Raw genomic sequence first — 144,179 nt, 5'->3', positions numbered from 1 at the left:
AGATCTGTGGTTTCTCAAACACCATAAGCTTTGGATCCTTACCCGAATTCCTCTGGGATATTCTGTTGTCACCCTGAGTCTTGGAAATCCTGTGAGTATTGTTCTGCAGGATGAGTCAGTCTCTTCATGAGCTCCTTCAGGTCCTAGATGGAATGGATACTAGGGTGGACTTGTCCATCAGGTCCTAGATGGAATGGATACTAGGGTGGACTTGCCCGAGACCTAGTCTAGTCGTAGGTCTAAGTGGTAGCTGAGTTGGTCAGCCCAGGCCACCGGGGTCACCTGACTCAGGCAAGGGGGCTGTGGAGTCAGCTCCTCTACATCATGCCCTCAGGGATGGTTATACCTCACCTATGGTGAGAGGTGGGGTCATTTCTCCCAAGTGGAGGGGCCAGTTATCTTGCTACAGTGTCTAGTGTGAGGCAAGAGCAGCCAAAGGTGGAAGTAGCAGAGCACTGACCTCGGATTTTAGTGACACGGACCGCAGACATTAGACTCCTCACCAACTTACTGTGGCCCAAGGAAGCAAGCAGACCTTCAACATCTGTGTGTTCCTCATTGTCTTCATTTCTTCCTTTCTGTGTGTTTCCACAGTACATGAACCATTCTCCTTCTCTATCTTTCCCATTTCTCCACCACATATTTCCTTATCATAATAAGGCTCACATGCCAGGTACTACAAGGTGCCAGGCAGACCCATGGATATCTTAATGACAGCCAAGGTCTTGAGAACCCCAACTGCCTAGTAGTCCCTGTCTTAACAGATCCACATAAGGCAAGCCTGAAGAGCTTTTTGACATCAGACAAGGACATGAAGAGTTCAGAGTTTACCCAGTTCATTACTGGCCTTGATTTGGTACAGTATTTCCTGACTATGCTCCTTTCCTTGTGTTTTAGAACACCAATGTATATACTGTGCCATTATATGTTGGAATATATAATCTGCTTCTTTATTTTGATTTTGCAGATGATTAGAGTTAAGAGATTTTATAATTCTCAGAAGAGACTTTGAACTTTTATGTGAGATTGAAACTTAATATGAGACTGCGGGTACTTTTGAAGTTGGACTGAATGCATTTTTGCATTATGATATGGCTACAAACCTTTGGGGCCAGGGGGTGAAATGTGATGGCTTTCCAAAGGGAGTGAAACTATTAGGAGGTGTGATCTTTTTGAAATAGGTATGGCCTGGTTTGAGTAAGTGTGTCACTGTGGAGGCTGGTTTTGAGTTCTCATATATGCTCAAGTCATACACAGTGTTTCAGATCACTTCCTGTTGCCTGCAAATCAAGATGTAGCTCCATGTCTGCCTGCATGCAATCATGTTCCTCAGCCTGATGATAATGGACGATACCTCTGAAAATGTAAGCCAACTGAATGTTTTACTTCATAAGAGTTAGACTGGTCATGGTGTCTCTTCTCAGCAATAGGAACCCTAACTAAGACACTTAATAATGTGCTAATTTTCAGTTGGCTTTGTGTATAAAATAGCATGCTTCTTTGAAGCTTCTATGCATATACAATAATTTCTCTCATGCATGGAAACCTTTTTAAGTCCTAGTCCTAGTTAAATGGTCAGCTTGATATGGCCTAAAGCAATCTGAGAGCAGGAAGCTCAATTGATGAATTACCTGCAATAGATTTGCCTATGGGCATGCTTTGAGGGTGATTCTCTTGATTGTTAACTTATATAGGAGGGTCCAGCCAATTATTAAAGACACTATGGTTATGTAGGTGGTCCTAGGATGTCAAAAGCTAGTCAAAGAAGTTGCTGTGGGTGAGATACCAAGAAACTTCTATGATTTCTTCTTCATATTTCTCGTTGTATTCCTGCCCTGAATACATCTTGCTCAGGATTAGACTGTAACAAGGAAGTATAAGTCAAATAAATCTTTCATCCCCTCTATTGCTCTTGGTTAAAGTGTTTCACACTGCAATAGAGATAAATCTAGAATAGGCCCAAGTGTTAGAAAGCAACCATGATGCTATTTAATAGAGATTCATTAATTGCAATTATATAGCTCAAGTTTTTTTCTTATTTTCTGTGTATCTAGGCAAACTTCTAACATTACAATATATTCATCTTTGAAAGGAAAAGTGAACAACATATGACATTAGAGATTTCTGAAAGTCTCTGTATTGGTGATGGAGAAAATCAGATGTAGTAACAGAGTTCTATTTTATTAAATTGAATGTGACCATGCTGCAAAACATCATTGAAGTCTTTTTGTAGATATGTACCAATATTTGATATACACTCACTTTAAATTAAAGGACAAAGAGCATATTCCAGAGACCATTAAGCATTCAATGGAGAAAATATCTCTGACTTACATAAGCAGCAGGTGCTCTTTGTCAAATTAGAAGTCATTCATGCATTAATATTTTATTTGATAAGAGAGTTTGAATGGATATATAACACTGTATATTAAAATAATATTTCCATCAAAGGACCTCAGCTTATTTTTATAACTCTTTGCCTCATACTTCAGTTCTGGGTCAAGCAAAATACTTAATACTCGTGTAAGTTTTGCTTGGTGGTAGGAGTAATGCATGTGATAATGTGTGGGCATGTGGGAGGTGGAGGAAGACATCATGCGTATGCTCTTTTGTTTTCTACCTTATTCTCTTGAGACAGGATCTCTCATCTCTCATTGAGTGTGGAATGAGGCTGGTGACCACTAAGCCCTTGCAATCCTACTGCATCTGTGTACCCCAATTCTGAGTGCATAAAACACAAGTCCTCATGAGAGAACTGTACAAAACCTATACTATTTTATTTCTTTAAAAAAAAAACTCCATGTCTTCTATTGATATGACTAAAAGATCTTTCCAAATCTCATTCTCTGCTCATGAGGGCAGTTTACTTTTAAGTGCTAAGATGGTCCTGTGGCAGTTGTAGTGTGATCCACAGGGGTTTATTTTATTGAAATGCAATTTGTGAGATGTTGAGAGGATAACAAGCAATTCAGCTATAATGATTAGATGGTGTGGGAGGTCCTTCTGTCTATGTGGTACTTTCATTTGTTAATGAATAAAGAAACTGGCTTGGCCTATAGCATGGGAGGAGAAAGGCAGAGTTAGGGAGATGCCATGTAGCCCCACCAGAGACAGATGCTGGAACTTTAGCTAGTAAGCCACAGCCACATGGCCATACACAGAATAATAGAAATGGGTTAAATTAATATGTAAGAGTTAGCCAAAAAGAAGCTAGAGCTAATGTGCCAACCAGTGATTTAATTAATACAGTTTCTGTGTGATTATTTTGGGTCTAAGCTACCAACAAGCAGCCCACTCCTTCAACAAATTGGAGCCCAACATGGGACCAACAAGTGTCTCCCTCCATATAACTAATTGGAGCCCAACTAATCCTAGACACAAAAGAACAGAGTTAAGCATAGTTTGGTAGCGACATTTTTTTGGGTGGGCTCTGTTTGCTAGAAGCAAGCAGTGGCATGGCTCCTTTAAGAGAGATTTTTCCTGATTCAACCATAGCAATAAAAAAGCCGCAAGGTTTTAAAATGTGGTTTCATAGGACATGCTGCCAGCATAAATTCCAGATATGAAACCTTCAAATGATATTTGTAGGCCAGGTGTTTGAGTGCCCACTTGGGGTCTGAAGGAAAGTAGCTTAGATCATGCCTACAGCCCAACACTCCCCACCTGTGCAGGTGGCCAGATCAGGTCTACTAGGCATGCACAAGCATGGCAGATTCTTGCTGCCATACACAGAGATATTTCTAGGCAGCACATTTCTCTGCCTGGGAGATTTAGCTCATTTATTTATAAAAAATTTCCACTTCCTCCCCTCCTCCCAATACCCTCCCATTCCCCCCACTCCCTCTCCTCTTCCCTCTCCAGTCCCAAGAGCAGTCAGGGCCTCCTGCCCAGCTGGAAGTCCAAGTTCCTCCCCCCCTCCCTCCAGGTCCAGGAAGGTGAGCATCCAAACAGACTAGGATCCCAAAAAGCCAGCACATGCAGATGAAACAAGACCCAGCGCCATTGTCAATGGCCTCCCAGTCAGCCCCCATGTCAGCCACAGAGAATCCGGCCCGATCACACACTCGTTCAGTCCCAGTCTAGCTAGCCCTGGTGAGCTCCCACCAGACCAGTCCCCTTGTATCAGTGGGTGAACGCACCCCTCGCGGTCCTGACTTCCTTTTTCATGTTCTCCCTCCTTCTACTCCTCATTTGGACCTGGGGGCTCAGTCCAGTGCTCCAATGTGGGTCTTCGTCTCTATCTCCATCCATCGTCTGATGAAGGTTCCCTTCAATCCTGCCTTCCTTGCTCATGCTCTCCCTCCATCTGCTTCTTATTTGGACCTAAAGAGTTAAGTCCTGTGTTGCAATGTGGGTCTCTATCTCTATCTCCATCCATCGCCAGATGAAGGTTCTACGGTGATATGCAAAATATTCATCAGTATGATCTAAGGCCAGTTCAGGGACCCTCTCCTCCGCTGCCCAGGGAACAATCTGGGAACCTCTCCTTGGGCCTAGGAACCCCTCCAGAATCAAGTCTCTTGCAAACCCCAAAATGGCTCCCGTAGTTGAGATACACACCTCTCAGCTCCGACATTCATCCTTCCTCCCTCCCCCCCAAATGACATCTTGAATTTTGCATACAAATGAATGGAAATAGAAAACGTTTTACTGAGTGAGGTAACCTAGACCCCAAAAGAGGAATATGGTATTTACTCACTCATAAGTGGATTCTAGCCTTAATTAAAGATCTTTGAGCCTATAATTCGTGATCCTAGAGAAGCTAAATAAGAAGGTGAACTTGAAGAAAATCATATAGTTATCCTCCTGTATATTGGAAGTAGACAAGATTGCCAGGCAAACTTGGGTGCACGGGGCGTGGGGGGCATGGAAGTAAGGGGAAATGGTTGGAGAAAAGGGAGAGGGGGAGGATTGGGGATGGCTTGGGGGAATGGAAAAACTTACTTGATAACACCTGATTTGTTCTCTTTCCCAAACTTACCAAGAGATCTGTGTGTTGCACTTATTCTAAGAAAGGAAGAAAGAAAGATAAAGGAAGAAAGAAAGAAAGAAAGAAAGAAAGAAAGAAAGAAAGAAAGAAAGAAAGGAAGAAAGAAAAGCAAAGAAATGAAGGAAGGAAAGAAGAAAGGAAGAAACAAATCATTGTATAGGGAAAAGTAATGGAGAAATATGAATACTACTATGAAACAATTTCATATATTGCTTGCTCTCTATTACAAAACAAAAATTTTAATGATTCGTTGAGAATTTCAAATCACACACCCCAATCCTGCTCATTTCTCAGTCCTTCTATATCTGTCTTCCACCTCTGTAGCATCCCCCCTCCCAACGAAAAATAACCTACATCACTCCTCCATCTTTCCTGCTTCTCCATTACAGATTTGCTCATTGTAGTAGTATTGGAAATTAAAGTGTGTTGTGCAGTAGCACAGTATACCCCTTTGACCAAACAGCTTTACTTGCAAATATTAATTGCAATGAGTTTTGGTCTGGTTCATGACTTCTGCTACACCATTGTGGTGGTTTGAAAAAAATGATTGCAATAGGAAGTGGCACTATTAGGAGTTATAGTTTTATTGGAGGAGTAGGTATGGCCTTGTTGAAGGAAGTATGTCACTATTGGGGAGGTCTTTGAAGACTTGTATGCTCAAGCTATATCCAGTGACACATTTCACTTCCTGTTGCCTGTAGATTAAGACGTAAAGCTCTTAACTCCTCTCTAGGATCATGACTGCTTACAGACTGCCATGTCCTTCCATGATGATAATAGACTAAACCTCTTACATTAAAAGCTACCCCAAATAAATATTTTTCTTTATAAGAGTTTCTACAGTAACAGTGGCTCTTATAGTAACAGAAATACTAAGACAGAAGTGGGTACAAGAGACAGCAATATTGCTGGGATAGGCCTGACCATGCTTTTGTTTAGAGGAATTTAGACTTTGGTACTTTGGGCCATTAAAGTAGTAGAATGATTTAGTTACTGCTTATTGGGCCATACTAGTAGGAACATGGAAGATTTTAACTGTGGAGACCTTGTGAATTTTAATATGCTTCCTAGAGATCATTCTTGTGGTATTTTCATAAAGAATGGAGCTGCTTTTTCAATGGAGCCCTTGTTCAAAAAGACTGTGTGTGATGTTATGAGAGGAGATTTAGATTAATTTTATTGCAGAAGAAATCTCAAAACAGCCTAGTATAGTATAGTCTCTGTCTTCTGGTATAATGAAAAGGAGAAAGCAAAGAAAAAAAATTAAATTTAAAATTTGAGGAATAAAAAGCAGTACCTGGAAATAGAGTGGATCTAAGTTCTATGTTCAAGAAGATAAACAGATTGAGAAATAGAATAAAGGAAATGGTAACATCACAGCAAGATCCTACCCATCTAAGTTTCCAACTTGTGAAAAGAAATTGAAGAAAAGCTTAAGGCAGTATGTGGTGGCTCATACTTTCAATCCTAGCATTCCAGCGGCAGAGGCTGGAGGATCTCTGACTTTGAGGCAAGCCAGATCTACAGACCTAGTTTCAGGACAGTTAAATTTAGACAGTGAAGGAATCCATCAAAAGCAGAAAGTTGGTGAAGATGTAATTGAATGAGGGGACTGCTTTCCAGCTTTAACAAATAGCAGAACTTGGCAGCTTTGGCTACAAGGTTCTGCCTTTAGAGTCAAGGACAGAACAGTGTTATGTAATCTTCCTCCAATACTAAGGAAAGGTACTGAGGTCAAGCAAATGGCATGGGTGTCTCTGTATGGAGACCTAGAGAGATCATTATATGAAGCTATGAAGGTGAAGCCTGGATTGCCTTGGAGACACCAAGTTGTTTTGGAGATGCCAAAGTCATGAGATATCTGTGAAGAAAAGCTCATAACAGGGAATGGAACCTGCCTAAGTTAAAAGAGTGGATTATAGTCAATAAAGCTGAAAGGTCTTGGAGATCTGGAGTGTTTTGACACTAGACATAAAGGTGCAGAATTTAGAGTTCGCCCAGTGCGTTTTTGGTCTTGCTTTGGTACAGTGTTTCCTCGTTATGCTCCTTTTCCCACATTTAGGAATGGTAATGAATATCCTGTGGCATTACATGTTGGAAGTATGTGATCTGCTTTTGGATTTTAATTTTATAGGTAATTAAAGTTAAGAAATTACATGCCTCTCAGAAGGGACTTTAGATTTTTAAATAATTTTGCGACTGTTATAGACTATAGGGACTTTTGAAGTTAGACTGAATGCATTTTTGCACTATGATAAAGCTACAAGCCTTTAGGGGCCTGGGAGTGGAATGTGATGGTTTGAACAAAAATGACCACCAAAGTGAGTGGCACTATTAGGAGGCATGAACTTTTTAAAGGAAGTATGACATGTGGAGGCATGCTTTGAGGTCTCATATATACTCATGACACCTCCAGTATCACAGATCATTTCCTGTTGTCTGCCTCTCAAAATATGGAAGTCTTAGCTCCAGCACCATCTCTGCCTAGATGCCACTGTGTCTCACAATAATGACAATAAACTGTACCTCTGAAAATGTAAGTTACTATAATTAATTGTTTTTCCTTTATGTGAGTTGCTATGGTCATGGTGTCTCTCCACAGCAATAGAAAACCCAACTGAAACATTTAGTAAAAATAGCCATCCTAGCAAAACAATCTAAGAGTCAATTTAAAAATTTAACACTATTCTTACCAGATCCTAAAAGGATTATTTCAGTTTTATAATGAATACAAAAAACCCTGTATTTTTTGTATCCATGGTTGGATAGCTAAAACAACCATGAACATAAAAGAACTGCTGAAGATGTCACTATCCGTGATTTCAAGTTGAACTATAAAACTATAGTGATAAATAAAGCATGTTATTGGTATAAAAAGCACATAATGCTCAATGGAATGGAATTGAAGACCCAGACATAAATCCATGCGTCTATGGAAACCTCTTTTTTTTTATTAAGGGATCAGAAATACACACTGGAAAAAATACAGCATCTTCAATAAGTGGTTGTAGTCAAATTGCATGTCTGCAAATCGATTCTTACTTATCATTCCATACAAAATTAATTGCAAATAGATCAAAGACCTCAAAATAACACCAGATATACTGAACATGATTGAAAGAAAAGTGGGGAATAACCTTGAATTTACTGGCTCAAGGGAGGACTTTCTGAAGCATTAGCATAGTCAGTAAGAGATTCAATTAGTAAGTGTGATTTCATGAAACTGAGATATTTCATCACAGCAAAAAACACTGTCATTCAGAGTAACAGCCTGCAGAATGGAAAAGACTTTTACCAAACATACATTTAATAGAGAATGCAGAAAGAATGTGAGGAACTAGACATAAAGAAAACAAATAACCCAATTAAAAATGGTGTACAGATCTAAATAGAGAGTTCTTAGTAGAGGAAACTCTAACATTAAAGAAATGTTCAACAGCCTTAGCCAAAGGGGAAATGCAAATCAAGACTATTTTGAGATTTCATCTTATACCTGTCAGATTGGATAAGATAAAAAAGAAAGTGAGAACTTATGTGAGGGAGGATGTGAAGTAAGAGAAACGTTATTGTATTTCTGGTGGTAATGCTAACTCGTATAGCTGATATATACATCAATATGGTGATTCCACAGAAGACCAGGTATCAGTATACCCCAAAATCCAAGAACCTGGGACAAGATAGTCAAAAAATCTAAGGTAAAAACAAATAATTCTGTTTTAAATAAGGAAAAAAGAAAGAGAACGATAAAAAGAAAAAAAATGTAGTGATAAAATAACTTCAAATGATATTCTTCTATACCCACTGATTATTACCTTGTTTAGCCACGTAAGCAAACCTTCCTCCTGCAACAGATGGAAACAAATATAATCACCCACAACCAGACATCTCACAGAACAAGAGAGACCTTGTAACATTCAGGAGTGTAAGAGCTAGAAATGAGTGTGGGTATCAAGAAAACAAGGGCCTCTAAATCAACCTAGGCAAAGCTCACATGAACTCACAGAGAGTGAAGGAACACACACACACACACACACACACACACACACACACACTACAGAGGTCTGTACCAGGTCCTTGGTGGTTACATTATGACTTCCAGTGAGGTGGTTTTTATAGGATTCCTGAGTGGTGAGTGAGTGGGCCTCTAGTTTCTGTACCTTCACTTGACCTCATTTCTTTCTGTTGGTTTGTCTTGTCCAACTTTGATGTGATGGTTTTTGTTTTATCTTATTATATTTTATTTTGTTATATTTTGAAAATATATTAAGTTAGTGAATGAATGCATGAATTAAAACCTAGACACTAGTGTAAGGGTTAACAACTGAACTGTCACTTTAAAGCTGACATAGGGAGAATCAGTATTCTTCAGTATAGTAACACTGGGTGTATCATAAACTCCAGGACAGGATTCATGTTCAAGGTGAGTTGACCAACATGTAATGAATTCTACAATGTGTGTGTGTGTGTGTGTGTGCTTTTACTTGATAATGGTTTTGTGGGGGGTTATTTTGCTTGGATGGGTTTTGTTTTATTTTCTTGGTTTAGTTGGGGTTTTGCTTGGATATTGAGTAAAGATTAAATTGAGGTGAATAGACAAGAAGATCTAGGAGAACTTGAAGAGAAGAATATGATTAAATTGTATATGTATTTAAATTTGAAAATTGATTTACATAATAAAAATTATAATTTAAATACAATTTGGGCTACTTCTCATGGTTATTTTAAGGCAATAAACAAAAGGATAAGAAAAGAAAAAATTATCTTTTAAAAAAATTTAAATTATAAAATTTTGAATGTGTTTCCTAAAATATTTATGATTTCATTTTTTATAATTTCATGTTGATGGATCAGGTAGACAAGTATAAATGATGTCATTCACATTAAGATAATAATAAGAAATGAATGTTAATACCCATTCCTGGCATGCTGGTTGTTTAAATTGTTTTAAAATGATGAAACTTATTGAAGCAAATTATATTAAATTTTCCAGCCAGGTTAAGTATTTAAGAGATGCCTTCTATCTTAATTTCTAGGGGAGAAAGGCATGAAATATGTATTAATTTCTGGGAGAATGAAATTTCTGTGACTGAAGTATTGTCTCCTATTTGTAAGCAGAAAATAAAATGTCATAACTTGTTAGGCTACGCAGAGTGTGAGTAGTATGGTGGCCACCATGGAAAACCATGCATGGAAGTATAGTATGTTGGTCATTGGCAGGGGATGGGGGAGGTGCACCTCGGGATGGGTGCCTACAGAATGGCAGATTTGGACATGTCTGTACTACTTTCCTTTCTTCTAATCTTTTCTCTGAATTTCTTTGAGTCTCTGTTTCTATCAATGAAAAATGGTGAACTTAACCAGATTCAAGTCTGCTAATACTTACAATTGTGGTAGACTTTAAACAAATAAAATATTTCTTGGAATGTGCTTGTAAACCAAGTACACAATGGCCAGTGGCATACATGAAAGTTGCAGACACTTTGAATTCATACACCTGGCATTTACTTGCCTCCTGGGAGGTGAGTGATGAAAAAAATGTTGAAATTCATTCTGCATCTAAAAATGGAACTTTAACATAAACATAGAAAATAATGAACATAGAAAAAATCTTCATGAAACATCAAATAACTTATAGACAAATTTTACCTCAAGACTGAAATTTAAAACAAAGATTGGTGGAATGTAACTGCTTGGCATAAATGATGATGTTGCTAAAAGACACATGCCCTTTCCTTTGGCTAATTGGACAAGGCCTGCTCAATCGGTCCTGAATAGGCAATGGACACAAATGACACTCTGCCAGAATTTTGGGTCTGTGGGGGCCACAGTCAACCAGGAGTTGCCATCTCCTCCCATACCAGTTGATCAACTATCAACATACCAAATACTGCTTGAGGTCTCCAAGCCTGGGCACAAGAGAGAGAAAAAGCAACAGATCTGGACCATTTTTTATGGCTTGATTGACCAAGCACAACCTGTAACCTCAACCAAAACCTCTGGCTCTGAGCAGTTGGGCACCACTGTGGTGAGAGACCACAGTTTGGGAGGTGAAAGAGAGGAAAAGGGAGAATGATTCATGGGATGGGCAGCAAGGCAGGTTCAGAGAAGTGAGAGTGGTGAGTAAAAGGCTGACCTGAAAGGCCAGCTGGGCACCCAAGTCCAGGGAATGTCTGGGGTTGGGCTATAACCAAGGGCCAGCTCTTGCTCTGGGGCCCTGGAGCAGCGGAGGGGGCTTGTGTTGTTGTCTGTGACTCCTGTGTTCACTAGGGGCAATGCAGGGGGCTGTGATCTAGGCTGCCAACTGTGGCTATGCTTCCTTAGGGGGTATACCAATTTTGTTGACCTGCACAACCACCTCAGGCTATGGTGACAATATGGCCGGGGAGGCTGTCAAGGACAATGTCTGGGTCCCTGGTTCTTCTGCAGTTAGGTTCTGTGTTGATGTTCCTGGTCCATGCTTCCCCCAGAATTCACATGGATGCTTGGGGTCTGGGCTGCAACCTGTTGGTGTCTGAGGGCTGTCCTGTTTCTAGTTTCAGGTCAATTTGAGTGGTCAGGATTGTTGACTGGGGTTATGGTATCATTTGGACCAGGGCTGTGGCTGAGAGCCATATCTGGATTCTTGGCCAAGGGTATGAGATGATGTCTATGGCTCCTGAGACCTGTCGGTGTAGGAGGTCCTTCTGTTTATGTGTTGCCTTCATTGGTTAATCAATAAAGAAACTGCTTGGCCTGATAGGGCAGAACTTAGGTAGATGGAGAAGACAGAACTGAATTCTGGGAGAAAGAAAACAGAGTGAGAGAGCTGCCATGGAGCCACCAGGTCAGACATGCTAAATTTTTCCTGGTAAGCCACAACCTCATGGTGATGTAGGGATTAATAGAAATGGGTTAAATGTAGATGAAGAGTTAGGCAATAAGAGGCTAGAGCTAATGGGCCAAGCATTAATTTTTTTTTTTTTCGAGACAGGGTTTCACTGTAGTTTTTGGTGCCTGTCCTGGAACTAGCTCTTGTAGACCAGGCTGGCCTCGAACTCACAGGGATTCGCCTGCCTCTGCCTCCCGAGTGCTGGGATTAAAGCCGTGCGCCACCACCGCCCGGCTTGCCAAGCATTAATTTAATTAATACAGTTTCTGTGTGATTATTTTGGGTGTAAGCTAGCTGGGCGGCTGGGACAAACAAGTAGCACTCTCCATGTAACAATTTGGAGATCAACGTGGTCAGCTAACTCCACATAAAGCCTGAGAGGGCTTGAAAAGGAATTCTAGACACAAATATAGAGTTTAACACAGCCTTTTGCTGTTTGTTAGCGGGGTGCTGCAGAGAGATTTTCCTGACTCTGCAATAACAATAGAAAAAAGGCTGCACCATTTTAAAACAAGGCTTCCTGGTCCCTGCCACTGGTGCAAACTCTGGCTATGGCACATTTAGAGGCCTGGGTGTTTATGTGTTCACTCAGAGTCAGGAAGAAAGTAGCTGAGGTAATGCCTGTGGCTCAGTTCTTCCTGCCTGGGCAGATGGTGGAATCAGGTATACTAGACTTGGGCAGGCAGGAAAGCATGGCCATAAAGAAAGCAAATTCTATGTGGAGATTTTTTTTGATGCCTACCGTATTGTTTTGAAACAAATTGATGCTCTCAGGAGTAGATGTGTCTCACTGCCATAAAAAGTTGTATGCTACTAAAATATTTTAAATGACATATTGTATAGGTCTTTGAAGTGTTTGAGGATCAACTTTCTCTGCAAAATATATATCTGTATGACCTTGAAAACAAACCTAGTATAACTTAGATAATTATAGATGACTAGTTAGTAACATTTATTTTCCTAAATAGTTTTCAAAGACTAAAACTTACATAAATATTTTAAATAGGCGATATAGATATAGTACCTTAAATGAGAATAGAAGCCAACATACAGTATAACAGAATAACCTTTATTTTTATCAATATACAAAAATATCTTAAACAAGAGGAGAAAAATATAGAAAAAATATAGAAAAACAGTAAAGAAAAATATCCTTACATTTGTATGAATATACAAAACTTCATACCAACATAAAATATTTAAAGCTAGTAGTTGATTTTTTTAGTTTAAAAAGTAGATTCAGTAATCTTTCTATCCTTTTATTCTATCATTTCTATATTGCCTCTTTTTCTTTTCAGAATGAGATCCCTGAATCTCATATCTGTTTTTAACATTTTTTCCTGACCATTATCAATAACAACTTGTAACCAATCCATCTAAATGATTACAAATAGCAATAACCCATCGCACCACTTGAAAATGTGGGCATCATATTCTCTGGGTTGCTCCCTGTTGTCTTGTGGAAACAGCATCTTTAGGATACTCTGAGAAGATGTAGATAATGATCAAGTCCTGGGAGATTTAGCTGTATCATTTGTTGTCCAGTCTCTGCATACTGGTAAAGTGCAAGGCTTATCTGAAGTCCTGAGTAGAGTAGTCTTTAAGACAGAACTATCTAAGACAGGAGCCTTGAAGCTGTTCTGAATGAAGAACTCTGAGGAAGCTGCCATAGGGGCTTTCTGAGAGGCTAGATCACCTGGACATCTGTTTTCATTGGTGGTTGGTCCCCTTGCTCTGAAAATACATGAACTTTCAAAGGAAACATGTATCTGCATTAACACAAGAATGAATGTGTGGTATGCGCAAGTCAGTTAAAGACATTTTTAATGTTTGAGCAGGCAAAAGGCATCTGGCAACTTTACGAGTTCATTTGGACTGCATAATTAAACTGTATTATAAATTTCTACCCATGACATATTAAAGGATTGCATGTAATAAGTCATGATGACTGTGTAGCCAAAGAGTTTTATCATGTCTCAGATCATCTAAAAGCTAATTCCATGTCAAGGGATCACATTACATGTCACCTGTCCTATGGTTTGTTTTTTTAGCTTCCTCCCCCATGTCTATAGTCAAGATACTCAGAAGGTCTCCCCTGGCCAAATCTGATTTCTATTAATCTGAAATGAATCCATAACCTTTTTTTTCCATAGGAAACTTCTTTCCCAATACAACATGTTGTCTGACTTGCACTTTGAAGCTAAGATGTTTTTTTAAATATATAGGCAGGGTTAATTCAGTTTTCCATAATTCAGTCTGTCTCAGCAGCTATTGTTATTGTTTGTTAGTATTTTAAAAATTAAAAGATAACAAGACATCATAAAAGATCCAGACTCCCTGTGAATTTGCAATTCTTATATAACTTATCCTTTTTATATTATTTTATTTTCTCTTTAAAGACTTTCCTTATTATTTATAAGCTTTTTTTCATTGAATATATATATATACATATATACCCATTTTTAAACCTATGTCTTAGTTAAATACAATGTAACTTATCTAGAGAGTTTGTTCTATCTGAATCTTCTTTACTACATATCTTTAACCTTTTCTTCTGCATGAGCGAAATTCAAACTGCAGCACAGCTTAGCTGATGGCACATGGTGGCTCAAGCATGCAGACACCTGCAGGAGATGTATCTCTATATTACAGCTGGCATGAGAGACACAAGAGTATGACGCTGCATTTCACCCTGTTTTTGTGCTTTGTACCTTTTTAGAACCCTCTTAAGTTGTATGTGGGTATATTTGGGTGCCATTTGTTGGTGGATTTTTCTGTCCCACCTGCTGACTTCCAAATAACCACATGGAGAATTCTTATTATTTTTGAAAGCATGATCAATGGCTTAGACTTGTTACTAACTCTTATAACTTTAATTAACCCACATTTTTCTTGATCTGCATTCTACCATGTGACTTTTTTCTATCCCATTTAGTGTGTCCAACTCATTTTGTATCAGTTCAGCTTCTCTGTCCTTCTTCCCAGCTTTTTCATCTGCCCTGAAAATTTTACTTACCTATTGTCCATTCATTCTTTTATTAAGTCAATCTGAGTGACAAATCTTCACAGTGTACAAAAAGATTATTCCACAAAAAGAGCTCATTGTTGGTGTTGTAGCAAAAGCCAGAGGCCTTGAGTCAAGCCAATGACTCATAGTAATGAACACTAGCAAGAGAAGATAAAGAGACTAAAGGGTATCTTAATAGGCCATAGTAATCTTCCACTTCAACATTCTTCTTTGCTGTTTTGTTTTAGTTTTGTTTCTTTGTCCTTTTTGGTTTTTGGTTTTTATTTTAAATTTGGTTTTGTTTGGGGGAGAGCTTGTTGCCAGGACAGAAGCTGAATCCAAAGGCACAAGGAGATAAATGGGATTGGAATGCATGATGAGAAATCCACAAAGAAACAATAGAAGTAAAATAATATACACTTTTGACATAATAAACCAAAAAATTGGAATCTCCCAAGGAATCGCATGGGAGTAGGAAAAGCCTAGGAATCTGATGCTAGTCAAAGTCAGAACTTGTCCACAGGAAAGAATTTTCATAAGATTCTAACAACTTGACAGTCCACCTGGTAAGAGAAGCTGGGCACTATATATCCAGGTTGAGTGGGGCTATCCCTTGGCCAGGGATGCCTAGCTATACAAATCTTCTATCCTTTATTTAAGCTAAACCTCCTATTATATACTGAAGGGGGGGCATATGCAATCACTAGACAACATCCACTCAATCTTTAATAAATCTTGCTCACATTTATTATTAATAGTAGTAATAATAATATTTTCTTTTTAGTTTGACATGCTTAATTTTTATTAATTAAATTTGCTTATTTATTTTATATCCTGATTTCCATTTTCACTCCTTCTTCTTATCCCATTCCCTCTCCCAACCTCCTCTCTGACCCCACCCAATCCACTCTTTATCAGTTTCTTTTTAGAATGGGCAGACTACCCCATGGACATCAATACAACATGGCATATCAAGTTGTGGTTGGACTAAGCACTTCACCTCCCATTGTATGCTGTGCAATGCAACCCAGTATGAGAAATAAGCCCACAAAAACCAACCAAAGAGTCAAAGACAGCCCCTACTCTAACTGTTAAGAGTCCCACAAGTATACCAACCTACACATATATGTAGAGGGTCAATGTTGGTCCCATGCAGGCTCCTTGGTTGTTGGTTTAGACTCTGTGAGCTCCTATTAGCTCAGGGTAACTGATTCTATGAGTTCTGTTGTGATGCCTTTGAGCCCTCTGGCTTGTACATGCCTTTTTTTTCTTTCTTCAAGAGGATACACCTAGCTTGATTGTGAGTTTTTGTACCAGTTTCCATTAGTCACTGGGGGAAACTTCTGTGATGACCACTGGGGTAGGCACCAATCTATAAGAATAACAGAAAATCACAGTTGAACAAATGCTTTTGTAGTATGATTAAGCATCTTTTGGATATATTCCCAAGAGTGGAATTGTTGGATCCTGAGGTAGGTTGATTCCCAGTTTTCTGAGAAACCGCCACACTTATTTCCAAAGTGGTTGCACAAGATTGCATTCCCATCAACAATGGATCAGTGTTCCCCTTGATTCACAACCTCTCCAGCATAAGCTATCATTACTGTTTTTGATCTTAGCCATTCTGGCAGGTGTAAGATGGTATCTCAAAGTTGTTTTGATTTGTATTTCCCTGATAGCTAAGGATGAAGAGCATGTCCTTAAGTATCTTTCGGCCATTTGAAATTCTTCTGATGAAAATTCTCTGTTTATTCAGAACACCACTTTTTAATTGGGTTATTTAGAATTTTAATGTTTGATTTCTTGAGTTCTTTATATATTTTTGAGATTCAACTATGTTCATAGCAGCATTATTTGTAATAGCCAGAACCTGGACACAACCTAGATGCCCCTCAACTGAAGAAAGGATAAAGAAAGTGTGGCATATCTACACATTAGAGTACTACTCAGCACTGAAAAACAATGACATCTTGAATTTTGCATGCAAACATACAGAATTAGAAAACATCATCCCAAGTGAGGTAGTACAGTCCCAGCAAAATGAACATGGTATGTACTCACTCAGAAGTGGATACTAGTCATAAATAAAGGGCAATGAGCCTATAGTTCAGGATCCTAGAGAAACTAAGTAATAAGGTGAACCTAAAGAAAAAAATATATATAGATCCACCTGGAAATTGGAATCAGACAAAAATTTGAGAGCAGGGGGCAGGAAGTAGAGGGGGGAAAAGGGAGGTTAAAGAGAACTTGACAGAATGGGTTGGTCGAAATGGAGGAAGGACAGATATGAGAGCAAGGAAAGAGATATCTTGATTGAAGGAGCCATTATAGAGTTAGCAAGAAACCTGGCTCTAGAAAAATGCCCAAGAATCCACAGGGATGAAACCAGCTGAGACTTTAAGCAATAGAGGAGAGGGTGTCTGAACTAACCTTACCCTCTAGTCAGACTGATGATTATCTTAAATATCATAGAACCTCTCTCGAACAACAGTTGGGAACAGAGGCAATGACCCACATCAGAGCATTGGACTGAGCTCTCAAGATCCAGCTGAAGAGTAGAGGGAGTTAGAGTATGAGCAAAAAATTCAAGATCTTGAGGGGATCATCTACTGAGGCAGTTTTCTTGAGCTAATGGTAGCTCACCAACTCCAACTGGACAGGGAGTTAACAAGCATAGGAACAACCAAGCCCCTCTGAAGGGGGTTAACAGCTGGGGCAGACTGAGGGGCCACTGATAGTGACACTGGGATGTGTCTCTACTTGCATATACCGGCGTCATGGGATCCTATTCTCTTTGGATGTAAACCTTGCTCAACCTAGATGTAATACGGAAGGTCTTGGACTTTCCACAGGGCAGGGTGCATGGCACTCCATTAGGGGTTGAGGAGTTGGAAGAAGGCCTGTGAAGAGAAAAGGAGGGGCCAGGAATTTGGATTGGTATTTTTTAAGTAATAAAAAATGGAGAAAAGAAAATAGCAGAATATCATTAGATATCATTACATTAACATTTTTATCAGTCATGTGTTGTTCTATCCTAGATCTCTAGGAAACCCAGCCTCTGTGTCCTTAATGTGGGGTGTCCTTGCATATATATGTTGCTTTTATGCATTAAGGAATAATGTTGGTTTGGCCAATGATTTAGCAGAATAAAGCCAGGTGGACAAACTGAACAGAGACAGAGAGAAAGAGAGAGAGTAGGCAGAATCAAAGACGATGCCACGTAACTGCCAAAGAAAAAAGTTGCCAGAACTTTACCAGTAAACTACAACCTCATGTTGATACACAGGTTAATAGAAATGGGTTAATTTAAGATGTAAGAGCAAACTAGCAGAAAACCTGAGACATTGGCCAGTATGAGAGTTGATATATAGTTTTTGTATGATTATTCTGGTCTGGGTGGCTAGAAAATGAAAGCAAACTTTCTTATTACAAATAGTGCCCAAACATTTGGCAAGAATATCCACATAAAGCCTACAAAAGCTTATAAAGAAAAGGGTTTCTGGACCCATAAAAACAGAAGTCAATTGAAACTTATTGGTAGCCACATGTTTTCAGGTAGGTTCTATGTGTTAGTAATGAAAAGAGGTTTTAAGAGAAGTGTTCCTGAGTCACCATTAACAACAAAAACTATATAGCTTGTTTAAAAGAGAGCTTCATGATTTATGCTGTTGGCACAAATGACTCTGACTCCTTTGGGAGATCCTGCTCTAGAGCACTTGAATGGTGTTCCTGGGCAAGTTACTTGGTGGTGGTGTGGGCCAACTGCTTTCTAGTGTTGGGGTAGTAAACATAGCTCCCAGAGCTGGCTGTAAATGGACCTCCACCATGTTGGAAAGTCAGGCAAGGTGGAATCAACAGCCAGAGCAGCCACTCTGGCCATAACCATGATTGCTTAAGAGTTTGAAAAAATGATCAAAAAAGAAATACAGATATGGGATAAAGACATATTCAGACAAAAATAAACCTCTGAATAGGTCATACTATGTTTTAAAAATTGTACATAGTCTTAAGAAAAAAAAAGAAATTGAGTATAGCCAGTTACAGAAAGAGCTTAAAAAAATTAAGCAAAGTCTTTAAAAGGACAGTAAAAGTAATATAAAAAAGCCACATAAAGATGGAAAATACACATAGAGCATGGATATGTATATATACTTATGTAGTTACTTTGAATTTTTTGCCTGTTAATGAGATAAGTGCAGAGAGACATTTGATAGTGGGGACTACTAAGCTAAACCAACATAAAGGTATATTGACTTCAAAATTTAAGTGTAATGACATGTTATTTTAGAAAACAGGTTCTGCTTTTTTTGTTTTTGCAGAGAATAGAAAGCTGTGGATTCCTTAATGACTAATATGGTTTGATTAAACAAAACCCCCTGAAGCCGTGGCCCAGGTGATCCAACAACCACAATAACTTCAGGACTAGAGGTTCAGATGGGTCACCCACACAGGATACCCGATGAAAGACTTGACTAACAGCACCCCCAACCAGTAGGAAGTAGTCTAGAAAACTATACTTGAATTCCCAAATATTATTTTAAAATGTGTCTTTATTTAAAGGAGATTGATTATGGATGGTTAGTGGTCACAGTCAGGGTCTTTCTAAAGAAAAAAAAGGATATGATATAGAAATACTTTACAATGAATATGTAATATTTTATACATGAATAAGAATGATTTACACTGATATGGACTTTGGTTTACCGATGCAAATTTAAAGTCAATTTTGTTGTATGTCTATTTTACTTATATTTAAAGTAATATTTAAGGTATTATTTTTATATAGCTCATTTAAAATGTAAAAAATAATTAAAAATTATGGATTAATAGTCCTTTGTAATAATTAAACTTCTGGTTATGTTAGTTAGGCTTTCTAGCTATACAGAGATATGTTTCACTTATATAATCTTCATGACTTCCACAACCTACAGAATAGGGTATTTGCTAGATGCTGCTTGTTTGTTTCCTGGCTGGCCAGGCTCAAAATAATCACACAGAAACTATACTATTTAAATCATTGGTTGGCCAATCACTTAAGCATATTGCTAGATAGCTCTAATATCTTAAATTAAACTATTTACTTTACTTTGTATTTTATCACAAGGCTTGAGGCCTACCAGCAAGGTTCCAGTTGGCGGCTCACATCTTTCTCCTCTGGTGGCTACATGGTGTCTCACTGACTCCATTTACTTTCTTCCAGCATTCAGTTTAGTTTTCCCTCCTAGCTATATTCTGCCCTATCACAGACCAAAGTGGTTTCTTTATTCATTAACCAATAAAAGCAACACATATACAGAAAAACTTCCCACACCAATATGGCATTTGGAATGTCTAAAGAACTTAAACTTTGCTTGGTAGAGACACATCTGCTTCTGGTAACACCAATTACTACGAGAGGTTGATGAGCATTGAAAATATTCCTTATGGAGCTTGCTAGTCATTTGGGCAAGAAACTGCTCTTACCTGGACTATTTGACAGTATGCTGCATAAACTGAATATGCAGGACTCACAGCAAAATGACTGCTGATCTTGTCAAAAGAAGGTGAGACAGGGTTTCTGCTTCATGAAAAATTCTGTCAGATATTCTGCAGGACATAGAAGAGAGGGACTGCCAATATAGGTGAATTCGTCTTTCAAATTTCCTGCTTCGTAGAAAAGTTTGCCAGATACTATGGGCCTGTAGATTGAAGATGGATGCTCCAACATTACAGAGAAACTTTGGGTGACTGTCTAGACAGTGAGATATCTCTGTCAATTCTAAAGTTTTAGAAGTTGTTTACAATGTTTACTTAAGTAATAGCATGTCCTTCTTGGCTCTTTCATAGATAAAACACAGATATAGTTTTTCTTAATTATAATAAAGATAAGTTAGATATGTAACTTTAGACAAAAACTAGATGATAGAATATTTTTCTAATTTTATAATACAAATAGACTAATTATTGTAACTGCAATTATTTTTTTGACTTTCTTTTTTTGACTCTTTTATTGACTTTTTATTGAGCTCTACATTTTTCTCTGCTCCCCTCCCTGCCTCTCATCTTCTCCCTTCAAACATCACCCAAGGTCCCCATGCTCCAAATTTACTCAGGAGATCTTGTCTTTTTCTAATTCCCATGTAGATTAGATCTATATAAGTCTCTCTTAGTGTCCTCATTGTTTAAGTTCTCTGGAATTGTGGTTCATAGGCCTGTTTTCTTTGCTTTATGTTTAAAAGCCACCTATGTGTGAGTACATGTGATAACTGTCTTTTTGTACATGTGTTATCTTACTCAAAATAATGTTTTCTAGCTCCATCAATTTTCCTGCAAATTTCAAGATGTCATTATTTTTTTTCTGCTGTGTAGTAATCTATTGTATAAATGTACCACATTTTCCTTTTTGCATTCTTAGGTCAAGGGACATTTAAGTTGTTTCCAGGTTCAAGCTATGACAAACAAAGCTGCTATGAACATAGTTGAACACATGTCCTTGTAGTATGATTGAGCATCCTTTGGATATATGCCCAAAAGTGGTATTACTGGGTTTTGAGGAAGGTAACTGCATTTCTTGCTTGATAACTGTTTTGTTTTATGTAATTTTACTCTGTTAAAATTAAACCTTCTTTTTTGTTTAGATAGAAAAGTGGTGATAATATGGGATTTCCTTCTGTGTATGTGTTCCTTTTACCAGTTAATGAACAAAGATGTTTTGTCCAGTGATTTAGCAAGGTTAAACCAGGTGGGAAATCTGAACAGTTTGGGAGAGAGAATAGGTGGAGTCAAAGGAGACACCATGTAACTGATGAAGGGGAAAGACATTAGAACCTTGTCAGTAAGTCACAGCCTTGTAGTAATAGACTGATTAATAGAAATGAGCTAATTTAGGATGTAAGACCTAGGTAGGAATACAATTGAACTATTGGTCAAACAGTATTGTAATTAATGTAGTCTCTGTGTGATTATTCTGGTTGGGGAAGCCAGGAAACAAAAGTACAATCTCCTGTTTACTAGTCCTGGCACTCAAATCTTTGTTGGGGGTGGACTCACTATCATGGCATGGGTCTAAGGGTGCACCAGTCATTGGTTGGTCACTCTCACAATCTTTGCACCACCCTAACTCCAGCACGTTTCATACACTCTGTAGTTTGAAGATCATATGGCTGGTGTGGTGTCTCAATTCCGTCACTGGAAATCTTTCCTGGTTATCAGAGATGGCCAGTCCAAGCTACATATCCCATTTTGCTAGAAGATTTATCTGGGACATCCTTGTAGATTTCTGGGAGTTTTCGTGCACCAGGTTTCTACCTAGTCAAAATGAATCCCCCTCTTTTCAGTCATCTCTTTCAGTACTCTCCCTCTCTACCTACACCCAACCTGATCTCTCATGTTTCTATCCCCACCTACCCCCAGCCCACCCATGAGATTTCTTCTATTTACCATTCTCAGTGAAATCTGAGGATCACCCTAAAACCTTCCTTGTTATTTCTGGGTCTGTAGATTTTAGCATGGTTATCTTTTTATTTACAGCTAATAATACTTATAAGTGTGTATATACCATGTTTGTCATTGTGGATCTGGGTTACATTACTCAGAAAGATATTTTCAATTTCCATCTATTTGCCCTTAAATTTCATAATGTAATTTTTTAAATAACTGAGTAATACTCCCTCTTATAAATGTACCATGTTTTTAGAATTTATTCTTCAGTTGAGGAACATCTAGTTTATTTGCAGGTTCTGGCTCTTATGAATAAAGATACTATTAAAACAGTTAAAGAAGTATCTTTGTGTTTTGATTAAGAATCCTTTGAGTGTATACCTATGAGTGGGTCTTCAGAGTATATACCTAAGGAGGGTCTTCTGATTGAGTCCTAATTTTCTGAGAAATTGCCATATTGATTTCCAAAGTGACTGTCAAAGTTAGAACTCCCACGAGCAATAAAGGACTGATCCCTTTGCTCCGAATTTGCTCCAGCATAGGCTGTCATTTGTGTTTTTGACCTTAGCCATTCTTACAGGTGCAACATGGAATCTCAAGGTAGTTTTGATCTGCATTTCTCTGATGGGGAATATTGAATACTCTTAGAATATTTCTAAGTCATTTGAGAGTCCTCTTTTGAGAACTATCTGTTTAGATTTGTACTCCATTTTGTAATTACATTATTTGGGTTTTTTATGTCTAGTTTCTTAAGTTCTTTATATATTTTACAAATTAGTTTTTGTTGGATATGGGGTTAGTGAAGAATTTTTTTTCCATTCTGTAGTCTACTGTTTTGTCCTACTGACAGTGTCCTTTGACTTATGGAAGCTTTTCAGTTCTGTGAGGTCCAATAAATTAATTGTTTGCTTATATTATAGACAGGTTTTTATATGTAGACTCATCCCTGCATCTTGGGAATGAAGCCAACTTGACCATGGTGGATAATTTTTTGATATGCTCCTGGATTCAGTTTGTGAGTATTTTATTGATTATTCTGAATTTATATTCATGAAGAAAATTGTTCTGTAAGTCTCATTCTTTGTAGAACTTTTGTGTGGTTCAAGTGTCAGGGTGATTATGGCCTCATAACATGAATTTGGCAAGGTTCCTTCTGTTTTTATTTTGTGGAATAATTTGGTATTTGTTCTGATATTGATTTAATTTTGGCAAGTGGTATCTATCACGAAAAATACCCATTTCACTTAGATTTTCTAATTTTAAAGAGTACAAGATTTTGAAGTATTACCAAATGATTCTCTGGATTTCCCCAGTACCTGTTATTATATTCCTCTTTTTATTTCTCATTTTTTTAATTTGAATATTCTCTTTCTGTCTTTTAGTTTGTAAAAGGCTTTGTCTAGCCTGTTTATTTTCTCAAAGCACCAACTCTTTTTTCAGATGCTTCATATTGTTCTCTTTATTTCTATTTTATTGATTTAAGCCCTACATTATTATTTTCTGCCATTTACTCCTCTTGGGTGTGTTTGCTTCTTTTTGTTTCAGTTTTCAAATGTGCTTTTAAGTTGCTAGTATGAGATTTTACCAAATTCTTCATGCAGAAATGTAATGATATGAATTTTCCTCTTAGCACTGTTTCAGTGTGTCCCATAAGTTTGGGTATGTTGTGTATTCATTTTCATTAAATTCTAGAAAGTTTTAATTTCTTTATTTCTTCCGTGACTCAGTGGTAATTAAATTGAGAGTTGTTCAGTTTCCATTAGTTTTTGTTGGCTTTCTGTAGTTTTTGTTGTTGTTAAACTCCAGTTTTAACTTCTGGTGATCTGATAAGACACAGAAGGATATTTCAAATTTTTTGTATCTGTTGAGACTTACTTTATGAATAAGTACATGGTCAATTTTTAAGAAGATTACATAAAGTATATTCTTTGTTATATGTTGTGGAAATGTTCTGTAAATATCTATTATATCCATCAAAGTAATAATGTCTGTTTTCTCCCTTATTTCTCTGTTTAGTTTCTATCTCAATGACTTGTCTGCTGACAAAAGAGGGTACTGATATCTCCCACTATTATTGTGTGAGGTTTGATGTGTGATTTATCATGTAGTTTTGCTTCTTTTACAAACATGGATGTCTTTGCATTTGGAGCATAGACATTCAGATCTGAAATATCATCTTGGTGATTTTTTCTTTGATGGGTATGAAATGTCCTTCTTTATCTCTTTTGATTAATTTTGGATAAAAGTTTATTTTTGTTAGATATTAGAATAGTTCTACCATATTGCTTCTTTTGCTCATTTGATTGGTAAACATTTTTCCAACTTTTTACTCTGGGGTAATGTTTATCTTTGATGTTGAGGTATGTTTCTTATATAAAAACACAAGAGCAGATCCTGTTTTCATAACCATTCTATTGTCCTGTGTCTTTTTATTATTGGTGAATTGAGTCCATTGGTATTGAAAGATAGTAATGATCCATGATTTCTAATTCCTGTTATTTTTTCTGGTAATAGTGTGTGTGTGTGTGTGTGTGTGTGTGTGTGTGTGTGTGTGTGTGTGTGTTCCTTCTTTGGGTCTTACCTGGTATGAGATTATTTATTACTTGTATTCTCATGGGTATAGCTAACATCCTTGGGTTGGAGTTTTCTTTCTAGTACCTTCTGTAGGGCTGGATTTGTAGATAGAAATTGTTTAAATTTGGCTCTATAATGAAATATATTTTCTCCATCTATGGTGATAAAAATTTTGCTGAGTATAATAGTCTGGGAAGGCATCCATGATCTCTTAGGGTCTGTAAGATGTCTTTTCAGATCTTTCTAGCTTTTAGAATGAGAAATCTGGTACAATTCTGATAGATCTATCTTTATAAGTTACTTGGCCTTTTTCTTTTGCAACTTTAATATTCTTTCTTTGATTATTATATTTTATTGAATTTACTTATTATATTGAGTGTTTTGGTTAGTATTTTTGCTTATTATGATGAGGGTAGACAACTTGGCAGCTAGTGACACACAACTTGGTGGCAGCATGGCAGCATGGATCTAGAAACCTCCCAGAGTTGGGTTGCTAAGCTTGACTCTCATTGGTACCTCTGCCATGAAACCAGATGCTCAGAGAACCAAGTGGCAAAAGCCAACCTCCATGCACGAACAGCATTCACTAAGCTGACATAGCAGTTTTAGGATGCATATTACACAATAAAAATAATATAGACACACAGTAAAGACAGATTTAGACATAATGATCGCTAAGTGGTCAAAGTGTGCTTGATGAATGTGCATAGGCTTGGGAGAGAAATGATAAAGAATAAACAGAATCCTAGATTAAAAGAGTAATTTAAGGATAATAAAATAAGGTCCCTAAAAATAAGATAAAAATTATAAGGAGCCATGTAAAGATGGAAATACACAGTCTGGACTATGTATACTATAATATTTTCTTTGATTGTTTTGACTGTTAATGAACTACTGCAAGGAGACATTTGACTGTAGGAGCTGCTAAGACAAACCAACACAAAGGTAGCTTAACTTCAAAATTTGGGTCAAAAATATGTTGCTTTGGAAAAGAAGTTCTATTTTTGTTTCTACAGAAGGTAAGAAGACGTAGATTTCTTCCAAGTTTATATAATTTGAACAAGAAAGACCATCTGAGCAGTCTCCATGGGAGCAATGATTCAAGTGATCCAATATTCATAACACGTTCAAGACCACTGGTTAAGACGGTGCAGCTTCACAGATGACTGAAGTCAAGATTTAACCATAATTTTCAATGATGTTTGCATATGTACTTCCTGTTTTCTTACCCAGATTTTCTATTTTCAGAATTTCCTCTCTAGGTACTTTCTTTATTGTTTCTATTTCTATTTCAGGTCATGAATCATTTCTTTCATCTTTCTGTTTATTTTTTTCTTTACTTTCTTTTCATTTCTCAAGGGATTTATTGATTTCCGTCTATTTCATCTTTGCCTTTTTCTCAAGTTCTTTAAGAGATTCTTTTTCATTTTTTATTTAAGGACTTCTATCATCTTAAAGTTATTTTTAAGTTTATTTTCTTGTGCTTCAGGTGCATTGGAAGGGTCAGGTTTTGCTGTTAAATAGCTGAGTTCTGGTGGTACTGCATTACCCTTTCTGTTATTGACTGTGTTCTTACACTGCATTTGGACATCTGAATTTGGGATGGTTATAGGTATAGCTATTGATCCCTGCAATTCTCTTTACTGAATGGGTGTTCTTTGGTTTCTGTTTACTCTCTGGTCTTCTGGTCTTAGTGGCCAAGGATTCCGGTAACTAATGAGTCTTCATTTCCAGTTAGAGGTCCCCACTGGAGTTTGGGGACTCTGGGTACTTAGATGTGGCCTGGCCTCAGGTAAAGATGAAATCTTCTTCTAAAGTTTTAGGCCAGAATATGAAGTCTGGGGGAGAAGTGCAGTCTATGGTTATTGGGCAGGCTTTAAAAACGGTTATCAGTGGTGGTCAGTGTCTTATGTGGGGTCACTAGGATCAGCCGGGTCTTCAAAAAAGCTGCCAGGGTTGTGAGCTGGAGTAGGAATCCCAAGGCAGCCGGTACTGTTGTGAGATGTTGAACAGGCTTTAGGAAATATTAGCTGATGGTGGACAGAGTCTTATCTAGGGTCCCTAGAGCCAGCCTGGCCTCAGGTAAAGCTGAACTTTTTTTCCAGCATTGTAGGAAGAAATATGGAGCCCCAGGGACAGTGGATGTTGAAGTCTCTGAACGATTTATTTTTATGCATCTTATCTATTAATAACAAAATAAAAATGAGAGAATAAGAATAGAAGCAGAGAAAAATTCTGATTTCTTTATAGCATTTTACTTCAGGTTGTTAGAACTTATTTCCCTACATTGTTACTTTGTGTTCAGAAGAGGAGCCCAGACTTGCCATGACTAGACATGCTCCTGGGATATTCTCTGGACATAACATAAACTCTAGTGACCTTATCAAGTAAATAACATACACAAAATCCAAAGGAATGAGCAAGCAAACTGTAAGAATGTAAAGGTCCAAGATAAGGGGAGAAGATCAGAAAGATCGTTAACATTGTTAAATCATGGAGTAGTTTTAAAACCAAATTTCAGAGTGATAGAGATAAACACACAAGAAAAAGAAAAACAATAGTAAAAGACTCAGTTATTTCTTAATGAATTATTGCTTATTGTGAGGTCATGAGCTAGCATTGTGCATTATAAGCAGGTTGCAGGTAATTCAATATGTCTGTGTCAAGGTACCAGTGACAAAGGAAACAACTCAGATTGTCCCTGTGGCTAAAATGATCCACAAAGGAATTTGAGAGTCTTAATTCCCTCCTTTCCAAATCAACACTGATCATTAATAAGTATATTCATTAAATATGTCACCAAGAAATTCTTCTAAGAGAGAACCCACCAGTTAGACAGGGTTGAGAATAGAGAAGAGGATGTAAAAGATACCATTCTTAGCAGAGTTCTTGTGTTTTACCATATAGAATGTCTAAATTCTTTGTATTTCAAACAATGACATAATTAAAACACAAAGGAGGAGGAATGAAAATACAGTTCCACTAAAAGTGAGAGAAAAGTGTAAAATCTAAACTCCCTAAGATAGGAATGTGCCTGGGCAAGCACCAGAAGTTCCTTTTGAGGATTCTACTTATGAGCTTAAGCAGAGGGAAGAGCCTGTCTCCAGAAGAGGAAAGAGGGGTGGGTACCCTGATTGACATATGGGCTGCTATTCAACTTTAGGTCATCTCACAAGCACAGGCTGTACATCCCATCATTTTAAGCAAACGCATGGGATGGTAAATAGATGTCTTCAATGAGAGAATCACCTTCACTGTTCCTCTAGCCAGTACAGGATAAATCCTTATGTCTCCTTTTAATTGCAAGTAATCTTTGTCCCTGAATTATCCACAGGAGGAGTCTTTGTGTGCTGTCTTACACAGAAGGAGCATATTACCCCAACTTGAGCTGCCTCAGGAAACAGAGGTGTTTGTAGCTTCATCATCCCATTAGGGTCTTAAAAAATGCAACTGCGGCTCCTTGTAACACTGCTTCAAAAATTTAAATAATTATAAGGGCTCAGTCCTGACTCTGAATTATAAAATCCCAAATGTACACAACCCAACCTTGAGCACTGGATTCAAATTTATGTCTTTTCTCTGTTGTTAAGAACATCTCTAAAAACGTTCACAGCAACATCATATTACTGTCACCTTGTCACTTTTTGCCCTTCCAGCCTTACAGAAAATTGATCGGGGTTTTTCTTTAAAATGTCATGCTTTAGGCCATAATACATACCTTATTCCTTAAGTTTAAGTTTAAAATAATGATACAGTAGTTTCAAGAGAAGTAAAAGTCATTTGCACAAAATATAGCTTTTTTCCTCAGAAGGTACATGTGAAAAGCTGGGGTTTTTTTTGTTGTTGTTGTTGTTTTACAATAGGCCATGTGACTAGTTTCAGGATGGATGTATATACTTTGCAAGAACCTTGTATTTCTCCAGCTCTCACCCTCTGGAAGCAAGATAAAAAAAAATCAAAATCAAAATAGAAAGCTCTCCATTTTAGTAAAGACTAGAGATTTCTTTGAATATCCCAGAAGTTCAATGGCCATCAAAGCTGCTTGAACAAATGGCTTTAGAGTTGCCTGAATCATGAATTTAAAGAATGAAATTCAGGGACTACAGAGGATGACTTTTAGAAAATGTATTATCATAGTTAGGTGCTTAGGAGAGAGAGGAGGTGGGGGAGAGAAGGCCAAGCTGTTTGAGTTAGGCATAGTCGTCAGCCACATGAGCATGTGTTGTGGAGGGGGGACTTGTTTCCTCTGCATATACTGGATTTTTGGGATCCAGTCTGTTTGGATACTCACCTTCCTGGACCTGGAGGGAGCGGGGAGGAACTTGAACTTCCCACAGGGCAGGAAACCCTGACTGTTCTTAGGCATGGAGAGGGAGGAGGAGAGGGAGTAGGGGGAGTGCAAGGGTGTTGGGAGGAAGGGCGGAAATGGAAACTTTTATAATTTAATAAATTTCAGACAGTTAAGAAAACAAGAAACAAAACATGCTCAAAGTACTCTGGCCAGAATCTGAACAGAAGACAGAGGAAAAGAAAAAGGTGAGGTTTTTCCTTTTTGATTCAGGACTCAGAAAAGTAGAGAGAAACACCAGAACCCATGCACATCCTAAGGCCTAGGCTATGACATGGGAAATTTATGATGGAATAGTATATTGTCTTATTAAAGAAATAATAATTTATAATTTCTCTTTAGTGAAACTGCATTCCTTTGGGCAGGTGATTGATCTGCTCAACTTAAGGGGGAAGACAATGACATCTCTCTAAGGAGGGGTGGTTTTCACTCTTTTGGCTAGGAGGCAAAGAACCTTTCCCTTCAATGCTACTGTAGCATCTTGTCTTAGCTGGACATCAGGACAGCCTAGAAATGTCTCTGATTCTTTCTAGGTATATGTCTATAGTCTGGGACACTGTCCAAATATAAACACTTTTACAGCTATTAGATATAAAAATAGGTGTGTGTCTGTGTTTGTGTGATCTCCAAGGCACCATCAGTCTGGGGTTCTTTTGAAATAAGGACAGTTCGTCATCTTGCACTCTTCCAAATCATAGGAATATTTACGTGTCCTCCAGAGCACTGGAATTACAAGCACACTCCAACACACCCAGCTTGTCACATGTATTCCAGGGTTCTCAAGTTATTAGAGAAACAGTGGGATAACTAAAGACACAAAAGAAAGCCTACATCTAGAAGTGAAAGAAGGTTCAAGACTGTCTTGAGAACGTGTGCAAATGTAGAGAGAGAAAGAGACAGGAATCAAACCTGACCAATGAAGAAAACCACCAGCCCACAAATAAAAACAAGGGAGGAAAAAGGAACGAAGATCACCTTTGGTTCAATCAACACTCTGGTAGAACAACCAGAAGAAACTTTTGAATGTCATGGCTCTGTGACAATCCAAGGAGCCTGGCCTGTGGGGCTTGTGAATTTGGAAAATGCAAATCTCTCCAAGAGAGATCTCCTTCCCAGTTCAGCCCTGTCAGTCCTCTATGTGGTTTATAAAAACCACCCAGAGAGGAGACTTTCATTTGTAAATGAAGGTTCCAAAAGGGAGAGAGCAGCTTGGAAAAGGCAGGGCCTACAAGATTTTAAAACCCAAATCAATGGCCACTCCCAGTAGAGCACCTGGTGGAATAATTAACTGTCTTCAATATTTTCTTTCAGATGGTTGATTGAATGTAGAGAAATTGTTTCAATTCTTAGCAATCTTAAAAGAATAAAAAGATTCAACTTTATTTAGAGGAATCGTTATTTATTTTTAAAGATAGAAAATACCAGTATGTTTCAGTATCTACTTCAAAGGAAAATAAATAGCTTAATTAATAAGCTCATTAACAAGAGACCTAAGAGATGCCCATATGGACTAATAAATGTTTGTTTTCAAGCTGCCATGTTAATTATCTGAAAAGGTAAATATTGATTACTCAATGGGATTTTCCTACTATGCCCTCAAAGTAAATATATATATATATATATATATATATAATATATACATATCATACACATACATAATATATGTATATGTATTATACATATAACATTATATATTATATTAATATTATATTATAATATATCCTATATTATAATATAATATATTATTATATATTAATTATATAATTATATAATATATTATATATTGATAATATAATATATTATATTAATTATATATAATGTTATATATATTAATATATAACATTATACATATTATACATATACATAATATACAATATTATACATATATTATATTATATGAATATACATTTAACCTGAATATACATTTAACCTGAAAATACATTTAACCTGTAGTGAAAAATTATAAAATAACAAGGAAATTTCTGATTAACTTTTCGAAAACAAACAAACAAAAAATAAAAGTAAGAGGTATCTTATAGTCATAAATTATATAACATTTATAAGTAGAATATTCCAAAATCTTAATTTTGATTTTAAAAGCTACAGACACTCAAAATTTACATAAGTTAACTGATTAATATACCAAAAGATTTTAAAGAAAGATTTGTTATTTTTTAAAAACTATGCCTATGTCTCTATGTAAATGTGGTGCTGAGTCCAGAGGAGAGGGTTGCATTCCATGGTGCTGGAGTTACAGTTGGTTATAAGTTGCCTCAGGTGTGAAACAAATGCAGGCTCTCTACAAAATCAATAAGAAATAAGCACTTTTAATTCCTGAGCCATTTAACCTATTAATCTTTTGCTGTTGCTTTTTTCAAATTTACTTATTTATTTATTTATAAAAATTTCCACTTCCCCCTCCTCCCAATTCCCTCCCACTCTCCCCACTCCCTCTCCTCCTCTCTCTCCAATCCTAAGAGCAGTCAGGGTTTCATGCCCTGTGGGAAGTTCAAGTACCTCCCTTCTCCCTCCAGGTCTTTGAAGGTGAGCATCCAAACAGGCTAGGATCCCACAAAGCCAGTACATTCAGACAAAACAAAACCCAGTGCCATTGTCAATGGCTTCTCAGTCAGCCCCCATGTCAGCCACATTCAGAGAATCCGGTTTGATCACATGCTCCATCAGTCCCAGTACAGATGGCCTTGGTGAGCACTCATTAGATCAGTTCCCTTGTATCAGAGGTTGAACGCACCCCTCGCGTTCCTGATTTCCATTTTCACATTGTCCCTCCTTCTGCTTCTCATTTGGACCTAGGGAGTTAAGTCCTATGTTCCAATGTGGGTCTCTGTCTCTATCTCCATTCGTTGCCAGATGAAGGTTCTATGGTGATATGCAAAATATTCATCAGTATGGTTATGGGCCAAGGCCAGTCCAGGCACCCTCTCCTCTGCTGTCCAGAGAAAAATCTGGGGATCTCTCCTTAGACCTGGGAACCCCTCTAGAATCAAGTCTCTTGCAAACCCTAAAATGGCTCCCTTAGTTGAGATATATACTTCCCTGCTCCCATATCCATCCTTCCTCCCTCCCCCCATCACATCCCCGAAAACTATACCTCATCCTCCCCTTCTCCCTTTTTTCTAACCATCTACCCTTACTTCCACCCCAATCCGCCGTGCACCCAAGTTTACCTGGTAATCTTGTCTACTTCCAATATCCAGGAGGATAACTATATGATTTTCTTCAGGTTCACCTTCTTATTTAGCTTCTCTAGGATCACGAATTATAGGCTCAAAGACCTTTGATTATGGCTAGAATCCACTTATGAGTGAATACATATCATATTCCTCTTTTTGGGGCTGGGTTACCTCACTCAGTACAGCATTTTCTATTTCCATCCATTTGTATGCAAAATTCAAGATGTCATTGTTTTTTACCTCTGAGTAAAACTCTAATGTGTATATGTTCCACACCTTCTTTAACCATTCTTCTATTGAGGGGCACCTAGGTTGCTTCCAGGTTCTGGCTATTACAAATAGTGCAGCTATGAACATAGTTGAACAAATGCTTTTGTAGTATGATAGGGCATCTCTTGGGTATATTCCCAAGAGTGGAATTGCTGGGTCCTGAGGGAGGTTGACTCCCAGTTTCCTGAGAAACTGCCACACTGATTTCCACAGTGGCTGCACAAGTTTGCTTTCCCACCAACAATGGATGAGTGTTCCCCTCACTCCACATCCTCTCCAGCATAGGCAATCATTGGTGGTTTTGAGTTTAGCTTTTCAGACAGGTGTAAGATGTTATCTCAAAGTGGTTTTGATTTGCATTTCCCTGATCACTAAGGAGGTTGAGCATGTCCTTAAGTGTCTTTTGGACATTCGAAGTTCATCTGTTGTAAATTCTCTGTTCAGTTCAGTACCCCATTTTTTAATTGGGTTAATTAGAGTTTTAGTGTCTAGTTTCTTGAGTTCTTTGTATATTTTGGAGATCAGACCTTTGTCTGATGAGGGGTTGGTGAAGATCTTCTCCCAGTCAGAAGGTAGCCTTTTTGTCTTACTGACAGTGTCCTTTGCTTTACAGAAGCTTCTCAGTTTCAGTAGGTCCCATTTATTCATTGATTCTCTTACTGTCTGTGCTACTGCAGTTCTACTTAGGAGGCTGTCTCCTGTGCCTATGTCTTGTAGACTACTTCCCACTTTCTCTTCTATCAGGTTCAAAGTAGTCAGATTAATGTTGATGTCTTTAATCCATTTGGACTTGAGTTTTGTGCATGGTGATAGATATGGATCTATTTTCGTTTTTCTACAGGTTGACATCCACTTATGCCAGCATCAATTATTGAAGAAGATTTATTTCTTCCATTGTATCATTTTAGCTCCTTGGTTGAAAATCAGGTATTTATAGGTTTGTGGGATAATATCTGGAATTTGATTTGATGCCATTGGTTGACATCTCTGTTTTTATTCCAACACCAAGCTGTTTTCATTACTGTAGCTCTGTAATAGAGTTTGAAGTCAGGGATGGTAATGCCCCCAGAAGTTCCTCTATTGTGTAGGATTCTTTTGGTTATCCTGGTTTTTTTTTCCCATATAAAGTTGATTATTGTTCTCTCAAGGTATGTGAAGAAGTTTGATGGAATTTTGATGGGGATTGCATTGAATCTATAGACTGCTTTTGGTAGAATTGCCATTTTTACTATGTTGATTCTCCCAATCCAAGAGCAGGGGAGGTCTTTCCATTTTCTGGTAACCTCCTCAATTTCTTTCTTCAAAGAATTAAAGTTCTTGTCAAATAGATCTTTCACTTCCTTGGTTAGAGTAACCCCAAGATATTTTATGCTATTTGTGGCTATCATGAAAGGTGATGTTTCCTGATTTCCCTCTCTGCTTCTTTATCCTTTGTGTATAGGAGGACAACCAATTTTTTGGAGTTGATCTTGTATCCTGCCACTTTACTAAAGGTGTTTATTAGCTGAAGGATTTCTTTGGTAGAGTTTTTGGGGTTGCTTATGTACACTACCATATCATCTGCAAATAACGAAAATTTAACTTCATCCTTTCCAATTCGAATCCCCTTGATCCCCTTATGTTGTCTTATTGCTATTGCTAGAACTTGAAGCACTATATTGAAGAAGTATGGAGAGAGTGGACAGCCTTGTCGTGTTCCTGATTTTAGTGGAATGGCTTTGAATTTCTCTCCATTCAATTTGATGTTAGCTGTTGGCTTGCTGTAAATAGCTTTTATTATATTTAGGTATGATCCGTGTATTCCCAATCGCTCCAACACCTTTATCATAAAGGGGTGTTGAATTTTGTCAAATGCTTTTTCCACATCCAATGAAATGATCATATGTTTTTTTTTTCTTTCAGTCTATTTATATGATGGATTACATTGATAGATTTGCGTATGTTGAACCAGCCATGCATCTCTGGGATGAAGCCTACTTGATCATAATGGATAATTTTTCTAATGTGCTCTTGGATTCGGTTTGCCAGTATTTTATTGAGAATTTTTGCATTGATGTTCATAAGTGAAACTGGCCTGTAATTCTCTTTCTTGGTGGTGTCTTTATGTGGTTTTCATATCAGAGTAACTGTAGCTTCATAAAAAGAGTTTGGCAATGACTCTTCTGTTTCTATATTGTGAAATACATTAAGGAGTCTAGGTATTAGCTCTTCCTGAACGTTCTGGTAGAATTCTTCATTGAAACCATCTGGTCCTGGGCTTTTTTTGGAAGGGAGATTTTTGATAACAGCTCCTAATTCTTCACGACTACAGGTCTATTTAGATTGTTCACCTGGTCTTGGTTCAACTTTGGTATATGGTCCTTATCTAAAAAAATGTCCATTTCTTTTACAATTTCCAATTTTGTGGCATACAAGCTTTTGTAGTAAGATCTAATGATTCTCTGAATTTCCTCTATGTCTGTGGTTATGCACCCCTTTTCATTTCTGATCTTATTAATTTGCATGTTCTCTCTCTGTCGTTTGATTAGTTTGGATAGGGATTTGTCGATCTTGTTGATTTTCTCCAAGAACCAGCATTTTGTTTCACGGATTCTTTGGATTGTTTTCTGTGTTTCTGTTTTGTTGATTTCAGCCCTCAGTCTGATTATTTCCAATCTTCTACTCCTCCTGGGTAAATCTGCTTTTTTTTTTTTTAGAGCTTTCAGGTGTGCTGTTAAGTCTCCAATGTGTGCTTTCTCCATTTTCTTTAATTGGGCACTTAGTGCTATGAACTTTCCTCTTAGCACTGCTTTCATAGTGTCCCATAGGTTTGAGTATGTTGTGTCTTTATTTTCATTAAATTCAAGGAAGACTTTAATTTCTTTCTTTATTTCTTCCTTGACCCAGAGATGATTCAGTAGTTGACTGTTCAGCTTCCATGAGTTTGTTGGCTTCCTGGGGGTAGCATTGTTGTTGAATTCTAACTTTAATCCATGGTGATTTGACAAGACACAGGTGGTTAGTAATTTTCTTTTGTATCTGTGGAAGTTTGCTTTGTTACTGAGTATGTGGTCAGTTTTTGAGAAGGTTCCATGAGATGCAGAGAAGAAGGTATATTCTTTCCTATTTTAGTGGAATGTTCTATAGATGTCTGTTAAGTCCATTTGATTCAATACCTCTAATAGTTCCCTTATTTCTCTGTTAGGTTTCTGTCTGATTGATCTGTCCATTGGTGAGAGAGGTGTGTTGAAGTCTCCTACTATTAGTGTGTGTGGTTTGATGACTGCCTTGAGTTCTAGAAGTATTTCTTTTACATAACTGGGTGCCTTTATATTAGGAGCATAGATATTCATGATTGAGACTTCCTCCTGATGAAGTGTTCCTGTTATGAGTATGAAATGTCCATCTCCATCTCTTCTGATTGATTTTAGTTTAAAGTCAATTTTGTTAGATATTAGAATTGGCACACCCACTTGTTTCTTAGATCCGTTTGTTTGAAAAACCTTTTCCCAACCCTTTACTCTGAGTAGGTGTCTGTCTTTGTAGTTGAGGTGTGTTTCTTGTAAACAGCAGAATGTTGGATCCTGTTTTTGTATCCAATCTCTATGTCTGTGCCTTTTATAGGTGAATTGTGTCCATTGATATTAAGTGATATTAATGACCAGTGGTTGTTGACTCCAGATGTTTTTGGGGTAGTAGAGTTTGTGTGTTTTCCTTTTTTGAGTTGTGCTTGTGAAGGGTCGCTACATGTCTGAGTTATTGTAGGCAGTATTGGCAATGTTGGATTCCTTGGGTTGTGATTTTCCTTCTATTACTTTCTGTAAGGCTGGATTTGTGGTGACATATTGTTTAAATTTGTTTTTATCCTGGAATATTTTGTTTTCTCTGTTGATAGTGAATGATAGCTTGGCTGGGTATAATAGTCTGGGCTTGCATCCATGGTCTCTTAGTTTCTGCAGTACCTCTATCCAGGACCTTCTGCCTTTCATGGTTTCCATAGAGAAGTCCGGTGTAAGTCTGATAGATTTACCTTTATAAGTTACTTGACTTTTTTCCTTTGCAGCTCTTAATATTCTTTCTTTAGCCTGAATGTTTTGTGTTTAGATTATTATATGGCGAGGGGATTTTTTTTTGATTCAGTCTATTCAGTGTTCTGTATGCTTCTTGAACCTTCATAGGAATATCGTTCTTTGGGTTGGGAAAGTTTTCTTCTAAAATTTTGTTGAATATATATTCTGGGCCTTTGATCTGCAATTCTTCTCCTTCTTCTACCCCTATTATTCTAAGATTTGCTTTTTTTTTTTTTTACTGTGTCCCACATTTCCTGATTGTTTTGTGATGAGAGTTTGCTGGATTTTCTGTTTTCTTTGGTCAGAGCATTTATTTTCTCTATGGTGTCTTCAGATTCTGAAATTCGTTCTTCTATCTCTTGTATTCTATAGGTTATGCTTGTTTCTGAAGTCTCTGATCGTTTACCTAGGTTTTCCATAGCCAGCCAGCCCTCGGTTTTTGTTTTCTTTATTGCCTCCATTTCAGTTTTCAATTCTTGAACTGTTTCCATTACCTGATTGATTGTTTTTTCTTGGTTTCCAAGGGTTTCATTTACGGATTTACTCATTTCTTCAATCTTTTTGTTATACTTCTCTTCCATTTCTTTATGGCAGATTTTCACCTCCTGTTTAAGTTCCTCTATATTTTCAAATAGTTCTACTTATAGTCGATATCTTCTATTTCTTCTGGAGTAGGGTGTTCAATTCTTCTAGTTTCATGATCCCTGGATTCTGGTGATATCATGTTGCCCTTCAGGTTGTTGGAGGAGTTCTTGCATTGGTGCCTGCCCATCTCTTCCTCTCTGGATGGAACTCCTCAGCACTGAAGAAGGGATAGTTGGTATTCCAAAGACACAGGAGATAGAAGGGTGACCTTGTTGGCATTGTAGGGTTGAGTAGAACACAGAAGACCCTGCAGCATAAGCTGAGGGGGGGCTGTGCTCTCTTCCGGGACAGTCCGTCCTGGTTAGCCCAGACTCAGCCCTCTTGTTGGAACTCCTCAGCACCGAAATAGGGACAGCTGGTATTCCAAGGACACAGGAGACAAAAGGGTGAGAGTTGGGGCAGGGTAGGGTGCAATGGAACACTGAAGACCCTGCAGCATAAGCTGAGGGGGGTGCTGTGCTCTCTTCCTGGACAGTCTGCCCAGGCTAGCACACACTCACCTCTCTGGATAGAACTCCTCAGTACTGAAATAGGGATAGTTGGTATTCCAAGGACACAAGAGACAAAAGGGCAAGAGTGGGGGCAGGGTAGGGTCCAGTGGAACACTAAAGACCCTGCAGCATAAGCTGAGGGGGTGCTGTGCTTTCTTCCGGGACAGTCCGCCCTGGATAGCCCAGACTCACCCCCTCCTGGTTGGAACTCCTCAGCACTGAAATTGGGACAGCTGGTATTCCAAGGACACAGGAGATAAAGGGGTGACAGTGGGGGCAGAGAAGAGTCCAGTTGAACACCGAAGACCCTGCTGCAGATGCTGAGGAGGGGAATGTGCTCTTTTCCTGGACAATCCACCCTGGCTAGCACACACTCACTTCTCTTGGTCTGTTGCTCTTTTTAAAAAAGATTTATTTATTTATTATGTATACAACATTCTGCCTCCATGTATGCTTGCAGGCCAGAAGAGGGCACCAGATCTCATTACAGATGGCTGTGAGCCACCATGTGGTTGCTGGGAATTGAACTCAGGACCACTGGAAGAACAGCCAGTGCTCTTAACCTCTGAGTCATCTCTCCAGTCCCCTGTTGTTGTTGTTCTGAGACAGGGTTTCAATATGTAGCCAAGGCTGGCCTGGAACTCGGAGTTCCACCTGTGCCTGCCTCCCATGGCTGGTATTAAAGCTAAATGATATCATATCCCACCCAACGGATGAGTTTGATTGCAGAAAAAAACCATTCGAAATAGTCACTCATGACAGCCCTGTCTCCTCAAAGGAAGGCTGGCCTCTAAGTGGAACAAAGTTTAGTACCACAAGCATTGTTTTGTGACCCTATTATATTATTATTACATAAAATAGTGGAAAATTCTAGATTTTATAGAAATTCCTAAGTTATTGTAGAGCCAAACACATAAAAACATGGAAGTAATAAGGTATTAAATTGGGATTATTTGGCTCTTTAGGTGGGGTGGGAGTGCTTGTTTTCATGTAACCTGAGTTTATTTGTCAACACTCAAGTCTTGGGGCTGTGGGGAGCCCGACACCCTCTGTGACCTCCTTAAGCACTGCATGCATGTGCACATACACAACGGTGCCCACACGTTTAGACAAGTAGGTTCTAACATGTAAGGTAACTAACGGGTTATTATCTAGGATTAAAAGCTCAAAATACTATTTATTAACCATTCTGAATATTTAGTTTGGTTTTTAAAGCTAGAAAAGTGAATTAGAGAAGTTAAAGTATATTCCTTTAAAATATGTCATTTGAAATGAAATGCCACTGCTCATAGTTTGGTTATACAGTTGTACCACATATTAATTATGACACATAGATTCTATATAGGGAAGCTGATATAGAGAAATTACAGTGTTTATCGCACCTGGTACAGGCTGGAATATTCTAGTTTTCTATTTTTAAAACTATCAATTCACAAGAAAGATAAGAAAAAATCTGTAAACATACACCTGAATGTTACATCTCACTTAAAAATTCAAAAAATGAGAAATGTAAATCAAGTGGTTGGTGGTTGCTCCGTTAGTTAAAGTGTTTGCTGCCAAGGCTGATGACCTGAGTTTAGTTCCCAGGAAAGAACCAATTCTGACAAGCAATCCTCTTACCTCCACATATACACTGTGGCATTTGCACACCCATACAAATAAGTATGAGTAAATGTAAATTAGACAGATGTATTTCTCACCTAACAGATGTAGAAATTAAAGAGAAAGATTGTGAGGATGGAGGCACCTTCATATATTGATGCCTGGAAAGGAGGCAGTACCAGTCCTTGGAAGATGAGTAATTGAAAATACCTAAAAAATAAGTTTACATTTTTCAACACAGTAACATAACTACTGAAAATTTTGGAGATACACCTCTAAAAATACGGGGATAAGAAGATCATTTGGTGTCACTGAATAACACAGACATTGACAGGTGTGGAGGTGCATGCCTTTAAACCCATCACTTGGAAGAAAGGAGGCAAATCTCTGTGGGTTTGAGGCAAGGCTGGTCAATATGTCAAGTTCTAAGCTAGCCAGGGTTGCATAATAAAACCCTGTCTCTAAACAAAACAAGCTATGCATTTCCCTGCAAGAGAGTGTTGGAATGGGTTATGGAGTGTTAAATGATGGGAACAGCATTATTAGAAAGTGTGGGAAATAGACTGCTAGGAAGTTTTTCAGTGCAGTGCTCTCTGTTAAAATGATGATGTTTGCTAAAGGTTTAAGCGTGCTGAAATGTGTAACTTGTTATTATTTTCTCATGCTTAGCAAATATTCTTTTAAGAATTCTTTATAGTTGTATTTTCCTTCTTATAAAAGATTTTCTGATTCACATACATTTTGGGCAAAGAAAAATATGCATTTTCTTTAGAATGGTGGAAATAAAGTACAAATACAGAATGGACTGAGCTAACTTTTGACAATTTTCTTACCAAAACAATCATTCTTCTGAGAGGACTCTCACTCTCTGAGGTAACAGCTCCCAAATCCATGTGAGCAGCAGAGTCAGCAGTGGGCCTTTAGTGAAGAGAGAAGCTGGTACCGTCCAAGAATCCTGCCTGGTGCTCAGGAATCTCCATCATCTGACAACCTAATGCTAGTGCTGCTTCCAGCTTGATAACATCTACACACAGTGTGAGTGCAAAACAAGGAAGGAACAGAATGCTGCTGCCTTTTATTATCCACTTAGCACTTTGCAGTTATTATCAATAACTGCTAGTGCTTGGCCCAGAGGTTGATTATCTGGTCAGAAATGTCTTGTACAATTTTTGGGAGAGTCTCTGTGGATAAGTGAAGCAGCAGAAGAAGGGATGAGGCCTGTTTGCCTCACACAGAAGTAGAGTGTGGTGACTCCTTGACTTAGATTATCCTGAGTAATAGAATTATAACTATTATCTACTTAGAGCCTGTGATTCAGTGAGACCCTTAATTCAACATCTGCTTTCCTCCTAAGAGCTGAACTCAGCTTTCCTTTCATGAGGAAAATACATTCCTTATTGTGAATGTATATTATGAAGATACAGAAAATAGGAAGAGGCTACTTGTTTATCCTGGTCACCCAGAATCAAAATAACCACACAGAAACTATGTTAATTAAAACACTGCTTGGCCCCTTAGTTCTAGCTTCTTATTGGCTAACTCTTACATCTTAATCTAACCAATTTTTATTAATCTGTGTATCACCACATGCCAGTGGTTTAATGGCAAAGTTTCAGCATGTCTGACTCTGGCAGCTGCTCCATGGCTTCTCTCTGACTCTGTCTTCCTTCTCCCAGCATGCAGTCTAGTTTCCCTGCCTACCTAAGTTCCTCCCTATCAACAGACCAATGCAGTTTCTTTATTCATTAGCCAGTATAAGCAACACATAAACAAAAGGACCTCTGACATGAACAGAATATACCATATACTTAAAACGGGTATGATGGTTTGGCATACAACTTATGTGCTTAATGTCTGATATGCCTCTATCTTAGCTTTAAAGTCTAATTTGATATTAAGGCAGCATCACTTTGACTATTTAACATCTATCTACTCTTGCACCTCTCTGCATTTTTTTATCCCACAACATTCCCTGTTAATTAAAACAATGAATGAATTCACTTATTTTCCTGCCAATATCACTGTCAAGTGGCTAACAGCAAGTGTGACACTGAGTTACATGAAGATTCAATGGCAATAAAAAAGTAAATTGGCTGAGACATAACAGGAGTTCTATACTTCTTTAAAAGAAATATGAATAACTATATTCCATATGATAGAATATAAACATTTGCATCTGTTAAACATATATATTTCAAGGAGTCTGGCACAACCAGATATGGCTCAGAATAGTTTTATTATTATATAATTGCCTTATTTTGCTGGTTCAAATTGTATGTTGTTACTCCCAAAACATACCAAGTAAAGTCATATTTATCTTAGATAAATACATGCTGCATATTTTCAATAACATAAGGGAAGTTATCAAAATAAATTAAAAGCTATATGTAGCTGAGAAATATGCCAAGGGAGGAACAGCCTTGATTTGGGTAGTATATTTTCTGAGCTACAGCAGCATCCCGCATTGCTGTGTGTATCCATATGTCTTCATCAAAGCCACTAATAGTTCTTTGTCTAGCTCTGTAATCTATAAAAGATGAGTGTGTAAGAGTGCTACAAATTGATGTCTAACTTCTGACACACCATTGCAAAAGAAATTCAGTTCAAAGCAATACTCTAAGCAATGAAAAGTGAGGAGTCATGCCAGTTAATGGAAATCTTCTAGTTTATTTTATGCATCTTCTGAATGAAATTATAAATACTGTATTTCAACAGTATACATCCAGTTCAACACATTATCTTGCTTTACCTCCAGTCTACTACATTGACTCTAATTCATGCCTTGGTGATCAGACGACTTTCATAGGTTTTTGATTGGGAATGATTTGGTAAGTCTCAGTTTCACATACACATTCCACACATTAAATAACACAAGGGGGGTTATTTAATTAGTTAAATATTAAATGTTGCCTATTTTATTTTCTCTTATATTATACATTTTAAAGAGCAAAATGAATAACCTTTGATTAGCCAGTTAAATTGGTGTAATGGCTTTGCAAGTGGAGCTGAAACTCACTTAATACTACTTTGAAAACTCACTTGGAATGCTCAGTCTAACAGCATGCCTACTCAAATCGCAACTAGAGAGGGACAGACTAGAAATGTTAAAAAAAAAAAAAGACAAACAAATTCATAATGTTCCGTACTGTCTTTGAAATCACCTGGGAAAGTACTCATTTTCAGAAGTATGGATATAAAAAACAAAGAACAAAACAAAACAAAACAAAAAACAACAACAACAAAAAAACAAGGTCAATCTACATGATAATGAGGTTTGGCCTCACAAAAGAAGGAAATTATGACCCTCACTGCAGTGTGGGTGAACTTTGAAAACTGTTCTAAGTGAGCAAGGCCCACTGCAGAAGGACAGAGAGGATGTAATTGACTTATAGTTGGGTAATTACTAGTCAGATCTAGTTTAAAAACACAACGGGCTAGGTAACAGTGGCACATGCCTTTAATTTCAGCACCTGGAAGGTAGAGACAGGTGGATCTTTGTGAGTTTGAGGCTAGCCTGGTCTACAACAGCTAGTTCAAGGACAGTCAGAGAAACCGAGTTACAAAAAATAAAAACAAACAAAAAACAAAACAACAACAACAAATAGCATAATGGTGGATGGCAGGGAACTGGAACTTTTTGTTTTGTGAGACCCTCACACCTTATTTTCAAAGGGATGAGAATTTTCTAGCAGAACGTTTTAAAATTAGAAACACAGACTAGCTTGACTTTCCCCCTCCCACCCAAGAAATTTCAAAGCACAAGGACACTCAGCCAGCCAACTGGAAATAAAGAAAAACAAAGAGCAAAATGAAAGCAGGTTGGGAAAGAGCAAAAGACCTTGCACCCATGTCAAAGCCACTCTGAAAGGCCTTCTTGTAGTTTCACCTTTAAAAATTACAAAGCAACTTTTAACTTCTCTCTCTACCTTGCTGTCTCGGGGTATTGGAGGAGAAGTTTCAGGCTAGCCAGTGCTTGTAATTAATGCAAGGAGTTCACCTTCCATTTTGCAGTCTGGTCTGCTCTGGTTTCTGGTGGTCTCCCTCTGGGGGTAGTGATCTGGGAATAACAGTTTAATGTGTACAGTTTGTCAATTTCTCAAGATGAAGGGTAGAAAAATGGGTTATTGCTGTCAATATCATGAATTTGCATAACACCACTGTGCTTAAAATGAATATTTTACCATAGCTTGAAAACAATTTTCATTTTTTAAAAAAAAATCACCTATGTAAATACAGATCCAAGTGATGGTCTTCCAATACTCTAATTGGAGGACTCAGTGCAGAGGATTTTCAGTTCTTTGTTCTACCCTGTGACAAAGAGAGTTAGGAACTCCTATTTTATGTTGTAATGTGACTTTATCAGCCATCTGTATCAATTTTTGAGGGAAATAAATGATGTAGGAGGGTCATCTGTCTATGTATTACTTTCATTGGTTAATAAAGATACTGCCTTGGCCTTTGATAGGACAGCAGCTTAGATACACAGAGTAGACAGAACAGAATGCTGGGAGAAAGAAGCAGAGCCAGAGAGCTGTCTGCCATGAAGTTGCCAGGTCAGACATGCTGAATCTTTTCCAGTAAGCCACAAGCTTGTGGTGAGATACAGATTATTAGAAATGGGTTGAATCAATATGTGAGAGTTAGCCAATAAGAGGCTGGAGGTAATGGGCCAGGTAGTGTTTAAATGAATATAGTTTCCATGTAATTTCAGGTGTTAACTAGCTGGTGAGCTGGGATCCCAGCAGGAATGCAGCCCACCACTTCTTTTGCTATAGAATGGCACCCTTATGTGTTAAAAATATACGCAGGCTAAAATTTAAAGTTCTGAAAGTTAAAAAGAAAGAAAGAGAGTAGTTTAGTGTGGTGGTACACAACTTTAATCCCAATGCCTGGGAGGCAGAGGTAGACTGCCCTCTGTGACTTCAAGGGGCAGAGGTAAATTGACCTCTGTGACTTCAAGGTGTGGTAGCAAATACCTTTAATCCCAATGCATGGGGAGGCAGAGACAGATTGATCACTGTTAGTTCAAGACAGCCTGGTCTACAGAGTTATTTCAGGACAAAGATATACAGAGAACCTGTCTCAAAAAATAAAAGAAAAATAAAAAAATAGGTTAAACTAAAGCCACACAAAGAAATACACAGAGAATCTTGATACTGTATGCTATTATGCTCTCTTTGAATTGTTTGAATGCTGAGGAAGGAGCAACAGCTGCTGAAAGATATTTGTTTATAAATGCTGCTAAAGTAATCAAAGAGAGATATTTTGAAAATACCTTGACTTCAAAATTTGGATCTAAGGTTAGGATGCTTTGGAAAAGTTCTTCTTTTGTTTTCACAGAGGATGAGACCCTGTCGATTGCTTCTATCCCAATAGATCATGCCATCCTAAAAGGTTGCTGTGAACACCCTCAAAAAGTTACTTCATTCAACTGCCAACTGAGATGAACCTAGAACACAGGTTTTACCATGAAAGACCTGATTAACAGCACCCCTATACAGCAGGAAGAAGTTTGGAGAGAAAAAACTATGTCCATATTCCCAGATATTGTTTAAAAATGTTCTTTTACATTTAAAGGGGGATATGATATAGATGTAAATAATTTACTTTAGTATAAATTTTGCTTTATTGATATAAAGCTAAGGTCCATTTTGTTATATGTATATGTGTTTCTGCTCTTGATTGAGATATTGTGATTGTATAGTTCATTTTTTAAGGTTTTTTTTCGTTAGACTTGTTTATTCAAGTATCCGAAAACACTCTCTCCACTTCCTCCCCTCCTCCTACTACCCTCCCACTCCTCCCACTCCCTCTCCTCCTCCCTCACCATTCCCAAGAGCAGTCAGGGTTTCCTGCCCTGTGGGAAATCCAAGTTCCTTCCCCCTCTCTCCAGGTCCAGGAAGGTGAGAAGCCAAACAGGCCAGGATCCCAAAAAGCCAGTCCATGCAGACAAAATAAGACCCAGTGCCATCTCAACTGAGTCAATGGCATCTCAGTCTTCATTTGGACCTTGGGGACTCAGTCAGCCCCCATGTCAGCCACATTCAGAGAATCCGGTTTGATCACATGCTCGTTCAGTCCCAGTCCAGCTGGCCTTGGTGAGCACTCATTCGATAAGTCCCCTTGTATCAGTGGGTGAACGCACACTTCACGGTCCTGACTTCCAGTGCTCCAATGTAGGTCTCCATCTCTATCTCCATCCATCGTCCGATGAAGGCCCCACCTCTGATTTTGCTTGCCTTGATCACGATCTCCCTCCCTCTGCTTCTCATTTGGACCTAGGGAGTTAAGTCCAGTGTTTCATTATGTGTCTCTGTCTCTATCTCCATCCATCGCCATATGAAGGTTCTATGGTGACATGCAAATATTCATCAGTATGGTTATGGGCCAAGGCCAGTCCAGGCACCCTCTCCTCTGCTGTCCAGAGAAAAATCTGGGGATCTCTCCTTAGACCTGGGAACCCCTCTAGAATCAAGTCTCTTGCAAACCCTAAAATGGCTCCCTTAGTTGAGATATATACTTCCCTGCTCCCATATCCATCCTTCCTCCCTCCCCCCATCACATCCCCGAAAACTATACCTCATCCTCCCCTTCTCCCTTTTTTCTAACCATCTACCCTTACTTCCACCCCAACCCCCCGTGCACCCAAGTTTACCTGGTAATCTTGTCTACTTCCAATATCCAGGAGGATAACTATATGATTTTCTTCAGGTTCACCTTCTTATTTGGCTTCTCTAGGATCACGAATTATAAGCTCAAAGACCTTTGATTATGGCTAGAATCCACTTATGAGTGAATACATATCATATTCCTCTTTTTGGGGCTGGGTTACCTCACTCAGTACAGCATTTTCTATTTCCATCCATTTGTATGCAAAATTCAAGATGTCATTGTTTTTTACCGCTGAGTAAAACTCTAATGTGTATATGTTCCACACCTTCTTTAACCATTCTTCTATTGAGGGGCACCTAGGTTGCTTCCAGGTTCTGGCTATTACAAATAGTGCAGCTATGAACATAGTTGAACAAATGCTTTTGTAGTATGATAGGGCATCTCTTGGGTATATTCCCAAGAGTGGAATTGCTGGGTCCTGAGGGAGGTTGACTCCCAGTTTCCTGAGAAATCACCACACTGATTTCCACAGTGGCTGTACAAGTTTGCATTCCCACCAACAATGGATGAGTGTTCCCCTCACTCCACATCTTCTCCAGCATAGGCTATCATTGGTGTTTTTGAGTTTAGCTATTCTGACAGGTGTAAGATGGTATCTCAAAGTGGTTTTGATTTGCATTTCCCTGATCACTAAGGAGGTTGAGCATGTCCTTAAGTGTCTTCTGGCCATTCGAAGTTCATCTGTTGTGAATTCTCTGTTCAGTTCAGTACCCCATTTTTTAATTGGGTTAATTAGAATTTTAGTGTCTAGTTTCTTGAGTTCTTTGTATATTTTGGAGATCAGACCTTTGTCTGATGAGGGGTTGGTGAAGATCTTCTCCCAGTCAGAAGGTAGCCTTTCTGTCTTACTGACAGTGTCCTTTGCTTTACAGAAGCTTCTCAGTTTCAGTAGGTCCCATTTATTCATTGATTCTCTTATTGTCTGTGCTACTGGGCTTCTACTTAGGAAGTGGCCTCCTGTGCCTATATCTTCTAGACTACTTCCCACTTTCTCTTCTATTGGGTTCAAAGTGGACAGATTAATGTTGATGTCTTTAATACATTTGGACTTGAGTTTTGTGCATGGTGAAAGATATGGATCTACTTTCATTCTTCTACAGGTTGACATCCAGTTATGCCAGCACCATTTGTTAAAGATGCTATCCTTCTTCCATTGTATACCTTTAGCTCCCTTGTTGAAAATTAGGTGTTCATAGGTTTGTGGGTTAATATCCGGGTCTTCTATTCGATTCCATAGGTCGACTACTCTGTTCTTATGCCAATACCAAGCTGTTTTCAATATCTTGTATCCTGCCACATTACTAAAGGTGTTTATCAGCTGAAGGATTTCTTTGGTAGAGTTTTTGGGGTCGCTTATGTACACTATCATATCATCTGCAAATAACGAAAGTTTACCTTCATCCTTTCCAATTCGAATCCCCTTGATCTCCTTTTGTTGTCTTATTGCTATTGTTAGAACTTGAAGCACTATATTGAAGAGTTATGGAGAGAGTGGACAGCCTTGACGTGTTCCTGATTTCAGTGGAAAGGCTTTGAGTTTCTCTCCGTTCAATTTGATGTTAGCTGTCGGCTTGTTGGATATTGCTTTTATTATATTTACGTATGATCCTTGTATCCCCAGTCTCTCCAACACCTTTAACATAAATGGGTTTTTAATTTTGTCAAATGCTTTTTCAGCATCCAATAAAATGATCATATGGTTTTTTCTTTCATTTTATTTATATGATGGATTACATTGATAGATTTTTGTATGTTGAACCAGCCCTGCATCTCTGGGATGAAGCCTACTTGATCATAATGGATAATTTTTCGAATGTGTTCTTGGATTCGGTTTGCCAGTATTTTATTGAGAATTTTCGTGTCGAAGTTCATGAGTAAGATTGGCCTGTAATTCTCTTTCTTGCTTGTGTCTTTGTGTGGTTTTGGTATCGGGGTAACTGTAGCTTCATAAAAGGAGTTTGGCAATGACTCTTCTCTTTCTATATTGTGGAATACATTAAGGAGTATAGGTATTAGCTCTTCCTGAACGTTCTGGTAGAATTCTGCATTGAAACCATCTGGTCCTGGGCTTTTTTTGGTAGGGAGATTTTTGATAACAGCTTCTAATTCTTCACGACTAACAGGTCTATTTAGATTGTTCACCTATTCTTGGTTCAACTAGTAAACTAGTCGGTGAGCTGGGATCCTGGTGGGAATGCAGCGCACTGCTCCTTTTGCTACAAACAAAAGCATAATAAAAGATGGCACAAGAGACTGATACCTGATGTAGGTGGGTCTTCTGTATTTCTGTTGCTTTCACTGGTTAATTAATAGAGAAACTGCTTGACCTGATAGGTCAGAACATAAGTGGGTAGAGTAGACAGAACTGAATTGTGGGAGAATGAAGCACAGGCAGAGAGATGCCCATCATGAAGCTGCCAGATCAGACATGTTGAATCTTTTCCAGTAAGCCACAACCTCATGGTGCTACACAGATTATTAGAAATGGGTTGAATCAATATGTGAGAGTTAGTCAATAAGAAACTGGAGATAATGGGCCAGGCAGTATTTAAAAGAATACAGATTCTGTGTAATTATTTCGGGTAAAGCTAGCCGGGTGGGCGGCAGGAAGTGGCCTGCTGTTCCTTTTAAAGAGAGTGGTGCAGGAGAATTTATTTTGTATTCTGTCAATCATGTATTTTAATAAAACACTGATTGGCCAGACAGGAAGTATAGGCGGGTCAACCAGACAGGAAGTAGAGGTGGGGCAATGAGAACAGGAGAAGGCTAGGAAGGAGGAAGCCCATTCTTCCATTCCTGCCTAGACCACCAAAGAAGCATCATGTGAGTTGACAGCTAAAAAAGGTACCAAACCATATGGCTAACATAGATCAGAATAATGGGTTAATATAAACCACAAAAGTTAGCAAGAAGCCTGAGTTAATGGACCAATCAGTTTTATAATCTTATGGAGTCCTCTGTATGATTTTCTTTGGGGTATGCTGGTTGTGGGGTGCTGGGCGGGACAGATACACCAACAAGCCGGCCCTCATGCTACAAATATCATTCTTTATCAGTTTTTTTAAATAAGAATCAGAGGAAGAGCTGAAGAAATAGTTGTACAGCAATTACTATGAACTAAACTATTCATTGAACTCAATCCCTAACACCACATAAAAAACTGGGTACAATAGTTGGTGCTTGTGATTCCAGTGTTGGGGAGATAATGGCAGGATACCTCAGGCTGTAGCTAGTCATTCTGAGGCAGTGAATTTACAGTTTTCATTTATTGACAATGAAAACCTCAAGGAATAGTTTCCCCTGTGTCCCATAGCTCCAACATGATGGAAGCCACATCACCCTGACCCCCAAACCTTCAATCTTTACAACAGCTTTCTGCTTTCATACATGAGTTCATCCCAAGCTTGCTTGCACAGCACCATGAGACTGACTTCATTATTGTCATTTTAAAGGTGAGAAAAGATCCTCAGAGAGATGACTTTATGAAGGTCACGTATCCAGCTTTCTGTGTTTGGATTCACTTTCCATCCATAAAACAGTGCTATTTCACCTCTGAGAAATATATTGATGAAACCAAATAAAATTAAAAGCCATAAAGATAATGCTAAAAGGAGTTAAATCTTGATGAAGAGATGTAGGCAGCTACAGGTAATTGAAGGTTCACTAGTGGCTTCTTTTTGCCTTAGCCTTTAAAGCTGAGACTCATAAATAGATTAAGACACATCCTGGTTCATGTAAGTTTAGAGTAATGAGCACAATTAAATCTTTGAGTGCTTTTTTTTTGAAAAAAAAATCCATCTATTCTATCCCTGTGTATGTAGATTATACAGGGGCTTAACTTAAATATTTACAGAGGCCAGGGAAAAACTTAAATGTGACTGCTTTGACCAACTCCTTAATTGAAGATTACATGGTTTCTTTCTTTAAAATAAACATCAAAACATAGGTATGCTTTCTTAAGACACAAGGGAGTTGATTTATAGAAGATAATCACATAGTTAAGCAATTTTAATCCAGAAAAGTGTCCTTTTCCTATTTACAGGTGTATCCAACCTGTGACCACATGCTGCACACACTCCAACACAGTCAGGAAAACAGCCATTTTGAAGTTGTAAACTTGCTTCAAATGTTGGGATGCTTCTTTTTTGTAATATTCTTTTGTAAGTTGATAGCATGATTCACGTTCTTGGTTCTCAAGTATGACCTTTGTAGATGACAGTGCTATATCTTAAAGTCTGAAGGTTAGAGATGTCTGGTAGTACTATCTTATATCACAGAAAAGCTGGGTTCAAGTTTCAGAAATTTTTTTCAGAAGAATTAATGTCCCCACACTTCCTCAGTTGAGAAGGCACAGGTTTCTCAGTTATAGAAGGACTCTGGTTTCTTGTGACTCTGTTGAAACTCTGACAAGTTTTCTTCCAACTCTGACACAAATCAGTCTTGTCTTACGCTGGCTCTACCTGCATTGTTTTCCTTGATGGACATTTGCTTTAAAAAAAGTTGAATATCATGAAATGGAAAAGAATTTACAAAAACTCAGAAAAACAAGCATCTGAAGTGTCCACTCTAAGTATTTCAGATGACTCATTTTCAGTCATCACTAATGTTGGCAAAACAGCCCCAGAAATAAATTCCTTTGGTCTGAAGTAGGAATCACGATATTTTTTCAAATAGAGGCTAAAATATTAGAAAGATATTTACCCATTTGCCACAAAATAGCTTATAAATACAGTATGCCTTTCATAGTTTGTGAAGGAGAATATCTTTCTAGGTTTCATTCCTACCAAAGCCTCTGTCTACATAGTAGATTAGGGGAGAGTTGATCAACCTAAGCTAATTATAATGACATATAAATTTTATTATTATAATATTGAATTTGTTGCATTTCCCTCATAAATCTTTCATCCTAGATGTAGTATTCTTAAGCTTAAAAACATTTAAAGTTGAAAATTAGCAGAATGTATAAGACTGTTTTGCATATGCTTGCTGATAAAATTTCTAAATTTGTAGGAGAATTTTATTTTCAAAGACATAAAAAGTTTTTTTCTCTTTAATGAGAAAGAAAGTGAGCCATAAAAGAACTGGCTATTTATTGATTTCTTCCTTAATTGTGTGTGTGTGTGTGTGTGTGACCAATTAGAATAAGTCAGCTTATGATGCTAGATATAAAGTATAATGTATATGTACATTCCTATACATATTCAAGTTGCAATTAGACTTGATTATAAAATCACTTCTGCTTTGTTGACTCATAATTCTTCCTATGAGCTGTATCTGAATGTTCCTATAGATGGAATTGGTTATCTGGAAGACTGTAATGGTTGGAGGCAACATGTCAAGAACAATGTGCTATCGTAGATTGATGGTTCCTTTACAGAAGCTGATTTGTGAGAATATTAAAAAGAATTTTTGTGCGCCTTGTTCCTTCTACCTGTTGTGGGGTTCAGGAGGTGAGAATAGAGAGAGTCAATAACACAGACTGTGAGAACATTCCATTACAGAAGATCTTTATTATGAAAAGGGTTGGGGGTTTTATGGAGTTAGGGAAATTAAACTGTTGCAAAAAATTACGGTTTGTTTTTTTGAAACTAGTGGTCGATGTTTCATCAAAAGTGAGACACCAGCCCCCTAGCACGCCTATATCCAAAGAGTCTGGAATGTAATATTGAGTTGGAAGTGTCACCCAAGACCCTGGCCTGGAAATTGCCAAGGAAGTGGACTCCAATTTCTAGCCTGCCAAGCAATGACCCCCTCCCCAGGGAGGGTCAGGACCACTACCACAGGGTATTTAGGGTGGCACCGGAAAAAGGAACATGTATTTTGGGGTTGTGCATGCGCTCTCCCTCTGTCTTCCCCCTGCCACGTTCCTGGCCACCCAAGAGTGCAACATTCATTAAACATGGGCATTTTTGATTCGGTCTAATCTCTCTTGCTCAGAGTTCTTTGTGCCAGCAGAGAGGCTCTGTTAGGAAATATTCCTAACATCTTTGAAGTCCCCCTGAGATGGGTCTGTCCACCCCCACCCGCCCCCTGTTGCTACATTATTATGCTGAGAAATGCGCATCCCCGTGCTCTCCGCCAGACTCCACCAGGCTTTGAACTCCGTGAGTTTCCCTTCTTTTGTTCTATGCCTGTAGTGTCCCCAGGGTGACCCCGTTTACTTTTTGAGCTTTTGTTGGAGCCATGGACTATGACAGGAACCTGATCCATGTCTCAAAAGCCAGGCTTTTGCTGAGATGGGTCTTTGGTGTGGAGATATATCCTCCACTCATTTTATACACCCCCGCTTTGACTCAAGGGATCTGTTCATTGGACACATCACAACAGACTTGAGTCCCATTGGGCATAGACTTTTTAAATGGGTCCTTATAATTCCAAGCCAATTACTCAAACACCCTTGAGTGGTGTTTTGCAATAATTACTACCACTACTACTACTACTACTACTACTACTACTACTACTACTACTACTACTACTACTGATGCTCCATAACCTGCAGTTTCTGGATGTGCACTCCCGCCCCTCTTCTGCCTCTCCTTCTCCACTGATTTGTACCTTGAATTTTGTCTCACCCCCACCTTCTGCCTCTCCTTCTCTGCTGATTCATTGCCCATGGTTTGTCCCACCCTCATTTACACCTCTCCATAGCCCATGAGATTCCGATGCCATGTTTGAAGGCACAGCCAGTTCCCATCCCATTCCAGATTCAGGGATCAAAACCCGACTCCTTTTCCACCAGCTGAGGACAATGGAGGCCATTGCCCATCCCTTCAGAACAGCCTTCACCCATCATCTTCTATGCTATACATTTGCTATGCTTCACTGGCTTCTGCCACCTATGCTGGGATGATTCTGCCCCCACCCCCAGCTGTTTACTGCTTCTTTCACTCTGAAATTTTAAAAAAAAAAATCTGTTTTCCCCCCTCCTTCCACTGTCCCTGGCTTCTGCTGCCTATTCTGGAATCACTCTGGGCCCCTCCCACCTCTAGCTGTTTGACTCTACAACGAATCTGTTTTAGTGGGTTTCTTTTGTTGTTGTTGTTGTTGTTCCCTGTCCTTCCACTTTAAATCTGGATGGATGTTTCATCTTTATTTTTCTGTTCCCTCTTGCAGCATCTGCTTGTCTGGTCCTTAATGGGACCACCTCTATGCTTTTCTGGCTTTTACTGCCTACCTACACAGGTTTCTAAAAGTGCTTTGTCTCTCTGTTAAAATAATGTGACCACAGTATGTCTCTGTAACTTTATAAATAGCTCTATGTGCATGTGTGCTCATTTTAAGATTCTTTAACTTATTAAAATATTCCTTTTAATATTCTTACATTTACTAAAATTGGAAAACTGTAACTTATTGGATAAAATATATGACTAAATTTAGCTTATATGTACAGTTTAAATAATAGGTAATGGTACCTAGTTCTCAAGTGTCTTTACAGATGAGACACAGATGGGGTTTTAACAAAAAGAGCCTTTAACACAGACATGCCAGCTTCTGCAGTACCCTTTAGCTCCTCTAAGAAGACAGAAGACCTTTTGTGTCCAGGCTTTGCCTTTGGGTTTGGCAGAGCAACTGAAACAGCAAAAGCAGCCTTCCACCTCTATTGGCAATTCAATCCCATTTCAGTTATGTTTTAAAGGGGTATTTATTTTGGGGGGTAAACTTACATGCACATAAACCATCAGGAAAGGAGCCTAGTCGCTGGAGCAGGAGCTGGAACCAAGAGGCCTAGCTTAGGCTTGCCGCTCTTCTTTTAAAGAGAAATATACTATGCCCCAGTGGGCTGGTATTTCAGCAGCTATTGATTGACAGAGTGGAAAGTGCTCCCACAGCACTGTGGGCTCATGCTTCAGCATCTATTGGCTGAAGCAGTAGAAGGTACTCCCGCAGCACACCTCTTCAGCTTCTTGGATGCCTATCAGGGAATCGATCTCCTTATCATGCCAAAACAGGTAGCCTAAATCTCCTTCCCCTCAGGAAAAATCTTTGGGCCTCTTGTACTCTGGAGCTAATGGCAAGCACTGCTTCCAAGAATGGTATTCTCCAAGGACCAAGGAGAGGATGTGGGATTGCCTGTGTAGCTAAAGAGCTGTCTCATTTTTGCTCATTTATCCCTCGCAGATCTGTCTAATGGCATTTGACAACTTAAGGAACTTTAACTTATTACTTCATCCATAACATTTAATAAAGTTTCCTGCTAAAATACAGACAGGTGTGCCTCTTTCACAGGCTTCATTGTCCAGGACTAACAGATTTCATGTGTACCTTCAGAGGTTCAGCTATGTAAGTCTGTTCCAGTTCTCTTCATAGTCCAGGATTAACAGATTTCAGGTGTGCCTTCAGAGGTTCAGCTATGTGAGTTTGTTCCAGTTCTCTTACCGGTTCCTGGAAAGTTCTACTGCTGGATCAAAATTCAGATCTGGAGAAAAAAAGCAAACAAACAAAAAAACTAGCAGTCTCCAGAGCCTTTTGCTAACCCCAGCCAGTTTCAAGAATATTTTATAGGTCACTCCTGTTGCCTGGGCCAAAACCAACATACAAAGCACTACCTGGACAATGCCAAAGACCTGCACCAGCTCCTGGGGCTTGGCCATTAACACGAAATCTTCTGGATCAAGGACACCTGTCATCTACAATCTGGTTTTATCAGCTATTGTGTCCTATTCCGTTGCTAGACCCATTTCATAGGGCCAATAATAGCAATATTTTTTTTTTATCCTAACGACCTGCCTTTTCATCTCCCCTCCAAAAGAGCTGCCGGAGGATTTCAGGATGACAGAAACAAAGATGCTTCCCCAGTCACACCTCTCACTGAGCATGAACACACCAACTCCCAGCTACCCCTTCTCCCATGTCTCCCCATGCACAAAGGAAGTAGCCAGACCTGAGCCAATGCCCCTAAATTCAAGGACCCTGGGATATTTGGTCAAAAGAGATACCCCAGCCCTCTAACACCCTATATACAAAGAGTCTGGAATGTAATATTGAGTTGGAAGTGTCACCGCAGCCCCTGACCTGGGAATTGCCAAGCAATTAGACTCTAATTCCCAGCCTGCCAAGCACTTGGACTCCAACTCCCAGTCTGACAAGTGCTGACCTCTCACTGGGAGGCACTCCCACAGGGCATTTAGGTTCACACTGGAAAAAAAAAGAACACATGTTTTTTTGTGTGTTTTGTGTGTGCTCTCCCTCTGTCATCCCCCTGCCATGCTCCCAGCCACCCAAGAGTACAGATTCATTAATCTGTGGGAAGTTCAAGTTCGTCCCCCCTCCCTCCAGGTCCAGGAAGGTGAGGATCCAAACAGACTGGATCCCAAAATTCCAGTATATGCAGAGGAAAGAAGTCCCAGTCTCATTGTCAATGGCTTTTCAAAAAGACCCCGTGCCAGCCACATTCAGAGAATCCGACCACATTCAGAGAATCTGGTTGGATCACTTGCTCGTTCAGTCCCAGTCCAACTGGCCTTGGTGAACTCTCATTAGATCAGTCCCCTTGTATCAGTGGGTGAACGCACTCCTCAAGGTCCTGCCTTTCTTGTTCATGTTCTCCCTCCTTCTTCTCCTCATTTAGACCTTGGGGGCTCAGTCCAGTGCTCCAATGTGGGTCTCTGTCTCAATCTCCATACATCAATGGGTGAAGGTTCCCTCTGGTCTTGCCTTCTTTGCTCACGTTTTCTTTCCTTCTACTTCTCCTTGGGACCTAGGGGGTTAAGTCCCGTGTTCCAATGTGAGTCTCTGTCTCTATCTCCATCCATCGCCAGATGAAGGTTCTATGGTGATATGCAAAATATTCATCAGTATGGTTATGGGCCAAGGCCAGTTCAGGCACCCTCTCCTCTGTCCAGAGAACAATCTGGGGATCACTCCTTGGACCTGGGATCCCCTTTACAATCAAGTCTCTTGTAAACACTAAAATGGCTCCCTTAGTTGAGATATATACTTCCCTGCTCCCATATCCATCCTTCCTCCCTCCCCCATCCCAATCCCCCGAGCTTTCCCCATCCCTCCCCAACTCCCTTCTCTCTAACCCTCTTCCCTTCCAACAACCTCCCAACCCCCCATGCACCCGAGGTTACCTGGCACTCTTGTCTACTTCCAATCTCCAGGAGGATAACTACATGATTTTCTTCAGGTTCACCTTCTTATTTAGCTTCTCTAGAATCACGAATAATAGGCTCAAAGACCTTTAATTATGGCTAGAATTCACTTATGAGTGAATAAATACCATATTCCTCTTTTTGGGTCTGTGTTACCTCACTCTGTAAAGCGTTTTCTATGTCCATCCATTTGCATGCAAAATTCAAGATGTCGTTGTTTTTTACCACTGAGTAAAACTCTAATGTATATATGTTCCACACCTTCTTTAACCATTCTTCTATTGAGGGGCACCTAGGTTGTTTCCAGGTTCTGGCTATTACAAATAGTGCAGCTATGAACATAGTTGAACAAATGCTTTTGTGGTATGATAGGGCATCTCTTGGGTATATTCCCAAGAGTGGAATTGCTGGGTCTTGAGGGAGGTTGACTCCCAGTTTCCTGAGAAACCGCCACACTTATTTCCACAGTGGCTGCACAAGTTTGCATTCCCACCAACAATGGATGAGAGTTCCCCTCTCTCCACATCCTCTCCAGCATAGGCTATCATTGGTGTTTTTGACTTTAGCTAATCTGACCAGTGGAAAATTGTATCTCATAGTTGTTTTGATTTGCATTTCCCTGATCACTAAGGATGTTGAGCATGACCTTAAGTGTCTTTTGGTCATTCGAAGTTCTTCTATTGAGAATTCTCTGTTCAGATCAGCACCCCATTTTTTAATTGGGTTAATTAGAGTTCTAGTTAATGGCGAATCAATTCCACACCAGTTATGTTTAAGTTATGTTTTGGGGGGTAAAACTTACATACACAATAAACCGTCAGGAAGGGAGCCTAGTTGCTGGAGCCGGAGCCAGGAGCAGGAGCCGGAACTAAGCACCTGAACCGAGAGGCCCGAGCCAAGACTTGTGGCTCTTTTTAAAAGAGAAATATACCACGTCCCAGTGGGCTGGTATTTCAGCGGCTATTGGCTGATGAAGCAGAAGGCGCTCCCGCAGCACCAGGGGCTCGTGCTTCAGCAACTATTGGCTGAAGCAGCGGAAGGTACTCACGCAGCATTTAGTGTCTAGTTTCTTGAGTTCTTTGTATATTTTGGAGATCAGGCCTTTGTCTGATGAGGAGTTGGTGAAGATCTTCTCCCAGTCAGAAGGTAGCCTTTTTGACTTACTGACGGTGTCCTTTGCTTTACAGAAGCTTCTCAGTTTCAGGAGGTCCCATTTATTCTTTGATTCTCTTATTGTCTGTGCTACTAGGGTTCTACCAAGGATGTGGTCTCCTGTGCCTATGTCTTGCAGACTACTTCCCACTTTATCTTCTATCAGGTTCAAAGTGGTCAGATTAATGTTGAGGTCTTCAATCCATTTGAACTTGAGTTTGTGCATGGTGATTGATATGGATCTACTTTCATTCTTCTACAGGTTGACATCCAGTTATGCCAGCACCATTTGTTAAAGATACTTTCGTTCTTCCATTGCAAACCTTTAGCTCCCTTGTCGAAAATCAAGTGTTCATAGGTTTGTGGGTTAATATCTGGGTCTTCTATTCGATTCCATAGGTTGACTTCTCTGTTCTTATGCCAGTACCAAGCTGTTTTCAATACTGTAGCTGTGTAATAGAGTTTGAAGTCAGGGATGGTTATACCTCCAGAAGTCCCTTTATTATATAAGATTGTTTTGGCTATCCTGGGTTTTTTTGTTTTGCCATATAAAATTGATTATTATTCTCTCAAGGTCTGTGAAGAAGTTTGATGGGATTTTGATGGGGATTGCATTGAATCTATAGATTGCTTTTGGTAGAATTGCCATTTTTACTATGTTGATCCTCCCAATCCAAGAGCAGGGGAGATCTTTCCATTTTCTGGTATCCTCCTCAATTTCTTTCTTCAAAGACTTGAAGTTCTTGTCAAATAGGTCTTTCACTTCCTTGGTCAGAGTTATCCCAAGATATTTTTTGCTATTTGTGGCTACCATGAAATGTGAAGTTTCTCTGATTTCCCTCCCTGCTTCTTTATCCTTTGTGTATAGGAGGGCAACAGATTTTTTTGAGTTGATCTTGTATCCTGCCACATTACTAAAGGTGTTTATCAGCTGTGGGAGTTCTTTGGTAGAGTTTTTGGGGTCGCTCATGTTTACTATCATATCGTCTGCAAAAAACGAGAGTTTAATTTCTTCCTTTCCAATTCGAATCCCCTTGATCCCCTTATGTTGTTGTATTGCTATTGCTAGAATTTCAAGCACTATATTGAACAGGTATGGGGAGAGTGGACAATCTGATCTTGTTCCTGATTTCAATGGAATGGCTTTGAGTTTCTCTCCATTCAGTTTGATGTTAGCTGTTGGCTTGCTGTAAATAGCTTTTATTATATTTAGATTTGTATCCCCAATCTCTTCAACACCTTTATCATAAAGGGATGTTGAATTTTGTCTAATGCTTTTTCAGCATCTAATGAAATGATCACATGGTTTTTTCCCTTCAGTTTATTTATATGATGGATTACATTGATAGATTTGCGTATGTTGAACCAGCCCTGTATCTCTGGGATGAAGCCTACTTGATCATAATGGATAATTTTTCGAATGTGTTCTTGAATTTGGTTTGCCAGGATTTTGTTGAGAATTTTTGCGTCGATGTTCATGAGTGAAATTGGCCTGTAATTCTCTTTCTTGGTTGTGTCTTTATGTGGTTTTGGTATCAGGGTAACTGTAGCTTCATAAAAAGAGTTTGGCAATGACTCTTCTGTTTCTATATTGTGGAATACATTACGGAGTATAGGTATCAGCTCTTCTTAGAAGTTCTGGTAGAATTCTGCATTGAAACCATCTGGCCCTGGGTTTTTTTTGGTGGGGAGGTTTTTGATAACAGCTTCTAGTTCTTCACGACTCACAGGTCTATTTAGATTGTTCACCTGGTCTTGATTTAACTTTGGTAAAGGGTATTTATCTGAAAACACATCCATTTCTTTTACATTTTCCAACTTTGTGGCATATAAACTTTCATAGTAAGATCTAATGATTCTCTGAATTTCCTCTGTATCTGTTGTTATGTCCCCCTTTTCATTTCTGATCTTATTAATTTGAGTGTTCTCTCTCTGTTGTTTGATTAGTTTGGCTAGGGGTTTGTCAATCTTGTTGATTTTCTCCAAGAACCAACTTTTTATTTCGTTGAGTTTTTGGATTGTTTTCTGTGTTTCTACTTAGTTGATTTCAGCCCTCAGTTTGATTATTTCCAGTCTTCTACTCCTCTTGGGTGAGTCTGCTTTTTTTTTCCAGAGCTTACAAGCGTGCTGTTAAGTCTCCACTGTGTGCTTTCTCCGTTTTTTTTTTTAATTGGGCATGTAGTGCTATGAACTTTCCTCTTAGCACTGCTTTCATAGTTGTCCCATAGGTTTGAGTATGTTGTGTCTTTATTTTCATTAAATTCAAGGAAGACTTTAATTTCTTTCTTTATTTCTTCCTTGACCCAGGGATGATTCAGTAGCTGACTGTTCAACTTCCACGCGTTTTTAGGCTTTCTCGTGTTCGAATTGCTATTGAATTCTAACTTTATTCCTTGGTGATCTGACAAGACACAGGTGGTTACTAATATTTTTTTGTATCTGTGGAAGTTTGCTTTGTTACCGAGTATGTGATCAATTTTCGAGAAGGTTCCATGAGCTGCAGAGAAGAAGGTATATTCTTTCCTATTTGGGTGGAATGTTCTATAGATATCTGTTAAGTCCCTTTGATTCATTACCTCTAATAATTCTCTTATTTCTCTGTTGAGTTTCTGTCTGATTGACCTGTCCATTGGTGAGGGATATGTGTTGAAGTCTCCTACTATTAGTGTTTGTGGTTTGATGACTGCCTTGAAGTCTAAAAGTTTTTCTTTTACATAAGTGGGTGCTTTTATATTAGGGGCATACATATTCAGGATTGAGACTTCCTCCTGATGAATTGTTGCTGTTATGAGTATGAAATGTCCATCTCCATCTCTTTTGATTGATTTTAGTTTTAAGTCAATTTTGTTAGATATTAGAATGGCCACACCCACTTGTTTCTTAGGTCCGTTTGCTTGGAAAACCTTTTCCCAACCTTTTACCCTGAGTAGATGTCTATCTTTGTGGCTGAGGTTTGTTTCTTGTAAACAGCAGAATGTTGGATCCTGTTTTTGTATCCAATCTCTACGTCTGTGCCTTTTTATAGGTGAGTTGAGTCCATTAATATTAAGTGATATTAATGACCAGTGGTTGTTGATTCCGGTTATTATTTTGTGTGTGTGTGTGTGTGTGTGTAGTAGTAGAGTTTGTGTGTTTCTCTTCTTTGAGTTGTGGTTGTGAAGGGTCCCTAGATGTCTGGGTTATTGTAGGCAGTGTTGGCAATTTTGGATTCCTTGGGCTGCGATTTTCCTTCTATTACTTTCTGTAAGGCTGGATTTGTGGCTATAAATTTTTTAAATTTATTTTTATCCTGTAATATTTTGTTTTCTCCATTGATAGTGAATTATACCTTGGCTGGGTATAGTAGTCTGGGTTTGCATCCATGGTCTCTTAGTTTCTGCAGTACCTCTATCCAGGACCTTCTGGCTTTCATGGTTTCCTTAGAGAAGTCCGGTGTAAGTCTGATAGGTTTATCTTTATAAGTTACTTGACCTTTTTCCTTTGCAGCTCTTAATATTCTTTCTTTAATCTGTATGTTTTGTGTTTTGATTATTATATGGCGAGGGGATTTATTTTTTTTGATCCAGTCTATTCGGTATTCTGTATGCTTCTTGAACCTTCATAGGAATATCGATCTTTAGGTTGGGAAAGTTTTCTTCTATAATTTTGTTGAATATATTTTCTGGGCCTTTGATCTGCAATTCTTCTCCTTCTTCTACCCCTTTTATTCTAAGATTTAGGTTTGTTTTTTTTTTACTGTGTCCCAGATTTCTTGAATGTTTTGTGAAGAGAATGTGTTGGATTTGCCGTTTTCTTTGATCAGAGCGCTTATTTTCTCTATGGTATCTTCAGAATCTGAGATTCGTTCTTCTATCTCTTGTATTCTATTGGTTATGCTTGATTCTGTAGTTTCCGTTCATTTACCTAGGTTTTCCATATCCAGCCGGTTCTCAGTTTGTGTTTTCTTCATTGCCTCCATTTTAGTTTTCAATTCTTGAACTGTTTCCTTTACCTGTTTGATTGTTTTTTCTTGGTTTCCCAGGGTATTATTCACGGATTTACTCATTTCTTCAAACTTTTTGTTATACTTCTCATCCATTTCTTTACTCATTTCTTCAAACTTTTTGTTATACTTCTCATCCAATTCTTTAAGAGAGTTATTCATATCCTGTTTAAGGGACTCTAATGCTTTCATAATGGCACTTTTTTATACTTCTTCTGGATAAGGTTTTGAAGTTCTTCTATTGTATGGTCGTTGGCACATGGTGTTTTCATGTTGTTTTTCAGATTGTTGGAGTAGGTCTTGCCTTGGTGTCTGCCCATCTCTTCCTTCAAATGCTCTCTATTGGATCTCTGGTACCGGGTCAGGTTCCCTTGTTGGGCAGGGACTTCACTGACAGAAGTCCTACCTTTCCTCAGGCAGGCTATTGAAACACAGGCACTCCCTCTTTCCGGGATGCGCTTACAATGCAGGCCCAGCTTGCAAGGCAGCTGAGCTGGGGAAATTTTATGGCCCCAGGGGGAAGGGAAAAATATAGGAAGGTGTACCTGGATGGAAGCTGGGATGGCAGGCGGGATAGCTTAGCAGGTTGGAGCCACCACTGCAGGGTAACCTGGGAGTCTAGGGGGTTGGGGAAAGTCTGAATTCTTCCTCGCCGGGCTCCTGCCACGGGCCAGAAGCAAACTCACCCCTCCATGGCTGTCTGCTAGAAGTCAGTGCCCCTTGCTGGTCAGGAATCTGTGGTATATAATCTTACATTTCCAAAAGACCCTGTCTAATGACACCATCACATTAAGTTCCACATATAAAAGTCAGGGAAAAACAAACACAGTGCAAAGTAATTTGAAAAGCTGAATTAATAAGGACAGTCTTTACCAAAGGGAAAAAATAGCCAAGACACACATATGTTCTCACCTTATCAGAGCATGATGTCTATGACATACAAGCGACTACAAAGATATAAACTAGGAGCTGAGTGATAGCTCAGTAATTAAGAGCACTGACTATTCCAGGGGACAAGGTTCGATCCCCAATGACTCTCAACTTTCTGTAGTTCCAGTTCCTGGGACTCCAACCCCCTTTTCTGGTCTCTATGGGTACTGAATATGCTTCATAGATTCAGAGATATGCATGTAGACAAAACATCCATACACATGAAATAAAATTTTAAATTTTAAAAAGAGATATTTACTAAAGCAAAGTGAATTCTTAAAGTGTGGCCAAGCATATCCACTTAGAGTAGTTATCGGAAGCAGTCAAATGAGTGATCAGGCCTACACCCAATGCTGATGAGAACGATGTAGGTGACAAGACAAAGCCTCACACTGAAGGTCACAGACATAAAGATGGAAATTGGCAGACACTACCTGCCAGGCCAAAGGTATGCCTACATTTCTTGTTCTTTCCTACAAAATTAAAGATTTCATCTGCTGAGTACAAGTAATGAGCTCTCATCCCCAGGGTATCAGCAAAGATGCCTTGCCTCTTTGTGCTAGAGTTGAGAAGAGATTCTCTTCCAGAGAAAACAGCCAAGTACCCATCATTACTAAGCTGGGCACAGAAAAACAAGCATTCTCATTTTGAGCACAATGACTAAATGTTTTTGTCCCTCACTCCAAATTTATATATTGAAACTTCATCCTCAGCACAATGTCATACAAATGAGTGGCTTGGGGGAGGAGATAGTCACACGGGTGAGATTTTAATGGAGAAATTAATGTCTCTGGGAGACCCCAGGGAAATTTTGACTGGTTTAAGACCAGAAAAAAACACCACCATCTACTGTCCTGGAACAGGGACTCCATCAGACATTGAATCTGCTAAAGCCTTGGTTTGGGACTTCTCAGACTCTAAGACTATTCATTTCTATTGCTTACTGGTCATTTGGTTGGTGGCATTTCTATTGTTTACTGGTCATTTTGTTGATAGCATTTTGTTTCATCTAAATGGATGAATGAAAATATTACCCAGTAGACCAACGAGGAAACCCAAGAAAAGTTAGAAAATACTTTAACTAAAGAAAAGTGAAAACTTCACTTATAAAATGTATTAGATAGTTATTTAACAATGCTTAGATGGAAATTTTTCTTTATAGATAACAGCATTAAATAACTGTAGGTATCTTAGTATATTTTAATTTTTGGCATGTATTTATTTTGTGTGTGGAAAGCACACTATATGCATGCCATGACATTAGATGTCAGAAGACAACATGAGGGAATCACTTCTCTCCTTCCACCATCTAGGTCCTGAGAATTGAACTCAAGTTAAAAGCACTTGTGAAAAGCACCCCCATTCAGCCTTCTCACAGAGTCAGAAATATATATATATATATATATATATATATATATATATATATATATATATATATATATATATTTTACATCAATCTCCAGAATGAAAAGGAGAGGACCACATTGAATGTCATATGGACATAACAAAGGAAAATAATAAAGGCAAGAACAAAAGAAAATTAAACTGAAAACACAAAGGTAACAGGAAGGATGCACCCCATGGTTGTTACCCTGAAAGGTTAAATTAAACTCGAAAATATTTGATATTCATCCCAAATCATCAGCAGATAGAGACGAAAAAATAAAAATAACAAAAATCTCATGTCATAAAATGAAAGGAAAGCAATACACAGTCCTCAAAAAATATACAAAGAATATAAAAGGGAAATTTTAAATAGGCAGGCAAGCAAGTCCAAAAAAGTAAGCTTAAACTGTTAAAACATTCTTGAGAAGGAATTGATAAGCAATGTTGTCTAAATCTATAGACAAAAACTGAATTAATAGTTAAGCAAAAAGTTGTCAGATACCTTCACTAGCAAATTCTACTAAGCATTGAAGAAAGCAATAATCTAAAGTTGATCAACTTCTTCCTAGTATGGAAAGATGGGAAATGTTTTCTCACTATTCTGCGAAGCAGTAATAATATGAAACCCAAGTTTGATAACTTCAAACTATTATGGCTTTAAATATTAAAATTATTAGGAGCTTAAAAAATAAATATAACCAAAACCCAATATGACTCACATTTTTAAAAGTCAAGCAAACATAGCAACAATAAAACAACAAAGAAAACACAGCTAAACTTAGAAATGGTGACTATTGCTATTTATCTTGTATTTAATAAGGTACACAGAGCAATTGAAAACTTAGTGTTCAAAAGGTCATGTGATATGCTAGAACTATAACAAATTAGATGTAGCTCTCCAAGAACGCTAAAGAAGCAAGTGATATTTTAGATATTCAGGAATAATATTAGGGTCAACTTCCCTGGGAAAATGCATTTAAGCCCAGACCTCCAAGAAAGTGAGACTGTGAGAATCTGAAGAAGAAACACTAAAAAATGAAACAGAATTGGAGACATGGGGCACAAAAGACATGGTTCAGAGAAGCATGCAAGGAGAAGTACACTTTAAAAATAGTCCAGAATGAATAAAAGAAATTATCTCCTCTATCACACTCACACAGATAGTATAAGCAGACTACATTTTTTAAAAAAAGACAAACAACTGCTCATGTATTCCCACAATTGCAGGATGTGGAACATGATTTTTCAATGACACTGAAGGGAAGGCACCTACCCTTTCTGGAACATTGCCACAAAATTAAAGAAACAGTTACATAGATCAAAATTTGAAAAAAAGAATCCATTGACTTTTTTATTTTGGCTAAGAAAGCAATCAGAGAAACTAGTACAGATGTCAGAGGCAATGTTGAAAGACCCCTAGGTGGGGAGACTCTCACTTAAGTCTTGGGATAACACAACCCCCCAGGAACTCACGAGAGACCATCCTTGCTGCAGTCACATGAGGTTTATTCACAGGACAGGAGCCAGTGTACTGGGGCCGAAATTCATTTCTCACACAGGGGTAGAGGAGTTCAACAATGAATAGCTGGGAGAAAGGGTATTTAAGGGAAGAAACCATAACCCAGTAACCCAAAGGGGGTAGGGTGGGCATCACTGGAAAATTCCAAAAATACCAGTGATAATCAAAAGGGGGTAACTCCTCGTTTCTCAAGACTGTTCTCAAGATTATAATCTAACTTTATGATCAGCTAGTTCCTGAAACAGAGTCACTGACCCGGCTAACCTAGATTTTTGGTACTTCTCTCCCTGCTAGATTTTTTTGGCTCTACTCTTTCTGCTAGAGGGGTCTGAATTTCATCTCCCCACTTCTTCTAGTATCTAGTTCTAATCATAGAATTAGATTTCAATATCTTCTTGACCTTGTAAAGCACTATATTCGTGGCATAATATCAAAATCTGAACAGCCTTATTCTTTCTCTAATGAAGGTAATTAGTTTATTTAATATACATGGACCTATAATCAGTAGCAGAAGCAAATTAGGAATGGTCCCTTAAGGAAAGATATTAGAGTAGTCATCCTAGGAGATCTACTAAACCAGCTCTCAAACCATCCCTGAAGCACTTCTCTGTCTCTTTGTTTTTTGTCTAACCTTTTCCTTAAGTTTAGTCATGGAGTCTTTAATTACTCCTGAATGGTCCACATAGAAGCAGCATTCTTCTCCAAGAGCAATGCATAATCCTCCATCTTTTAAGAATAACAAATCTAATCCCCTTTTATTCTGTATGACCACTTCTGGGAGAGAAGTCAATGACTCTTTGAGTTTGGAAATAGATTGTTCTAGAGTCCTCAAATCTTTATCCATAGCTTCTTTTAATTCATTAAACTACTGGGGGACCTGTATTAGGGCAGTGGTACCTGTCACAACACTGGCAGCTACCCCAAGGGCCAGGATTACTGATAGTGTCAGAGAAATAGGTTCTCATCAAAAGCGAGTTAGGTGCTTGTCAAACTCATCTTCATGCATGTTAGCTGGATGATAAAAGACTTTATTGTACAAGCACACAGTAATCTTTGGTGTCATTATAATCCAATGTCAACATGTAAGGTGTCAGACCTGTACAACAAGTCCACCATTTATCTAAACCTGAAATCAAGTACCTGGTGTCAGGTGTCTTAGGGCTCTTAAGAGTCTCATTACACAAACATTTGTAGGCATCCAGTGGACTTCCCAGGCATGACCCTACACCTGTAGTAAGAGACAGCCTATAATTAGTCCCCGAAACACAAGCATCCTGACTGGTGGTGTTAAAAGCCATGGATACTGCAATTCATCAAGAGTACCAAGTATGGCCCTTTCCAACGAGGCTCAAGATTCTCAACTCGATATCACTGGACAAAAACGGTGTCCCCCCTTGGAACTGATGTGGCACATGTGAGTCTTCAGCCTTATATACTTCTTTCAGTTGTTCTCAGATCTGTAATCTCACCACTTCAAGGGCCTTTAGGCAGGCAAATAAAGGTCTAGAAAGAATAGTATCAGGATTATAAACTCTACCTGACCCAGTGAGCCCTGGTGGTTCCCCACATAGGATCTCATAAGAGGTGAGCTTAAATCACCCTGGGGTGGTCAGAACCCAGAACAGGGCAAAGGGAAGGAGGGCTGTCCTGTCATTCCCGCTGGTATCTAAGGTCAATTTTGTCAGGGTCTCTTTTAGGGTTCTATTTATCCTTTCTACCTGCCCTGAGGTAGAAATGGGTCGGTAAGCACAATGTAATTTCCAATTGATTTCCAATTGGATGGTCAGTCCTTGACTTTCCTGGGCAACAAAGGCAGGCCCATTAACAGACCTGATTACTTTGGGTATCTCAAATCTCAGGAAGATTTCTTTTATGATCTTCTTAGCCACCACATTGGCCATCTCAGTCCTGGTAGGAAAAGCTTCTACCTAGCCTGAAAATGTATCTATAAAAATTAAAAAGTACTTCTTACCATATATGGCTGGCTTAATTTCTGTAAAATCTACCTCCCAGTATGCCCCAGGCCAGTCACCCTTGAGTCTCTTCCCAGGAGTATATATGGAGTGTCCTGCTGAATTAGTCATAGCACAGACCTTGCAGCTTTTGACTACTTCTTCTGCCAAGTCAGAGAGTCCCATACCATAATAGTTGGAGGACATAACCACATCTTTTAGTTTCTTGCCCCCCAAGTGGGTCAGGTAATGTAAGTTGGTAACATACTAGTGCCCTTCTTTTTGTGGGAGGACTATTTTTCCTCCTTTGGTCTCTACTGCACCATATGGGGTTTTCTTTACCAGTCCTAATTTGCCCATAACTTGATAGTCCTCAGGGGTGTATCTAAAGTTGGTTTCACTGACATCATAATAATCTTTAGGCTCTTTAACTGCCAGGATCACTGCTTCTTGGCCCGCCTGTTTAGCAGTTAGGTCTGCCATCTGATTTTCTTTAGCCACAGCATCTCGAGCTTTTTGGTGTCCTGTACAGTGTATGATGGCTACCTTCCTTGGCAAATGTATGGCCTCAAGGAGGCTCAAAATTTTTTCTTTATTTTTTATGTCTTTTTCTGCAGATGTTAACAGTCTTCTTTGTTTGCATATTGGTCCATGTATATGGGCAGTGTCAAAAGCATACCTGCTGTCAGTGTAGATGTTGATAGACTTCCCATCTGCCATCCTTAGAGCTTGTATCAAAACCACAAATTCAGCTTTCTGGGATGACTTCCCTTCAGGGAGGTTACTGGCCCAGATTACTTGCTTTCCATACACCATTGATGTCCCCGCCTTCTGCTTACCTTCAACCATGAAACTGTTGCCATCCATATACCAGCTCAGACTCCCATGCCAAGGCTGATCCTTCAGATCATTTTCAGTACCATCTTCTTCTGCCAAAATGTCAGCTCAGTGATGGGTAGGTGAGGAGTTATCAGTCTCAGGCAGTAAGGTAGTGGGAATGAGGGCAGCAGGGGGAGCAAAAGTTACTTGTTCAGTCAACCAAAGATTTTGATCACCTCCAGCCTGGTTCGAGTAAACCTGATCTGGACCTTTAACTTTATTAACAAGTCTTTTTCTAATAAAGGTGTGGGACACTCAGGGATAACCAGGAAGGAATGAGTCATTTGTCCTCTCCCCAAATCTACAGTTTGTAAGGTATTGTTACATGGATATTGTTTCTGTCCAGTTGCTCCAATTACTATAGTCTTTGTATTATTTAGCTTTCCCAATGGTTGTTTCAGCACAGAGTGCTCAGCCCCTGTGTCCACTAGAAAATCCATAGGGGTCCCCTCCACAGTCAGGGTTACCCTAGGCATGGGGGAGAGGGTCCGAGCCCCATCCCTACGAATCATCTTCTTCTAGGGCCAGTACCTTAGAGGTCTTTCCTTTCTTCTTTGGGCCTTCTCTTGCCCAATGTCCTTTTTCTTTGCAATAAGCACATCAGGCTTTGTTCAAGGGGTACCTCTGTCTGTCTTCACTCATCTTTGGTCTTCTGTTGCCCCAGTTCCCTATCTGTCTAGGTCCTGCCTTTCCTTTCTGTCCTACCACTGAGACCAAAACTCTAGTCAAATTTCTCTCATCTATGATCCCTCTAGTCCTCTCTTTCTTCTGCCTCCTGCCCCCCTCTTTCTCTTCTCTTCCTCAGTCTCTCACTTATGAAACACTTTCTCTGCCTCCTTAACCAAATCCTGCAAGGTATAATCTTGCAACCCTTCCAACCGCTGTAACTTTTCTTAATATTTGATGTTGACTGTCCTACGAAGCTCATAGCTATTGCTGCTTGCTGACCCTCAGAGGTTGGGTCAAAGGGATTATAATGCCTGTAAGCCTCCTTTAAACATTCAAGAAACACAGATGGTGGTTCAACCAGCCCCTGAAGAACCTCTCTTACCTTGACCAAATTAGTGGTCAAGGGACATCTTGCGGCCCCTTGGAGACCTGTCACGAGATGATAGACTATCAGCCACTCCCTACCTGCTTTAAGTTTGACCTTGAAAACATACACACACAAGGTACTAAATAAGGCTCATTTCTGTTTACACATTTTTTTTTAACCAAAATCTTCCTTGCTTTTTAGACAACATACCAAAAACCTCTCTTGCTTTTTAGACACATAAAAACTCTTACCAAAGTCTTTTTTGTGGTTTTTTCAGTAGGGATATATGACTACATTTTAAACAAGAACAGCACATAAAATCCTGTACCAGTGTGAAACATTTGAGACCAACAATAGTTGTTTTTTTTTTTACATTAACCAACAATAATTTGTAACCAGCCCCTATAAATGATGACAGATATTTATAAACCATAGGATCAAAAAGAGTTCTTCATCCACGGAGCCAATCCTTGGTCAGCTTTGACCAGAGGTTTGAGGCATGCAACTCTCAGGGCAGGTGGAGGAACTCATCCATCAACATGGGGGGGGGGGGAGTGGCAGGGTGGTATGCAGCACTGAGGAAAAAAAATGGCTAACCACTTTAGGCCATAGCAATTACCCTCAGATTTTTTGTTTAGTGTTTGAAATCCTATTGGAGTACATCTGCCTTCTACAACTGTGTCTGGCAGCCTCAATATCTTGTAACAGCAAGGTGGAATAGATCAGTCATCCATACAAGCATGCTGACCTGCAGCCACATGCCAGGGGCTGAAGTTGACTCTTTTTCATGAAATATACCCCTATGCTTATGGCCCTAAAGTCTTGTAAGTGGTCATAATATCAAAGTCAAAGAAATCATGATTTGAATACATCAGCATCAGCCTAAGTCAGGACAAAAGCACAACACACATTACACAGACAAACAGGACAATGGCGCAAAACAAACCAAACAGCTGGTTTGCAGATGTGACCTGACCCACTATCAAAATGAGACCCCGCTATCCACACATGTCTCTACAGAGAACTGACCATGCCACTTGCGTGTCATACCACAGAACTGAGAAATGCCACCTGCATATCTCACCAGAGAACTGAACACGCTACCTGCTCATAATGAAAGACTCCCGAGGGATGTCTTCCTTCAGGAGAGACCTCGTGCCCCACGGACCAGTCAAAACCACTCGAACGGATGCAAACAGCAAGAGGTTTATTCGGATACACAGGTACCTGGGGCGACAAAGTCTCTTGGAAGACTCGCGCACGCCAGGCTGGGGCGAGGGGTTTTTATAGGGGAGCAAAAGCGCGCATACAGAAGCGAGATGCATGGTTACGGGGATTCATCCCATTGGTCAATTCAAATAAGGCTAAGAGCACGAGCTGAGTGGCAAATTCTTGACCTTTCACCTAAATACCAAGGAGGGGGTCATCTAGGGGCTTCCTGTTTTTCTTATCTCTTCCTCCTTCCCTAGCTGGAGACCCGATGGCCGGCTGTAAATACCCTGACTCATATCCTGCCACAGGACAAGAGGCCTCCTCCCCCTTATCTTACAGCAAAGGCTTAACTTGTTTGTCCCTAAGGCCTTACATTCCAGCATCCAGGGTGGTATTCTTTTCTTTTTCCTTTTCATTCCCCCATTTTTTTTTGGAAAAACCTGTTATGCAAGTGTTCATAGGATCTCTGTTTCTCTTTGATTTACTCTTTGGTATTGGCTGGTTAAGACCAGGGCTTGAACAACCGAAAGTCTATCCTTAACAAATTGAATCAACCAATTTAAAATGCAAGGGCCAAATGTAAGAATTAACATTAAAAGAATTATAGGTCCCATTAAGGAAGAGATTAGGGTGGTGAACCATGGAGATCGGTTCCAAAGCCCTTCGTACCATGTCTGCTGGGCTTCAAATTCTTTCTTACGTGTTTCTAGCCTTTCTTTTAGTTTATCTAGAGTTTTAGTCACTACGCCGATTTTATCAGCATAAAAACAACATTCTTCCATTAAGGCAGCACAAAGGCCTCCCTCCTTCAGAAAGAGCAGATCTAGTCCTCTCCTATTTTGTGGTACTACCTCTGACAGGGAAGCTAATGATTCCATCAGGGTTCTAACCGACTTTTCAAGAGCCCTTAGGTCCTCATTCATAGCTTGATGTAAAAGCATATATTGGTCTGTGCGTATTAGAGCGGCGGCCCCAATACCTATCCCTGCAGCAACGCCCCCCACCCCTAGGAGTACGGCCAGGGTCAGAGTAATAGCTTCCCGTCTTTCCCTCCGGGGAAGGTATCCATAATATTGGAGGACCGCCTCATCTGAGTGGTATGTGATGCGCGGCCAAATTTGTATCAAGACACAATATTCATGCGTTTGGTTGAATACCATTGCCGAAACACAAGGGGTTAGGCCAGTATTACAGGCCCAGAGGGTCCCATTTGGTGGGACTAGATAATCGTTTCCTTTGATAACGGGCGTGGTTGAGGTGCAAGAGGGCTGGCCAGACGCAGCTCCTATGCAAACTCCAATACCTGTCAACTGAGTAAGGGTCAGATGATGGTCCATGCCCTGGCAGATGGGGGGTGGCGAGGTGACATTGCTATAGTTGCCCCTGAGAGCTATCCCCTCATAATATGGGGGACTTGGATTAAGGCAGAGCCAGCAATCGTGGGCCCGATCCGGGTCCGAGTGATTTAAGACCTGGTAAGCCCCCCTAATGAGGTTGAAAAGACGATCTCCTGTTCCTCCCTCTGGCTCGATTGCAGCCGCTGGGGAGGCAAGGGTGGTGCTGGGAGCGGCGGTAAGATCAGTCAGTCCAGGGGTAGCTGGTGCCTTGGGTAAAGATGGGGTCCTCTGATCTGCCAGGACCTGGTTGGGTCCTATCGCCCGGGAAACTATGGCCTCAGCTTTAAGCCGTATTTTGAAAACCAACCCCCTGTCTACAGATGACAGGTACCATCTAAGCCCCCAAGTACACCCTAGTTGCCATCCAGTGGCCTTTTTACCATGTTCAGTGAAGGTAATGTTAAGGGGTAAACATTTTCCATCAGTACAATTAAATTTTCCAAAGCTTCCTTCAACACAGTCTCCAGTCCCCAATGGATCCCTTGGGGGTCTCTCCCATCCGCAGGTCACCCTAATCTTATCCCAGTTGGAATGGGGTTTCCAATAGGCATCTCCGGTAGTCTCACATCCCCAGGCCGCACAGAACATGTAGTCATAGCCCCCACATTTATAGGCCGTAGCTGGATCTCGGCCATCCCGGGGGCAGACGTAGAAGTCGGCCCCTGCTAACCGACATCTTCGTAAGGTGTCTGAGCAGCCTACAAATCCTTCTCCTCCTGCCTCCGTGAGCGGCATCCGTTTTGCCAGTTGACTATGGTCAGAACTGGCTATGTCCCAGGAATCTAGTCCCACAGCCAGTTGACAGAAATCAGGGGTAAGGGGAGGCCACCATGCATTAAGGGCATGTTGGCCAGTCATCTTCCAGACTACTTCCCCAGTCTGGGAAATAATCTGCCAAGTTAAGGAGTAAATTGTGTGGGGACTTCCATTACGAGCCCCCATGGATCCCGAGATCAACATTGGAAAGACTAATGCCCGTAGCATTATTCCTGAACCAGTCTTATCTTTAAGGGGTTTTGGGAGCATTGGACCTTCCATCCTTCCTTTTGGCTAGCCGTCTGTTGTCCTGGGCTGGCGGCTTTCACGTGTGAGGTGTGGATCCAAGCAGCGATTCCGTCCACCTTAAGCGCTGTTGGGGTGGTCAGGAGAACAGTGAACGGTCCTTTCCAGCGTGGTTCCAGGTTCTTAGTCTGATGTCTACAGACCCAAACAGTGTCTCCAATCTGGTACTGATGAGGCACCACCGGCTGGTTGAGGTTGTCTCGGTAGGCTGCTGCTAGGGGTTTCCAGACCTCTTGTTGTACCAGCTGCAGGGCCTGTAAGTGGGCTTTTAGAGAAGGGGAGTTAGCATAGTCTGCAATGTCCGTGTCGAAGAAATGTATGGCTGGAGACGGTGCCCCATATAATATTTCAAAAGGGGTAAGTCCATGTGGCCCAGGAGTGTTCCTGGCCCGATATAGAGCTAGGGGTAGGAGCAACACCCAAACCTTTGTGCCAGTTGCAAGTGTTAATTTAGACAAAGTCTCCTTAATAGTTCTGTTCATATGTTCTACTTGTCCTGAACTCTGGGGTCTGTAAGCACAATGTAATTTCCAATCAATCCCCAGTAACTTGGTCACCAACTGACTTACCTGGGAGACAAAGGCTGGCCCATTATCAGATCCCAATACCTTTGGCATCCCGTATCGGGGAAAAATTTCTTCCAACAGCTTCTTGGCAACCATCTTGGCTGTGTCATGTTTAGTGGGATAGGCCTCTACCCATCCTGAAAAGGTGTCTATAAAAACCAGCAGGTACCTGTATCCATACAAACCAGGCTTAACTTCAGTAAAGTCTATTTCCCAGTGGACACCAGGCCGATATCCTCTGAGGCGTACCCCTTGGAGGGCTTTCGAGTGGCCTGCATTAATCTGGGCACAGGCCCTGCAATTGTCTGTTGCCCGTTGGAGTGCCCCGTCCCTGCTCAAGAGGTACTGTCCAGTTTCCATTCTGTCTAGGAGGGTTTTCATTTTCTTCGTACCAAAATGAGTCAACTTATGTAAGTAGTCTATAAGTTCTTGGGTTATTTTTATGGGCACCGCTATTTTTCCCCGATAAATCCAGCATCTATTTGCTGAATTATAGTCTGCCCCCAATTTTTGGAGTAAGTGTATGTCCTCTTTATCATAGGCCCAGTCTATTGTGGATTGGACGGGCTCTGATACCAGGGGGAGAATTTGTGGGCCCAAAGCAGCCTCTCGGGCTACTTCGTCTGCCCGCCTATTTCCTCTGGCTTCAGGGTGATCTCCTCTTTAGTGTCCGGGACAGTACATAATGCTCAGTCTCTTGGGGAGGAATAAGGCTTCTAATAGGGCAAGGATCTCTGCCTTATTTTTAATTTCCTTGCCTTCTGAGGTTAGGAGCCCTCGTCTTCGGTAGATTTCTCCATGTATGTGTGCGGTAGCGAATGCATACCGACTGTCAGTATAAACATTTAGCTTCTTACCTTTTGCCAATTTAAGGGCTTGGGTTAGAACGATGAGTTCAGCTCGTTGGGCCGAGGTGCCGCTGGGCAAGGCACTGGCCCAGATTACCTGGGTCTCCATGGTAACTGCGGCTCCTGCCCTGCGTTCTCCATTCAGTAGATAACTGCTCCCATCGGTATACCAGGTGTGGTCCGCATCTGGGAGGGGCTGGTCAGTCAAGTCCATTCGGGTTCCATGCATTTCCGCCAGGATCTGAAGGCAGTCATGCTGGTCTGGTCCTTCCGGCGTGGGTAGCAAGGTCGCCGGATTGAGGGCGACTACAGGTCCGAACTGGACTCGGTCCGTATCCAACAGCAAGGATTGGTAGTGTGTCATGAGGGCATTGGAGAGCCATCAGTCAGGGGGCTGTCTAATCAAGGCCTCGATGGCATGGGGTGCCAGAATGGTCAAGGGCTGTCCCAAAGTCAGTTTGCCAGCATCCTTAATAAGGACGGCAATGGCTGCCACCATCTGCAGACAAGGGGGCCAGCCTGAGGCCACTGGGTCTAATTTCTTTGATAAATATGCGACATGGCGTTTCCATGGCCCAAGACTTTGGGTCAAAACCCCCTTGGCATAACCTTGTTTTTCATCAACGAACAGTTCGAATGGTTTAGTGATGTCAGGCAGGTTCAGTGCCGGAGAGGACAGGAGGGTGCGTTTGATGTCCTCAAAAGCCTTTTGTTGTTTATCTGTCCATCCAAATGGTACCCCCTGCTTTGTGAGGGGGTAGAAGGGAGCTGCCATTTCTGCAAAGCCTGGTATCCATAAGCGGCAGAACCCGACAGTTCCCAGGAATTCCCGCAGCTGGCAATGGTCTCGAGGTGCGGGTATACGAGATACATTCTCTTTGCGTGCGGCTGTAAGCCAACGCTGCCCTTCTTTTAATTTATATCCCAAATAGGTCACCTCAGTCTGGCATATCTGTGCCTTTTTGGCAGATGCTCGATAGCCCAGCCGTCCCATAGTTTGCAATAGGGCCCCCGTACCTTGCCAGCAGTCATGTTCTATGGAGGCTGCTAGTAGAAGGTCATCCACATACTGGAGCAGGATCAATGACGGGTGTTGAACTCTGAAGTCTGCAAGGTCCCGGTGCAAGGCCTCATCAAAGAGCGTGGGACTATTCTTAAAACCTTGTGGGAGCCGAGTCCAAGTCAGTTGGCCTGAAATCCCCAATTCGGGGTCCTTCCATTTGAAGGCGAAAAGGGGTTGGCTTTTGGGGCTTAATCTGAGACAGAAGAAGGCATCCTTCAAGTCTAGCACCGTATACCAGGTGTGAGATGGTGGCAGAGTGCTTAGTAAATTATATGGATTGGGGACGGTTGGGTGTATGTCTTCAACCCTCTTATTAACTTCCCTGAGGTCCTGTACTGGTCGATAATCCTCTGTCCCTGGTTTCTTTACTGGGAGGAGGGGGGTATTCCAAGGTGACTGACAGGGAGTCAGAATACCTTGTTCTAATAGTCTCTTTATATGAGGTCTTATCCCCTGGTAGGCCTCATTTGACATGGGGTATTGTTTGACTGAGACTGGGGTGGCTGTGGCCTTCAGGTCTATGATCAAAGGGGGCTGCTGTAAAGCTAACCCCATACCCCCCATCTCGGCCCATGCCAGTGGGTACTCTGTAAGCCATATGTCCAAGTCCCTGGATCCTTGTGTCTTACAGTCCTGTTCATATAGTCGGTATTCGTCTTCCAATTGTAAGGTCAAGACTTGGAGGGGGTTCCCATTTAGGCCCGACACTCGAGCCCCTGCCCCCTCAAAGTGAATTTGGGCTTTCAGTTTGGTGAGTAAGTCTCGCCCTAGTAAGGGATAGGGGCAGTCTGGGACATGTAGGAAGGAATGAGTTACTTTACCGGTTGCTAGTTGTACCTTCCGTTCGGTGGTCCAACAATATCTTCTTCTGCCTGTGGCGCCTTGTACCCAAGCAGTTCACTCACTGAGCGGGCCTGGTGACCGGGTAAGAACTGAATGCTGAGCCCCGGTATCCACTAAGAAGGCAACTGGCTGCCCCCCGACATCGAGTGTTATCCTGGGCTCAGGGGGGGGGGGGCTCCTGGCCCTGACTTCCCTAGTCTTCATCTAGGGCTAGGAGTGAGGCTTGTGGTTTGGGGCCTCTGGGTTTGCGGGTCTTCTTAGGGCAGTCCTTTGCCCAGTGCCCTCTTTCCTTGCAGTAGGCACATTGGTCGCGTTCCACGCGAGGGCCTCTCCGTTCTCCCATCCTGTCTCCCTTTCGGCTGTCCTGTCCCTGAACTACGGCAGCCAAGAGGTGACTTAGTTCCCTATTTCTCTTTCTGTTTCTAGCATGCTCCTTTTCCTCTGCTTCCCTTCTCAATCTATCCTCCCTTTCTTCTTTCTCTCTATGGATACGGTCCTCCCTTTCCTCTTGAGTCTCCCTCTTATTAAAGATTTTCTCGGCTTCCTTAAGTAGATCTTGCAGTGTATATCCCTGCAAATTTTCTAACCTCTGTAACTTGTTCCTAATGTTGGGTGCAGACTGGCAAATAAAAGACATCGACATACCGGTAGACTGCCCTGGGTCCTCAGGATCATAAGGCATATACATACGATATGCTTCCTTAAGTCTTTCCGAAAATGCTGCTGGAGACTCATCTGCCCCTTGGATTGTCTGCATTACCTGTGCCAAATTAGTGGGGCGGCAACCAGCCCCTCGGAGACCCGCTATGAGCAACTGGCGGTAAAGGCGTAGGTGCGTCCTACCTGCAACCATAGCGTGATCCCAGTCAGGCCTGGTGAGAGGGAAGGCAGCATCGATCTCATTGGGCAACTGGGTTGGCCTTCCATCATCTCCTTGGACCTGCTTCCGTGCCTCTACGAAGACCCTTTGTTTCTCCTCAGAAGTGAGGAGAGCCTGTAAAAGCTGCTGGCAATCGTCCCATGTTGGCTGGTGGGTGGTCAGAATAGACTCTATTAAGTTAGTTAATGCTATGGGGTCTTTGGAGAAAGGGGAATTGTGTTGTTTCCAATTGTATAGATTAGAGGCAGAAAAGGGCCAGTATTGAAGTTGGCCGTCATTTCCCTGTCACAAGGGAAATGCTTGGGAAGTTGAGTCTGGGGGAGACGGTTCACGCTTTCCCCAGAGCCTGCTCGCGACGGGGGAGGCAACAGGCTGGGAGTTCTGTGACGAGGGCGTCGCAGAGTCAGCCTCACAATCTCCGGGCTCCTCCTGGGGATTATAGGCAGGAGGATCTTCGTCGGATAGGAGGTCTACGAGAGGGGCATTTGGGTCAGGGGGGGAGGACAGACTGCTTGTGGGCCCCCTTCAGCTTAGGGGTCTCCTTCTTCGTAAGTGCGGGATAAAGAGAGGAGGCCATAGGAGCAAGGGGCTTGGGTAGGGAAGGCAAAGGAGGGGAGGGCAAAGGAGGGGAAGGCAAAAGAGGATTCGGGGCCGAGGGAATGGGGCTTAGGGAGGGTTGGGGTTTGTCTGGAGAAATAAAGGGGGCAACCCAGGGGGATAGATCATAAGCCAAACTTTCCCAGGTGACGATATAAGCGACCTGGTCAGGGCGTCCATAGGGTCCTTTATCGAAGACCCGTTCTTTAACCTGCAAGATAATATTTTTGTCAAAGGTGCCATCCCGAGGCCAGCCCACGTTGAATGCGGGCCATTCCGAGGAACAAAATGTCCGCCATTTTTTCTTCTTGACCTCAAGCGACTGACTGCCCGCTCGGTTAGAGACGTCCAACCAGTGATCTAGAGTAAGGCTTAAGGGGGTAGTTAGAGACTGTCCCATGTTAGTATTCCGATAGACGAACAGACAAACCATAAAAATGAACAATAAGACGAATAGACTGACAATCAGACGCGCTGCGCGGCTTCGGCGGAAAGCCGAAAGCAAAAATTCGGACGGAAGCTTCGGAGAGGGTCCGGATCCCTCGCCTCCCAGAAGAACCACGTGCCCCTTGAACAAGGGCGGCGACCCAAAGAGTCCGACTCTGGTCGTGGGTTCCGGCAGATGAGCCCCAAAAAATCGGGCTCCAGACAGAAAAGTCCCGAAAAATCGGGCTCCAGACAGATGAGCCCCAAAAAATCGGGCTCCAGACACCCTTGGAACGTCTTCCAGAGTTGCGGGGGAGAAGTTCGGACCCGTCAGTCCCTTCTGAGGCCCGCCAGATACAGACCGACTCAGGTAAATCGAACAGAATTACAGATTCACAGCGCAAAACTTAGACAACAAAAGACATAAGACATATAAAGTGCTGGCCAGCTTACCTCCCGATGGTGGGTCGGTGGTCCCTGGGTAAGGGTCTCAATTTCCTGGCCAACGCACCAAATGAAAGACTCCCGAGGGATGTCTTCCTTCAGGAGAGACCCCGTGCCTCACGGACCAGTAGAAACCACTCAAACGGAAGCAAACAGCAAGAGGTTTATTCGGATACACAGGTACCTGGGGCAACAAAGTCTCTCGGAAGACTCGCGCGCGCCAGGCTGGGGCGAGGGGTTTTTATAGGGGAGCAAAAGTGCGCGTACAGAAGCGAGATGCGTGGTTATGGGGATTCATCCCATTGGTCAATTCAAATAAGGCTAAGAGCACGAGCTGAGTGGCAAATTCTTGACCTTTCACCTAAATACCAAGGAGGGGGTCATCTAGGGGCTTCCTGTTTTTCTTATCTCTTCCTCCTTCCCTAGCTGGAGACCCGATGGCCGGCTGTAAATACCCTGACTCATATCCTGCCACAGGACAAGAGGCCTCCTCCCCCTTATCTTACAGCAAAGGCTTAACTTGTTTGTCCTTAAGGCCTTACATTCCAACATCCAGGGTGGTATTCTTTTTTTTTTCCTTTTCAATAAGACAAAACAGAGACCAAAGATACACAGAGAAAGGCTAACAAAACCTATACAGACAAAACCACTTCAGAAATATAGACAGCCGGGAGGGCATATAGTTCCTCAAATCCGGGAGAACTTCCATATCCTCACCAGCGCCCAGGCAACCCTGGGGGGGTCCCTCTTGACCTCTTGGGATGTCTCTCCCAGGGCAGCAGTTGTTGATCTCTTAGCACATCTGCTGATCATTCCTTCCATCTCCTCCTGAGACAAGAGGGACTGCAAAACCAAAACCGAAAGTAACAGAAAATACAGAACCTGAATTCAGCCAGCACAGAAACACAAAGACACAGACAATATCTCACTTCCAAGTGGGTCTCTGGGGGCGAGGGTGGTCACCAATCCTGGGGCAAGCACCCAAATTAAAGACCCCTGGAGTGGAGAGACTCTCACTCAAATCTCAGGATAACACAAGTCCCCAGGAACTCACAAAAAAACATCCTTGCTGCAATCACATGAGGTTTATTGACAGGACAGGAGCCAGTACACTAGAACCAAAATTCATTTCCCATGCAGGGATAGAACAGTTAGACTACTAGTAGCTGGGAGAAGGGGTATTTAAGGGGAAAAAAACATGACCCAATAACTCAAAGGTGGTAGGGAGGGCATCATTGGAAAATTCCCAAAATACCAGTGATCATTGGAAAATTCCAAAAAATACCAGTGATAATCACAAGGGGGAAATCCCCTGTTTCTCAAGATTATTCTCAAGATTATAATCTAACTTTATGGTCAGCTAGTTCCTGGAACAGAGTCACTGAACTGGCTAACCTAGATTTTTGTTTCTTCTCTCCCTGCTAGATTTTTTTTTGACTCTATGTTTTCTGTTAGAGCGGTCTGAATTTATCTGGGTCTTTCAATGTGATGAGGCAAATTTATGGAAAGAAGTGTAATGGAGACCTTCAGTGGAGGGAGCATGTGACACTGATGGACTAGAGTCTCTCAGCATCATAAAAACAGATTAGTGTGGGTGTGTGTAGAGACTAAGTGAGTAGGCTAGGATCCACTGAACCTGATCATTGACTAAACAAGCAGACAACCAAAATAAATGGCTGAAGAGACAATTTAACAATTAAGAGCACTTGCTGTTATTCTTTTGCTATCACTTTAAGAACTAACCACGCCCACCCCAGCGACTTCTGACCTTCCCCTGCCACCATCTTCTCCCTCTCTTGTGTGTTTGTCTCATGTCATGTGTACGTGTGCCTTTGGTCTCTCTATGTTTCTCTTATGTCTTTCTGTTTTCCTCTTCTTTAAGCAATAAATGTCTCCCTCTTCTTTAAATAATACTATGTCCTGTGAGCCTTTTATCCACTGTAACCGCCCGCCTCACTCCCCTGGCCGCATGGCGCTGCCATCCTGGAGATCTTACAAGGACCGACAGCCATCCTTGTTGGACTAGAAGCTGCTCCCATCATCCCATCATCATAATATTTTTAAAAGAACAATATTTGGTGCCTCAGACTCGAGAGATTCACCCGACAAGGGCCAGAGTCCCAGCTTCACCTTTCATCTGGGACTCTGACTAACTTCCAGGATTGAATTGGGACCGAGGGCCTTCCTCAACACCACCAACTCCCTGGACTCCTTCCTACAAACAACACCGGCTTCTAATTGTAAGTTTCCTCACTCCAGCCAGCTTATCTGAGCCTTTTTAATCCGGGATTGACTGGTCCTCCCGGTGTTTCTGGGCTCGGGGGGTACTTCTCCACCCTGTCGCTGGCGTTCATTACAGCTTGAATCCTGTTAAGCCCGTGCATTCCCTCAACTGGAGCCCCGGGGGCCTCCAGTCTCCTTCTTCTTTTATTTCATTCTTTCTTTCTCATCTTTCTCACGGACAAAAAGGGCTGATCCAGTTCAGTCTTTAGCATCCCACATGTGTACCTCGGACGCTTGGGCACATGTCTGGATGTTCGCTTGCATCTCAAACGGGGAGCCATTACCCATAGGCTTGAGATGCCACGTTTTTTTGCGGGATTTTCATGGTCTTGACCTGGGAAAGCAAGTCGTACCAGCCTAAATATGCATTAAATTGTCTGTTTATGTGGGTTTTTCACGATTCAGACTCTGGATAACAACCAGGCACCCCCAGTTTTTAAAATTCCCGCAGTTTTCCATTCAAGCCACAACACGTGTCCGCCGCCATGTTCACTTGAGTGAGGTGACTTTATCGCTAGATTCACTGAGAGCCAGATCATGCAACCAAGCCCTCCCACTGTTACGTATGTCCTGCTTTCCCCCTCACTCCTTGATGTTCACTGAAATCCTCTCCTTAGCTGTGATTGCAGGTGTTTTGCATACTGACATACTGACATGCTTTCTGATAGGGCCCATCAGAAGCATGCAGTTTGCCTAATTCCTGTTCAATCTTTCTATGTATAATGATTGTTAATTTCATTTAGTTTCAGACTACAAAATCGTAAGTCTCATATTTTAAACTGGTATGTACTTTTAAGCTGTTTTCTACCATTGTCAGTTCTGCCACTAATCTTAATGTTACAAACAGTTTTTTTTCTTTCTGTCTGCCTTTTTACAAATATGGATCTTACCTGTTAAGAGTCAGTACAGTCAAACTCAGACCTAACCTTCCAGACAGATTCTATACTGCAGCTATACCTAATAATCAGCCCTTAACTGCTCAGAGATCTGGGAAATGCGATATTTAATTTAAAAAAACTTTTCATAACAAAAAGAGACAGGTTGGCTCCTAGCAAGCACTCTGTTTCCTCTGAGAAGACAGAAGACAAACTATCACTGACCACCATCCATCTGCAGTTTGCTTTGACTGCCAAGTGCTAACCATTGGGCAAAAACTGCCTTTCACCTAAACTGGAGACCTCCAAACGTGGACAAAATCACTGGAATTGACAGCCTAGCTGCCAAGGTCAAGGTAGGCCTGTCTTCTTAAAGATTTCTTAGCCCACAGGGTCTTCTAAAGCCGGACAGGCTCTGCATTAAACAACAAAGGTCAAATACAACTTTCAGCGACCAGGGAGAACCCAAAAAGTATCTCTGGGTGCCAACCAAGTAAGTTCTCTGTCATTTTTTAATCAGTAACTCAAGTAAAATCTTATCCTTGTCAAAGATCTCTGACAGTATGATAGCTGAGAGGTTTTGCCAGGTTGTCTCACCAAATAAAAATACTTTTCATTATAATTTCTGCTTTTATAAACCCAAGGAGTTCTTTATATATATATATATATATATATATATATATATATATATATATATATATATATATATATAAAACTTCTGTTTTTCTTATAAGTTCCAGGGAGCTGAATTAAAGAACCCTTCATAAACAGGTCAGATACAAACCCCTCAATTCCCTGGTCCTAAAAGTTTTTTCTCAATTTACCTTTGTCCTCTGTTCTGCCAATACCCTAACCAGGTACAAGGGAGACCAGACATTTCCATGCCACAGACACCTGTTGGGAGCAGAGACCAACTATGCCAGGATGTGAACAGCACCCAGTTTCTCTTGGATCTCCCTCACCCCCCCAAAGATGATGCCCACAAATCAGCCGTAAGCAGCCTTGAGAATTCGCTGCCCCAATTCCTTTAATCTGTAATGTCTAACCTACTTTGTATTATAAAAAGGATCTGGGAATGTTATTCTTTTGCTGTCACTTTAAGAACTAACCACGCCCACCCAAGCCACTTCTGACCTTCTCCCGCCGCCATCTTCTCCCTCTCTTGTGTGTTTGTCTCGTGTCATGTGTACGTGTGTCTTTGTTTTCTCTATGTTTCTCTTATGTCTCTCTGTTTTCCTCCTCTTTAAGCAATAAATGTCTCCCTCTTCTTTAAATAATACTATGTCCTGTGAGCCTTTTATCCTCTGTAACCGCCCGCCTGACTCCCCCGGCCGCATGGCGCTGCCATCCTGGAGATCTTACAGGGACCCACAGTCATCCTTGTTGGACTAGAAGCTGCTCCCATCATCCCATCATCATAATATTTTTAAAAGAACAATACTTGCTATTCTTCCAGAAGTCCTAGGCTGAGTTTTCAAAATTCATAATGCAGGTCACAACTATCTTTAACTCCAGTTCCATGAAGTTTCATGGCCTCTTCTGCTGTCTCTATATGCATCATTCACATGGTGTACATACATGCACTCAGGTTAACATACACCCACACATAAAATAAAATAAATGCATTCTTGTGTGTCTGTATAGTGTATCCCAGACAGTGTCAGATTCCTGGATATGGAGTTAGTGGCAGCTGTGAAATGCTCCATATGGATGCTGGGAACTGAACTCTAGTCCTCTTTCAGAGGAGCAAGCACACTTAACCTATGAGTCTTCTCTCCAAAGATTTTATTTTAATTGTCCCTAGAATGTTGTAAAGTAAATTCTGGGGATTAGAAAAATAATAAATAAATAAATTGAGAAACTTAATGAATAACAATTGCATAGTAGTAGTGTTATGCCAAATCCACAATCTCAGACAAGCCGACAAGGAAACCAAGAGTCCCATATGTAAAAGCAAAGAACCTTTATTTTGATGTCTTTGCAAACTCAGTCTCCCCACATGTCCAATGTATTGGAATAACCGGATATCTTCAGCTCAATTAGAATGGGTTTTATAGTAGTAGAGGTGGGGGTGAGGGGTTTCTGAGGATTTAAGACCCCTGATTGGATAATATTCATCTAGGGTTTCTGCTGACTGTGAGCAGCAGGTGTTTCTATCTACAGTGCTTGGAATGCCAGGGATTTTCTTTGAATTGTCTGTTCTTGGGTTGGGGGTCAGATGACCTCAGCTTGTGGTTTCTCCTGCAGCCTGGCTTCTTCTCAGGGTAAACAATTGAGACTCCAGTCTCTATTAAAATTCACTGATGGGCAGAGTCCCAGGTGATAATGATTGGAGGAAGTAAAGACTTAGACTATCATGGTTAGCCCTCACACTAGTACAATAATAAAATAATAATGGTTAAGTGCTAAGTAGCAATTGTATATAGTATACACTAGTAAAAATAATAGCAGGCACTTCATTCTCAGAAGGAAGAAGACCCAAGGCAGATGGAGTAAGCTTTATGTCATCTGATATGCAGTAGAATTGGTAACGTTTGTTGCCTTGTATATAAAAAAACAAGTATTTATAAGTTCAAAAGTATGAATTTCTAAGAAAAAGTAAATATATTTTGTGGGCCACAAAAATAATGCCAAAAAATCTATATCTATATTTTATTCTTAACTCTTAAAGTTGACCCATCTAAATAAATTGGCACTTAGTACTAAAATATATTGACAAAAATTTTCCAGAGCTCAATTGTATTTTTATTTTTGTTTCCTTTCACCAGATAACTGGTTTCTTGATTTTTTTTCAAATGGAGGATGACACATGGAGGATATGTCAAAGGTAAGACTTCAAAGTATGAGTGGGTGTGAGACAAAATTCTGTTATGCTAACAAAAATAAATAAATTAACCAAGTTGGAGCTCCACATATCATTTTAAAAAAACAGTCATGCCTGCTGCTCTCAATTGCTTTTTGTTAAAAGTGAAATAACTCAATATTTGAAGTGTCAGAGAGGCAGTGAAGAGACTCACTTCAGATTCTACACTGCATAGAATTAATTGGTTCAGTTGAAGTTGGAGGATTATCTAGGGACTTCTGATAAATGCTCTTTAAAAGCCATGGCACAGTAGCTTTTGAAGCGAGAGGAAGATCAGGCTTAGTATGAGCTGCTCAATTGACGGCATTTATAATTTGGCTAAACTCATCCTAGAAATAAAGGTTTCCACCAAAAATTGCATGGAATTTACAACCAAATGAATATGAGGGAGAAAAAATATGCAGAGAAGAATCTTATGCTTGGTACAAATGCAACTTTTGAGGTGAGAACAAAAACTGTAGTAAATCTACCATTCACAAGATAGAAAGAATGTATGTATAGGTCTGTTCCTCTAGCCCGAGGGATGCTTGTAAGAGAGTTACTCCCTTAATATCAGTCAACCTTTCCTGGAGGGTTTGACAAAGCAAGTCTTTTGTCCTCAACCCTAATGCCAATGAAAGACTGAAAATTCTACAAATCTGAGGGCAAAAAAATAGTTGGAAGACTTATAACTGCCTTTTCACTAACAGTTTATGTACATGATACCACTTATCTAATATCTAAACAGTCCTTTAGAGTTTAACTTTCACTCTCTCTGCCTGGTTGGCTTTGTTTCAGTGAAAAGTTAGTAGAAAGTGCCTTAGATGCTCACCTTAGCTTAGCACTAGAGCTATGGGTAAAAGTGACCAAACTGCCTTCCTAAGTAAGGTCCTTTGCCAGGAAATAAAGAGAGGCTTGTTGGATTGTTTCCTAATAAAAAGTTATAAATCTATCATCAAATTTTGATAATGCCTAATACATTTTAGTTCCTCCTTCAAATTATTTATTTTTTATTTCTTTTTTATGGGTTGCTGTTATTCAAAATGTTGGTCAAAAGAGTTGTTAAAGATATCATCAAAAAATATAGCCCTTCAGTTTGTCATTGTGTCCATATGAGACACACAAAGAAAACTTTGTCTTGTTTTCTCTTTGTGAAGAGGAACTCTCCATGAACCCATTTCTGTACACAGCATTTGCTGCAGTGAAATAGCTAAGACACATAAGAGTGTACGCTTCAGTGTCCCATGGCAGAAACAACATGAAGATATTAGATAAGCTCTTGGCATTATTGAAGAGCATAACCAAGACTGGTTTCATGGAGTTTGAGTATACTTTTAGTGTTGAAGTGGACTCAGAAACAAAGCAAATCAAATGAAAAAAAAAACCCTTGAACTAAGTTCTTAGGATTTTATGTTAAAGGATGTTTGATTTAATAAGCTGCCATTGTGTAGCAGCTAGGGTCTAGCATTCTAGGCACTGAGATCTTCATGGTATACAACTTATAAATTCTGTCCTTGAAGACCTATCATGTACAGTTCTGGAACAGCCTATGATCTGAGTCTTCCTGTCCATGTGACAGAAAGAAAAAGGAAGATTTCATCTTTGGTCTTGTCAGCAACTTTACTGAAATTCTGTTGATATAATCAACTATCATGACCAAGGCAACTTTAAAAAAGATTTGGGCTTATGGTTCCAATTGTAGGCTAGGCATGGCAGCAGGAGGCCAGGAAAGATACACTAAGAGAGTGTGTCTTCAACAGCATGCACACAGGAAGAAAAGCAAACTGGGAATGGAGCCAGGCTATGACCTAATACCTCACCCAGAATGACATACTCCCTTCAGCAAGTCTGTACCACCACTCCAAATAGTGTCACCAAGTAGAGACCCTGTATTCAAATACCTAAGCCTATGTGGAATATTCTCATTTCAACCACCATAATAACCACATTAAATAAAAAAAAGTGTCTACAAAGGGGTATAGTACAAACAAAAACAGAAAAAAAATCTAGGACCCCAAAACATAATATGGAAGAATAGGAGATGCAGTTTGGAGAGATAAAGTCTTTATGCAGAGGACACTTTCTCTGAGAGGGAGAAACAAGCTTAAACACTATGTTCAGAGTTTCTATAACAAGTTCAGTAGGTCACACTTTCACTATTCCTATTATTTTGCTGCCACCCATTCCTCACTTCTCAAGTAATTAATACAGCAGGTCTGTCTTCTAGAGTGCTTCAAATCTCCCATCTCAGTACCACCATTATTTAATTCCAAGACTGTTTCCTTTATCTCACAAAATCTTTTTTCCACTTTATGTCTTCTGCCATACTGATGTACACAGTTTTCTCAAAAAGGTAAATGCAAAAATTATAGGCTTATAATTCTAGCTTACAGATTTTTTTCTTTCCCTTTTCTGCAGGGAAGTCAAGACAGAAACTAGAAACATCTAGCCATATTACAACTACAGTCATGAACAGAGAAAAATAAATGAATACATGATAGTGCTAAGCTTGATTTATCTACTCTTATTCTGTACAGGCTCTAAAACCAGGAACTTGTGCTGATCACTTTCAGGCTGGCTCTTCCACATTAGATAAAGTAATCAATATGATTCTTTACAGAAATGGCCACAGGTCCTTCTGATCTATACAGTTTCTTACTGAGGAATCTTGCCTCAGAATTTGTATCAAGGTTACAATTACTGATAGGAATATTTTCCTAACTGAGTCACTTCACCAATGCAAAATAATCCCAATTAAGCCAAATCAGACCAGATTAAAAGATATCTAGGTTTAATTAGACACCTGTGCTCCTGGGTGGCCCTGAGGGGAATGGGAAAGTACCAACATGACCACCAGAGAGGAAAAGGGAAACCCATGTTTATTTTCTGGGGATCAGTTTAAATAGCCTGTGGGAGTGGTCTTGACCTTTCGTGGGGAGGAGTCAAGGTTTGAGGGGCACAAGAGAGGGGCCTCCAAAGATGCAGGCCGAGGCTGGGATGACATTCCAGACTATTTGTATAAAGGGTGACAGAAAGCCGAGGTAATGTTTATGTCGAACATCTTAAGCTCCCTTTGGAGAAAGGGGCATCAGCTCAAATCTGGCTACTTCCTTCATTCATGGAACAATATGGGGGAGGGAAGAACTAGGTATTGGTGGGTTCATGCACAGCAAGAGGTGTAGCTGGAGAGGCATCCTCTTTACTGTCATGCCGAGATACCAGGCATCTGTTTATTGAGGGACATAAGAAAGCAGATGTCTAGGAGAAACAATATATTTATTACCCATCTTGTTTATATCACCAGAGATGAGTATGCTAGCCTGAGGAACAAGTCGGCACTTCACTGTGGCATCTTGAAAAACCAGAGGGTAGAAGATCCTAACTGTTGGACAGACCAAGGATCCTGAATAGGTGCATTCTTGAGCCTAGAGAGATGGTACCAGCATAGGTGTCCCAGGAGCTTGGCTGCCGAGGGAGTGGTAAAGATTACCATGTGAGGTCCTGTCCATTAAGGTTCAAGAGACCTAGGAGTTAGTCATTTGAAGAATACTTGATCCCCTGAGGAAAGCAGGGCAGGTTTAGGGGCACTAGGGTCCACTGATGTAGGGGCAGGTAGACAACTGTCAGTATGTGAATGGCAAAGGGACCTCAGAATGGAGAGATAGGGTAGATACCAAATCAATGGAGGAGTTTGGACTGGGAAGTGATGGTTAAGGAGAAAGGGCCTGCCATAAAGAAGCTCGAAAAGGCTCAGGTCCATAGAGGAACATAAGGTGGTCCTGAGGTGAATAAGTGCAATGAGGAGTGGGAGGGTGAAGAAAACCTGAGTTCAAAGGAGAGCTTGATTAACTGTTGCTTGATGAGTTCAATTACCCTCTCCATCTTTCTCGAGAATTGTGGATGGTAGGGGATGTGGAATTTCTAGGAGATATTGACAGATTCTGGCATGAGCTCCATGACCCTGGAAGTGAAGCCTGGCCCATTGTCCATCTGGATGGTTTGTGGGACCTTAAACCAAAGAATGATGTGGGGCAGGAGTACCTGAGGATACTCTAAGGGTACACCACATCTACCCTTTCCCTGGAGGCTGGAAACATTTCTATCCATCATGTAAAAGTGTCCACAGTGTTATGAGATAACAAAGGTTTTTTATGAGTAGGTATATGAGTGAAATCAACCCGCCAATCTTCACCTGGTTTGTGTCCATGAAGCTGATGTAGAGACTGATGTATGTGGAGAACTCCCTGTGGGTTGGCATAGCCACACATCTGGAGTAGTGAACGAATGGAATATGATCTCAGAGATTAATGGGGTCAAAGAGAGACTCCAAGAATCAGAACAAAGCTTAAGGGCCTATGTGTAAGGTCTGGTGGATGTCTGAAATGATTGACAATGCCTGGTCTTGAGGAAGGATGAGACTGTTATTTAAATAGAACCATTCATCCTTTGTTTTTGTGTCCTTCCTTTTTAAAAGTTTGTTTCTCTATTTTGGTTGGTAACAGGGCTGATAGGAGGAAATTAAGAACAAAATAAGTTCTATAGAATCCAAGGAGCTGGAGGCTAGCCCCTGGGCCACTGAGTCAGCTTTGGCATCATGTAAGTTCACTGGGTCTCTGGAGGACTGATGTCACTACAGTGAATAATGGCTAGTTCTGCAGGGGGTTGGAGGGCCTTCAAAAGGTTAGCTATAAGGAATCCATTAACTACGGGAATGCCCTTGGTACTAAGGAAGCTCCTTTCCTTACACAATGAAGAATGAGTATGGACCATTAAGAAGGCATATTTAGAGTCAATATAGCTATTAGCATTCTGGCCCTTGGCTATGTGGAGTGCCCTACTCAAGGGAATTAATTTGGCCTTTTGTGAGAAGGTTCCCATTGGCAGGTTGGTCACTTCAACTGTGTTAGTGGAAGTGACCACTGTATACACTGCATGAGGGTTTCCTTATTTATCTGTAAGGGAATTTCCATCAACAAACAGGGTGAGTTGGGGATCTGTAAGTGGCTGGTCTAGAGGACCTGGCCAAGGTGAGGTTAAAGTCTCTAAAACCTCTGGGCAAGAGTGAGAGGAGATACCAGAGGGGGGGAACAGGAAAAGGGGTTGCAGGGTTTAAGGCAGGACTGGAAACCAAAGTAATTTGGGGGTTTTCTAGAAACAATAACTGAAAAATCAGGATTCATTAAGGCCCAAGGCAAGAGAAAGAGAGATAAAGGAGTGTCTCAGGAGGTCTGAGAGGCAGTAGGTGGTATATACCAGGATTGGCCAAGATAAGGTGATCTTGAGAGCCTCCTGAGTAAGTTCAGCTACTGCTGTCAGGGCTCTTAGGCATGGTTGCCATCCACAGATGGTGATGTCCAGCTGTCTGCATAAAAAGGCAACAACCCAATTTGAAGGCCCAGCCTATTGGGTTAGAACTTCCATGGCCATTCCTGACCTCTCATCTATATAGAGATGGTAAGGTTTCATGGGGTCTGAAAGAACAAGAGCAGAAGCTGTTAGAAGGGCATCTCACAGTAGAAAGAAGGGGTGACAGACGGTGGCCAGGTGGGAAAGAGAACCCATGGAGGTCTCTCTGGTTGCCTGGTACAGAGGCTTTGCAGTAATAGCAAAGTTGGGGATCCAATGGCAAAAGAAACCTAGCAGGCACAAAAACAAGAGGATTTAAGTTCCTGTGGTTGGAAGCCATAGATCACACAGGGCCTGGACCCTGTCAGAGTTGAGGTTTTAGATCCTGGGCTGATGGGGAAGCTCAGCCAATCACATCTGGTTTGGGTGTGCTGCCTGGAGGCCAGGTAGACAAACAGGGGAGACAGGTGCATGTGCTATCTGTGCAGTGCTTGCCTGACCCATTTGGACTTTGGACCTTCTACTTCAGTAGCATGAGTTTCCCTGATTTTTTCAATTATTAAATTAAAAGAGGAGGATAGGATTTTAGAGCAACAGGAAAGAGAAAAAGGAACTGAAATTTCCCTAGATCAAATTCTAGGTGATGGACTTTACTCAGATCCTCAGGACTAAGCTCTTTATGATGACCACACCCTTTCCATGTGTGCCACCACAGCTTTAAAGGCTTGGGACAGGGTTCAGGACCCAGGACAGAGAGTGGAGTCATATCTCAGAGTTAAATATGGTCAAAAAGAACCCTTTAGTGACTTTTTGCAAAGACTAACTAGGGCCGTACAAATAGGGATAACTGACCCAGAAGCCAGACGTATAATAATTGAATCTTTAGCTTATGAGAATGCCAATGGAGAGTGAAAAAGGATCCTGGGGCCTTTAAAGATAAGATCAGCCCACGTGGAGGAATGGGTCTTGCATAGAATAAATGTTGAGACATTTGACTATGGCACTGAAGCATGGGTAGGAGAAACAATTTTCAATGGTAAGAGAAGACATCAAGATACCAAATGTTTTAATTGTGGTAAATTGGGACATATGAGAAGGGATTGTAGACAATGGATTTCCAGGAATAATGCCTCTTCTGGGAATAACAGGAACAGGAGGACTCAGTCTTCAGGTTTATGTAGAAAATGTGGCAAAGGCAGACACTGAACAAATGAATGTAGGTCAACAAGAGATAGACAAGGCAACCCGATACCATTGGAAAATGCCATGGGGAGCCTCTTGCAAGCCCCCATGATGACTGTGGACCAGTGATTTCCAGTTACTGTAAAGAACATGTCTCATCAGGAAAAATAGAAGTCCCATGCCTGATGTCAAAAGAAATAACAGTCTGAATGATGAGATCATTGTGAAGAATTAATAAAGAAATCTGAAGGGACAGAGGAAACATCTATTCTGGCAGACATCTATGAATGAACAAAGACCAAAGCTAAGAGTATGTTTAAATGGCATTTTTATTGAAGGCTTATTGGACATGGGTGCAGATGTAAGTATCATTACTCCAGAATCTTGGCCTCCGAATTGGTCTCTTCAGGAGGTAGATGTTCAGTTCATGGGAATTGGAACCCTATCTCAGGTGAGACAAAACTTGAGAAGGGTTGAATGCATAGGGCCAGAAGAGCAAATAGGAAAACTAAGGCCATATATAGCCATTACTGCAGTGAATTTATGGGGTTGTGACCTATTGCAGCAATGGAATACCCAGATTAACACTCCTGCTGCTTCTAATGTTTATATTTCTGAGGAAAATATCAGAAGATATTATAGACGACGAAATTGGCCATTCGGGCTAAATAAGAACACAAAGCAATTGATGACCCTTCAGATGTACCAACAGCCCTGCCTCTAAAATGGTTGACTGAAAAGCCAATATGAATCAAGCAATGGCCTTACCTGAGGAAAAGTTGCAGGCTTTAGAACAGATGATACGAGAGCAAGTAGAGGCTCGACGTATAGAATAATCTACCAGCCACTGGAATTTTCCTGTACTTTTTGCTATGAAAAAAAATCTGGAAAATGGAGAATGGTGACAGATCTTAGAACTATCAACAAGGTTATTCAACCTATGGGTCCTCTGCAATTGGAATTCCTCTGCCCTCTCTGTTACCAAAGGGATGGCCTCTTATAGTTATTGATGTAAAGGTTTGTTTCTTCCTATACCTTTACAAGAAAAAGATAGAGAAAAGTTTGCCTTCACAGTGACTCCTTATAATACTTCTCAGCCTAGTAGGAGGTACCAGTGGGTTGTCCTCCCACAGGGAATGCTCAATAAACCCACCTTGTGTCAATATTTTGTAAGTCAACCATTGGAAGCAATACGTAAGAGATTTCCTAAGTATATAATTTACCATTACATGGGTGATATTCTGCTACCTGATTCAAACATAGATACCTTAGAAAGACTGTTTGAAGATGTAAAGATAGCTTTACCTAAATGGGGATTGTAGATTGCTCCTGAAAAAATACAGATTGGAGATTCTGTCAATTATCTAGGTTATAAAATAGGTTTACTAAAAATTAAGACACAAAAGACACAAATGAGGAGAGATCGATTACGGACACTTAATGACTTTCAAAGATTGTTAGGAGACATCTCCAGTCTACGACTGGCTGTTGAGATAACACCTGATCTAATAATTCATTTAAACAAAACCTTAGATGGTGATAAAGACTTGAACAGTCCCAGAGAATTAACAGTTAAAGCAGAAAAGAAACTGACAATGGTTGAGTAAAAATTAGAGGAGGCACATGTGGATAGGGTGAATCCAAAGCTTAGTTGGATTTTTGTCATATTGCCTTCGAGAATTTTTCCTACAGAAATCTTAATGCAGAGAGAAGGTATTATCTTAGAATGGATCTTTTTTTCACATAAACCAAGTAAAAAATTAAAAACTTATGTGGAAAAAGTCTCTGAATTAATCATAAAAGGTAAATTGAGACTTTGTTAACTAGCTGGCTTAGACCCAGCAGAAATTATAGTGCCTTTCACTACTGATGAGTTAAGAAAGTTATGGGAAGATAATGAACCATGGCAGAGAGCTTGTGCTAATTTTTTGGAAGAAATTAATAGCAACTATCCCAAAAACAATAGGCTTAACTTTATAAAGAGAACTTCTTGGATTATTCCTCAAATCGTATGTGATACTCTGATAACTGAAATCCATACATTTTATACTGATGCCAATAAATCAGGGAAGGCAGGTTACAAATCAGAAGAATTGAGTAAGGTGAAAGGAATAAAGCCCCTATAATTCTGTCCAAAAGGCAGAATTATATGCCATTCTTATGGTGCTAAGGGATATTAAAGAACCATTTAATATAGTTACTGACTCACAATGTACAGAAAGAGTTATCTTGCATATTAAAACTACTGAATTTATACCAGATGATACAGAACTGATTTCATTGTTTATCCAGGTACAAGACATGATCAGGAATAGGCTTTGCCCTATGTACATAACACACATCCAATCCCATACAGGTCTGCCAGGTCCTCTAGCACAAGGTAATGCAGAAATTGATCAATTATTGATTGGAAGTGTGCTGCAGGTCTCTGAATTTTATAAGAAACATCATGCCAATAGCAAAGGCTTGAAGAAAGAGTTTTCCTATAACATGGCAGCAAGCTAAGGAGATTATAAAGAAGTGCCCTACTTGCTCTTTCTATAACCAAACACCACTACCTGCAGGGACTAATCCAAAGGGTACTCAAAGTAGTGACATCTGGCAGATGGATATGTTCCACTTTGCAGAATTTGGCAAATTAAAAGATGTACACCACACCATTGACACTTATTCAGGCTTTCAATGGGCAACTCCTTTAAGTTCAGAAAAAGCTGATTCAGTAATCACTCATTTATTAGAAGTCATGGCCATTGTGGGTACACCTGCAGAAATAAAGACGAATAATGGTCCAGATTATATACTTAGGAAAATGAAACTGTTTTTTGCTTATTATAATATTAAGCATGTTACAGGTATACCATACAATCCTACACGTCAAGCAGTCATAGAAAGATCAAATCGAACTATAAAGGAAATGTTAAACAAACAGAAAGGGGTGGAAAATACCCCAGAAATAGATTACATAATGCTTTATTAACCCTGAATTTTTTGAACACTAATGGGAAAGGGACAACGGCTGCAGAAAGACATTGGATAATGGAAAAGTCCACAGAATTAAATCAACTAGTTTTTTTCAAGAATGTGCTGACCTTGAAATGGAAGCCAGGAGATGTGCTGCATTGGGGAAGGAGTTTTGCTCTTGTTTTCACAGGAGAAGAAAAATTGTGGATACCATAAAAAGTAATAAAGATTCTCTTTGAAGAGGAGGATCCTCTTGGAAAGGAAAAATGACAATTCATCCACAATGATGATAATCATATAGGTCGTAAGAAAAGCATATAGGACAGGGGCAAGGTTCTGTTTTTATCTCCGCAGGAAAACACTCATCTTCAAAAATTTCAGGGGTTCCTGGATGTTTGAATACTGACAGATGGAAACAATTTCTACCAAATAAGGATCAACAAGGCAATCAAATACGTTCTGTAAGTGAAATTATGCTAAACATATTCATATCTATGAATGTTTTTATGTTTATAAATTTAGAGAGCTGGTTTTGGAGTTGGACTCTGGCTCAGTTCTTGTCTAATTCCAAGCCTGTTGTTAAGTAAGAGAAAACCCAGAGTTTCTGTCTTATGTCAAGAGCCATGATATGGGACAGAAAAAAATTTACAAACTTTCTTTGCCTTTCCTCATATCTGTTTTTTTCTTTATCATATCTATTATTGGATAGATATTTCTGTATATGTCTATATAGGTCATGCTTAAGTCTTCCATAATGAACAATAAGTTTCCTTACAATAATCTTTGAAATTTCCAGGAAGAAGATTGGGCCCCACAACAACAACTCCACCTGGTTAATATGATGTCATGATGCTGATTGCACTACTACAAGAAAGACCTGTTTTGGGTACCAACTGCACAAGATGGTTCCAACTTGATTAGCTAAAATGGTGCATATCTTTTACAACATTCTGGCCAGACCTTCACAAAGTACCCAAAGTCTCAGAGACTATTTGTAATTTTATCAGACAAAATAATGATCTTGGAATTTAACCATTATTTACTTTCACAGGATCCCCTAGGAAAAACGTTGCTCCCATGACAGCTGGAAGCAATTTTAGAGGATGATGTCCCCTCTCACAGCAAAGTTGCCCTTAGGTTTAGGGACATCATTTAGGGTTTGGTTATAATTGGTATATGGTTGAGGGATGGGGAGGAATTTTATACGCTTAGGGGTGTTCTTGAAAACAAAAGATGGATAATTCGTGATGGGATAATAGATTGGTAATGTGAGTTATTGTTTTTAGACAATTATATTGGTATCTGTTCTTGGATATCAATACAAAGTTAAATTATATTGAATATTGTATGCATGTATGCTTCTACCTCTGTTTGAAACATTGTTTATGTATTGACATATATATTTACCATATTGCAGTGTACACTACTACCTCTGATCAAGATACTTATACATTGTTTACATTTGAAGGTCATTGTTCTTATTTATTGCACAGTTGTTTATTGTCTTAGTCTTTAAGTTAGATAGGTATCGAATATTATAGATCAATAGTCATCTATGTCTTTCATATTTATATTTAGGCTAATCAGGTTCTTTAGATAAATGGAGATTATATTCAATATAGATAGTATAATCTTCAGCCTCTTCAAAGGGCCTTTAATCTAACGTAGAGTTCAGTGGTAATGAGACGCAATCACTCCCAGCAACACCGATCTACTCCCAAGAGAATGTTGAGAACCAAAGAGACTCCACCTGGAGCCTTTCTTCTTGGCAGAACTGGCCTTTGGGCAAAGAAAAGCCCATACTTTGATGACTGACAGAGATACAGAGTATCTATAAATGGATAAAACAGGACTGTCATATCCTGCCAAGACAGGGTAAGATAGTTCTGAAAAGTTTCTTGCCTTTGAAAATGGTATGTCAGCCTTAGCCAAAGTTGGTTGCCTCAACATTGCAAATGAGACCTTGGATGATTGCTCTGGTAGACAGTTGTCTCTGTCATTTGTTGCACATTTTGGAAGTTTCTCAATTGTACTTCCTGTTCACTCAAGTAATATTACCTCCCTTCTCAGATCTTTGATGGAGTTGAAGATTAGATAGTTGTAGCTACTCCCCTCATAATTAACTAAACTTAATTTCAATACATTATTTAGACTCCTTGAAATAGAATGCTTAGTAAAACTTTTGTTATGTGTTTCTTGCTTAATATTGTTTATTGCTTGTAATTTTATATTTGGTATCTGTTCCTATTGTATATAGTTGTACTAGGTTTGGTTCGATCTTGGTTAGACAAAAGGGGGAGGTGATGGGGAAACTCAGACAATCACACCTGGCTAGATTGTGGCCTCCTAGAGCCCAGGTAGATAAATGGGGGAGAAAGGTATGCACGTTCTCTGCACAGTGCTCGCCTGACCCATTTGGACTTTGGACCTTCTACTTTGGTAGAGTGAGTTTCCCCATTTTTCAATTATTAAATTATATCTGTTGTTTTGAGCTGGTCTGGTTATTTTAGCGTACCGATCGAATATGCGTTCACTAACACTGGGCTAAGTTGAACACCCAGATATACTAGTGTAGGAGAACACAGCTGAGTCTTGGTTGGTAAGACTTGATATCCTAGGGATCCAAGGAAGTTCAGGAGCACAGAGGTGGCCTGTTGGGACAAAGACAAAGTAGAGCTGCAGAGAAGGAGACTATCCACATACTGAAGGAGTATAATAGAATCTGTGTCAAAGTTTGAGAGAGTTCAAGCCAGAGTTTGGTCAAAGAAATGGGGCTGTCCACAGAGAAAACTCTGTGGGAAAAGAGTTTATGTAAGCTGTCTGGAGGACCAGGAGTCAGGATCCATCCAGATGAAGGCAAAAAGGAAGTATGAGTCAGGGTATAAAGAGACAGTAAAGAAAGCATCTTTAAGATTCAGGACAGTAAAGTTGGATGTGGTAGGAGGGATGTTAGACAAGAGATTATATGGATTGTTAACCAGTGGGTGAACTGGAATAACTGTCTCATTTATAAGGTGGAGTTCTTGAACCGAAGAGTAAGCACCAGAGGACTTACACACAGGAAGAATTGAAGTGTTACAAGGTGAGTCAATAGGAATTAAAAGTTCTTGAGATAGGAGATAGGTGAAAATGGGCTTAAGGCCTTGGCAGTGGGTTTCAGAACTATGGAACTGGGGTCTGGAAGGGAAGGATGAAGGGTCTTTAAAGTGAACTAGGACTGGCTAGTAGTGAGTCGAATTATAGGAGTAGCAGTGTCCCATATTTGGGGATCTATTGGATAAGGGAGAGTAGGAATAGAGCAGTATGGGGTAGAAACCTGTGAGACCATTATAATGAGAAGAAAGCATATCTCAGGAGAGTATGGTAGGACCAAAGTGTGACCCTGAAGTGGCTGAGAATATCTTGACTCAGTAGAGGTGCAAGGCAAGCAGATATCACAAGAAAAGAATGAGAGAAAAATTGCCTGCAAGAATTCAGGGCATTGGCAAAGTTTTAAGTGAGGAAAAACAGGTCTACCCGCATAATTGAAATTGGCGAGAGGGACATAAAGTCTGAGTGAGATGTTAAAACAAAGTAGGTAGCTCCATGTCCAAAAGAAAGGCAATGGACTTACCCTCAACCTGTAGCATTACCCTAGGCCCAGATTGGGTTGTGGAAGTCACCATGTTTGAGCTGCATCAATCCTCTGCAAGCCTGAAAAGTTCAAAGGATGGCACAGTCTCATTTACTGATGTCAGTGAGTCTGGACCTCTGTGGTGTAGCATAAAGAATGAGCCCCCATGGGGGCATTGTGATAGCCAGTGTCCAGGTTGTTGGTAGATAGGATATGGCTTTGTAAGAGGCCCAGGGCAATATTGTGACAAATGGCCATTTAGACCACATTTGAAGCAGCCTGTCAGCAAGGTTGATTTAGACTGAGCTCCGTCAGGATGGAGTCTCATGATTGACCTTACTTGTCCCCCTTCTGGGGGGTCCCAGTGGCCTTAGGGCAGCTGCTAAGCCTTGGGCCTGGAGCATTGCCACCTGTTCCAGCCTTGTCTCTTGGGAAGATGCAGCTGTCTCTTGTCAGGCATTAAAAATTTAAAGGTCATTTTCACCAATTCCTGTATAGGACTTTGGGGATCTTCCTCAACCTTTTAATTTTTTTTCTAATATCTGGTGCTGACTGAGAAATAAAATGGGTTGCTAAGACTGTGACTCCCACTAGGGAGGCTGAATCTGTCTGGTATATTGGACCATGGTCTCTTGTAACTGATTTTTAAAATTGGTTGTGTTTTCATCAGTTAGCTGTGTGATTTCTCAAAGTTTGTCAAAATTAACTGCTTTTTCTGAGATCATTTTCATACCATGAAGGAAGCAATGAACCATGATGTCCATCCAGCTTCTGTCAGCAGCTATAGCCAGGTTGGTAATCCTGGTGTGGTTCTGGGGCTGACACAGTCACACTCTCTACCAGATGAGTCTGGTCTGCATATTGTCTCGCTGCTGCCTGATTTATACTTCACTATTTAGGTGTGAGAGTAGAAGCCAGGATGACATAGTAGTCATGCTAGATTAGATCATAGGCCTGGGACAGATAGCAAAACTCTTTAATAGAAGCAGAAGGATTAGCAGAAAAGGAACCCAGCCACTTTTCTATCTGAGAAAGATCTGGAAGAGAAAAGGGAACGTGGACTTTAATGATGCCATTGGCTCCAGCTACTTTCCAGAGAGGGCAGAGAAGGACAGGGTTATGGTGGGATCTGTTATGGGAGGAGACAGGAGAGGATTGGGATTAGTTAATCCAATTCATAAAGGGGGTCCAAGTGTAGCATGGATGTGGTGGTGGGGTAGCAGAAGTGGGTAGGTAAGGGGAAAGTTGATCTTGAACTTCCAGTTTGGCTAGGGAGGGAGCAGGTGAGGGTGGATAAGGAGAGGAATGTGAAATATGTTGCTCCATAAGAGGGGGTTGGGTAGTGAAGGTTTTAGAAATTAAGGGAGGGGCCAGTACCTCTGACTGCATGGTCAAGGCTGAAATATCTGGATCCTAATTTTCAGAGGGTAGAAAATGTGGATGCACCGTGATCCTAGAGACCAAAACCGGTGAAGCAAGGCACTGGTTACTGATATAGGGGCAAGAGTGAAGTGCCCCAAAACCATGAACATATGAGAGTTCTGTCCATTTTTCCCCATGGAGACAAACATTTTCTAGGTCTTGGAGGATGGTAAACACAAGGCTTTCCTCTGGTGTCCATTGCTTCCCATTGTCAAGGTCATATTGAGGCCAAATTTTAGTGCATAGAAATTTTAGCTGCTCTGGCCAGATTGTATCAGACAGTCCAAATTTATAAAGATTTTTAAGTGGCATCCCAGGGACAATAATGAATCTGTCTTTGAATTGCAAGCACCCATTTTAAAAGTCTATGTCTAATTGTGTGGCTCAAGTCTATCACAGCACATACATTAAAATAACTCTTGGGCCAAAACGGGGCTATGAAAATTAAATGCCAGGCATCCCTGTACAAACAAAATTCACTTCAGTGAAAGTCTCAGCTTTCCCCATGTGGATTAGTCTTTTGTTGTGGACTGCGTCTTCAACAAAAGCCCCTGAATCAACAAGGGTTAAAGCTAAGTGGTCTCCCAAAACCCTAGTAGAATAGGCAAGAAAAAGGTCACTCACCAAGATTAAGCAAATCTAGCCCAGGAACTGTTTTTAGCCTGGCACAATGTTATTCCTTTTGATCTCTGGTCCCTTTAAGGGACAAGTCATGCCCTCTCCCAGCGACTTCTGACCTCTCATTGTCATCTTTCTTTCTTTCTCTCTCTTGGTGTGTGTACACCTGTTTTTCCCTCTCTCTCTCTCTCTTTTTCTGTTTCTTTCTTTCTTTCTCTTTTAAGTAATAAATGTTCAGCTTTATGTTCAGCCTTATGTCTATTTACTATGCCCTGTAAGCCTTTTATCTGCCACCTGCTCACCCGCCTGCTTGGATGACTCTCCCAGCTGCATGGCAGGACCAGCCTATCTGGGATGAGCCACTGCTCTGTTGCTCACCTTGGGGAATCTGCACTGCTCTGGCAGCCTCTGCCTGGCTTGCAGCTGCTCTGCGAGCCTGCTGCCCGGGGATCTTGGCCAGGCCGCGGCTGGGCACACCAGCATTTTTTAAGGAATATTATTTGGTGCTGTGGACTCGATAGATCCGCCCACCCCAGGGCTGGCGTCCTGGCTTCAGACTCCATCCAGGACTCTGATCTCCGACTTCTGGGTCAGAATTAGGACCAAGGACCTTCTTGACAATGACCCACGTGTTCCATCTGCCTGGGCATGGCTCCTATGAACAACCCCAGCTTCTAATCGTGAGTTTCCCCATTTTGGCCAGCTTAACTGCCCCTTTTGACCCAGGAATTGACGGCTGAGCTCACGGCAATCAAGGTGTTTCTAGGGTTGGGGGGACTTTCCCCAATCACGTGCCTGCAGGGCCTGGTGTACCTTCACTGGCATTCAATTATGGCTTGTATCCTCGGTTAAGCCCGTGCCTAGGATGGCTTGGCCTAGCCAGCCCCCAGCACGCCCGCAGCTGGAGGCTTGGGGTCTCCAGTTTTTACTCTTTCTCTTTTTTTCATTCCTTTCCTTCCTTCTCGTCATTCTCACGGCTGCTACGGTACAGCCCACAGCTGATGCTTTCTGAGCAATTTCCCCAGAACCAGCTAGGCCCATAGCAGATGCCCGGCCATATTGTCCTGGATATTCGATCCATCTGTATCTCACCTAAACGGGGAGTCATTCTTGCTGTAGGATTGAGGTACCATGGATTATGCAGGATTTTTACAGCCTTGACCAGGGAAAGCAAGCCATCCCATCCTAAATACAGTCTCATTCTTTGATGCCTTACTTAAAATCCTCCACACTTATCCATCTTTCTTCAAAAAATGCCCTCAATATAACTTAGAGGAAATTGTTTGTTTGTGTGGGTTTTCAAGATTCAGGCTCTGGATAGCAACAACCCATGACAGGCAGCCCCGGCTTTCAAAATTCCTGCTGGCTTTTCAATTCCAGCCGTGGCATGGTGCAGTATTTTTTCGGTTCCAGGCTTTTGTTCCCCGCTGCGGATTGTGGTATGGCATGGCGGCTCAGCAACAAGGCAGATCACGCCTTTAGGTCCCTCTCATTAAGCTTAAAATCCTTACAGCTCAAAAATTGTAACTTTTCTCCCACAACACGTGGCCACCGCCATGTTGACTAGGGTCAGGTGACTTTATCACTATTTTGACTGAGAGCCAGGTCACATGACCAAGCTCTCCCATTCTTATGTATGCTCTGCCTTTCCCCCCCATCTCTGGTGTTCACTGAAATTCTCTTGTTAACTCTGATTACAGGTGTTTTGCATAATGACGTGCTTTTGATAGGGCCCATCAAATGCATGCATGTTGCCCAGTTCCTGTGCATTCTTTCTATGTATAATAATTGTTCATTACATCTCATTTCAGAGTACGAAATCATAAGTCTCATAATTTAAACTGGTATGTACTTTTAACTCTCTTAAAAATGCCTTATATTTAATATTAAGCTATTCTCTACCATTGTCAGTTCTGCCACTAATCTTATATTGCAAACAGGCTTTTTTCTTTCTTTCTGTCTTTTTATGAGTGTGGATCTTACCTGTTAAGAGCCAGTACAGTCAAGCTCAGACTCAACCTTCCAGACAGATTCTATACTACAGCTATACATAATAAACAGCCTCAACTGCTCAGAGATCTGGGGATTGTGATATTTAAGTATTTAATTATTTAAAAAACTTTTCATAACAAAAAGAGACAGGTTGGCTCCTAGCAGCAGCACTCTGTTTCCTCCAAGAAGACAGAAGACATATGGACACAGAACAACATCCATCTGCAGTTGCAGAGCAGCATCCTTCTGCAGTTTGCTTCTACTGCCAAATGCTGACCATTGGGCAAAACTGCCTTTGTCAAAACTGAAGACCTCCAAACATGGACAGAATCACTGGAATCGACAGCCTAGCTGTCCGGGTCTGGGTAGGCCAGTCTTCCTACAGCTTTCTTAGCCCACAAGGTCTTTTGGAGCCTGACAGGCTCTGCGCTAAACAGCAAAGGCTAAATACAACCTTCAGTGACCATGGAGGACCCAAAAGAGTACCTTTGGGTGCCAACCAAGTAAGTTCTCTGTCATTTTTTTAATAAGTAACTAAAGTAAAACCTATCCTTCTCAAAGATCTCTGACAGTTTGATAGCTAAGAGATTTTGCCAGGTTACCTCACCAAAAAAAATACTTTTCATTGTACAAAAATATGTCACAGTCATTATACAATGTATGTGTCTAAAACTTCTGTTTTTACAAACCCAAGGAGTTCTTATGAGTTCTAGGGAGCCAAATTAAAGAACCCACCATAAACAGGTCAACTCCATCCCCCTCAATTCCCTGGTCCTAATTTTTTTTTTCTTAATTTAACTTTGTTCTTTGTTCTTCCAATACCTTAAACAGGATAAGAGACACCAGACATTTCCATGCCACAGACACCTGTTGGGAGCAGAGACCAACTATGCCAGGATGTGACCAGCACCCAGCCTTTTCTTGGGTTCTCCCCCAAAGATGACACCCACAAATCAGCTGGAAGCAGTCTTGAGAATTTGCTGCCCCAATTCCTTCAAACAGTAGTGTCTAATCTCCTGCTTTTTATTATAAGAAGGATCCGGGAATGTTATTCCTTTTGCTCTCTGGTCCCTTTAAGTCACAAGCCACGCCCACTCCCAGTGACTTCTGACCTCTCATTTCCATCTTTCTTTCTTTCTCTCTCTTGGCGTGTGTACACGTGTTTTTCCATCTCTCTCTTTCTCTCTTTTTCTGTTTCTGTCTTTCTTTCCGTTCTAAGTAATAAATGTTCAGCTTTATGTTCAGCCTTATGTCTATTTACTATGCCCTGTAAACCTTTAATCTGCTGCTTGCTCACCCGCTCACTTTTGTGACTCTCCCAGCCGCATGGCAGGACTAGCCTGTCCAGGATGAGCCACCACTCTGCCACTCGCCAAGGGGAATCTGCACCACTCTGGCAACCTCTGCCTGGCTTGTGGCTGCTCTGTGAGCCCGCTGCCCGGAGATCTTGGTCACGTCGCTCTGCCAGCATTTTTTAAGGAATATTACACAGAACATGGGTGCTAAAAACATTTCCAACATGTGGCCACGGGCGCATGGAAAAAACAACCCCTTGGTGAGATCTCCAAGATGTTAGAAATATTTTCCTAACTGAGGCACCCTGCCGATGCAAAATAATCCCAATCAAGCCAAATCAGACCAGATTAAAAGATATCCAGGTTTAATTAGACACCTGTACTCCTGGATGGCCCTGAGGAGAATGGGAAGTTGCTAACTCAACCAACAGAGAGGAAAAGGGAAAACCATGTTTATTTTCTGGAGAGCATTTTAAATAGCCTATGGTTGTGTCTTAAACTTTTCTTGGGAGGGGTCAAGGTTTGGCAGACTACCTTGACTCTTCTTGAGAAGGGGTCAAGGTTCAACACAGGGGAGAGGCCTCCAAAGATGGAGGCCAGAGGCTGGGATTACAACTACCAATCACAACTTGATTCCATTTAAGACCAATTTTTCAGTTCAGTCTCAAAACTGCTGTTGAAAGAGTCTTTTTTATGTGGATGCAATCTTGAAACTATCAATATACAATGTTACTATAGTAAAAATGTATAAGGACAGTTTCTTCTGCTTATGATTGGATTAGGGTGGGTGGAAGGGTTGGGAAGCACTTGGATTGGCTGTCTAAAAGAAAATATTTAGTAAGGTTTGATTGTGATTTTAAACTTTTAGTTCCTCTGACATTTGCCCTTTGTTTTTAGCTTCATGACTAATTTCTAGCATCACTGGGCTTTCAATTATTCTTTTACCCATCTTGTCAATATGCTTCCAACTGCTTTTATCCACCAGACAAATATCTATGTCTATTCTTGATCTCACTGCAACATGATCTCATAGCTTACCTAATTATTTAGGGTTTACACTTAAAAAACACCAACAACTTCTCTTTCTATGTATTATCAGGAGAAATGGAATTTATCTTCTTGAATCAGAACTTCAGGCTACTCTTTAAATAAATAAATGATCAAGGGAATACTACATAGAGTCACTTTCTTCTTTAGAAGTCAATTGTGAACCTGTTAATAGCTCCTGCCATCAATCCTAACTACCTGATTTTGATTCCTGGGATCTACATGTTAGAAGAGGAAACCAACTTCCACAATATGTCCTCTGACCTCTACATGAGTCCTATAGCACATACTCACACATAAAGACATGCAGATATATATACACACACACATAAGTAAATAAAATAATGAAATTAGAAGGTATCAATTGTCACATTATCATGACATAAAACCATGCATAAACTATGAATTAGATTCTTTACCCTACTAATACATTTTTATTAAGTCATTTTAGTTCTGGTCAATATATAATGAATGCACATTAAATATGATGGTTTGGGCCTGATATTATCTATGTCATTTTTTCATCATCCAGACCAAGTGTTTTTAATTTCCAAGAGAATCTGAGATAAAAACTATTGACCAGAAATTTACTAGGATAATCTAAGTTTTTCAATCTCAATCCATTCTTCAATAGAGATGAATGCCTGATACCTTTGATGATTGGCCTACAGAATTGAAAAAAATCCACAGTCATTCATCATTCAAGGCAACCCTTCATGGAGGCCATGCTGAAGAATTTAACAGGCTCTTACAATGTATATTCCTTGAAAGTTTCAAGTATTGTTTAAAAGAGTTCACTGGGATGTGATTAATGGGGAGCTTAGAGCTCCGTGCATAATTTAAAAGCAATTACAATTCAGGAAAATAATACAATAACTTAAAATTTAAACAAAAAAATCTTAGAAAACCAATTAATCACTAGCAATTACTGAGTTAGAATACTTAACTTACTATCTGAAATATTCTCCATATAATCATGTACTCAGTTCTAACTTAGCTCATAATATAATCAAAATTAGGGGTGTACCAGTATTAAAAACTCAAAATATCATAAAATACATGAAGTTTTTGGTGGTTTTTTCACCTGCAAAGTTACATAGCAGTGTTCCATCACTGCACCTGGCTTTCATGTTGGTGCTGTGAATTTGAACTCAGGTCCTTGTGCTTGTATGACAAGTTCTTTACTGATTGAGTCATGTTCTCAAGCCAACTGCCTTTTGAAAAAGATGCGGTGTATACTCCAGAAAGAAAAAAAAACATAATCTACATGTGGCACCAGGAAAGCTAATGTTTTCACAGTGGTGGTATCTAGTGTTAAGTTGGGAGCTTAGGCCCCAGGCCCTTGAATCTGTCCTATCCCCCTGACCCTGAGAGTAAGCACTCTGGACTCCAAATCCAAGCAGGTCAGGTCCTGACCCCTGCCTGGGGGGCTTCAGGACCATGCCCAAGAATATTTAAGTGAAATCCCAAAAGAGGAACACATGGTCTCCTTTTCTGCCTTCTGGTGGTCGCATTTGCGTGGCTTCCTGGTTTCCCCTCGGGGCCACTCGAGAGTGCAGAACTTTCATTAAACCTGGATATCTTGTAATTTGGCTTGTTTTGATTGGACTTGATTGGGAATTTGCATCTGTGGAGAGCTTGCCTTAGGAAATATTCCCAATATCTTGGAGGTACCACCGAGGTAGGGCAGGCCCTTTCCATGCTACAGGCTGAGTGTTGAAAGCCCCCTAGTCTACAATTTGAGTTCTCCATGCCATGCTTAAACTGGTTTCTGGGCTACAGCAGCTAGGTCTTGGTGAGTTCTTTTTCTTGTCTATGTTATAATGCTTTGGGGGGACCCATTCATACTTGTTTTTGTCATTTTTCGGATTCCTGTCAAAGTCACAGCCTGCTTCCCAGCTGCTGTCAGACCAGTGGGAACAGTCATGGCTGAGGTGGAGATCTGTTTGTTTTGGGACTCCAGGCATTCAATCTCTGCAGCCCCATTTGGACCTAAGAGCCATTTTGGTGGATGCCCTGAAGTGAACTTAGTTCATATGGTTGGGCATAACTTTAAAATGAGTACTTACAGTTCAAAACCAGCTCTGCTGTTGCTTCTGTAATGCCTCTTACAAAAATCTTTTAATTTGAGCCTGTCTGAAACAATCTGTCCCAAATGGCTAATTTCCCTATTTACTAAGTCTTATGCTTACCATCCTCTGGGACCTAAAAAAAGTTTTTAATGCCCTAGAGAAATCAACTGAGTCTTCCCAACAGACAAAGCAACAACAATCTACAGGCCTAGGCCTTATCAGATGCCCTGAAGTCACAAGAATTGGGACAGGGGAAACCAGTCACAAGGCTCTATCCTACTAAACCTCAGCCTAAGTCAACCTCACAGGCAAACTGTTTCAAGTGTGGTCAAAATGGTAACATGGCATGATATTGCACTACACTTGCTCCGAGGTTGTGCCCTATTTGCCAGTAACTTGGACACTGGAAATCACAATGCTCCCATGTGGGCTTGTCTTCTATGCCAAGCCATGGAGGTCCGGCCTCATCACCATTGGCGAGTGAAACTGTGCTAACCTTCAAATGTCTCAGCCTTGCAGAGGATTGATGCTGTCCAGATTTGGTTTATCCTGTAAGGCGATCCAAGCCTAAGGTAAAGCTGCAAGTGGTGGGTAAGTTCATTATTTTTATTCCCACTCAGGTCTTAAGTTTTCCTCACCAATTTCAGTTATGGGGGTAGATGGGACCCATTCCTCCCCACTTAAAACTTTGCCACTATCCTGTATTCTTGCAGGAAAATTTTTTCTCTTATTCTTTCTTAGCCATACAGCTTGCCAACACCTTTACTGGGTGGAGATATCCTTAGCCACTTCCCCAAAGGTTTGTTCTGTTTCTTGGAGCCCCTTTTAACCCCACTCATCTCCAAGATTTGATTTTACAGGTTCGTTCCTCCTTCAGATGTGTGCCCAGGCCAACCACAAGGGCTTTCCACATACATCAGTCTCTACACCAGCTTTGTGGACACCAACTGGACAAAGACTGACACATTAATTTCACCCATATGCCTACTCATAAAAAGCTTCATTATCTCTTCACACTTGTGAACATTTTTACAGGATGGTTAGAAGCACTTCCAGTCTCCAGGGAAACAGCAGATGTGGTGGATCAGGTACTCCTGGACCACATCATTCCTTGGTTTGGTGTCCTACAAACCATCCAGACACATAATGGATTCATCAAGCAACAGCTAACCAAGGTCTCCATTGAACTCAGGTTATCTTGGTCCTCCCTTCTCCCCATGGCCCAGGATCACCTCATGGCCACACCACATTCCCCTATGGGCCTGAGCCCTTTTGAGCTGCTTTATGGAAGGCCCTTTCTCCTTAACCATAACCTCCCAGTTCAAACTCCTCCACTGATGGGGTACCTACCCTACCTCCCTTTTAAGGTCCCTTCTCCATTTACACACTGACAGTAGTCTTCCTACCACCATACCAGTGGACCCTAATGCCCCTAAACATGCCCCGCTCTCCTGCTCTCCCCTGAGGTGACAGAGTACTTCTCAAGCAGTTAACTCCTAAGTCTCTCAAACCTCGATGAACAGGACCTCACATGGTAATCCTCACCACCCCTTTGGCTGCCAAGCTCTTGGGACACACATGCTGGTACCATCTCTCCAGACTGAAGTGGGCACCTACTCAAGACACTTGGTCTGTCCAACACACAGGACCTTCCACCCTCCAGTTTTCCAGGATGCCACAATGAAGGGCCTACCTGCTTCTCATTCTGGCTCACTCATCTTTAGTGATAACATTTTTTTTCCTAGACACCTGCCTTCTCATCTCCCCCAAGCAACAGATGCCTGCCATCTCAGGGATGACAGTACATGGAATGCCTTTCTAGCCACACCTTTCACTGAATATGGACACCTAGCTCTCCCGGTACCCACATCACCCTGTGCCCACAGGAAGTAGCTGGATTTGAGTCTATACCTTTTTCCAAAGAAAGCCTAAATGTTTGTCATAATTACCACTCCAATTTTCTGTCACTTCTATATCCAAAGAGTCTGGAATGTTAATTTGGAAGCTTAAGCCCCAGCCTCCTTACCCTGAGTTATCACTCTGGACTCCAAATCCCACCCCATCAGCTGAAAGAAGATAAATCATTTAAATGGACTACCTAAAATTGTAAAATCATGAGCCAAATACATACAGTAAACACTGCATAATATTTAAGAATAGATCTCAAATGCACATAGCCAGCAACATAAAAAATTGAAGGGATTAAATCAAGATTTAAAAGTTCTGCATGATAAAAAAAAACAGAGTGAAGAAAATGGAAGAAAATACTTAGAAATTATAGTTCAAAAATGAGTTAATACCCAAAGGTTGTGAAAAACTGAAACAATTCAATAGCAAAAGAATAAATAAATAATCCAATTAAAACTGAGCAAAAAGTTTAGGCAGGCATCTCTTTAAAGAAAAGGGGAATGGATTACTGGGTCATAAAAAACATGAAATCCTGTTTCTTCTGAAAACATAGGTAAGCCTGAAGGACACAACATTAGACAAAAGGCAAGTGCAGAGTAATGCATGCCATGAGATTTCATTCATTCTCGTGTGTATGTGGTGGGGGGGGGGCTGTAAAAAGAAGTGGAGCTCACTGAGGTTGAGAATAGTTACTAAATGCTAGATACTAGAAAGAAGGAAGGACAAGAACTGGGAAGAGTTGGCTCAGAAGGTATGGTGTTACAGAAGGAACATATTTTCTCATGGTTAAAACAGATGAAAGTCTCATGACTGCATTGTACGTTTCACATTTAAAAATTTTGAAAGTTCTAACAAGATAGTAAATACTTAAAATATGCTAATTGTCCTGATTTGATCATTATATAACAACTAAATGTATTAAAACAGCATACTATACTCTATAACTATATACAGTTAATATATATTAATAATCTTTTATGAACTCAAGACAGGGAAAATGTATAGTGCAGTAGGTAGAAAAAGAATGAGCATTTTGAGAGTCCTAAGACAGAGCAACAAAATTTATGGAAGAATTAAAGTTTTGTCAACGGTTGCATCTGGAAATCTGTCTGCCTGGTGGAATGCAAGGTATCTAGTTCTTTTTTTAAAGACAGGAAAACAAAAAATAATTCTATCTACTAAACATTATTCCAAATCTTATCAGAAATTTGTACAATGTGTCAAATCAGAGCCAATTGTTTCTTCAGTTCTGACACCAAAGTGTGTGTTTTCATTAAGTTTTATGACTTAATGTCCTTAGAGAAAAGGAAAAAAATGCAGAAGACCACTTCTCAGGTAGAAACTCTGATTTTTCACTTACTTCTTAAACCTGAATCCTTTCCTCTTATTTTCCTGAACATGTGTAACTTCACTCCTGTATCCAATATTTCTTGAAGTCCTTCTATTTCTCAAATATTTGGCATTTAAAAAAGTGTTTAGGAAGCTAACTGTCCTTCCTTCAGGAAATGCAGTGAGTTTTTTGCTTGTTTGTTTGCTTTGTTTTGACCTCTGCAGTCTCACAAGCATTTAATTTAGCTCCTCCTTTGAGGACAGCTTCAATTGTTTTGAATTCCTGTTTGTTGTACCCCCCCCCAATAGCTTTAAAGCCTGGGGTTTGTTTACCCATGCCAAACAAGGGATGCTTTGTAGATAAGGTGGCATTTTTTTTCTGGTAGATTGACATTGATTAGCTCCATAGTCAACACTGGAAAATGTGGGTAAATGCTTGGATCTGAAACATGAAAACAAACAAAACAAAGTATCAGCTGTCTCTGGGTACAGAAATACTAGAGATCACTACAGAAAAAAAAATGATTATAAGCATTTTAATTATAGAAAGTAAAGATTTTTGGTTTTCTAAGTGCTGATTTTTTTTTTCCAAAATACATTCATTCTATTGCTCCAAATCTTCCCACTGTATTGTTTAAGTGGCTCCATTTATAGCAAAACAGAAAAGCGCTCAAGCAATTTCAAAAGCTATGCTTCATCTCCACTCTCTAGATCTAGAAAATGTCCTGCATTTTATAAGAGTGGCAATGGCAGCTGCTTTTGATGATTTTATAGTGGCTCTAGAGGGATACCCTTATGTGGAAACATGAAAAAACTATATGCATTTCCTGAAAACTATAAAAATAGGGCAAAATGCTAGTAGAACTAAAGCACTCATTTCTAAGAGCTACATCATGAGCCTGGTACTGGAATGACAGCTCATCTCTGAAATAAAGGAACTATTATGTTCGCATTTCATCATTAGCCCCAGATCACCAGTATTCTCTTGGCTGATTGAAGTGGAGTGGAGGCAAATCAGAGTTTCCCTCAAATCTCTGTAATATTCTATAATAAATATGTAAGATTCTATTATTGCTGAAATGGTGATACTTAAAAAATCAGCCCATTAGAGGGCATAATCCTAAGACTAAAATCAGTGGTAGGGAAGACTCCTTGTACCTTATAAATAGAATGTGCTATGTCTACTAAAACATGTTTCAAGTAGGGTAGGGGTGGTGCACAGTTTTAATTCCATCTCTTGGGAGACAGAGGCAGGCCGATCACTGAGTCACAAACCAGCCTGGTTTACAAAACTAGTTGCAGGACAATCAGTACTACACAGAGAAATCCTGTCACAAACCAACAATAATGATAAACAAAGCAAACAACAACAAAACACTTTTAGATTTAGTAACCTCAGTCAGTTTTATTACTCACATTGTGCTTCCTCAATTCCTTTGTAAAATGAAAACAGTAAATACTGGTTTCACTTAGCTGGAGAGATAGCTTAGTCTGTAAAGTCTCCAACCTCCATGCGTAAGCATAAAAGCCTGAGGTTGGATCCCTGGCAAGACATAGCATGACATGATGGTTCACATGGGAAGCAGAGGAAGGTAGATGTCTCTGAGTTCAAGGCCAACCTCATTTACCTACAGACTTTAAGACAGTCAAAGCTACACTGTAAGACACTGCCTTAAAAGAATCAAAAGAACACCAATACTCCTCAAGTTATTTTGTAAAATAAAACAATAAAGGATCATTTTCTGACAAAAGTAATATTATCCTGATACCAAAATCAGACAGAAACAGAACAACAAAAATGCTATGCTAATATCTCTAGTAAACATGAGCATAAAATTTTCAATAATTGCAAATCAAACTCAAGAATACATAAAAAGATTACCCATTATTATCAAGTTGGCTTCATCACAGAGATGGAAGAGTCCAGAAATAAGAAAATAAAAATGTAGATTCCAAAAATAAAAATGTAGAAACAAAAAAATATAAAATTATAAGTCTAGGAAAATGAGAACAGACTATCAGCAGCTTTCTGCGCAGATCAAGGATCATTCATTCACTATGAGCTATTTTCTCAGATGATTGGGAAGTTTAGGTCATGGGATCACATGACCCTGCGCACAGCAATGTCTTGTCAATTCTGTTTCATGTCATGTTGTCATGTCTGTTGTCAGTCTTCTCGTTATGGTTATGTGTGAAATAATTTCCACTATGGGAAAAACTTCTTCCAAACCTAAGTCTCCCCTGGACCTTTCCCTTTCTTTTTTCCAGAATGTCAGGGAGTCCGCTGCAGCTGTCTGCAGCCCTTGTGAAGACAAAGCTACTCAGACCTTCTGCTCCCTTGCAGAGCACTTCGCCCTCCCATCCTCCCTCAACTTTCTACTTCAGAGCTGAGCCCCTTAAGCACTCTTTCAGGGAAGTCACTGGTGGTCAGCAGTGGGCGGTGGTGTCTCAGCTCTCCCCTTCTGCACTGTGGGACTTCCTGATGGGGAGGGCAGCCCCTGCCTGGTTTGTTTCCTCTTTCAACTAGTGATCTGTATAACTGGAAACTTCAGACTCCTTCATTTACTGAGAAATCTCAAGTGCTAGATACTGTCCTGTTTACACATTCCCCGACCTGGGGATTGGATTGCCAGCAATTGTTCCAGATAATGTTCACCACTGAAGAAAGAGATAGAATTCAGCAGAAATGCCATAAGCAGGTTCCAGGATGAGAAGGTCGACCCACTAATGATGAGGCAGTCATTAAGAGGTGGTCTCTGAGCCCCTGCTAGACTGCCCACCTATCTGTCTGAGACTCCTGAGAACCAAATGGCAGCCAAACTGGCTTTTGTCAACTGAGGAGCCCCAGATATTAAGAGGAAGCTCCAGCAATTCAGAGGACTTAAAGGTAAAAATCTGACTAAATTACCTGCTATTGCCACTAAGGTTTATAACAACAGAGAAACACCTGAGGATAAGCAAGTTTGGGACTGGCAAAAGTCTTACTGGCAGATAAGAGCTGGGGGCCTGTTGGGCAGAGGAAATACAGACTGTCCCAAATAGCTAATGGGCACTACTCCTTAAGAAAAGATTGATTGCTTATTACAAGAAAAGGGGCCATTGGAAAATGAAATGCTCACAAAGAGGGTACAAAAAGCCCTGGGATTAATGAATCCAGATGATTAAAGGGGACAGGGTTCGAAGTCTCTCCTTAAACCTTGAGTAACCCTAAAACTTGAGGGGCAACCTGTTGATTTCCTAATGGACACTGGTGATCACCATTCAGTGTTAAAAACCACGGTGGGGCCTCTGTCAGACAAACAAACATGGGTTTCAAGGGAATACAAGGACAGCTCTGCAACCATGGATCACAAAACAGACTGTGAGATTGGGAAGAAAAAAAAGTTATGCATTCCTTCATAGTTATCCTTGAATGTCTTACTTCCTCCTGGAAAGAGACTTATTGGCTAAAAGCCCAAATTCGTTTCACTGGGAAGGGGGTGATGATCTTTCCATTGCCTGAAGTCTATGCCTTATGCCTAGATCTAAAAGAATACAGGCTCTTCTATGAGACTCTCACTTTAGAGGCATCTAAAGTTGGGGGGAGGATGGGAGGACGAAGTGTTCTTCAAGGGAGCAGAAGGTCTGAGTAGCTCTGTCTTCACAATGGCTGCAGACAGCTGCAGCGGCCTCCCTGACATCCTGGAAAAGAGAAAGGACAAGGTCCAGGGGAGACATAGGTTTGGAAGAAGCTTTTTTCATAGTGGAAATTATTTCACACATAACCATAACGAGAAGACTGACAACAGACATGACAACATGACATAAAACAGAATTGCCAAGACATTTCCATCCCCGGAATGTGGGCAGAAACTAATCCACCAGGATTAGCAATTCGGGAGCCCCCAGTTGTAGTCACCTTAAAAATCAATGCCCAACAGGTGAGGGCAAGGCAGTTCCCCATGACCCCAGAGGCCAAGTTGGGCATTACTAAATATATAAATCAGTTCCTAAAACACAGAATTTTGATGCCTTGGCAGTCTTTGTAGAACACCCTGCTTCTACCAGTTAAAAAGCCAGGGACCAATGACTTTCCACCTGTGCAAAAGCTTGGAGAGATTAACAAATGGATTGAAGACATTCATGTTACAGTCCCCAACCACTATAATCTCTTAAACTCCCTCTCCTTGGAGCTCCAAGTGTGTTCAATTCTAGATCTTAAGGACACCTTCTTCAGACTAACTCTTGAAGCCAAGAGTTAGCTGCTTTTTGCTTTTAAATGGCATGACCAAGATTGGGGCTTTGGTGGTCAGCTCACCTGAATTTGCCTGCCACAAGAATTCAAAAATTTCCCAACTCTCTTAGACAAAGTCCTACAATAAGACTTAAAGGATTATCAGCCCTTATACCCAGAGGTTCCTCTGAGCCTCAGACCCTTTCAGATCCTATTCTCTCACTTCCAGGATCTCAGAAATCTAACAGTAGATTTTTTTCCGGCCTTCCCTGCCCCTTTCTGCCTCAGGAGTCCAAGCTTCAGCAGACTTCTGTCTGTGCTAGCACTGCTGACAACCAGGGAGAGGATCGACCCTCCCCCACAGGTTCTGCAGTCTCAGACTCAAATGCCTAGGAAAAGCCAGGAGAACAGAGGGAAGCAGAGACAACTACAAGGCCAGGTACCAAGGATGGCCACTGTCAGATGCTTCTCCTGGATGATGGTTGGTTTTGGTCTCACAAAATGACTCCTGCTCCAAAGCCACATAGTGGAAAACACCAGAGCAGAGCAGAGCAGCTGTGGAGCAGACACAACAGGAACATAAAAATGGCCTGCAGCCCCTCCCCTGCCTAAAAATTCAGCTGGAAAAAGTAAGAAAAGGTCTGTCTGGTTTAAATGCATAAACATGGCCACTAACTGTTCATTTCTAATGTATGAATTAACTGTATTCAATGTGTACTGGCTGTAGCCCTTACTGACTGCCCAAGCTTAAAATTTACCTCTGAATGTTCTGGTCATTGTCTGATATAATTGCTCTTCTTTGCCTTCTCAGGAGACAGTCTCAATGTGATATAAACTTGTTCTGCTATTACCCAAAAATGGCTATCCCAATTTCATTACTAAACTCATCATCTATGATTAAAAGGTTTAATTTTGATACTAAAAGAGCTTCAATTAAAAATCAATATTATTGACTAAATCTGACAAAAATGTAATATAAAATAATAGTCTTATAAAAGCTGCTAACAAGTTATAGACTATTAGGAAATACAAGTTAAGAGTCAACTTATAAATGACAAGCTGTTGGTCATAGTCATGTTTAGTACTGATATGATTAATTACAGAGATAAGCCTTATCTAGTATCCCATGTGTTTAGGACAAATAGCTGATGGCAAGGGTTGTCTGCTCAGATATAGCTAATAAACAGACAGTCCTCAAATGCTCAGAGATCTGTAGAAAATGGCATTGAAATATTTTACTAAAAAGGTTTCTACAATGAGAGACATGCCAGCTCCAGACAGCTCCTCTATTGCCTCCAAAGAAGACAGATGGGCACAGAAGAAGATCTACTCAAAACTAGCTCAAAGTTGGCAGCACTAGCCACTGGGAAAACCTGCCTTTCACCTCAACTATTGCAAAGATTCTCTTCAGATGGTAGAGAAAACAGGACACTGGGAAATTGACTGCCTTGAGTTGCCTAAGGCAAAAGGTAGGCTGGTTCTCCCATGAGTCCTTACTCCACAGAAGCCTATGGGATGTTCTGGGACTTTACCAGCCTGAAGAGGGATGCTGCCCTTTCACCTGCCCTGAAATACCATGGAGGACCCTGGGGTAGCTGTCTAGGCAGCCAGCAAATAAGTCTTTGTTATTTTTTTTTAAATCAATACGTCAGGTAAAATTTCTTTCTCTCAGAACTCTGATGCTGTTTGATGACTAATAGGTTTGCGAGCTTAAAAGCAACAACCAGGGCTTCAGCTGCCTTCTCAGCTCTCTATAAAATTCAAGTCACAGTTCTCACTCTCTTTGAACCAATAAAGGTCTAGACACAGTTCACCTTGTTACGAGACTCAAAGAAAGACAGAGAGACAGAGAGATAGAGAGAAAAAGATATAGAGAGAGAAAGAGAAAAAGACAGAGAGATAGAGAGAGAGAGGGAAAGACAGAGAGATAGAGAGATAGAGAGAAAGATAGAGGGAGATATAGAGAGACAGAGAGATAGAGGGAAAGATAAAAAAGACAGAGAGAAAGACAGAGAGAGAGAGAGAGAAACTCACAAAACTGATTTCAGTATAACTTCTTATCATTCTTTTGTTTAAAAGAACTTTATGTGACTGCTTTCAGCCATCAATGACCTGTATCTACTGGTAAAGTAAATAAAAGTTGTTTTATGATGCAGAACTTAAAAAAAAAATCTAAAAGAGTTCGAGGGTCTAAAAAAATGTTTTAAAATGTATAAAAAGGTAACTTAAGGTATGTAAATAAAAATGTTTCAGAGTACAAAAAAAGAGGACTTGAGATATATATAAATGCAAATTATAAAGGTCTGAAAATAAAAAGGCTTACATGTTAATAAAAAAACAATTAGAGATGGTTAAAAATAGCATGTTTCAGATTTCTCTCATTATGCTGCTGTTATATTTAGGACTCCAAAATTTTATAATCTTAATATTAATTGACAAAATTCTAATAAGCTATTAATCGAGCTCTACAGAATACTTGAGGATGATTTTCATTGTGAAAAAGAAATCTGTCACAGCTTTCTGGATAAAAAATGTTAACATTTTTAACCAGATTCATTTCTGACATGAGTATATTGCCATTTCTTCAATGTAAATATCAGTACAGATCATAAACAAGGAGATGTTGATATGTCTAAGACTTATATTTTTTCATAAACTTAAAAATTTATGCAAGCTTCAGAGAGCCAAAGAAGTCCTGAGACTTAAATCCACCTCTCACAGATCAAAAGGACTCTAGACAAGTACAACCTAAAGTTCCCTACATGTCTGTTCCTAAGGATGTTTCTCTCCCTCTCCTGTCTTGAGACTTTGCCCATTTTTCTAAAAGTTTCAAATGTAATTTTACCTTTAAATTTCTAAATTTTAATGTTTGTCTCTGACTATATCTGTTTTAGCAGGGCTCCATTTGGCTGACAGACACATCCAAGCATCAGCTGCTGACTACAACCTAAAGGCTAAAGGCTGACATGAACTGATCCAGTTGACAAGAATGCAGCTTGTCTCAAACTGGGTCAAATCAGACCCTCCTGTTTAGTGTCCTTTATTCCCTCTTTACCTTTTCTGTCCTTCCAGCTTTTCTGGGCCCTGAACATCTACACCCCATGTCTGCTTGAATCAGCTACAGAAAAGAATACATGGTCCCTGTCCTCAAACTAGGCTGAAAAAGGCCAAGTCAAAGACTTTAATCAAAAACTAATCAAAGATTTGATCCAAGTTACAAATCCAAGGAGAGAATGAAAAGTCCAGAAATAAGAAAATGAAAATGTAGATTCCAAAAATAAAAATGTAGAAATAAAAAAAATATAAAATTATAAGTCTAGGAAAATGAGAACACACTATCAGCAGCTTTCTCAGCAGATCAAGGATCATTCATTCACAATGAGCTATTTTCTTGGCTGTTTTATTTACAATGCCAGACTGTCTCTCTACAAATTGAGAGTAGTGTCCTGGCCATCTCTGATAAACGACAGATATGAACTGAGTTAACCTTTAGGAGACAGAGATATGTGACCTCTGAGTTAGACAGTCTCCATTATGGAAAACTGGCGTCACCAGAGGAGAGGCATAAGACTCCAGTTTACACCTGGATGAACCAGGAGACCTCCTTAGGAAGCAGTTAATCCTAATTTATTAACCTTCTAGTATTACTAGCAGTTCCTTTCTGACTAATTGCTGAAGACATCTGCTTTCTCACAATTAGTGACCTCCGTTGCAATCTCTTCTGAAACATATTTCATGATGGCTGCCTAGTTACCCAACTGACATTAGCACTCACTCCACTTTTTAGGGTCTCCACTGACCAACCCAAGGGTCAGGGCAAGGTTGTAAAAGTTCAATTTTTGTTCAGAGCTAATGCCTGGTGTCCCTACTATAAAAAATGGGTTAAGAAACCAGCCTTTTGCCACTGCCTAACAAACATCATTTCTGGCTATGGTCTCAGCTAGCTGATAAGCTTCTGTGCCCTGCGATGTTTTATTTTATTTCATTTTTTTAATTTTTAAGTTTGCTTCTGGTTTTCCTAGGATCTGGTTTCTGGAATAAAGTTTGCTTCTGGCTTATTAGACTTGGTCATGTTCTCATTTTTGCGTGACCCCCCTGGACCCAACAAGATATAGTTATGGTTCAACAGAAGAAAATCAGCAAAATTAATATACTACATAGACTCAAAAGCAGAAACCATATCAATCCATTAGAGGTAGAAAAAGTGTTTAATAAACTCTAACATCCCTTTAGGAGAAAAGTCCTTGAGATTCTAGGTATCTTAGTTAGGTTTACTTTCACTGTGATAAAAGAGCGTGACCAAAAGCAACTTGGGAAGGAAAGGATTTTTTTCACTCATACTTCTATATTAATGTTTGCAATTCACCCTTCAAATCAGGTAGTCAGGAACTCAAGCAGGACAAGAACCTGGAATAAGGAGCTTATTCAGAGGCCTTGGAGGGGAGCTGCTTACTGACATGCTCCCCCTGTCTCGATCAGCCTGCTTTCTTATAGAACCCAGGAACACCAGACCATTAACACTATCCACAATGGTCTGTGCCCTTCCCCATCAATCACTAATTAAAAAAATGCTCCATAGGCCTGCCTGTAGTCCAATGTTCAGATATGGTTTTCATTTAATACTCACAGAGGTAAAAAATAAATTACTAAAGTGTCATGTGAAGAAGTTGTGGAAGGGACATAAAATAAAGTGAACAAAAACTTTAAGGGGAAATAATGTAATTGGAAGAGTTTGAGTGGGGATAGGAAGGCAGAGTAGAGGATAAGATTTGGAAATAGATAATCTGACAAAGAGTCATATAAAAACCTACTACTGTAGAAACTCATGGGGCAGGAGGTGGTTAAATGGAGTTATTCTACTAGACAACTTAGGCTAATAAATAAAAAGCCCAGTCATGGGTTTGAGTACTTCTTTTGGAGCTGCTGGCCAGCTAGGTCCCACAAACCCACAGACATCACAGGTTACTGCCAATGCTATTGGTTACCCTCTAGAAATCGAAGGCAAAACTTTGTTGCTAAAGACACTGTATACTTGAGTAATATTGCATAAAGAAATCAAGCTGATTCTTATCTGGGAATCTGGGAACTTCATCCTTATTAGCTAGTTATTGTAGTTCTTAAAAGTGCTATGCGTGCTACCAGAGAACAAAAGTCTACTGGTGCAATAGTGGCATGATCAAAATGGGAATAATCAACTATTTTCCAATTTAAGTCTCATTTCTAAAGATAGAAACCATACTATTTACGTCATTATCTGGCAAAAAAAAATCTGTGGTTAAGCAGGTCGTGGGACAAAGGGGAGATTCAACATTTTTATTCTGCTAAATTGACATAGTATTTCTGATGACATCATTATACGAATATGTATTCCTATTATACCCATCTCACAGAACTTATCAGAGAAGTGGATGTTTGCAGTTGGTGTTAGCACAGAGACCCAAACTGATCAAGGCACAGAGAATAACACTGCTCCACCCTAAATGGAACATCCATAGCAACCTTCTCTCAATTCTCAAAGGGTGTTATGGAAGATAGACAGAAAGTGTGTCTCTTTTTAATCTTGTTTTTATTGTCCTAGCTTTATGAATAGCAAAGTTAAGCAAGCAGATCTTGTGGACAATGCTAACGGAGGGAGGCCTCTTTCCAGAGTGTGCTGAATAATTTTATGTTAACTGGATGAACACAAGCTAAAGTCATCTGAGAAGAGGGAACCTCAATTAAGAAAATGATTCCATAATATCAGGCTGTAGGCAAATCTATATGGCATATTCTTTATTAGACTTTGATGTCAGAGAACCAGCAGAATGTGGATGGGGTCACACTGGAGCTGGTGATCCTGGGTTCTATAAGAAAGCAGGATGAGCAAGCCATGGGGAGAAAGCCTGTAAGTAAGACTCGTCTGTGGCCTCTGCATCAATTCCATCCTAAAAGCCCCTGCTCCGTTTGAGTTCCTGTTCTCACTTCTTCTGAGGATGAAGTGTGATATGAAGCATCAGCAGACTAAACCCTTTCTTCCACAACTTGCTTTTTGGTCATGGTGCTTCATTGCAGCAATAGAAACACTAACTAAAACACAGAGTAACTAATGTAATGTTCAAAAACATAAATTCTGGTACTTGCAGTTTAAAACACACCTACTTCTTGTGATTTTCTAGATGAAGTCCAAGCAAGCAGCATCCCAGAGTTTTAGCCCCGACCTACTGCTCTTGCTATGGGACTGTGGGCATCTCTCACTGTTCAATCTTTCTTAGCATGATGCTAATCTTCCCACTGATTCTGGAAGATGCAGTTTTTGCTTGAAGCAATCTTCCCTGGCCTGCTGTGAAATAATTATTGGTCTCCTTCAGAACCCAATTTAATTGTCACTTATGTTGAAAAGCTGTTCCTCTTTTGACCTCTTCATCAAAAATGTTAATGTACACCTTTTATTTCTCTTTTAGAGATCTTGTCATAGCTTATAATGATGTACTTTTGCATGTGATATTTCTGTACATCCATCTTCCCCATTGGGCTTTTCTTAAAGATACTGTTGCATCTGTCTTGCTTACTATTCCATCCTCAAGGACTCTGCTGAATTCATGTATTGTATACACGTTATTCACACATTCACAGCAGTGTGGGAAGCACAAAAGATAGTAATCTTAAAATTACACATGTACATCCACACACATGAGCACTCATAAACACTTTCATATATACCACACACATATACAAGTGCATATGTAAAGAATTATTGCATTTTATTTCCTATATGATTTGAGGCTATTTGCCAAGCCCAGTTTTCTCACTGGTAAAATGTGGTTGTACTTCTCAGCATTATGTTAGATTCAATGCAAAGTCCACAAAATAGGTACCACACATAATTATAAATGCTCTGTGGCCATCTGCCCTTCCTGATGCCTACATTACCTCCATTGGTATACTTGCACAGCCCCAATGTAGAATGGGAGGTTGCACTTCATCGGCTTGTAAAACAGTTTCTGTTCAATGTGGATTTCTTGGATACATAGAGCAGTGATCTGCCTTCTACCCACCTCTCCTCATCTTCTCTCCTTTCCATCTCCTTTCTTCCTCTTCCTCCTATTTTTTCACTTCTTTACTCTTTTCCTTTCTATATTTGACCTGTCACCTTGCCCCTTCAGGCCCATCTGGATAAAGTCCTTACCTTCTAAAAAGATCATTTTGTATATGGAAGTAATTGGCTTGGGCTGAATTTCAGTGCTTATATGTCATGCAGGAGGACCTGAGTTTCATCCCAGCACTGCAAACATCAGCTGCAATGAACAACACTTGTAATTGTAGCACTCAGGAAGCACAGACAAGAGGAACAAAAGTTCCAGATCCTTCTCTCCTTGGGCTCCATGAGATTCTGTCTCAGAAAAACAGAACTAAGTAAACAAAAATGGCTTTTGGATCTTTTCCAGAAACCATTGTCTTTACCCAAGGTCCTTCCCAGCCTTCATGCTCCTCATCTTCTTTTTTTTTTTTTGAAAGTAATTTTATTAAATTATAAAAAGTTTCCATTTACGCCCCTCCTCCCAACGCCCTCCCACTCCCCCCTCCCTCTCCTCCTCCCTCTTTGTCCCCAAGGGCAGTCAGGGTCTCCTGCCCTGTGGGAAGTCCAAGTTCCTCCCCCCTCCCTCCAGGTTCAGGAAGGTGAGCATCCAAACAGACTAGATCCCAAAAATCCAGTATATGCAGAGGAAACCAGTCCCAGTGTCATTGTCAATGGCTTCTCAGAAAGACAGCAGGCCAGCCACATTCAGAAAATCCGGCCACATTCAGAGAATCTGGTTGGATCAGATGCTCGTTCAGTCACGGTCCATCTGGTCTTGGTAAACTCTCATTAGATCCGACCCCTTGTATCAGTGGGTGATAGTATCCCTCGCAGTCCTTCGTCATTTTCTTCCTCCTTCTGCTCCTCATTTGGATCTTGGGGGGCTCAGTTCGGTGCTCCAACGCGGGCCTCCATCTGTATCGCCATCCAACGCCAGATGAAGGATCTATGGTGATAAGCAAAATATTCATCAGTATGGTCACGGGCCAAGGCCGGTTCAGGCACCCCCTCCTCTGTCCAGAGAACAATCTGGGGATCTCTCCTTGGACCTGGGATCCCATATATAATCAAGTTTCCTGTAAACTCTAAAATAACTCCCTTAGTTGAAATATATTCTTCCCTGATCCCACATTCATCCTTCCTCCCTTCCCCCCATCTCGGTCAACCGAGCTTTCTCCATTCCTCCCCTACTCCCTTCTCTCTAACCCTCTCCCCTTCCAACAACCCTCCCACCCACCCCCCCATGCACCCAAGGTTACCTGGGACTCTTGACTATTTCCTACCTCCTGGCGGATAGCTAAATAATCTTCATCAGGTTCGTCTTCTTATTTAGCTTCTCTAGGATCACGAATAATAGGCTCAAAGACCTTAAATTATGGTTAGAATCCAATTATGAGTGAATACATACCGTGTTCCTCTTTTTGGGTCTGGCTTACCTCACTCAGTAAAGCGTTTTCTATGTCCATCCATTTGCATGCAAAATTCAAGATGTCATTATTTTTTACCGCTGAGTAAAACTCTAATGTGTATATGTTCCACACCTTTTTTAACCATTCTTCTATTGAGGGGCACCTAGGCTGTTTCCAGGTTCTGGCTATTACAAATAGTGCTGCTATGAACATAGTTGAACAAACACTTTTGTAGTATGTTTGAGAATCTCTAGGGTATATTCCCAAGAGAGGAATTGCTGGGTCCTGAGGGAGGTTGACTCCCAGTTTCCTGAGAAACCGCCACACTGATTTCCAAAGTGGCTGCACAAGTTTGCATTCCCACCAACAATGGATGAGTGTTCCCCTCATTCCACATCCTCTCCAGCATAGGCTATCATTGGTGTTTTTAACTTTAGCTATTCTGACAGGTGTAAGATGGTATCTCCTTGCTTTGTATTTGGAAAACTTACCACCTACCCTTCTAAACAGTCTACAAGTAGGTTATTAGGTTTGTTGTCTAGCTACCCCACTCCCATGTAGACATTCTGAGAGAAGACATCATTGCATCATTGCATACTGATTATGGACACCCAGCTTAGGGCCTGACCAGAGCACATACTTTCTGAGTACTTTCATTATTATTTATTCACGTAGAAATTAAATTTAATGTTAACTGATGCATAGTATAATAATTATACAGGTATAAAGAATAAACATGCTTTTTGATATATATAGTTTAAATATAGTTATCTCCTAAACCGTGCAATATTTTCTGATGCTAAAATCTTCAATGCTTCTTTCCTATCAAAACTAAACATCTGTATTACACCATAAGAGAGTACATATGGAGATGTTTACTTTCATCCTTCCCTGCGCACCAACTGCTGGCCTTCTGGGATGCCACATTGTGGTGACAGACCCATTACTTCACTGTATGTCTGGTTCTCTGCCTCACTTGGTCTTGATTTCCTGAATTTCTTAAGCCAAATCCTGTCCCTATAGCTACCCCTGCTGACTAACCTAGCTTGTCTAACTAGGACTTTGACTGATATCAGTATTGCCTTTGAGAATTCTGTTTAATAATTTATGTACAGCTCTGAGATTATATGTTGCTATCATTTCTACAACCTCTTTATGGATGACTTGGGGCCTTAGATTGGAGGCAGAGACTAAGAAAGAGCTGTAACTTCAGTACATGGGTTATGGGTAAGTAACGGTCAAAGCTCATGGGACCAATTTGGGATTTATGGCACCCGGTCTGTAACAACCTCCCCACTTCCTTATCTCAACTATAACCCAGAGTTTCTTTTCTTGGCTAAATGGGCATACAACCCATTCAGTCTCTCAACCTAAACATATATGATTCACTTCCAGATATTCTATCCTTTTTTCATTTATCTAGAAATATTAGACTGTGGCACTCAAATCAGTTCCTGCTCTCCATGCCACACCTTGACCAAGGGCTTCCTCCTCTCTTCTGGATCCTGAAATGATCCCAAACCTCAACCTCTTTAACTGCCACATTGCTCTCCCCACCATATCTCTCCTTTGCTTTTATTATGTCCTCAGTGCCCACAGGACAGCACCCAAGGTGTTGGCAAAGAAAGCTCACATAGCATATTGGGAAACAATATGTTAAGCAGGTAAGGAAATGGACTTTTGTATCCCCCCAGAGTTGGACTGAATTGTGACCTCATCGGGTACCAGTTGTGTGAACTTAGAAATATGACTTTTTCCATGACTCAGTCTCTTCATTCATAAAAAGAGATGTTCTTAACATTCTCACAGAGCCTTTGAGAGTGTTGTTATAGATGCATCTTACCCTAGTTTGAGACTTCAGGTGACATAAGTGCTTAATCGGGGGTTATAGTTGTCATTCTCACCTTGTGCTTAATTTGGGTAAAACAATGTGACTGGCTTATATTTGCACTGCTGCTTTGCTTCCAACTTTCTGCTATCTGTCTCTGTGCCCAGTCTGGTCTTTGTTACAAGGGACTCATCTCCTTGAGAATGCTGTTGTCTGGCTGAGTTTCCAGTCTGGCTTTCCTCCTTCCACATTCTCTGCTTAACAAATCTCAGTTCCTCTTGGATTCAGTGTCCTCTCTTATCAGCTCTCTTTCCCATTATACATGGAAGAGTAGATTTGTTATAAGGAAAAAAATAGAGATGATCTGTTTAATAAAAGACTGAACTAACTTCTATAAGTAAAATGGAAAGTACCATCAAAGGCTCAGGTGATCCGCTTAGCAGGTGAAGTCTATCCTCTATGTATGAGGATTTGAATCACAGTCCCCAGAAGCCACATCAGCAGCAACAGCACATGACTGATTCCAATGTGTTTCTGGCAAGACAGGAGGTACAAAAGGGACATCTTTGGAAGTTAACTCACACAAAATAGAAATGTACACACATTATCATAAACACACATTAAAGATAGATACTTTTAAAATGAAGTTGAGTATCACTCTTTTGAGGTCTTTGAAGAATTTTGCTGGACATTGCTTTGAATCTGTAGATTGCTTTGGTAAAATTACCATTTTTACTATATTAATTCTGCCTACCCAAAAGCATGGAAGATCTTTCCACTTTCTGGTGTCTTCTTCTATTTCTTTCTTCAAAGATTTAAAGTTCTTGTCATTGAGGCCTTCCACTTGTTTGGTTAGAGTTACTCCAAGATATTTTATGCTATTTGTGACTGTTGTGAAGGGCGTTGATTCTCTGATTTCTTCCTCAGCCCTTTTATCGTATGTGTACAGGAGGGCTACTGAATTTTTTGAGTTAATCTTGTATCCTGTTACATTGCTGAAAGTGTTTGTAAGTGATAGAAGTTCCTTGGTAGAATTTTTGGGATCACTTATGTAAACTATCATATCATCAGCAAACAGTGAGAGTTTGACTTCTTTTCCAATTTGTATCCCCTTGATCTCCCTTTGGTGTCTTATTGCTCTAGCTAGGACATAAAGAACTATGCTGAATAGGTATGGAGAGAGTGGACAACCTTGTCTTGTTCCTGATTTCAGTGGAATTGCTGGGAGTTCTCACCATTTAGTTTGATGTTGGCTGTTGGCTTGCTGTATATTGCCTTAATTATGTTTAGATATGTTTCTTGTATCTCTGTTCTCTCCAAGACCTTTATCATGAAGGGATATTGTATTTTGTCAAAAGCGTTTTCAGCATCTAATGAAATAATCATGTGGTTTTTATTTTTCAGCTTGTTTATATGGTGGATTACATTGACAGATTTTTGTATGTTGAACCATCCCTGCATCTGTGGGATGAAGCCGACTTTATCATGGTAGATGATGGTTCTGATGTGTTCTTGGATTCGATTTGCTAGTATTTGCAATTGACCAAAGCAGCTTATTCATTAACCAATAAGAGCAACACATATACAGAAGGACATCCCACATAATCTTCCTTTTTCTGTCTAAATAAACAAGAAGGTTTTAACTTTAACATAGTAAAATTACATATAACAAAACAGGTATCAAGCAAAAATTATGGTTATAATTAGTCTATTTGTATTAGTTATACAAACTGTATAAGTTATATTAGTTATAGTTAGTCTATTTGTTTCTGACAAAATAAAAGGAAATATACTATCATTTACTTTATCTTTGTGAATCTAAAGTATCATATCTAATTTATCTTTTATCATAACTAAGGGAAATTGTTACTATAAATATCCTCCTTCAACTCCATCAAAGACCCCAGAAACATATAATATTACCTAAGTAAATAGAAAGTGCATTGTAAGCAACTTCAAAAATGCTAGAACTGATAGAGTCATCTCGGTGTCGGGAAAGTCACCTAAAGTTCGTCTGTAACATTGTGGCTTCCATCTTCAGCCTACAGACCTGTAGTATCTGGCAGACTTTTCATGAAGCAGGAAATTTGAATGGCTGTTTTGACTATATTCACAGACTGTCAATCACTTTTTTCTGGGTCCTACAGAGTATCTGGATGAATCAGGAACACAGAAGGACAGTCTCACCACTAGGCAAGATCAGCAGTCATTTTTCTGTGGGTAATGCATGTTCAGTTTATACAGCAAGAAGTCCAAGCAAATGCAGTTTCTTGCCCAGATGGCTAGCAAACTCTATAAAGAGACTCTTTGATGCCCTTCTTCCTCTTGAAGTAATCTATGCTGAGAGAAGGTGAAATGTCTCACTGTCAAGAAAATCTAAGTTCTTAAAAACTTTAAATGAGATATTCTGTAGGTCTTTGAAGATTTGAAGAATATCTGTCTAACTGAAATATATCTATGTATATCTGGAAAACCTAACTAACATGATTAAAAGTTTATTATTATAGATGACTACCTATTAATCTGTATTCCTTAATTGTACATTGCATTTTTAAATAAGCTGCACAAACATAATACCTTAAACAAGAGCAGAAATACATATATAAAATGTATCAAGATCAACTTTAAATTTTATCAATAGACCAAGATCCATACCTGCTGCGGGAGCTCCTTCCACTCCTTCAGCCAATAACCGCTGAGATACCAGCCCATTGGGGTGCAGTCTCTCTCTCTTTAAAAAAGCAGTGGCTGCCGTCCACTCTCTCCCTGGCTTCCGGCTCTGCTTCTGGCTCCTAGACTCCTTTCCTGCTCATGCAGAGGGGCTGTTGTCTGGGACAGTAATCTGTAAGTTTTTTCCCCTTTGAATAAATAACTGTTCTATTAATCATAATTCCAAACTGGTGTGGGATTGTTTGTGACTTACGCCTTCACATACCAATGCAAAGTATCCATATGTGTTTCATATCCCGCTTAATATTTTTTAGAAATTAATTATGACAATTAATCACTTATAATCAACCCATTGAAATTAAAGGAAGCATTTATAAATAATCATTTTAAGAATTCAGGCATAGCTTTCTCCAAACTGCTTCCTGGTGTTTATTGGGTGAAATAATTTCTGAGTTCATGGAGACTTTTTGAGGGGTCGTGTTCCATCAAATCACATTAGCCTGGAAGGAATCCACAGGTTCTCAACTTCTGTGTAAACATAAAAAAAAAACCTCTTTTTCAAAGCAACATATCCTTAGACCCAAATTTTGAAGTCAAGATACTTTTATGTTGGCTTAACTAGCAGCCCTTAGAATCAAATGTCTCTCTCCAGTCAAATTTTAAAGAAAACACAATAATATACATAATTTAGACTCTTTAAATATTCCATCATTACATGACTTATTTTTCCTCACTCCTTTAATCTAGGATTGTCTGTACTCTTTTATATTACTTTTACTGTTTCCTTAAAGGTTTTGTTTTATTTTTAAAACTATTTCTTTTTGTAGCTGTCTGTACTCTTTTTCTTCTATCACCCAAACCTATGTACATCTTTTAAACATGCTGTGATGCATTCTGAGGTTTATTTCTACCTCAACCTGTCTTTACTGTATATTTGTAACCATTTTCTGACCAGGAAAGCTTTAAAAATCGTAAGCAGCTTGATTTCAGTGACCTTGGATGCTGGCTCTGCCTCTCTTGGACCTTCAGTGTGGTAGAGGTATGTTTACTGCCAGCTCTGCAAGTCATGTTCATCACCAAGGATACAGCTGGCCTGTGTTGACATTGAGCAACTTATGACACTCTGCTCACAAACCCTAAGTGCTCTATAGAAGCACCTTCTGAAAGAGCCAGAATTGTTCACACTTTCAGGAAAAACCAGGAATATTTTTCTTTAAGAAGCCACATAGCTTTTGCTACCAATGCTGAATCAGGAAGTCTTCTAGTAAAAGAATCATGCCTCTGCTCAATGCCAGCAAATATAGCCTATCTGAAAAAAAAAATGGAACTACCAAGAAACTGTGCCTGACTCATATCTTTGTTGGTCTAGAAGTCCTCCTTATCTTTTAAGCAATTTTAGGTCTTCTGTGGATCCAAAACCCTGACAATGAGTACCATTTTGTAATAAGAGACAACTCTTTTTGTCCTGGCCACCCAGACCCAAATAATCACACAGAAACTATATCTATCACTACAGCATTTGGCCAATAGCTTAGGTATATCTTAACTAGCTTTAACCTCTTAAATTAACCAATTTCTATTTATCTGTGTATAACCATGAGTCTGTGGTCTACTGATAAGGTTCTTGGGGCATCTTTCTTCTTCAGCAGCTCCATAGCATCTCTGTGACTCTGCCTACAATCTTTATATATCTCTTCCAGCCTGGCTATATTCTGCCCTGCCATAGGCCAAAGTGGCTTTATTCATTGACCAATATATAAGAACAACATATATACAGCGGGACATCCTACATCAACATGATATACCACGATTGTTTTCACTAATATCCAACAGGAAAAATTTCTACCTGAATCCCAGTTACGTTTACAGGTTCTGCGGAATCTTAGAAACTGATTCAATAACAGATAGTTATCTGTATACTTTATCAGCCACATGCTACTTTTAATCCCAGTCAGGCCATTGAAAGTGCTGTACTCAGTCTAAATTCTGTCATGTCACAATTAAATATATGGGATCATTAGTAATAACCTTTATAGACAAAAATTTTGGATGACAGTAGCAGACCAATCTAACCATTAATGATCTTTCCACTTTATTGGCATGTCATCATCTCTCATTTGGGGAATAACTTACTGTTTTACCAAGTCCATGTTCATAGCAATTGATAAAATTGTGAAAAAAATAATTTGAGTGTTTTTCATTTATTACAGTAGACAACCATACATGTTGTTTTTGTCTCTGTAGCAGTGGACTGGTGACTGTTTTCAAAAAACTATGAAGTAAGTGAGCAGGTTTTCTTGAAATTGAAAAGATTATTCTACAACCCCTCCTCCCCCAGTATTCAGTGGAAAGCTTTGGGCTGGTTCTGTAATGAATATTTTCTCCCTTGGCTACCATTCAAATAGAAGTCCTTTCTTTCTTTATCCCTCTCTTTCTTGTCTTCCTTCTTGCCTGCCTACTTACCTTCAATCCTTTTCCTTTATTTTGTGTGTGTGTATGTGTGTGTGTGTGTGTGTGTGTGTGTGTGTGTTTGTGCCACCAAAGGAATTTAGCATTATGTTTAAGTTTTTTTTTAATGCTTACTTTTTTATTGCCTGTAAAATTAGTGAACAAATATTCCAAGGATTTTCATGACTCTCCTCTCCAAGATGGACATAGGTTAGACTCATCCCGGTAAGCCACAGTCAAGTTGTAATACAGATTATTAGGAATGGGTAAGAGCAATATGTGAGAGTTAGCCAAGAAGAGGCCATATTTAATGGGCCAGGCACTGTTTAAAAGAATACAGTTTCCATGTAATTATTTTGGGTAAAACTAGCCAGGAGCCAGGTAGCAGGAAGTGGCCCACCACTCCTTTTACTGCAGAGTGGCTGCCCAATGTGGTCTACTAACTCCATGTAAAACCTTAGAGGGTTTAAAAAGGAGAGAGAGAGAGTGTTTAACACAGCTTTTTGCTGTTTGTGGGTGGCCTGCCTCAGAGAGAATTTGCTGACTTATCAGCCATATAAAAAAGCCATGCCTCTTTAAAACAAGGCTTCCTGGGCCCTGTCACCAGTGCAAACTCCGGCTATGGAGCATTTCTGGGCCCAGATGTTTGTATGCCCACTTGGGATCAGGAAGAACATACTCTGAAACCATACCAATGGCTCACCGCTCCCTACCTGTACCTGGGCAGGTGGCGAGATCAGGTTTACTAGGTGTGTACAAGTGGGAGAGCATGACGGATTTCCACTGCCATACACATAGATGTTTCCAGGCTGTGCATTGCTCTCCCTGGCAGATTAGGCTGTAACTGAAATAAAAAGCTCATTCTCAGAGTTAAAGTGCTGAGTGTGGCTCCTACCTGGAGGCAAAAAAAAAAGGGTGGGCTGTTTTAAAACGCTGGCTTTCTGGGCTATACTCCTACCACAACCTCTGTCTCTTGCAGGAGACAGAATTTGGATGGGGATTTGTGAGTAAAAAATGCTTGCTTGCTTGATGGCAATGTGGACTTGCTGTGTGCCTGGAACTCATAGGCACCAAATGGCTGAGGCAGGAGCAGCTGTGGCTCTGTATTGCCATGCTGAACTGTGCTGATCTCAGGCAGGATCTATTGTAATTACCATAATAACAGCTCAGTTAAGGTTTAGACTGGGCAGAAAACAGGTGGTACCGAATTGCCCCTACGTGGTGCAGCAAGCTAAAGTTTTTAAAAAGCACTTAGCATTTTAAGAAGTGCTCCTGGATAGCAAAGAATTACAGATTCACAATAGGACAGACTTAGACATAAAAGACCTCTAAATGGGTTATAGTGTTACATGGTGTCAGGTAGACGTACATAGGCTTAGGAGCGAGAAGAGAAAGAGTATTAAAAGTCATAAAGTAAAGTTAGTGCTTTAAAAAAGGGGTAAAGTCTTTAAAAAGACAAAGTACAGATAGTTATAGATTAAAAGAAATAAAGAAAAATAAGCCATGGAAAAATGGAAAATTCACAGAGAGTTTTGATGTTGTATATTGCATTTTCTTTCAATTTTTTGACTGTGAAGGAGCTAAATACAGAGAAACATTTCATTGTGCTGACTGTAAAACTAAACCGATATATATGTTCTAAAGGTAGAATGACTCCAGAATTTGAATCTAAAGATATGATGCTTTGGAAAAGAGGTTCTTCTTTTGTTTTCACAAAGGATGAGACCCTGTGGATTGATTTTATCCCAATATGGTATGATAGACCATGCCCTCCTGAAAGGTTGCCATGAACACCTTCAGAAAGTTATTTCACTCAACTGCCGACTGAGATGAACCTAGCACACAGGTTATACCATGAAAGACCTGAATAACAGCACCCCCATACAGCACAAAGCAGTTTGGAGAAAAAAAACTGTGTCCATATTCTCAAATATTGTTTATAATTGTTCTTTTCCATTTAAAAAGGGATATGATATAGATATAAATAATTTGCATTAGTATAAATCTTGATTTTTTGGTATAAATTTAAGGTCAATCTTGTTATATGTATATGTATTTCTGCTCTTGATTAAAGTATTGTGATTATGTAGTTCATTTAAAATGTAATATTTAGTTAGGAAATATAGGTTGTTAATGGATAATCATCAATAATAATCAAGATTGTAGTCATGTTTATTAGATTTTTCTAGATATATAGAGGTATATTTCAGTTAGATAGTCATTCTTCATATCTTTCAAAGACTACAGAATATGGCATTTAATGTTTTAATAACTTAGGGCTTTTCAGGACATTGAGACATGTCTTCTCCAGGCAGCACCAATCTACTTCAAAAAGAGGATGGGCATCGAAGAGGCTCCTTATGGAGTTGGTTAGCCATTTGGGAAAGAAACTGCTCTTGCCTGGACTGTTGCATAAACTGGACATGAAGACCCCACAGAGAGAGGACTGCTGAAATTGCCTAAAGGTGAGATGGTCTTTTGGGGTTCCTGTTTCATGAAAGATTCTGCAAGATATTATGCAGGACACAGCAAATAGTAACTGAACTGCCTTTGAAATTTCCTGCTTCATGGAAATGTGTGCTGGAAACTATGGGCCTGTAGACTGAAGATGGATGCCCCAATAGTACAGAAGAACTTTGCGTGACTGTACAGGCAGCGAGATGTCTCTGTCATTTCTAGAGTTTGGAAGTTGCTTATTTCTTGTTTACTTAAGTAATATTGTATCCTTCTGGAGTCTTTGATAGAGTTGACAAATAAATAGATATTTATAGTTTTCAATTGTTATGATAAAAGATAAAAGAGATATAAATATTTTAACTGTAATTCTTGCTTTATAACTGTTTTGATATATGTAATTTTACTATGTTAAAATTAAAGCCTTTCTTTTTTGTTTAAACAGAAAAAGGGGAAATGGTTTAGGAGGGTCTTTGGTCTATGTGTTACTTTCATTGGTCAAATAAAGAAGCTGCCTGGCCTTTTGATAAGTCCAGCCCTTAGGTGATGGAGTAGACCGAACAGAATTCTGGGAGGAATAAGGCAGTGAGGCAGATGCCATAGCTCTCCTCTCCAAGATGGACGTAGTTTAAACTCATCCTGGTAAGCCACAGTCACTGGTGATACACAGATTTAATAGAAATGGGTTAATTAGGATGTGAGAGTTAGCCAAGAAGATGCTAGATATAATGGGCCAGGCACTGTTTAAACGAAAACAGTTTCCATGTATTTATTTTGGGTAAAGTTAGCTGGGAGCTGGGTGGCAGGAATTGGCCCACTGCTCCTTTTAATACACGTTACTGTCTTTGCTTGTAGATCTTGGTAATTCTGGATGAAAACTTCTTCTTTCCTTCCTTCAAGTTACTTCTCCCCACTTCCTAAAGTGAAGAGAATTTTACTTATTTAAAAGGAATTGTCCTGGTTATGGGGGCATTCAGGTTCTAGAACATCATGATCTATACAATCTCATACTGTCTCAAGAGGAACAAAAAACATATTTCATTTCAAAACAGTTATATTATTTGATGCTTTGTAGCAGCAAATATGTAGTTACTTCTATTTCTTTGTAAAAAATATCAAAACAATAGAGAATAATGACAGAATAAAATAATAGGTTTCTATTTCAATGGGAAGTCTTATTTTTAGATAAAAATTTCCTTTAATATGGTTTTTGTTTATGTAAAACTAAAGGTTCAATAATTCATAGTTTAGCTTCCTTTCTTCATATTGCATGTTATGAAGTAGCTTTCTAGGAACATTCAAGTCAAGAGCCTTGCTTAGTAAAGAATTATCAAACACACTTAAACTAGGTTAAAACAGTTTTCTTCTGGGTGTCATGGGAAAGGATGTGAATAAAATATGTTCTTTGAAAATGTCTTTACCAAACAAGCTCCTCCAAGAGCAGAAGCCAGGAGCAAGTCCAGTTCTAGAAGCCAATCTAGTCCTGGGACACTGTGGGGTCAGGACTGAGCCAGTGACCAGATCCAGAGTCAGCAATCTTCTAAGAGAACTAGATGGCAGGAAATAGTCAAATTTAGAGCTGAAATCAATAAAACAGAAACAAAGAAAACAATACAAAGAATCAATGAGAAAAAGAGTTGGTTCTCTGAGAAAATCAACAGAATAGATAAACCTTTATCCAAACTACCCAAAAGGCAAAAAGGGAACATCAAAGTTAACAAAATCTGAAATAAAATGAGGGAGATAACAACAGACATGGAATACAAAGAATCATCAGGTCATATTTAAAAAACCTGTACACCACAAAATTGGAAAACTTAAAGGAAATGAACAACTTTCAGGACAAATATTACTTACTAAAATTAAATCAAGACCAGATAAGAAAATTAAACAGACCTATAACTGTTTGCTGATGATATGATAGTTTACATAAGTGATCCCAAAAATTTTACCAAGGAACTTCAACAACTCATAAACACTTTCAGTAATGTAGCAGGATATAAGATTAACTCAAAGAAATCAGTAGCCCTCCTTTACACAGATGATAAAAGGAATGGGGAAGAAATCAGAGCATCAACACCCTTCACAATAGCCACAGATAACATAAAATATCTCAGAGTAACTCTAACCAAACAAGTGGAAGACATGTATGACAAGAACTTTCACTTTTTTTCCTTCAAAGATTTAAAGTTCTTGTCATACAATTCTTCTACTAGTTTGGTTAGATTTCTTTATATTTTTTTCTTCAAAGATTTAAGAAGACACCAGAAAGTGGAAAAATCTTCCATGCTCTTGAGTTGGCAAAATTAACATAGTAAAAATGGCAATCTTACCAAAAACAATCTACAAACTCAATGCAATGCCTATCAAAATCCCAGCAAAAGTCATTACAGACCTCAAAAGAACAATACTCAACTTCATATAGAAAAGGAAAAAACCCAGGATAGCCAAAACAATCCTGTACAAAAAGAGAACTTCTAGAGGCATCACAATCCCTAACTTTAAACTCTAGTACAGGGCTACAGTACTGAAGATAGCCTGGTTTTTGCATGAGAACAAACAAGAGCACCAATGGAATCAAATAAAAGACCTGGATATCAATCCACACATCTTTGATTACCTGATTTTTGACAAAGAAGCACAAAATATCAAATGGAAAAAAAGAAAGCATATTTAACAAGTGGTGGTGGAATGACTGGATATCAACATGTAGAAGAAAGAAAATAAACCCCTATCTATCACCATGCACAAAACTCAAGTCCAAATGGATCAAAGACCTCAACAAAAACTGAATGCTATTGAAGAGAAAGTGGGAAATACACTTGAACACATTGACACTGGAGACCACTGTCTAAATATAACCTCAGCAGCACAGACAATGAGAGAAACAATTACTGAATGGGACCTCCTGTAACTGAAAAGCTTCTGTAAAGCAAAGGACATGGTCAACAAGGCAAAATGACAGCCTACCAAATGAGAAAATATTTTCACTAACCCCACATCAGAGAGAGGTCTGATCTCCAATATATACAAAGAACTCAAGAAATTGGTCATCAAAAGAACAAACAATCCAATAAAAAATGGAGTACAGATCTAAAGAGAGAACTTTCAACAAAGGTATCTAAAATAGCTAAAAGACACTTAAAGAAATTTTCAACATTCTTAGTCATCACAGAAATGAAAATCAAAACAGCTCTGAGATTCCATCTTACACCTGTTAAGAACTGCCAAGATCAAAAACACTGATGACAACTTATGCTGGAGAGGTTGTGGGGTAAAGGAAACATTCCTGCATCACAGGTGGGAATGCAAGGTGGTATAGCCCCTTTGGATGTCAGTGTGGTGATTTCTCAGAAAATTAGGAAACAATCTTCCTCAAGACCCAGTAATACCAGTTTTGGGGTATATATTCATAGCAGGCTCCATTGTGCCAAAAAGACACGTGCTCAACTCTGTTCATAACAACATTGTTTGTCATAGCCAGAACCTAGAAACAACCTCAATGTCCCTTGACTGAAGAATGGATAAGGAAAACTGATACATTTACACAATGGGGTACTACATAGCAGAGAAAAATAATGGCATCTTGAATTTTGCAGGAAAATGAATGGAGCTAGAAAACATTATTTTGAGTGAGGTAACCCAAACACAGAAAGACAATTATCACATGTACTCACTCATAGGTGGTTTTTAAACAGAAAACAAAGAAAGACAGTCTACAAACCATAATCCCAGAGACAATGAGGACCCTAAGAGAGACTTACATAGATCTAATCTACATGGGAAGTAGAAAGTAGAAAAAGACAAGATCTATTGAGTAAATTGGGAGCATGGGGACCTTGGGGGAGGTTTGAAGTGGGAAGAAGAGAGGCAGGGAGGGAAGTAGAGAAAAATGTAGAGCTCAATTTAAAAAGTGGGGGAGAAACTGCACTAGGTGGATCAACTAAGCCATGACAGAAAGAGGAAGTCTATAACTTCTAATCCAGTCTCCTTACAGTGAGTCCTTGGGCCTTAAGATTACAATATAAAATTCTTTTCAGTGGTCATCAAACCATCATATTAGAAAAGAAGTAATAAAGAATAAAGGACATAAGTCACAAAACAGAGTGCTGTGTATATAGTCATTGATAGAGTGAGCCCCTTGTTTGGATACAGAATAATGGGAAATCTATCCCAGGCCTTGCTTAAACAGGGCATAGTAGCGGTGTACCCCTATAATCCAAACACAGAAGCAGGAGGAGTGAGGGTGAGGACTTCAAGGTTATCTTTTACTATGTCTAAGTTTGAAGCCAGATTTAGCTATTAGACACCCTGTCTTTAAAAAAAAAATGTTACCACGTGGTTTGTCTAGATGATTTTATCAAGAAAATAACAACTGTCCCTGTATTGTCACCCAATGACTTTCATTTAATCATTAGGACAAGGTGACACTTGCCTCCAACAAGGAATGCTTGAAAGATTAATGTGAACTTTAAATTCATGATTTAACACCACAGACATAACTGGCATTCTGTTGAAAAGAAGAATAGATTTGTGCTTGGTAAACAGCAGATACTGCATAGAGAAAAATGCCACAACATGAAGACAGAGTACAGTTAAATTGTGAGATACTTATGAAGCTTAAAAATAAATTATTTCTTATTTTCAATATTAAAAAGTGTCTTGGATAACCAAAGTAAAAGTATCACGAGGGAACTGCTCACTCAACAACTTAAGAATATTTTCCATTAACCATTCTACTAGTCTATTTGGAAAATAAAGAACTGGTGACTATCTTAATGTATACTAGAGGAAGAACCCACTAAGGATGCTGAAATGTAGCATGGAGATCCACTGAGAACTAAAATACCTTGGCCTTCAGGGTGATAATTGATATCTACTAAATCAAATTCAGACCTAGATCAAGAGTAAAACAGACAGTACAGAGTAATGGTCATGCAGACCATTTTTAAAGAAATAATATCACAGTGCCTTAAATTTCCCGTGACATTTGTCCCTTGAAGTTCTGGAAGGGGAGGAAGAAAACTTCAAATGGCTGAGTATACAACTTGTACAGGAGTGTTTTTTTTTCCTCTTCCTACTGGTCTTTGCTGTTTTCTCAAAGAGACTTCACTGCACCAGCGATGTCCAAACACCCTTATCCTCTCCCATATGTCTTTAACACTTTATTTTGGATGCTTTCCACATTTTATTAACAGTACTTTGGTTGGTGTTGAGAACATTTTCTGGTTCATGATAGGCACAATAAGTCATAGTTAAAATGAATTAATGTAAAATAATGTTTTGTTTTAGTTTCCTTTTGTTTTCTGTGAAAAGACATTATGACCAAAAGCAACTTACTGAATGAAGGGGTTTATCTGGTTTTCACTTCCAGATCATAATCTACAGCCGAGAAAAGTCATGGCAGAAACTCAAACAGGAACTTAATCAGGAAGCTGACGGAACTCTATTCACTAGTTTGCTTATTCAGATTCAGCCTTGGCTAGCTTTCCTGAACAATTCAAGACTACTTGCCTAGAAATAGTAACACACAGGGCCCTTCTACATCAAGTAATAATAAGACAATACCACAGCCGTGACTCTTAGGACAATATGGTCTTAGCAATTTGTCAAACAAGCCTTGCCTCTCAGATGACTCCAGGTGTGTCAAGTTAGCAATTAAAATTAACCAGCATATAAAAATTGTATGTTGTACAGAAAATTGAAATACCATAAATGATTATTCTAGAATAATTATTATCTATAAAAAATGAGTGACATGCCAGAAATTAAGGAGAGGAAATATTTCAAACTTCCTGAAGTATACTTTGCACTTGTATACATAGCAAAGGATCAGATCCCACATTTGAATGACTAGAGGTGTTTAAAACACTGATGTGGTTGGGAGACGGAAGCTTAGAATTTCTAATTGTCTAGTGGATGGGCTAGGTGGCATGACTTCTAAGCAACTGTGTCTGTGTGCGGTCAAGTCTGAGAAGTACTGGTTTCCACTCTATATAATCAATAGATTGCATTTCCATGCTTGGAAGTTCTGAGTTTGTAGACCTTACTTCACAATGAGGTATTTTTATGTGAAAGAATTTATGAGAATTTCGATAACTGAATGATTAAGAAGATTGTCATTTGAAACTGGTGCAAGTAGTTTCACCAAATTCCCCATGGACATGGAAATATATATCCAGTATGTCTTACTTCTCGCCCTCTTCTATCATCTTCAAACCTCAACTGAAGCAAGGTGTTTATACTACCTAAGTGAACAAAGAACACCCCTAATTGTTTTTATAATATCAGATGCTGGGTGATTACCCAAGACGGATGATATTGAAGTGGATAACAAATTAGATTATAAATTATAATAAATCTACAAATAGCATAGTGATCTTGCTAAGTGGGCAACATCACTATGCTATTTATCTTAAATAAAGTTCATTTGATCCCATACGACCCCAATTCAAAAAGCCTGCTTGCAACTGCTTTAAGCATATTCCCTAGGTGGATGACAATCAGCAGTGGAAAAGTACAAAACTTGCAAAACAGCCCTGACTGCCAACTGCACCATGACCACAGTACTCTGCACCACCATCCTGCCAGGAAACACCTAGCACCCAGGAGAGGGCTTGGGGACTTTCCAGAACAGGGTTTGGGGCTTTTATGGTATTTCTGGGAAATAAGAGGAACAAATAGCTATAGCCAAAAACTGACCCAAAATGCTAACTGTTGTATCCAATTGTTCTGTACCTTATACCCATTATTTTAATGTTGTTGGTTTTGCCTATGAAAAGTTGCTGGAATTGCTGTTCGGTGTGCGCTCAGCCTCTTTGGAGACTAGAGACACCGGGTTGTGTTATCGTTAATAAACCCTCTCGCTTCTTGCATCTGCTGAACTGGTTAATTGAGTCGCGGGGCTTATCCCTCTTGGGCCTGTACCCAGTGGGTGAAGGTCTTTCAATACTATTGTTACAGAACACTTTTGGTTCAATCCTGTTCTTAGGAAAGGGTTTACAGAAATGAGAAAGAAACAATTTAGAAGAAAGTCAACAAAACACAAGTATGGTTATTCACTAAGAGAGAAAACAACTCATGAAAATTTCTCAGTGTATACAGAAATAAAACAATTGAAATTTCACTATTCTCCTGTGCATAAATAAGAAAATAAGACAAAAAATTATTCAAATCAATACTTAACACAGACACAGACTATCTGGGAGACGAAACATGAAAATATTAATGCCAAGAATTCTCCTCTCAACAACCGTTAAGATGAAATTATCACGAGAGTGTGATTAAGACAAGAATGAAAATAGATAAGCCTGTTAGAGACTTTTCAAGATATTAAGGTTTATTTTGAGAACTCTTCTTTCTCCTTTTTTTTCTTTCAGTGCTGGGAATTGAATTTAAAGCCTTATGTATCAGAGACAAGTGTTTCACCACTAAACTATTTTCTAGTCCTAAGAAGAATTCCTTTAAAAGAAAAATTAAAAGACATCTTTTTGGTTATCTAAAATAATAATAAAATAGTGCTTCATTTTCTGTCTCTCCCTACTGTTTAATTGGTTCTTTTGCCCAAAGCATATTTTCATTAAAGCCTCAATAAAATGACAGTAGTCATCATAAAAGATTCAAAAGTATTCATTTCTGATTTTATTACTATTAAACTGCTACCACAATCCACCTAACTCTACTGGCTAAAACTAGCCAAGGTGGGAGCCTTAACTGGAAATAACAATCCCCAACAGCTCATAAAAGGATTAAGAGGTTAGAGTCATCATTGTCCTAAAGCTAGATGTGCTAAGCAGTCATGGGAGAATTTATGAGTTCCAGATGCCTTTTCTTTGAGCAATTAGTGTAAGAGCCTAGTCTTACAGTGTATGAGAAAGAGAGCTGAAGCTTCTGAAAACTGTGACTGCAGGAGGCCATCAAAAGCGATGTCCCTCTAGAACTTGAGGGAATAAGCCTTGCTCTGAGAAAGAAAGTGGGAGATCAAAGAATAGCAAAGCAAAAAGACACAGTGCTGCCTCTAAGGACAGCAGGTTCTGACTACAGCCAGATTAAATATAAGATGCGGTATTTTATTCATTGGGGGGAAGACAGTTGTGGACAAATAGAAAATAAGTTTCCTTTGGTGTAGTGTCCTGCTGTACACCATGGGACCACACACACACACACACACACACACACACACACAGCCAAAAATACCTCTTTATTGTGTTCCAGGACAGCTTATATAGGGTCTCCTTCCACACCCTAACTCTCAGTTGCAAGTCAACCAGAAACCATTCCCCTACCATCAGGAATTCCTGAGGGTCTCATGCTCACAGCAGCTGCAAAGCAAGTTGTTTGCTCAGAGCAGCTGCAAGCACAGTAAAACAGGTTGTTTACTCCAGCAGGCAGGAGGGTCACAGAAAATTCATGGTCTGGAGGTCCACAGTCCCCAACATCTCCCTCTTTTCTGTACAACTACACCAAGGTTCTGGACTGGAATAGGCTTAGTAGCACCAATATGAAAACAATAAATTGGAAAAGGCCTTAGCAAACATAGTTATTCTACAAGATAGCCACAGCAGCCATCTGGCTGATGGCAATTCCAGTTGCCATGGAGGCCACAGTGGTAATGGTGATCTCAAAGCCGTGGTGATCTCAAAGTCTCAACCAGGATGGCTCAGGATCAGCTGATTAGCAGCAGTCATAAATGCTGGCCTTGAACTCCAGATCCTCCTACATCTGCCTCCTTCAGCAAATCCTACCAACATGCACCACCACAAACGGCCAGGGCGGCTCAAGCAGGTCAGGCATTGACTGGGCCAGGGCAATGAGCCTCCTGTTGCTACTGGGAGCCAGGGCTTCAAGTGGGCCCCAGGGACCTTCCACAGCTGCTGTGCGCAGTCTCTTGAATCCTGTAGGAAAGTTCACCACTCGCACTACAAACTCTTGGGAGCACAGAGCCAGGGACCACTGCCATCTCCCTGTCCTGCTGTCCCCTACGCTGTTCCCCCTTGGTCCAACAACCTCCAGTAAACAACCATTTAGGGAATTTGGGCGTCATTATCTCTAAACTACTTCCTACTGTTAATTGGGCAAAGTAATTTCAACAACAAAGTATTCACAACAACCTTTTGGAGGGTCTTGGTCCATAAAAAGAATCCAATGGTTCTCATCTTCTGTGAAAACAAAAGCAGAACATCTTTTGCAAAGCAACAACTCCTGAGACCCAAATTTCAAGATATCTTTCTTAGCAGTACCCAGAATCAAATGTCTCTCTTCAGTCAAAAAATCAAACACAATAATATACATAATCCAGATTCTCTGTGCACGTTCCATCTTTTCAAGGTTTTCAATTTACTCTCTTGCTTCCTCTTTATTACTTCCCTGATGGCCAGGCTTCCAGAAGGTGTCACCTTAGAACAACATGTGCTTTTCATAATTGTGTATGAATGGAACTGTCAAGCGTGTGCTTTTTGCCTGGCTTCTCTTACTTGGAATTTTTGTCTTGGGATTCATCCAGATGTATCCAGTCTGTTGATTCATGGCCACTGCATGAGCTCATGCATTTGTTTATTTATTACATTACTAAGCTTCACACTATTTTCCATTTGTAGTTATAACAAAGAGCACTGCAGAGTCTGCTTGGTTTCTATTTGTTCGTTTGGATCGTTTGGATCCTAACTCCATCCACCATTCAAGCAGATAATCCCCATTTTTAAGTTTCCCCCCTAAACAACTATCTACCTCTCAGGTCTGAGCTAGTGTGGGATTTTTTTTTTAAGCTCCGCCATCACTTGGACTGTACAAACTCCACACCAGCTATGTGGATGTGAAAGTGAACATGGTCATTGTAGTCAGTGGGCAAAATGGAGAGCACTCTGGACTGATTGCCCTTGATGACCCTTGTTACATTTTTCTTGTCTGGTTTAGTTGTCAGTTGTTTGGGCATTTCACCTGCCATTTGGAAAACTGAGACTGACAGGTAAAGGACACCTCTCTTTGAGACTGAAAACTCTGGACATAAATTATGATTGCTGATCGACTTTCCAGGTCCTTCATGCACGTATACACATGTGCACACAGGTGTGCATATACTAATATCAATAAGTCAGAAGAATCAGAACTGAAGAAGTCAAAGGGAGAAATTTTAGACTCTATCCTGGCCCTGCAAGAACTCAGTGCCCCAGCTTGGCTGAGCTGCCCATTCCCAGCCTGGCCCTGCATGGACTCAGTGTCGCACCTTGGCTGAGCTGCCCATTCCTATAATGGCCCTGAATGGACTCAGTGCCCCACCTTGGCTGAGTTGTCCATTCCCAGTCTGGCCCTGCATGGACTCAGTGTCCCACCTTGGCTGTGCTGCCCATTCCTATCCTGGCCCTGAATGGACTCAGTGCCCCACCTTGGCTGAGTTGCCCATTCCCAGCCTGGCCCTGCATGGACTCAGTACCCCACTTTGGCTGAGTTGCCCATTCCTAGCCTGGCCCTGCATGGACTCAGTTCCCCACTTTGGCTGAGTTGCACATTCCTGTTTATCCTCCCACCTGACCTCCTTTTTCTGATAATGTAAATTCAAAATATTATCTGGCCCTCTCCTAAAGACTCCTACACAGATATCATGTTGCAAAATCACAGACTAAAACAGACACCAAATGCATGTGAATCTTTTTAACCAAACAAACATTATGCTATACATTGATTGGAGATTTTGAGACACGATGATAAATTATTTTCAATGGTTTTAATATTCTAATGGTATATTTAAATTTAATTCAACAGTAGTCTGGGAATTGTGGTTCATTTTTTTAATCACAGCACTAGGAATACAGAAGTAAGAGGATCTACTTTAATTCAAGCATAACCTGGTCTACATAGTGAGTCCCAAGCCACCCATGGCTATACAGTGAGATCTGTCTCTCATGATGATGATGATCATGATACAATTAATAATAAAAATAAAATTTGTTCTATCTCTATTATTACCATTGACTCCGTCAGTTATTGGAAGTCATTGCTATTCCACCGAGAATTAAATACATTCTGTGACCATCATTGTTTAACTTTCTATTCTAATCAAGAATTTTAGAGCCAATTGGCTAGCATGAGATCCTTTGTTAATAGTCAACGTTAGATGAATCAATGTAATTCACTCCTAACTTTCAAGGAGCCCTAGCTATCAGCAAGTATTTCATACCAGACAAATCAGGTAGTTACTTCCCTATAGGATCCTTTTAAATTATGAAGAATAAGAGCTTGAGGTATTGATATCCTGGAAGAGCACAATAAAAGCTAAAAAACAAAAAGTCAAAACAAGGGTGGAGTGGGGGAAAAGAGTAAGATAATCCAAAGGACAAAGCTAGAAGGCATTGCCTTAAGACAAATGGAGTCTACAACTTCACTCTTTCTGAGCTTTGGCGATGAGTGGGACTTTAGTTCCTGAGCAAAAGCTTGCTTGTTAGGGTACCTAATTATAGACAGACACTTACATTTTTCTCTGTACTCAACACAAAACATTACTCTTTCTCACATCTACTTTTCAAATGCAGAAAAGTGGGATAATTTGTCATTTCTAGTATAATTCACCACAGTGAGAACTGTATTTCATTACAATATATTAATATTTTCAACTTAATGGCAGTCTCAACAATTTATTTGTTTCTAAATATCACAATTCTGAAATCGAGGGTGACATTTGGTTTTTTGACATTTTAGGTTCAACCACCCAGAAAAAGACATTTGCAGCATTAAACACTGCCTTTTGAAGATCTCAGTATGAAATGTGGGAAGAAATCTTATATTAATATGAAAAATTAGCCATCAAATACATATTAACTATAATCTTTGAAATAACATTTTTACAATTTAAATATATTATATTTTATTTTTATGTCTCTGTGATCTTTTTTATCTTTTATATGTACTATAACTCCATTGTTTGTATTTTCTAAGTGGTCCTCTGGGAACTTTTAACAGAAACAGTAGGAAGTAAGTGATAAGAACATTGCTGTATGCTTCATAATTTGCAATGTAGGTGTAAATCCTTTCTCTAAGAGGAGCACACAATTGCCATTTGACTCACTGAGGAACGTTTAAATTAGGAACATTTATGTCTTAAAATAACACTTGGTATTCTGCTCAAGTTAGAGTGCTGTTCACCCATAGCACTACCTGTGTATGAAGTGTCATCAGGGGACTATCATGTATAATTGGTTACTTTTATTCTACTACTGTAGAGGGCCACAGCCACATTCTCCATCACAAGATGGCGCTGACATTCGGCTTCACCGCCAGGTGAACACACACATGTTGGTAATTTTCCACTACTGCCCCCGCCTACTCCCGAGGCATCACCAGGGACTGGGAGCAGCAGACCAATCCAAGAATGACACGTCCGAAGCAGGGTCTGTTTCATATATAAGGGATGGCTTCCTTCATATCTGGGTCTCCGCCATGTTGGCTGATGCTCGCTCTCCCAAGGGGCATTAAAGCTATTTCTACAGTAGGATCCTGGGTCCCGCGTGGTTCTTGCTGGCGAGGATAGCGTGGGACATCTGGTGCCGAAACCCGGGAAATCCTGACCACTGCACCGACGGGGATCTCTTGAATTCACCTTGGATTCAGGAAGGATTCAAAACTGCAGGTGTGCATGCTCAGAGAGGTACGCTCTAAAGTCCAGAGAGCATATCAGAAACTGAGCAGCAGTGGGAGGTTGTGCACGCACCCAGATAAGTTAAAAATGACCCTCCGGTAAAAAATGGGGGAAAAAATGTTGTTTGCGTTGTTTTTTATATACTGGACAGGAAAAAGATATTTAAATTTAGGAACTGCTAAAAAAGGTAGTTTAAATTTAAAACATGGGCTTAAGAATATGATGTTTTGGAGGAGAGGTTCTGTTTTCGTCTCCACAGAAAATGAGAGCCTAAAGGTGTACTTGGGATT

The 144,179-nt window shown here is 40.0% G+C and overlaps 1 protein-coding gene across 1 annotated transcript; it reads right to left on the bottom strand.

Annotated features, from left to right (window-relative positions):
• Positions 1-72,651: 72,651 nt before the first annotated feature.
• Positions 72,652-140,304, bottom strand: LOC148118869 (uncharacterized). The gene is given in 9 exon segments (XM_087899413.1): positions 72,652-73,130; positions 73,339-73,377; positions 73,380-76,246; positions 76,248-77,127; positions 77,263-77,400; positions 77,666-77,887; positions 77,991-78,359; positions 140,006-140,155; positions 140,244-140,304. Coding segments are annotated over 9 exon segments (5,205 nt in total).
• Between the last annotated feature and the right edge of the window lie 3,875 nt (positions 140,305-144,179).

This window comes from Myodes glareolus, chromosome 20, assembly GCF_982192425.1.
Source record: "Myodes glareolus chromosome 20, mMyoGla1.1, whole genome shotgun sequence".
Taxonomy (NCBI): domain Eukaryota; kingdom Metazoa; phylum Chordata; class Mammalia; order Rodentia; family Cricetidae; genus Myodes; species Myodes glareolus.
This window is presented reverse-complemented; position numbering and strand designations above follow the sequence as displayed.